This window comes from Cyprinodon tularosa, unplaced genomic scaffold, assembly GCF_016077235.1.
Source record: "Cyprinodon tularosa strain WSP-4 unplaced genomic scaffold, ASM1607723v1 ctg991, whole genome shotgun sequence".
Taxonomy (NCBI): domain Eukaryota; kingdom Metazoa; phylum Chordata; class Actinopteri; order Cyprinodontiformes; family Cyprinodontidae; genus Cyprinodon; species Cyprinodon tularosa.
Window position 1 is genome coordinate 55,001 of NW_024039775.1, and position 124,283 is coordinate 179,283.

At 47.5% G+C, this 124,283-nt stretch overlaps 3 protein-coding genes across 16 annotated transcripts in view; all 3 read right to left on the minus strand.

The window, feature by feature from the left end:
* Window positions 1-2,031, minus strand: part of LOC119777226 (target of Nesh-SH3-like) — a 23,757-nt gene extending 21,726 nt beyond the window's left edge. For 6 of the 10 annotated variants that reach the window (XM_038276044.1, XM_038276048.1, XM_038276045.1 and 3 more), the window contains exon 1: window positions 1,756-2,031. In XM_038276044.1, the coding sequence (XP_038131972.1) occupies window positions 1,756-1,849 (94 nt within the window). In that variant the 5' untranslated portion in view covers window positions 1,850-2,031. The remainder of the gene's footprint in view (window positions 1-1,755) is intronic. The other 4 variants (XM_038276052.1, XM_038276049.1, XM_038276051.1 and 1 more) reach the window with 1 other exon arrangement.
* A 28,675-nt stretch (window positions 2,032-30,706) lies between these two features.
* LOC119777228 lies at window positions 30,707-63,084 on the minus strand. 3 transcript variants are annotated; one of them, XM_038276053.1, is made up of 21 exons: window positions 62,839-63,084; window positions 62,411-62,587; window positions 58,866-59,032; window positions 58,758-58,786; window positions 58,497-58,532; window positions 56,480-56,529; window positions 51,072-55,069; window positions 50,824-50,985; window positions 45,289-45,347; window positions 45,082-45,102; window positions 42,005-42,246; window positions 41,864-41,925; window positions 41,550-41,799; window positions 39,057-41,410; window positions 38,766-38,985; window positions 35,592-35,802; window positions 35,002-35,190; window positions 34,707-34,920; window positions 33,179-33,258; window positions 32,418-32,463; window positions 30,707-31,960 (listed from the first exon to the last, which is right to left on the minus strand). In XM_038276053.1, exons 1-20 carry the CDS (start codon window positions 62,909-62,911, stop codon window positions 32,430-32,432), a joined length of 8,628 nt encoding a protein of 2,875 aa, XP_038131981.1. In that variant the 5' UTR covers window positions 62,912-63,084; the 3' UTR covers window positions 30,707-31,960; window positions 32,418-32,429. The 3 variants fall into 3 exon arrangements, with proteins under 3 accessions (XP_038131981.1, XP_038131982.1, XP_038131983.1); XM_038276054.1 differs by having other exon boundaries at window positions 41,565-41,799; window positions 62,839-63,081; XM_038276055.1 differs by lacking the exon at window positions 58,497-58,532 and having other exon boundaries at window positions 62,839-63,082.
* Window positions 63,085-66,801: 3,717 nt separating this feature from the next.
* LOC119777229 (sentrin-specific protease 7-like) lies at window positions 66,802-82,316 on the minus strand. 3 transcript variants are annotated; one of them, XM_038276056.1, is made up of 22 exons: window positions 82,311-82,316; window positions 81,798-81,906; window positions 81,265-81,347; window positions 81,023-81,172; window positions 80,383-80,477; window positions 80,187-80,311; window positions 78,485-78,719; window positions 78,278-78,408; window positions 78,098-78,178; window positions 77,988-78,021; window positions 77,743-77,919; window positions 77,446-77,654; window positions 75,241-75,299; window positions 75,053-75,169; window positions 74,858-74,980; window positions 74,696-74,788; window positions 72,956-73,023; window positions 72,671-72,723; window positions 70,361-70,401; window positions 70,046-70,114; window positions 69,821-69,971; window positions 66,802-67,025 (listed from the first exon to the last, which is right to left on the minus strand). In XM_038276056.1, the coding sequence occupies exons 2-22, from the start codon at window positions 81,903-81,905 to the stop codon at window positions 66,870-66,872; spliced, it is 2,358 nt and encodes a 785-aa protein (XP_038131984.1). In that variant the 5' UTR covers window position 81,906; window positions 82,311-82,316; the 3' UTR covers window positions 66,802-66,869. The 3 variants fall into 3 exon arrangements, with proteins under 3 accessions (XP_038131984.1, XP_038131985.1, XP_038131986.1); XM_038276058.1 differs by lacking the exons at window positions 69,821-69,971; window positions 70,046-70,114 and having other exon boundaries at window positions 66,810-67,025; XM_038276057.1 differs by lacking the exons at window positions 81,023-81,172; window positions 81,265-81,347; window positions 81,798-81,906; window positions 82,311-82,316 and adding an exon at window positions 80,842-80,979.
* Between the last annotated feature and the right edge of the window lie 41,967 nt (window positions 82,317-124,283).

The window sequence follows — 124,283 nt, forward strand, 5'->3', positions numbered from 1 at the left end:
AGACAAACCTACACCTAAAGGCAAACCTACACCTGAAGGCAAACCTACACCTGAAGGCAAACCTACACCCTAAGACAAACCTACACCTGAAGGCAAACCTACACCTGAAGACAAACCTACACCTGAAGACAAACCTACACCTGAAGGCAAACCTACACCTTAAGACAAACCTACACCTGAAGGCAAACCTACACCTTAAGACAAACCTACACCTGAAGACAAACCTACACCTGAAGGCAAACCTACACCTGAAGACAAACCTACACCTGAAGGCAAACCTACACCTTAAGACAAACCTACACCTGAAGGCAAACCTACACCTTAAGACAAACCTACACCTGAAGACAAACCTACACCTGAAGGCAAACCTACACCTGAAGACAAACCTACACCTGAAGGCAAACCTACACCTTAAGACAAACCTACACCTGAAGGCAAACCTACACCTTAAGGCAAACCTACACCTGAAGACAAACCTACACCTGAAGGCAAACCTACACCTGAAGGCAAACCTACACCTGAAGACAAACCTACACCTGAAGACAAACCTACACCTTAAGACAAACCTACACCTAAAGACAAACCTACACCTGAAGGCAAACCTACACCTGAAGGCAAACAATAGCAAGAACAGAGGGCCTAGGGTGGAAAAGACCTTCTTGGAAAATGAAGGAGGTACAGCATCATATGAAGAGCCAGCCAACTTAAAACCCCCAACAACCTAATTCAATTATCCAGAGTCACAGGCTGAAACTGTTGAAAAACAGACGAGCAAGAAACAGAGATTGATGCTTCAGAACCAGAATATGGAAATAGATCTATGAAAGCCACCTGAACCCAAAGAACCTGCTGAGCAACCGCAGATAGTTCCTGTGAAGAACAGCTGGTCCTCTGATTAGAAAATTAGATTTTTTTATCTGTGCCATTATAGGTATATCTGGACAGGTACAGGTACACCTGGATGGGTACAGGTATATCTGGATGGGTACAGGTATATCTGGACAGGTACAGGTATATCTGGATGGGTACAGGTACACCTGGACGGGTACAGGTATATCTGGACAGGTACAGGTACACCTGGTAGGGTACAGGTATATCTGGACGGGTACAGGTACACCTGGACGGGTACAGATATATCTGGACAGGTACAGGTGTATCTGGACCCCTACAGGGTAAAGCAAAGACAGATTGATTCCATCAAGAGTCTTGTCAACCTGATCGGCTTTCTGAATGCGGACGGTTCGAGTGCTGAATGTTCCACATTCCAACAATAAACATGTTCTAACAGATGATGACCATCCTAGAGCTAAGAACTGTATTTTAATGAGGTGATATTCTATAACTAGAATAGCAGTGTGTTTGGTTTCTCGTGAGATATAGTTCTATGTTTGTCTTGTCTTGGTTTTTCAGCTCTACGTTTCTGTGCTTTAGGATTTTGTGTCCCTTATTTCCGGCAGACTTTCTTCCTTTCAGGCTGTTTTTGTTTTCTGTTGAGCAGCTGTAACTTCTTGGATTCTGAAGCTTATTACCTTTAACCTTCATATTTATCTGTATTGGTTAAAATGCCTCAAACTCTGTTCAGTCTAGTTCTATTAAAGTTGATCAGAACCGATCTAGTTTATCCTTGATTTCCTCCCTGATTGGATCTTTGATTCAGAGCTAAGCAGCTTTTTAGTTGCAGACCCTTCATCCTACCTGCCCTGGCATCTAGCATGAGCTCCATCAAAGGTGCTGAAATGTCAGCTGCTGACTTGCCTCTGATCCGTTGGGCTGGGGTGCCGCTCAGAAGAACCGTCCCTCCGATCAGCAGAAGCATGAAGACTCTGAGGAGGAGCGTGATGCCCGCCATGACCTTTAAAAGCTTCTAGGACACACAGATGATGATGATGATGATGATGATGATGATGAAAAGGAGGATGGAGAAGTGGAAGAGCAACTAGGAGCTGGACAACTTCACTAAGGGTCTTTCTGAGCAGTAGACTTAGGACTTGTTCAGCTGTGGGACGTCCGCGCTGTGAGTCGAGGTCCAGTGCATCACCCCCATCTATAGGCTGGGCAGGTGGGCGTGGCCTGAACCACAGCCAGCTCTGCCTGGTCTCCCTCCTCCCTCCGCCTGCAGAGCGCTGGACCTGACTTTGCTCCGCTCCTCCTTCTGCTCTCTGGTTTCCCTCCTTTTGTGTTTCCTGCTTTTAGGTGGTTTTACAGAAGGTTTTGTTCTCTTCTGTTCTCAGACGTCCAAACAGAAACTATTGGTCATTATAAAACCTTTTAGTACAAATGATGTCTCTGATGGAGCAATAATCAACTACAGATGTTTTCTCGATTATATCAGAAGTATCTTGATCTTTGGGATGTAGATATAAAGTGTTTTTGTCGCTATATGGATGTTTGGTTGGTTTTGTTTTCTCTTTTTTACTGTTTTTTTAATCTTTTGTTCGTTTTGTCTCGTTCTGGATGATGATTGTTGATCAAGCAGGAACACCATCAAATGTTTTGGGGTTAAAATGCGTATTATTGCCTGCAGCCTTACTTCATTTTATTTTTGGGGGGTCTCCTGGCTGTGTGTTTTGCATCACTCTGTGGTTGTTCTGCATGTCTGGGAACATTTCGCAGTGTTGGAGTGATTTGGATTGACCCTATTAATTTTTTTATCCGTTTTTTTCTTCCTTAGATGATTCTCTGTTTTTCCCCCTGTGGTGTTTATTTATGTGAACTGTTTACCAGAAGAACCTCAGCAGGGGTCAGGTTAACCCAATCAGACCTTGGGGTCACTCATTAACTCCTCATGGTGCGCAGAGAGCCTAATGCAGCACAGTGTTATGGATGGTGCCTGTGGAGGGCGGGCCCTCAGTGTGAACACGGCAGGATTACTGAATTAACCGTCTAATTATGGCCACATGTTGGAGCTGAATCGCTCCATTGATGTCCCTGAATTTTGGCTCCACAAGCTGCAGCTGGATGTGTCCGGGTGGAGCTGCGAGGTTTAGAGCAGAAGGAATGAGAGGAATGTAATCTCCTCAGCCGAGGGTGTTAATGAGTTCACACAGAGAAGACCAGACATGAAGCAGAGCATGCTGGGAACATCACAACATGTCCGTTTGCTTAACACGTGCATCCAGAAAGGCTGACCTGCTTTATCCAAGCTGGAGAGACTGGAGCCCGAAAGAACGGATGATGGTGGTGATGATGATGATGATGATGATGATGATGATGATGATGATGATGATGATGATGATGATGATGATGATGATGATGATGATGATGATGATGATGATGATGATGATGATGGTGGTGGTGAGGCCTGGGGGGAACAGCCAGAGGTTGGCGGGGATTCTGGGTTCAGTGGACCCAACACGTGCCGTCACATGCGACAGGAAAAAGGCGAGGTGGAGCGAAGCAGCTTGATGCCAAACAGCAGCGAAAGTAAAAACGGTTCATGTAGAAAATGATGATAGATGAGATTAGTGGAAGAAAGATCCAGAGATGAGAACAAATCTTAGAAATATTCCAAATCAAACCAAAACACTACTGGGGTTTTATTTAATCTGATCGGCATAAAGGAGAAGAATCCTGCACCCAGTGGCCAAACGTGGAACTGCAGCGAAATACATTTTTATACTCTAAAATGAAAATGCTGCTCCAATCTACATGAATTGTTTCTATGGGTAACAAGTCAATCAAATTTTATCCAATTGATTAAATAAGTTTATAAGTTGAAAATTCCAACTCACTGCGTTTGGGAAACTTAATTCAAAAAAGCATTTCACTGACAAAAAGCTTAATTAGGGCTTTTGTGGTGTTTGTAGTTTCTTGCTGTCGTCCTCGAAACGCTGGAGGACTTTTAGAAAGTCCTGCAGGTTGGATCCATTTCTGCTGCTTCTGCAAACAGATCATAGATAATTAGACCTGCAACACTTATAAGTAATCGCTACAATATTTGAAAATATTATAATTATCATATATTATAATATTATTAAAATATAATTATAATATAGTATAATAATTTAAATGTATTTCAATATGTAAAATAATAGATATTATTTGCCCAACTTGCTGGGTTAATTAATTATCCAGCATTTTTTACAGTGTGGATTATTCCCACTTCTATAGAAGCAGTTTTAACAGTAATTGTGTAAAACTTAAGATGTTTCTAAAAAAATTAAAGCTAAAATATTATAACTTTCAAACCATCTGATGGTTAAAAAACCTCAATAATTGGACTAAAACCAATAAAGACGTGTTGTTGTGCTTATATATAATTATTTATTAATTAATTAAGGAAAAGGTTTTTTTTGCTGATTATTTGGTGTTTGATTAAAGTACGATAAATGTTGATTAATTACAGACTTTGTAATTAACTCGATTAAAAACTTGAATCACGTCCGACCACTAATTATTCTCCTTTATCGATAGATTGGTGTAACTTTATATTAACTTATTGGCTGAATGGTTTTAATGGCTTCTCTGACTGACCGTTCCTGTCTTCAGGTGTTGCTTATCTTTGGTGGCCAAGCGAAGGTCAGAGAGCTGCAGAAAGCACGAGACAAACTTCTTCCTAAGACATGATGAGGCTGATCACTCAGCATCCAGTGGTTGATGTTTTATAGCAGAACCAGCTGTTCCACAGACACACGTCTCCATTATGTGAGGTTGTTGTTTGCCTTAAAGCAGCAGAGCGCCTCAAACACTCCCACATAAACCAGCAGAGAGGCTCCATGGGCTCCACTAATGAAAACACTCTGTTAGTCCACACAGACCCACAGCCTGAAGCTCATCAGGATAACAATGTTAACTCTGATGCCAAGTGGGCCAAAGAGTTTTTGTTTTCCTAAAACCAATGACTATTCCGCTCTAACAGAAAAACCTCTTCATTGAGGTTTTTAGAACAAACTCATAAACACTGCAGTCTAATCAGAACCAGCCTTTCTGCTCCATGTTTAAACCCTGATGTTCAGTTCCAGCAGGCGGGAACAGAACATCTAATCCTAGAAATTACACGTTTTTATTTGGAACCTTTCAGAATAAACCTTGATCAAAGTAGGTCCAATGTAAACAGTAGGGATATGAGTTCAAACAGAAATATTCTGAATAAAGTGACAAACTGAAACCAAATAGTCATGGTTTATAAAAAGTCCCAATTATGAGGTCCAGAAGTGATGTTTGGTCACATGACCTCCGTAAGAAGAACCATCCTCCTGCTGTATAAGAGCAAGAGCAGCATACTTCCCAAAAAAAGCGTAATTAAAATAGTAAACCGACTTTAGATTCAATTCTTATTATTCTAAGTTTGCTCTGCTTGGTGTGGATGCGTCTCAAAGCTGAACTCAACCATAGAAGAAACATTTATATTTAGGTTGATAACTTGTTCAATTTTTCAGTTGGGTCCTCACAAAGCAAAATAGATCCCAGCCTTATTTTAATAATTATTATTGAACTTTATTGATCTCACATTGGAGAAATTTAGGGTTAGTCTTAAAAACATGCCATGTTTAACACTTAATGTGTCTAAAAAAAAACGACTTTCATCAACAGACCAACGAGCGAACTCTGATTAAAACAGGAAATCAAACATTGTGATTGGCTGTAAGGAGAACGGAGCCAGAGGACACTGCTAGTTTACTGAAGAAAACCAGTTGCTAACCAGGTTAGCTCTGGGTTAAGGCTGTTACCATGGCGACAGAAACAGAGGATGAGGAAACTCTCTGTCAAATGGAAAACTCTGAGTTTCAGGGTTAGAAAGAGCATTCCTACAGACGCACAGTAACTACTGACACATGGACTGAAAATTACCATAAACTATCTTTCATTTCTGCAACTCTGCACTAAATGATGCATTTGAACTTGTATCTCATGTCCTGTTTGCAGGGCTGTTCAAAGAGAATGTGCCAAAAACTGCTGGGAATATCAAGAAAGTGCTGATTGTAAAACTCAGGGTTTGGAGTTGATTCATCGCTGCTTTTTACTTGGTTGGTATTTTTCACTAATCGTGGTTCCTACATTGGGAAACGTGGATTCACCAAGATGAACTACGGTGTTCTAAAACTCATCCTCCCCAATAAAGGGTTAGAAAAACACAGGACCTGGCTGAGAAACTTGTGAAGTGCTTCAAACCCTCAGGTCTCCAGGGCCGGTTGGAAAGATTCGCTGGAAAGAAGATGGAACTCCAGATACAAAATGCTAGATTCTGCACTGTCCCAGCATGAGGCTAACCGTACTGCTAAACAGTTCCCAGTATGACAGGATCCCACAGATGAAGGTGGACAATTTAAAGACATTAGTTGCTTTCCTGAAAGTCTCTAAAGATGTAACAAAGGATGATGAGTCCTGCAGTGTCGCTGCATCACTTGTTCTCCTGGTTGATCCTAACAGCAAGCAGCTCAGCATCCATATAGAATCAACCACAGCGCGTCTCTAAACATGCCGACCCAAATGGAGGAGACCAACAAATCAACAGTATGTATTTAGACAAATAATGCATAAAAAAACATTAAAATATGTCCTCAATTTTATGAAAGTAGAAAACAAGAGCTATGCATTTAATTTGTTTTATAGAAAGTGTAATAAACAGCAGAGAGGGTTTCTGAATGTTTGGTTAGAAAGTGTTAGAAAGTGTCTCTGGTGGCATTCTGGAGGAGAGGCACACAAACCTGAACCCTGAGACATTCAGCAATGTCCTGCTTCTAATCATTAGCATAAAGAAATAATGTTTACGCGTTTAAATCGCCTCTTTCATTGGTCAGACAAGTTTCGCTTTAGCTCACTTTGTGGCTTTAGTTTCGGTCATTTTATAAATTCCTTTTAGCCTCCATATTTTATCTGGTTCACTCTCATTTCTTTTAATATTTCAGAGCCCTACCATTTTAAATAGGAAACTGTCTTTACAAGAGATAATAAATAATTTTTTTTATTTCTTCACTTCTTAATTCTGTAATAAATACAAGAAATAACTGGATGAATGAAGCTCTGCTTTTTCTCATAGTAGCTTTGCCTCGTCTGTTCCTGTTTGGCTGTGACTCCATCCTGGAGAGAAATATCAGCTGTGCTGCTGCCATCAACACCCTTGTTTCTAGATGTTGGAGCTTGGCCTGTTTTCCAGTGTGGTCCTGTTTCTCTGACCGTGACTGAGTGGATGTGCTCTCTTCATCCTCTGACATGGGAGCTGGCTCGGAGCTCGTCTGCCTGGCTGTGTGTTTCCTGGACGGGGCCGCCTGTGGAGCTGGTTGACAGTTGCCTTTTGTATCTATGCTTCTTTTTGTATCTCTGCTTCTGTCTCCTTGAACCCCAGTGGGCCTCAGCAGATGGCCGCTCACACTGAGCCTGGTTCTGCTGGAGGTTTCTTCCTGTTCAAAGGGAGTTTTTCCTCTCCACTGTCGCTACAAGCATGCTTAGTGTGAGGGATTGCTGAAGAGTCAATGAGTCAATGCAATCAGCTGGTTTTCCTTAGATAGAAAACTTTGTATCAATTTGACTGTATGATCTGGTTGAACTGGAAAGTGACCTGAGATGACATGTGTTGTGAATTTGGCGCTATATAAATAAACTGAATTGAATTGAATTGAATTAAGTGAAAATTCAATCTGGAAGACTTTTAGCCTGCTGAAGGTCGATTCACAGCATCCTGCCGGAGCCGAGCGCCGTCTACTTATTTCTTTCAGGTCAATAAAAGTTTTCTACACAGCGTTTCTGTGTTTGAGTCTTTGGAGGTTGAATTACATTGAAAGTAATAAATTACTTTCATTTATTAATGGGCCCTTTAGCAGGGGACATCACAGATGAACCTTCAATCGGGGATCTATTTTTTATTATCTAGATTCCTGCAGGATAATAATCGTCTCTATTGGACCAGCGGTTTTGGCTTTGGCTGCATCAGGTCTGATATCTGTAATATTTTGTTTTAGTCATTTTTGAGAGAGAATGGGGCTAAAAGGAGAACATGGTTCTGCCATTGTCCAGATAACCCAAAGAAAACTATACTGAAGCTATAACAGAACATAAGGAAATCAATGAGGAACCCCCAAAAAGTTGAAAAACAATCCACTGGACTTTGTTTCCAAGTTTGAAGATGTTTCACTTCCCATCTAGGAAGTTTTTTCAATTCAAAAGGACTGAAATAGCGTTGAGGTCCAAGCTTTATATAGTTCACTAAGAGCTTGGACCTCCCAGCCAATCAGCTGACTGGAATCCAATAGAAAATCTATAGAAAGAACTAAAGATCAGAGGAACAAACAACCTTCAAGATCTGAAGACTGTTTGTGTGGAAGAATGGGCCAAAATCCCAACTGAGCAACGCATGCAACTCATTTCTCCTACAGGAGGCGTCTGGAAGCTTAATTACAAACAAAGGCTTTTCTACAAAGTATTTAATACTTTTCAATAAGTGTGTTCAAAACATTTTCCCTTTGCCATTCCTCATTATTAGATATTACTTCATTTCTGGACATCTATGGTTTGATTTTTTTGTATGTGTGGATTGTTAGCGACATCTGGAGTCAAAACCAATATATTTACTGAGGAAAAATGGTCGGGTGTTCAATACTTACTTCACCTGCTGTTGGTAACATTAGGGTTAAATAAGCGATATAAGAATGAAAAAGGAAAACCTTAAGATCCTCCACAGACCTACAGAGCACATCTAAGGGAAACGTTTCTACAGGAACCAGCAGCTGAAAAAACTTAGAGGCTATTGCTGATTCCATGAATGGAGCATCTGATTCCACTGAGCCCAGCATGGAGACTGGAGCCAGTCTGCGGGTTCCTCACTTCCATCTACCACTCAGACAACAATCTGAGCTAGAGCATGAAACGGGCCTTGAAAGTCAGCCCGAAACCGACCCGAGTCCGAAAGAACCAGGCCCGTGCCCGGCCCGGCCCGTTATGATTGAAAGCCTCGTAGAGCCCGACCCGTTTGCAGCCCGACATTTTTCAATTGTGCGCATATCACAATCAGTCATCGCGTATAGATCGAACGTTATCACATGATCATTTATTTGCAGCGCATATAACGGTTTAAAGCCCGAGCCCGGCCCGGCCCGAATGAAATAATAAAAAGTACAGCCCGAACCCGGCAGGAACTCTCGGGTCCCGTCGGGTTCGGGCTAATATTCCCTGCTCTAATCTGAGCCGCCCTGTTCAGGTTCTGGTCCGAGATAATAATAATACAGAACCTGAACAGGGCGGTTCAGGTTCTGGTCTGATCTCGGACTGACACACAATCTGAACTGCTGCTTTGTTGTTACTAACGACAGAGGGGTTCTGGTTCTGCTGGAGGGGTTGGACCTGCATGTATGACCTGAATATGAAGAACATTTAGCATCGCTGACTGAAGGAGGCCACCTGCAGAGCTCTGCAGCTCATAACGGGCTGAAATACGACTAGAAAACCAACAGAAATCCCACATAGACATGAACAAGCTCATAACTTAAAGGCAGAGAGGGTGATTTTTCACATGACTTAGGATGAGTGGGGGGGGTCTCTGAACCATGAAGATGAAATAGTACCAGCCTGTGGAGCAAGTTCTCCTCCTCTGGTTCAGATGTCTGACAGCAGAAACCTGGGGACACCTCTGCAGCGGCACATTAATGATGCTTCAGAAGATGGATGATGAAGCAGCAGATCAACAGCTGCCCAGGAGAAAAGCTTGAGCCAAAACTCACATTAGAAAAGACCCCCTCCCCCAGACCACCCCCCAGTAGGCTCGGGAAAGTGTTAACAGATGTCGCCTGCGCAGGCCAACGCCACAATGTTAGCCCTCCCAGGTCTGGAGAGTCGAGCGGAGAGTTTTCATTCAGCCGAGAAGAAAAAAAAGGACCAGAAAGACTTTCTTTTTTTTCTGCAAACATAAATCATCCGGGATCCCAGGAAATCCCCCAGAAAACCTGAGCGTCTTTAGTCTAAGGCTGCATTCACAGAGCCGCTGCCTGGCTCAAAGCTATGGAAGACAGAAGGATCCAAACCTGGTCATCCTGCAGAAGAACTGGAATGCAGTTAGACGGGTTCTCTAAGACCCACAGAGCAGAATGGCGTCAATTCCGGAGCCTCCAGAACCATCAGCATGGATGCAGGGATCAGGCAGGAACCGGAGCATCCAACAGTCAGAACTGGGGTTCAATTATAGATCAGATGAACCTTCAATTATAGATCAGATGAACCTTCAATCATAGATCAGATGAACCTTCAATCGGGGGACAGATGAACCTTCAATCGGGGGACAGATGAACCTTCAATCATAGATCAGATGAACCTTCAATCGGGGGACAGATGAACCTTCAATCGGGGGACAGATGAACCTTCAATCGGGGGACAGATGAACCTTCAATCAGGGATCAGATGAACCTTCAATCATAGATCAGATGAACCTTCAATCGGGGGACAGATGAACCTTCAATCGGGGGACAGATGAACCTTCAATCGGGGGACAGATGAACCTTCAATCGGGGGACAGATGAACCTTCAATCAGGGATCAGATGAACCTTCAATCATAGATCAGATGAACCTTCAATCGGGGATCAGATGAACCTTCAAACATAGATCAGATGAACCTTCAATCGGGGGACAGATGAACCTTCAAACATAGATCAGATGAACCTTCAATCATAGATCAGATGAACCTTCAATCGGGGGACAGATGAACCTTCAATCAGGGATCAGATGAACCTTCAATCATAGATCAGATGAACCTTCAATCGGGGGACAGATGAACCTTCAATCGGGGGACAGATGAACCTTCAATCGGGGGACAGATGAACCTTCAATCGGGGGACAGATGAACCTTCAATCAGGGATCAGATGAACCTTCAATCATAGATCAGATGAACCTTCAATCGGGGATCAGATGAACCTTCAAACATAGATCAGATGAACCTTCAATCGGGGATCAGATGAACCTTCAACCGGGGATCAGATGAACCTTCAATCATAGATCAGATGAACCTTCAATCGGGGATCAGATGAACCTTCAATCGGGGGACAGATGAACCTTCAATCAGGGATCAGATGAACCTTCAATCGGGGATCAGATGAACCTTCAACCGGGGATCAGATAAACCTTCAATCATAGATCAGATGAACCTTCAACCGGGGATCAGATGAACCTTCAATCATAGATCAGATTAACCTTCAATCGGGGATCAGATGAACCTTCAATCAGGGATCAGATGAACCTTCAATCGAGGATCAGATGAACCTTCAATCATAGATCAGATGAACCTTCAATCGGGGATCAGATGAACCTTCAATCGGGGGACAGATGAACCTTCAATCAGGGGACAGATGAACCTTCAATCAGGGATCAGATGAACCTTCAATCGGGGGACAGATGAACCTTCAATCAGGGATCAGATGAACCTTCAATCATAGATCAGATGAACCTTCAATCGGGGATCAGATGAACCTTCAATCAGGGATCAGATGAACCTTCAATCGAGGATCAGATGAACCTTCAATCATAGATCAGATGAACCTTCAATCGGGGATCAGATGAACTTTCAATCGGGGGACAGATGAACCTTCAATCGGGGGACAGATGAACCTTCAATCAGGGATCAGATGAACCTTCAATCGGGGGACAGATGAACCTTCAATCGGGGATCAGATGAACCTTCAATCATAGATCAGATGAACCTTCAATCGGGGATCAGATGAACCTTCAACCGGGGATCAGATGAACCTTCAATCATAGATCAGATGAACCTTCAATCGGGGATCAGATTAACCTTCAATCGGGGGACAGATGAACCTTCAATCATAGATCAGATGAACCTTCAATCGGGGGACAGATGAACCTTCAATCATAGATCAGATGAACCTTCAATCGGGGGACAGATGAACCTTCAATCGGGGATCAGATGAACCTTCAATCATAGATCAGATGAACCTTCAATCGGGGATCAGATGAACCTTCAACCGGGGATCAGATGAACCTTCAATCATAGATCAGATGAACCTTCAATCGGGGATCAGATGAACCTTCAATCGGGGATCAGATGAACCTTCAATCGGGGGACAGATGAACCTTCAATCAGGGATCAGATGAACCTTCAATCGGGGGACAGATGAACCTTCAATCGGGGATCAGATGAACCTTCAACCGGGGATCAGATGAACCTTCAACCGGGGATCAGATGAACCTTCAATCGGGGATCAGATGAACCTTCAATCGGGGATCAGATGAACCTTCAATCGGGGGACAGATGAACCTTCAATCAGGGATCAGATGAACCTTCAATCGGGGGACAGATGAACCTTCAATCAGGGATCAGATGAACCTTCAATCGGGGGACAGATGAACCTTCAATCGGGGATCAGATGAACCTTCAATCAGGGATCAGATGAACCTTCAATCGGGGTTCAGATGAACCTTCAATCATAGATCAGATGAACCTTCAATCGGGGATCAGATGAACCTTCAATCGGGGATCAGATGAACCTTCAATCATAGATCAGATGAACCTTCAATCGGGGATCAGATGAACCTTCAACCGGGGATCAGATGAACCTTCAATCATAGATCAGATGAACCTTCAATCGGGGATCAGATGAACCTTCAATCGGGGGACAGATGAACCTTCAATCATAGATCAGATGAACCTTCAATCGGGGGACAGATGAACCTTCAATCATAGATCAGATGAACCTTCAATCGGGGGACAGATGAACCTTCAATCGGGGGACAGATGAACCTTCAATCGGGGGACAGATGAACCTTCAATCAGGGATCAGATGAACCTTCAATCATAGATCAGATGAACCTTCAATCGGGGGACAGATGAACCTTCAATCGGGGGACAGATGAACCTTCAATCGGGGGACAGATGAACCTTCAATCGGGGGACAGATGAACCTTCAATCAGGGATCAGATGAACCTTCAATCATAGATCAGATGAACCTTCAATCGGGGATCAGATGAACCTTCAAACATAGATCAGATGAACCTTCAATCGGGGGACAGATGAACCTTCAAACATAGATCAGATGAACCTTCAATCGGGGATCAGATGAACCTTCAACCGGGGATCAGATGAACCTTCAATCATAGATCAGATGAACCTTCAATCGGGGATCAGATGAACCTTCAATCGGGGGACAGATGAACCTTCAATCAGGGATCAGATGAACCTTCAATCGGGGATCAGATGAACCTTCAACCGGGGATCAGATGAACCTTCAATCATAGATCAGATGAACCTTCAACCGGGGATCAGATGAACCTTCAATCATAGATCAGATTAACCTTCAATCGGGGATCAGATGAACCTTCAATCAGGGATCAGATGAACCTTCAATCGAGGATCAGATGAACCTTCAATCATAGATCAGATGAACCTTCAATCGGGGATCAGATGAACCTTCAATCGGGGGACAGATGAACCTTCAATCAGGGGACAGATGAACCTTCAATCAGGGATCAGATGAACCTTCAATCGGGGGACAGATGAACCTTCAATCGGGGGACAGATGAACCTTCAATCGGGGATCAGATGAACCTTCAATCATAGATCAGATGAACCTTCAATCGGGGATCAGATGAACCTTCAACCGGGGATCAGATGAACCTTCAATCATAGATCAGATGAACCTTCAATCGGGGATCAGATGAACCTTCAATCGGGGGACAGATGAACCTTCAATCATAGATCAGATGAACCTTCAATCGGGGGACAGATGAACCTTCAATCATAGATCAGATGAACCTTCAATCGGGGGACAGATGAACCTTCAATCGGGGATCAGATGAACCTTCAATCATAGATCAGATGAACCTTCAATCGGGGATCAGATGAACCTTCAACCGGGGATCAGATGAACCTTCAATCATAGATCAGATGAACCTTCAATCGGGGATCAGATGAACCTTCAATCGGGGATCAGATGAACCTTCAATCGGGGGACAGATGAACCTTCAATCAGGGATCAGATGAACCTTCAATCGGGGGACAGATGAACCTTCAATCGGGGATCAGATGAACCTTCAACCGGGGATCAGATGAACCTTCAACCGGGGATCAGATGAACCTTCAATCGGGGATCAGATGAACCTTCAATCGGGGGACAGATGAACCTTCAATCAGGGATCAGATGAACCTTCAATCGGGGGACAGATGAACCTTCAATCAGGGATCAGATGAACCTTCAATCGGGGGACAGATGAACCTTCAATCGGGGATCAGATGAACCTTCAATCAGGGATCAGATGAACCTTCAATCGGGGATCAGATGAACCTTCAATCATAGATCAGATGAACCTTCAATCGGGGATCAGATGAACCTTCAATCGGGGATCAGATGAACCTTCAATCATAGATCAGATGAACCTTCAATCGGGGATCAGATGAACCTTCAACCGGGGATCAGATGAACCTTCAATCATAGATCAGATGAACCTTCAATCGGGGATCAGATGAACCTTCAATCGGGGGACAGATGAACCTTCAATCATAGATCAGATGAACCTTCAATCGGGGGACAGATGAACCTTCAATCATAGATCAGATGAACCTTCAATCGGGGGACAGATGAACCTTCAATCGGGGGACAGATGAACCTTCAATCGGGGGACAGATGAACCTTCAATCAGGGATCAGATGAACCTTCAATCATAGATCAGATGAACCTTCAATCGGGGGACAGATGAACCTTCAATCGGGGGACAGATGAACCTTCAATCGGGGGACAGATGAACTTTCAATCGGGGGACAGATGAACCTTCAATCAGGGATCAGATGAACCTTCAATCATAGATCAGATGAACCTTCAATCGGGGATCAGATGAACCTTCAAACATAGATCAGATGAACCTTCAATCGGGGGACAGATGAACCTTCAAACATAGATCAGATGAACCTTCAATCGGGGATCAGATGAACCTTCAACCGGGGATCAGATGAACCTTCAATCATAGATCAGATGAACCTTCAATCGGGGATCAGATGAACCTTCAATCGGGGGACAGATGAACCTTCAATCAGGGATCAGATGAACCTTCAATCGGGGATCAGATGAACCTTCAACCGGGGATCAGATGAACCTTCAATCATAGATCAGATGAACCTTCAACCGGGGATCAGATGAACCTTCAATCATAGATCAGATTAACCTTCAATCGGGGATCAGATGAACCTTCAATCAGGGATCAGATGAACCTTCAATCGAGGATCAGATGAACCTTCAATCATAGATCAGATGAACCTTCAATCGGGGATCAGATGAACCTTCAATCGGGGGACAGATGAACCTTCAATCAGGGGACAGATGAACCTTCAATCAGGGATCAGATGAACCTTCAATCGGGGGACAGATGAACCTTCAATCGGGGATCAGATGAACCTTCAATCATAGATCAGATGAACCTTCAATCGGGGATCAGATGAACCTTCAATCAGGGATCAGATGAACCTTCAATCGAGGATCAGATGAACCTTCAATCATAGATCAGATGAACCTTCAATCGGGGATCAGATGAACCTTCAATCGGGGGACAGATGAACCTTCAATCGGGGGACAGATGAACCTTCAATCAGGGATCAGATGAACCTTCAATCGGGGGACAGATGAACCTTCAATCGGGGATCAGATGAACCTTCAATCATAGATCAGATGAACCTTCAATCGGGGATCAGATGAACCTTCAACCGGGGATCAGATGAACCTTCAATCATAGATCAGATGAACCTTCAATCGGGGATCAGATTAACCTTCAATCGGGGGACAGATGAACCTTCAATCATAGATCAGATGAACCTTCAATCGGGGGACAGATGAACCTTCAATCATAGATCAGATGAACCTTCAATCGGGGGACAGATGAACCTTCAATCGGGGATCAGATGAACCTTCAATCATAGATCAGATGAACCTTCAATCGGGGATCAGATGAACCTTCAACCGGGGATCAGATGAACCTTCAATCATAGATCAGATGAACCTTCAATCGGGGATCAGATGAACCTTCAATCGGGGATCAGATGAACCTTCAATCGGGGGACAGATGAACCTTCAATCGGGGGATCAGATGAACCTTCAATCGGGGGACAGATGAACCTTCAATCGGGGATCAGATGAACCTTCAACCGGGGATCAGATGAACCTTCAACCGGGGATCAGATGAACCTTCAACCGGGGATCAGATGAACCTTCAATCGGGGATCAGATGAACCTTCAATCGGGGATCAGATGAACCTTCAATCGGGGGACAGATGAACCTTCAATCAGGGATCAGATGAACCTTCAATCGGGGGACAGATGAACCTTCAATCAGGGATCAGATGAACCTTCAATCGGGGGACAGATGAACCTTCAATCGGGGATCAGATGAACCTTCAATCAGGGATCAGATGAACCTTCAATCGGGGATCAGATGAACCTTCAATCATAGATCAGATGAACCTTCAATCGGGGATCAGATGAACCTTCAATCGGGGATCAGATGAACCTTCAATCATAGATCAGATGAACCTTCAATCGGGGATCAGATGAACCTTCAACCGGGGATCAGATGAACCTTCAATCATAGATCAGATGAACCTTCAATCGGGGATCAGATGAACCTTCAATCGGGGGACAGATGAACCTTCAATCATAGATCAGATGAACCTTCAATCGGGGGACAGATGAACCTTCAATCATAGATCAGATGAACCTTCAATCGGGGGACAGATGAACCTTCAATCATAGATCTGATGAACCTTCAATCGGGGATCAGATGAACCTTCAACCGGGGATCAGATGAACCTTCAATCATAGATCAGATGAACCTTCAATCGGGGATCAGATGAACCTTCAATCGGGGATCAGATGAACCTTCAATCGGGGGACAGATGAACCTTCAATCAGGGATCAGATGAACCTTCAACCGGGGGACAGATGAACCTTCAACCGGGGGACAGATGAACCTTCAATCGGGGGACAGATGAACCTTCAATCAGGGATCAGATGAACCTTCAACCGGGGGACAGATGAACCTTCAACCGGGGGACAGATGAACCTTCAATCGGGGGACAGATGAACCTTCAATCAGGGATCAGATGAACCTTCAACCGGGGGACAGATGAACCTTCAACCGGGGATCAGATGAACCTTCAATCGGGGGACAGATGAACCTTCAATCGGGGGACAGATGAACCTTCAATCAGGGATCAGATGAACCTTCAATCAGGGATCAGATGAACCTTCAATCGGGGATCAGATTAACCTTCAATCGGGGGACAGATGAACCTTCAATTATAGATCAGATGAACCTTCAATCATAGATCAGATGAACCTTCAATCGGGGGACAGATGAACCTTCAATCGGGGATCAGATGAACCTTCAATCAGGGATCAGATGAACCTTCAATCGGGGATCAAATGAACCTTCAATCGGGGGACAGATGAACCTTCAATTATAGATCAGATGAACCTTCAATCATAGATCAGATGAACCTTCAATCGGGGGACAGATGAACCTTCAATCGGGGGACAGATGAACCTTCAATCATAGATCAGATGAACCTTCAATCGGGGGACAGATGAACCTTAAATCGGGGGACAGATGAACCTTCAATCGGGGGACAGATGAACCTTCAATCAGGGATCAGATGAACCTTCAATCATAGATCAGATGAACCTTCAATCGGGGGACAGATGAACCTTCAATCGGGGGAGAGATGAACCTTCAATCGGGGGACAGATGAACCTTCAATCAGGGATCAGATGAACCTTCAATCGGGGGACAGATGAACCTTCAATCAGGGATCAGATGAACCTTCAATCATAGATCAGATGAACCTTCAATCGGGGGACAGATGAACCTTCAATCGGGGGACAGATGAACCTTCAATCGGGGGACAGATGAACCTTCAATCAGGGATCAGATGAACCTTCAATCATAGATCAGATGAACCTTCAATCGGGGGACAGATGAACCTTCAATCGGGGGACAGATGAACCTTCAATCGGGGGACAGATGAACCTTCAATCAGGGATCAGATGAACCTTCAACCAGGGATCAGATGAACCTTCAACCGGGGGACAGATGAACCTTCAACCGGGGGACAGATGAACCTTCAATCGGGGGACAGATGAACCTTCAATCAGGGATCAGATGAACCTTCAACCGGGGGACAGATGAACCTTCAACCGGGGGACAGATGAACCTTCAATCGGGGGACAGATGAACCTTCAATCGGGGGATCAGATGAACCTTCAACCGGGGGACAGATGAACCTTCAACCGGGGATCAGATGAACCTTCAATCGGGGGACAGATGAACCTTCAATCGGGGGACAGATGAACCTTCAATCAGGGATCAGATGAACCTTCAATCAGGGATCAGATGAACCTTCAATCGGGGATCAGATGAACCTTCAATCGGGGATCAGATGAACCTTCAACCGGGGATCAGATGAACCTTCAACCGGGGATCAGATGAACCTTCAATCATAGATCAGATGAACCTTCAACCGGGGATCAGATGAACCTTCAATCATAGATCAGATGAACCTTCAATCGGGGATCAGATGAACCTTCAATCGGGGATCAGATGAACCTTAAGTCAGGGACCAGATGAACCTTCAATCGGGGATCAGATGAACCTTCAATCGGGGATCAGATGAACCTTCAATCGAGGATCAGATGACCCCCCCCTCCAAACCTCTTGTTGGATCAAACTGACGTTTCCCCTCCAAGTTCACCTCCTTCCATTGACTGCAGCACAATCTGCCTCCCATTAGAGGAGTGGATTCCTCGAACCACTGAAGGAAAAGGGGAAAACCGTTCCTGGGCCTCTGTGTTTTTCTTCTCTCTGTGGATCAGTTACGTAACCAAAGATGGGGGAGTCTGACAGGATGGCTGCAGGCAACAATCAGAGAGCGCTTGTTCTCTCCAAGGACTGGCTTTCCCATTAAACTCCAAAAAATCCAGATCTTTTCCATGCAGAACCACCTGACTGGCCTGAAGTTAGCACCTCCACAGCCAGAGAGTCTTCACCCCCCTTCCTCCTGGAAACAAAAGCTAAACAAAACATCCAGAGGGCAGGTAGCTGCTGAAAAGGAGGAGAACCATCTGATGCCTCCTTTAGAGCTCAGTGTCAGTCAGATCTGTCTGGATCACATCTGATGGGTCAAGGTTAAGAACTGCCTCTTTTTAATGACTAATAAATGTTCCTCCTGATCCTTAGAGTCTGACTTTCTGGTTCAGGACCTGAGATTATATGAGCCCACCTTTAAAAGCTGCAATGTTCCGATCAGTGACCCGGTGAACAGCCAGTTCAATGACAGGAAGCCACATCCACAACTGAAGCAATGCATCATGGGTTGTCTGAATAAGGTTAATAAAGATGACAGAGGGAGGAAAGAGCTAACGAAAGAAAATAACAATACAAAATATAAAGTTTGTCTAAAATTAGATGAAGAAAGGTGAAGCTGATGAACAGAAAGGAGGAGGAGGAGGAGGAGCAGGAGCAGGGGGAGGAGGGCCGTGTCTTTGCTGTTTCAAAGAGAACAAACTTGTTGGTTCCTTCTGGCCCTGAAATATGTTGAAATGTTTCTACCTTCCTCACACAGCATCCTTTCCTAAAAGGACGAATTGATCACAGGTGAAGCTGCTGGTTTACATTAAACCGATCCTGGATCCGATCTAAGACCCGTTCAGAGGCAACATGTCTGCTATTTTCTCTTCTGTCTCCATCTGCAATATTTCTAAAGCAAGACCTTCAACCATTGTTTTTATGGCAGCAAGTTAAGCAGAAACATGACAGTAATGGATGTTTTTAGGACTTTAAAGCACTGCTTGATTTGTAATTTATGTCAACCTTAGAAGCTGTAGTCAGGCACATTCAGCCTAAATCTGCCTCGATCGGCCACATTCAGCCTCCATTGGCCACATTCAGCCTCCATCGGCCACATTCAGCCTCCATCGGCCACATTCAGCCTCCATCGGCCACATTCAGCCTCCATCGGCCACATTCAGCCTCCATTGGCCACATTCAGCCTCCATTGGCCACATTCAGCTTGAATCTGCCACATTCAGCTTGAATCGGTCACATTCAGCCTCCATCGGCCACATTCAGCTTGAATCGGTCACATTCAGCCTCCGTCGGCCACATTCAGCTTGAATCGGCCACATTCAGCTTGAATCGGTCACATTCAGCCTCCATCGGCCACATTCAGCTTGAATCTGCCACATTCAGCTTGAATCGGTCACATTCAGCCTCCATCAGCCACATTCAGCTTGAATCGGTCACATTCAGCCTCCGTCGGCCACATTCAGCTTGAATCGGCCACATTCAGCTTGAATCGGTCACATTCAGCCTCCATCGGCCACATTAAGCCTCCATCGGCCACATTCAGCCTAAATCTGCCTCGATCGGCCACATTCAGCCTCCATCGGCCACATTCAGCCTCCATCGGCCACATTCAGCCTCCATCAGCCACATTCAGCTTGAATCGGCCACATTCAGCTTGAATCGGCCACATTCAGCCTCCATCAGCCACATTCAGCTTGAATCGGCCACATTCAGCTTGAATCGGCCACATTCAGCCTCCATCAGCCACATTCAGCTTGAATCGGCCACATTCAGCTTGAATCGGTCACATTCAGCCTCCATCGGCCACATTCAGCTTGAATCGGCCACATTTAGCCTCCATCGGCTACATTCAGCTTGAATCGGTCACATTCAGCCTTCATCGGCCACATTCAGCCTCCATCAGCCACATTCAGCTTGAATCAGTCACATTCGGTCTCCATCGGCCACATTCAGCCTCCATCGGCCACATTCAGCCTCCATCGGCCACATTCAGCCTCCATCGGCCACATTCAGCCTCCATCGGCCACATTCAGCCTCCATTGGCCACATTCAGCCTCCATTGGCCACATTCAGCCTCCATTGGCCACATTCAGCTTGAATCTGCCACATTCAGCTTGAATCGGTCACATTCAGCCTCCATCGGCCACATTCAGCTTGAATCCGCCACATTCAGCTTGAATCGGCCACATTCAGCTTGAATCGGCCACATTTAGCCTCCATGGGCTACATTCAGCTTGAATCGGTCACATTCAGCCTCCATCGGCCACATTCAGCCTCCATCGGCCACATTCAGCTTGAATCGGTCACATTCAGCCTCCATCGGCCACATTCAGCCTCCATCAGCCACATTCAGCTTGAATCAGTCAAATTCGGTCTCCATCGGCCACATTCAGCTTGAATCGGTCACATTCAGCCTTCATCGGCCACATTTAGCCTCCATCGGCCACATTCAGCTTGAATCGGCCACATTCAGCCTCCATCGGCCACATTCAGCTTGAATCGGCCACATTCAGCCTCCATTGGCCACATTCAGCTTGAATCGGCCACATTCAGCCTCCATCGGCCACATTCAGCCTCCATCGGCCACATTCAGCCTCTTTCTGCCACATTCAGCCTCCATCGGCCACATTCAGCCTCCATCGGCCACATTCAGCCTCCATCGGCCACATTCAGCTTGAATCGGCCACATTTAGCCTCCATCGGCTACATTCAGCTTGAATCGGTCACATTCAGCCTTCATCGGCCACATTCAGCCTCCATCGGCCATATTCACCCTCCATCGGCCACATTCAGCCTCCATCGGCCACATTCAGCCTCCATCGGCCACATTCAGCTTGAATCGGTCACATTCAGCCTCCATCGGCCACATTCAGCCTCCATCGGCCACATTCAGCCTCCATTGGCCACATTCAGCCTCCATCGGCCACATTCAGCTTGAATCGGCCACATTTAGCCTCCATCGGCTACATTCAGCTTGAATCGGTCACATTCAGCCTTCATCGGCCACATTCAGCCTCCATCGGCCACATTCAGCTTGAATCGGTCACATTCAGCCTCCATCGGCCACATTCAGCCTCCATCGGCCACATTAAGCCTCCATCGGCCACATTCAGCCTTCATCGGCCACATTCAGCCTCCATTGGCCACATTCTGCTTGAATCGGTCACATTCAGCCTCCATCGGCCACATTCAGCTTGAATCGGTCACATTCAGCCTCCATCGGCCACATTCAGCCTCCATCGGCCACATTCAGCCTCCATCGGCCACATTCAGCCTCCATCGGCCACATTCAGCTTGAATCGGCCACATTCAGCTTGAATCGGCCACATTTAGCCTCCATCGGCTACATTCAGCTTGAATCGGTCACATTCAGCCTCCATCAGCCACATTCAGCCTCCATCAGCCACATTCAGCTTGAATCAGTCACATTCGGCCTCCATCAGCCACATTCAGCTTGAATCGGCCACATTCAGCTTGAATCGGCCACATTCAGCCTCCATCAGCCACATTCAGCTTGAATCGGCCACATTCAGCTTGAATCGGTCACATTCAGCCTCCATCGGCCACATTCAGCTTGAATCGGTCACATTCAACCTCCATCGGCCACATTCAGCCTCCATTGGCCACATTCAGCCTCCATCGGCCACATTCAGCCTCCATCGGCCACATTCAGCTTGAATCGGTCACATTCAACCTCTATCGGCCACATTCAGCCTCCATTGGCCACATTCAGCCTCCATCGGCCACATTCAGCCTCCATTGCCACATTCAGCCTCCATCAGCCACATTCAGGCTCCATCAGCCACATTCAGGCTCCATCAGCCACATTCAGCCTCCATTGGCCACACTCAGCTTGAATTAGCCACATTCAGCCTGAATCGGCCACAATCAGCCTGAATCGGCCAAATTCAGCCAATCGAGGGTGGGTTTGATTGTTATATTTTATACAGGCTTATTTCGTTTTCAGGCTAATTCTAATGTATTTGCATTTGTAAGCAGCTTTTTTAGATTTTGAAAATTATTTCAGCTGTTTCAATTTAATTGAATTTAATTTGAATTAAGAGATACCTGACTTTAAATGAATCAGAAATTCATTTGAATGTTGCTAGGCATGCTAACTATGTAGGGGCAGTGATAGCCATCTTAACTATGTAGGGGCAGTGATAGCCATGCTAACTATGTAGGGGCAGTGATAGCCATGCTAACTATCTAGGGGCAGAGATAGCCATGCTAACTATGTAGAGGTAGTACTAGCCATGCTAACTATGTAGGGGCAGTGCTAGCCATGCTAACTATGTGGGGGCAGTGATAGCCATGCTAACTATGTGGGGGCAGTGATAGCCATACTAACAATCTAGGGGCAGTGATAGCCATGCTTACTATGTAGGGGCAGTGATAGCCATGCTAACTATGTGGGGGCAGTGATAGCCATGCTAACTATCTAGGGGCAGTGATAACCATGTTAACTATGTAGGGGTAGTGCTAGCCATGCAAACTATGTAGGGACAGTGATAGAAATGCTAACTCTGTAGGGGCAGTGATAGCCATGCTAACAATCTAGGGGCAGTGATAGCCATGCTAACAATCTAGGGGCAGTGATAGCCATGCTAACTATGTAGGTGCAGTGCTAGCCATCTAACTATGTAGGGGCAGTGATAGCCATCCTAACTATGTGGGGGCAGTGATAGCCATGCTAACTATCTAGGGGCAGTGATAGCCATGCTAACTATGTAGGGGCAGTGCTAGCCATCTAACTATGTAGGGGCAGTGATAGCCATGCTTACTATGTGGGGGCAGTGATAGCCATGCTAACTATCTAGGGACAGTAATAGCCATGCTAACTATGTAGGGGCAGTGCTAGCCATGCAAACTATGTAGGGGAAGTGATAGCCATGCTAACTATGTAGGGGAAGTGATAGCCATGCAAACTATGTAGGGACTGTGCTAGCCATGCTAACTATGTAGGGGCAGTGCTAGCCATGCTAACTATGTAGGGGCAGTGCTCGCCATGATAACTAGGTAGGGGCAGTGATAGCCATGCTAACTATCTAGGGGCAGTGATAGCCATGCTAACTATGTAGGGGCAGTGATAGCCATGCTAACTGTGTAGCGGCAGTGTTAGCCATGCTAACTGTGTAGCGGCAGTGATAGCCATGCTAACTATGAAGTGGCGGTGGTATCCCTGCTAACTGTGTAGGGGCAGTGCTAGACATGATAACTATATAGGGGCAGTGATAGCCATGATAACTAGGTAGGGGCAGTGATAGCCATGCTAACTATCTAGGGGCAGTGATAGCCATGCTAACTGTGTAGGGGCAGTGATAGCCATGCTAACTATGTAGGGGCATTGATAGCCATGCTAACTATGAAGTGGCGGTGGTATCCATGCTAACTATGTAGGGGCAGTGATAGCCATGCTAACTATGTAGGGGCAGTGATAGCTATGCTAACTATGTAGGGACAGTGATAGCCACGCTAACTATGAAGTGGCGGTGGTATCCATGCTAAGTGGGGCTGCCTCTCAATTCGCAGGCTGCGTACTTCCGAGGACGCAGCCTACCTAGCCTCCGGAGGACCCAGCCTCGGTAGGCTGCTCCGGAGGATCCTCAGCCGTTGGTAAATGGGACGGTCTAGCCTTTGAAGCACTTCCTGGTTACGTCACGACGTCATCACGTCTACACAAAGCCCAGGAAAAACCGCGCCATTAATCAGACGATTGATTGATTCAGGCATAGCGAAATGGAAACTGCAATTTTTATTTTATTTTATTTTATTTACCTGATGTTGGAGGAGGAGAGTCGGATTCGGCGGCAGCAAAACCGGCGACAAATATATTTGAGGCTGGCAGAGCGCAGTGGAGAGGTAACATTTACCTTTATTATTTTCCCCCACTAGGGTCTGCTAATGATCAGAATATACCAGTTATTTATCAAACACTTGTCAGCAGATTAATGAATATCATTAAATATCAAATTTTAAATATATATTTATAAGACTTGGTATAAGCTTGTTTGTAACTTTAGTAATTTGAATTGAATAGTTAAATGTTTACAATCCCTGTAAATAACTGGCTTAAATAACCACTTTCACTATCACTAAGGTTGTGTGGAGAAGGCAAACTGTATTATTGAGAAATAAATCCTTATTTGTCTAAATTGTTATCCACTTACTGCCTGATTTCATTTGCAATTATATAACAGAAAAATAATACAGGTAAAATAAATATAAAAACGAAGGTTAAATAGTGGATCTAGATGAAGTAAAATAAGTAAAGGCCAGAATTATTTGGTCCCAAATTGGCAACACCAGGCGTTAAGGGGTTAACATTCACTAGAATTGTATCAGCTAAAATGAAATTGCTGTCATCTTATCCTGTTCTCAACCTTCATCTCTCTTTCCAGACCAGGCCGATGTACTGCCGGATCAATCTTAATGTTCCCGTTCTCCAGATATTTTTTAATAATGAAGACACCAGACCAGACTTCCGGCTGAGCAGAGAGTCTCTGGTGGTGCTGCTGGAACTTCTCTGCCAGGAAAGAAGACATGGATGGGGGGCCACAATAGAAACCTTGGTCTTCCTCTTCTGGCTAGCGAGTGGGGCATCCTACAGAGAGGTGGCTAGCGTGTTCGGGATGCCTCGCTCCACAGTTCACCGCATCGTCCACCGGGTTACTGAGGAGGTGGTGGCCATCAGAGTCATCTGCCTCCCGAAAACTGCAGAAGACCTGGCAGCAGTAACCCAGGGGTTTGAAGGGCTGGCCGGACACAGAGCTTTTCTGAAAGCTGCTGGAGCGATCGACGGCTGCCATGTGAGGATCAAGCCTCCAAGCGGTCCTGATGGTCACTGCTATTGGAATAGGAAACTGTTCTCCTCCATCATTCTGCAGGCAGTTTGTGACCATCAGGGCCGCTTCATCGACACGTACGTGGGCTGGCCGGGGTCGGTGCATGACTCCAGAGTGCTCCGGAACAGCCCACTGTACAGGCAGGCCATCTACCCTCCTCCGGGCCACTTCATCTTGGCAGATGGTGGGTACCCGTGTCTCCAACACCCACTCCCCCTCATCACTCCTTTCAAGCGGCCGGTACATGGTGTGGGAGCCCTGCGCTTTAACAGCCATCATTCCAGGGCACGCTCAATCATAGAGCGTGCCCTGGAATGATGAAGACGAGGTTCAGGGCCATCTTCCTCCAAGCGCTGGAGGAAGATGGCCGCCTTCTTTTTCTCTCTTCTTCTTCTTCTTCTGCTTCTTTTTCTTCAACTAAAAAAAAAAAAAAAAAGAAGCGCGCAAAGCACCTTGGGAAATCTAGTGGGAGGCGAGGCCACTAAGGACGGTAGCGATGCATCCTCAGAATTCGGGGCAAAGGAGGACACATTTTGAGGCTGCATTTTAAGCGTCCTCAGAATTTTTGCCAAATGGGACGGCCTCCGCGCAGCGTTGTGACGTCACCGGCCTCAAAATGCGTCCTACCAAGTATGCAGCCTGCGAATTGAGACGCAGCCTATGTAGGGGCAGTGATAGCCATGCTAACTATAAAGTGGCGGTGGTATCCATGCTAACTATGTAGGGGCAGTGATAGCCATGCCAGTCCAGGGACTGACTGCAGTTCTACTGTAAGGTTTCTTGGTCAAGATCAATGATAGGTGTACCTGGCATGGAACAACCAGACCATGAATATTGCTTCAGGTTAATACACTATATTCTTTAGGCTATGTATGCTTTCAAATAAAAATATCCACCATCACCATAATAATTTTTTTACAACTCAAGTACTGCATATACATATATTCATATACATATATATTAGTGATGTTATGAGATGAGCCGAGGCTTCGAGGCGTGTGTCAAATAATGGAGGGGGCGTTTCCCCGAAGCGCGAGTCGAGGCATGATTCATTTAGAGGAGGGGCCAAAATGGATGACGTCCGAGGCCTCGCTACCGTGAAACCGTGTGACCGCTTAAGGAAGTGGTTCGAGAAGCGCAAGAATCTTGACAGGAATCTGAACAGCCTCAGTGTTCAGTCAAGATGTGGGTGTTTGGAGGAGAGATGCTCTCAGCTGGATAAAGTTTGGATAGATTCTAAGAATAGATTGGTTGGAAAAACAACCAATCTAGTTGCTTAAAGCTAATTTGGTCAGAATAAACAATGTAATGATCAGAATTTGAGCAAACCACCGGACAAAGCCAGTGTTAACACTTAAGTGTTAACGAGTATTTTCTCGTAGCTACAGTTGCCTACATAGGTGGCGTCATCCGTAAGACAGGCTGTCACTCTAGAGGTTCATGGTTCAAGACCTGTCTTTGGCTTTTGAAAGCTGCAATTAAACTAAATTGTTTTGGCTGATGAGACTAATTTGCATTGTTTTGCCCGAGTAAAAATATAGATTGGGTAAATTAGGTCGGTTTAGCCAAAAGATTGACACATCTTCCAACCTGATTAAAACCAAAAAACGTGGAAAAACTAACACCTTTCATTTTGCTCATCATTGCCCAATTTGCACAAACACTGTCACTGTCTGCTTGAGTTTATTAATTATTAACCACCTTAAATGATTGTTCTAAGAAATTTTACACTTAAAACTTACAAAAAAATTATTATACACACCAACCATTAACAATTTCAAGGGAACTTAAAAGGGGGGAAAAAAGAAAAACATTTGCAAAAAAATCAGATTTTATTACCAACTGTAGTTCTGCTCTCCACCAGTAGGTGGCGACATGTTCACATGAAGCCTCATGAACTGTGGGGATCGTTGAAGCAATTTGGCCAAACGGTTCAATAAGGCTTCATCTCAGCATAACTAATAGATACACACACTGTTAAGAAGCAATAAGATTTTCTGTAATGTTCAGGTTCTAGGATGTGTGTGTCTATATGATCCTTTTGTTTTTTTGAATTGTTTGTTACCTTTGTGGGTGTTTCCTTTTTAGAAGCCATCTTGGAACCTTACTAAGAAGGAGGCCCGCCTCCAACCCAGCTCTCTTATAGAGGGAGCTATGATGGCTGAACTTTGATTGGCTGAGGGTAAATTGAGAAGGCGGGGATACCAGGAAATAGGTGGACTGCTGGCTGTAGATAAGAGGCCTGATGGGAAAGCTGCCATTTTGTTCTAGGTATAACCATGCTGTGATGATAGAGAGCTAATAAATCATCTTCTGTTTTTGCTCCAACCGACTCTGCTGAATGTTTCCTTCCTCGCCTCTCAGTTTAACACAGACATTTATATTAGAGCGGCTCAATTCATTGAGGGATTACATTGATTCATCTATGAGTGCTGATTCAGCGATTTAATGAAATATCTGTGAAATGTGTTAAAGCAGCTTCAGGATCACATTCCCTTTGTTTACTGTTTGACTGACCTATTAGTTTATTTATTTATCATTGATGACATTAATGAAGGAAGTGGCCTCAGCAGATCTGAATTCATTTCTAACTTTGTGTTTTATTGCATGTTGAGGCGAGGAAGGTTAGATTTCCATGTTCTGCTGACAGATGATGAGTAGAACTTCTTTAATTTCTGTATCTGGATAAAATGAAAGGAAATTATCTCATTTTTATCGAACTTGTTTTAAAATTCCTTTTTTATTATAACCTGTTCTGATGTTTTCATATTAAATGCAATGAAACACATGAAAACTGCAGCGAACGCCGACCACCTTCACTGCAGAGGAGGACAACCATCCATCATTCATCCATCCATCCATCCTTCATCCATCCATCCATCCTTCATTCATCCATCCATCCATCCTTCATCCATCCATCCTTCATCCATCCATCCATCCATCCATCCTTCATCCATCCATCCATCCTTCATCCATCCATCCATCCTTCATCCATCCATCCATCCATCCATCCATCCTTCATCCATCCATCCATCCATCCATCCATCCTTCATCCATCCATCCATCCATCCATCCTTCATCCATCCATCCATCCTTCATCCATCCATCCATCATTCATCCATCCATCCATCCTTCATCCATCCATCCATCCTTCATTCATCCATCCATCCATCCTTCATCCATCCATCCATCCTTCATCCATCCATCCTTCATCCATCCATCCATCCATCCATCCTTCATCCATCCATCCATCCTTCATCCATCCATCCATCCTTCATTCATCCATCCATCCATCCTTCATCCATCCATCCATCCTTCATCCATCCATCCTTCATCCATCCATCCATCCTTCATCCATCCATCCTTCATCCATCCATCCATCCACCATCCATCCATCCATCCTTCATCCATCCATCCATCCTTCATCCATCCATCCATCCTTCATTCATCCATCCATCCATCCTTCATCCATCCATCCACCATCCATCCATCCTTCATCCATCCATCCATCCTTCATCCATCCATCCATCCTTCATCCATCCATCCTTCATCCATCCATCCATCCTTCATCCATCCATCCTTCATCCATCCATCCATCCTTCATCCATCCATCATCCATCCATCCTTCATCCATCCATCCATCCTTCATCCATCCATCATCCATCCATCCACCATCCATCCATCCATCCTTCATCCATCCTTCATCCATCCATCTTTCATCCATCCATCCTTCATCCATCCATCCATCATCCATCCAACATCCATCCAGCATCCATCCATCCATCATCCATCCATCCATTCATCCAACATCCATCCTTCATCCATCCAACATCCATCCATCATCCATCCATCCTTCATCCATCCATCCACCATCCATCCATCCTTCATCCATCCATCCATCCTTCATCCATCCATCCATCCTTCATCCATCCATCCTTCATCCATCCATCCATCCTTCATCCATCCATCCTTCATCCATCCATCCATCCTTCATCCATCCATCATCCATCCATCCTTCATCCATCCATCCATCCTTCATCCATCCATCATCCATCCATCCACCATCCATCCATCCATCCTTCACCCATCCTTCATCCATCCATCTTTCATCCATCCATCCTTCATCCATCCATCCATCATCCATCCAACATCCATCCAGCATCCATCCATCCATCATCCATCCATCCATTCATCCAACATCCATCCTTCATCCATCCAACATCCATCCATCATTCATCCATCCTTCATCCATCCATCCATTCATCCATCCATCATCCATCCATCCATTCATCCAACATCCATCCAGCATCCATCCATCCATCAATTCATCCATCATTCATCCATCCTTCATCCATCCATCCATCATCCATCCATCCATTCATCCAACATCCATCCATCATTCATCCATCCTTTATCCATTCATCCACCATCCATCCATCATCCATCCATCCTTCATCCATCCACCGTCACTCCACCCATCCATCCTTCATCCATCCACCGTCCCATCACCCATCCATCCTTTATCCATTCATCCACCATCCATCCATCATCCATCCATCCTTCATCCATCCACCATCCCTCCATCCATCATTCATCCATCCTTCATCCATCCATCCACCATCCATCCATCATCCATCCATCCTTCATCCATCCACCATCCATCCATCCATCCTTCATCCATCCATCCATCATCCATCCATCCTTCATCCATCCACCGTCACTACACCCATCCTTCATCCATCCATCCATCCATCATCCATCCAGCCATCCATCCACCATCCATCCATCATTCATCTGTCCTTTATCCATCCATCATCCACCCATCCACCATCCATCCATCCGCAATCCACCATCCATCCACCATCCATCCATCCATCATCCATTCATCCATCCATGCATGTTTTGGTCATTTAAAGTTTTACTTGCGCCGTCATCAGGTTGTCATGGCGATGAGCTATAAACCTGCTACCTGTCAGTTTGGTCCCATTCTTCTAGATAACAGCAGCCTTTGATCTTTATAATCTATACATGTCCTGGTTTCAAGCATTTTAGCTGTTTAACAAACAAACACCACCTAATGCTGTAATAGAAAGTCAGCATTTTATTTTAGAAAAGTTTGACAAGTCCACCTCCCATGCCTACAGTAAGTCTGCACAGAGGTGAGCCATGAAAACAGGATTGAAATCACGGAAACATCAATATTTAAACATTAGAAAACACCCAACTAATTCAGGAAGGGATGCAGGTAACACCTGGAATCTCTAAACAGCACAAAAACATTGAACCATCAGGTGAGAATGGAAGGATCTAAACCTGCAGGTTCATTCAGAACAAAACACAACAAGTAGAGAAAGTAGAAAAACATCCTGGAATCATCATCTGCATTTAACTCAATCACATCAAGATACTTCCTCTTCAGAAAAACGTAATTTCCAGTCCGAATCGTGTGTCTGATGAAGGTCATAACGACCGAAACGTTACATTCAGAAATCCTTGAAGGAGAGCCATGCGGGGTGCGCCAACTTTTTTGGGAAATCTGTGACCAAGCCCTCTGAGGACACGCCCTCTGTGAACCAGGTGGTACTTTCCAGAAGCTAACCAATACCGTCAAACTGTCCGCAGAGGTCTGAGAAAAGCTTGTTATGGTGTTAGATACATTTTTACTCAGAGGCTTTTCTCTCACTGAAGCAGTTAAAGTCGTTTCTTGGATAAACCATCAGATCTGGAGGATCAAGATGATACAGATCCAGAATAAACCTAAACATTCATGAAGCTATAGAAAGACTTTAGGGCCAACTGGTTCTAAGGGACAATAGTCTCTGAAAAGACAAAAACAAACTACACTCATCCTTTTATGGAGTCAGAGTTCAGATCTTCCTCTGATAGAGAAATGTAAACATTGATGAACAGTTTGCAGAAGAAATAAAATAGCAGGTTTTTGGTTTTCATATAATATCCCAAAAGATCTAAGAGAGCAGTGAAGGCACCAGGGGGAGAAACACTGCTGGGTTTCATCAGCAAAGTGGAAACCAGAAAGCCGGGATAAACCCAGAAACACTGAAACTCAAGCTGAAGATGAAGCTAAGCTTATGAGAGGGAGGAACTCAGGAACGATCAAAGATTAGAAACACAAATATTCCTCGAAATCAACGTTTCATAATAAAAAAAACATGAAACTAAATTGAAAGTTAAAGTTCACTTCAAGCGCAAATAATCAAATAGTTCTTAAAAAACAAACTCCAACATCCGTCAGCATCTGGTCGCCTTCAGCTCCAGCTCAGCCAACGGCAGCAGCATCATCGTAAACTAGTTTCTTCTGCAGGTAATGTTGGTTTCTGTGGGGAAACAACAGAGTTAAAACCTTCATGTTTCTTTGAAAATACATTTTATCACATAACAAACCAGGCTGAGCTGGAAAAAAACAACCTCCTGAGGTCTGAACTCATTATCCTACTTTGCCTACAGTCAATAGAAGCTTAGCTCAGAGGGTGGCGGTGGAAAAGCATCCTGGACAAGCCCCCAAACATGGTACATTCCATGCTCTGTGCTGCTACATGGTTCAATGTCCTGTGGATTTCTACACCTCTGGTGAGTGAAAACGCTGCTGAGTTGGTCAGCTGGTTTTATATTGATAGACACAGCTGGTTCATTTCAGATTTACAAACTGCTTTTTCTCACAATTTGAAGCATTATGTGGAGAAAACATTAGATCTGTTTCTAGTTTCTGCTGTTGTAGTGAAATCTGGTGGTTTTAACAGTGATGTGGTTAAATAATAGCAGGTATGCAGGTACCTGGAGGCCAGGTTACGTCGTAGAGCTTCCTCTCCTTTCCAGGAATCTACGCCATCAACAGGAAAAACAGGATTAGTTTGCTGCTTTTTGCTGTTTTCATGCAGAAACACAAGTAGAGGATGGATGGAGCGAAGATGTCAGGTTGGGTTAGTTGATGAGTGGAAGACTGAGGATCTCCATACCCTCTGCTGCTTCAACAGTTTACAATAAAACCAAAAACCTGGTGGAGTTCAGTTGCTCTCTGAATCCAATGATTTGATTTCTCTCACGTTTTGTTGTCATTCATCAGGATGTTCAGCAGATATTCAACATTATTATCATTTTCTTTAGATGTTGCAGCTATTAGCTCTGCTAAGGAGCTCATGTTTTCATCAGCATCTGTTTGTCTAGTTCCAAAATAACAAAAAAAGTTAAGAACCGATGTTGATAATATTTTCATCAGATGTGAAACAAGCTTTTCCATTTTGGTGATGATCCAGATCATGTGTGAGTTTTAGCTAAAGTTCTGCTTGATGGAGGTCTTTCTGCTTCCAAGCTTCAGTCTTAAGACTCTGCTAATAGTTAGATTTTATTTTTTTTCTCTCTAACACTTGAACAGCTTAGACCTGCCTAATAAATAAAACTACTTCTGGTTTTATTATTTATTAAGACAGCTTTTAAGTTATTTAACAAACATTTTCTATAGTAAACATTCAAATATTATCCCTACCTGTTCAGCAAAGGTTAGAAAACTTTATTTTGAACATTTAAGGAGGACTCACACTTGTGTCTGCCTGACAAACTCTGCAAAGCGTTGATCTCTGGAGCACAGCTCGATTATTCTGAGACGCTCCTGGATCTCCTGCAGAGAGGTCAAAGGTCATGTTCTGAGATCAAGTTTACATAAGAGCAAAATACTGATCAGCATAGTACAAACATCCTGCTGAGCCTGAAAATGTCTGAGCCAAAGAAAGGTCACAGCATTGGGTCGGCTAAGCCTGGAGAGTCCAAATCCCTCCATTAAAGTAAGAAAGTAGAGCCAGAGCTCCAGGAGGAGGTGAAGACCGCCGGCTTATCAGCGCCCTCTGGAGGAAGGAGCCACAGAGGAAACCAAATACCCAACCTCAGGATGGAGGTTCAGGTGGAGGAAACTGAATTCTGACTCAGTCCTTCCTTTCTGTTCTGACTCTTAAAGGAGGCGGTCCCATTTCCCTGCTGCTCCTGGTCCTCCTGGTCCTCCTGCTGCTCCTGGTCCTCCTGCTGCTCCTGGTCCTCCCTGCTCTGTCCCTGCTTTGCTGTTTCTAGGCTTCATTTCACCTGAACTCAAAAAATGGAACCGGTCAGCTGGTCTCTAAATGCAATTGATCAAATGTTCTAAACTGGCAGACTGGGAAAAGGGGACCAGTCCCATCCTGCTGGGACATACTTGATGGGAAACACCATGGACTCCTGGAAGGCTTGGAGGATGGTTTGTTTCACAACGCCGTCACTGGAGGATATCAAAGATGTGTGGATATTTGGATTTATGATACTCAGATTTCTCCTGTTTGGATTTAGAGGATACCTGATGTATCTTTAATTACAGAGGATTGATCAGGCTGCCAGCAGCGGTTGATGACCTCACAGAGGCTGTGAACGAGCAGCTGAGCCGTATGCTGGGTGCGATCGAACGCAGGCTGGCTGCGGTGGTTGAACTAAAAGGTGAGATCAGATATTATCTTGGATGTGCACGCTCGCTTTAAGGCGGAAAATCTCAACACATTTGGAAAATTGGACTCGCCACGAAGAGCCAGCAAGAAAAGACTCAAAGCTGACTGAAATTGAGCAGCCTGCTCTCAAAACAATGAGGGTTATTCTGGATTCGACCTCAACCTGATCAAATCTCCCTGGGATGTTATGGCTGAAGGACGAGAACTGCCCCCCCCCCCCTCCCCTACCTATGCCCAGAACTGTTGATAAACGTCGGCAGCCATTAGAACGCGCCAAAGGCCATGTTTTGCGGCACGTATGGCCTCAGTAAGCCGTCCCTCTCAAACCCCCCCCACCCCAATGCATGTGATGCTTGTACTGAAACTGAAATCTTGATTGCAATGTAAATTGTAGTTGACAATAAAGAAATTGATTGATTAATTGATTGAGGAAAGGTGGAGGAAACCAACCCCCTCCTCTGAGTCAAACATCTCATCTCTAAACAAAGACATTTACAGCCTAGAGGTAATATTTTAACTGTCAGTTACTTTATTAAATACTTTCCAATCTTTATTAGAGGCACGTCTCTCCACCTACTGAGGGATTCCACAGGGAGGTTACCTCTTTAGACAGGGTTGGGTTTTGGCTGATGGTGACTATTTCTTCTCTGTTCAGGACTGAAGAGCTGTACTGGGGCTGGGTTGAGTCACGGCACTGGTGGTACTGGGGCAGGCCGTCGTCATAGCGACGGTAGTACTGAGAGGTAACTGGGTCGCTCTCAAACATTGGGTTGAACTTTGTGGCTCGCTCCAAAGTTGGAAGACTCTCATGCCGTCTAAACAGGGAGAAGATCAACGTTTGATTTCAGGGAAAATGTCAGATTAAATTAGCTGCTAAAATCCAGAGTTGGGTCCACCTTAGCGGGTCCTCTGTGTCTTCGCCATCATACTGTTCTCTGAGGGTTCTGGCCAGGAAGAAGATGATCCCACCAGCCACCAACAGGAAACCAGCTACCGAGGCGATAGCGATGCCCACCACCAACGGCTCTGAGACATACTCCTCACAGTGCTCCCCGCGGTACCACCAGTTCTCCCCAACTCGACACCTGCAGCCAAGAACAGGACTTGGACTCGTTCAAGTATTCCCTCATAGATCCACTTCTGCTTAGACGCCTTTTAATCCAAATACAATCGTTTGAAATCCTGAGTTTCAGTTAGACTAGATATCCATTCTATACTAGAACAGATCCACAGGAGTCATACTTTATAAAATACTATCTGTAAACTATTACTACTATCTGTACTACTATATCTACAATCACAGGTATTAACCAGATGAAATGAGAAAATATCCCTCATTTTATTTCTTCATTTTTTATGCTAAAAGATGTAAATTGCTAATAATGTAAATAAGATTCAAATAAACACTGAGTGGTAGAAAGCTCTAAAGAACAGCGTTAACATGACCACTGTAAGGTGTTTCCTTTTGACCGACCCCCCCTTCTACCTGCAGATGGCGCCCTTTCCAGAAATGATGTCACATTTGCCATCATTGAGGCAGAAGTCATGTTGGACGTCACAGATGCTCTGACACGGCAAGCCGTCGATGCTTATGTAGCCTGGGTCACACACGCACTCCGCCTCCCCCGACCACTGATTCACCTTACACCTGGAGAACTCGTTACAGGCCTGGAACTTACAGGGATCGGCCCGCTCACCTGGCAGAGAAAGACACCATCACAGGAATGCAGAGAAGCACATTCAGGCTTTGCCAAGTGATGAACGTTGCAAACTGCAGCAGTTAAACCAACAACAGCTCAGAGACGGCGCTGGAAACTCAACCTAAACTTGGACAACGACACCACCCCGTTAGCAGGCCTTTCAGAAAGTCTATGATGTGAACAGTAAACATTCAGTATCACTAATTTCTAAATAATCAGCAGTATTTGCTCCACCTTCATGGCTTTCAACCTCATCTTTTGTTTATCACCGCTGTCAGACAGACAATCTGCTCATTAATGGACGCAACCAAACCAGTTTGTGTGACTAACATTAGATCACTGTAGATCACGCCCACTTATTGCCCACTTCCTTTAGATCACGCCCACTTATTGCCCACTTCCTCTAGATCACGCCCACTTATTGCCCACTTCCTCTAGATCACGCCCACTTATTGCCCACTTCCTCTAGATCACGCCCACTTATGGCCCACTTCCTCTAGATCACGCCCACTTATGAACCACTTCCTCAAATCACGCCCACTTATTGCCCACTTCCTCTAGATCACGCCCACTTATTGCCCACTTCCTCTAGATCACGCCCACTTATGAACCACTTCCTCAAATCACGCCCACTTATTGCCCACTTCCTCTAGATCACGCCCACTTATTGCCCACTTCCTCTAGATCACGCCCACTTATTGCCCACTTCCTCTAGATCACGCCCACTTATTGCCCACTTCCTCTAGATCACGCCCACTTATTGCCCACTTCCTCTAGATCACGCCCACTTATTGCCCACTTCCTGTAGATCACGCCCACTTATTGCCCACTTCCTGTAGATCACGCCCACTTATTGCCCACTTCCTGTAGATCACGCCCACTTATTGCCCACTTCCTGTAGATCACGCCCACTTATTGCCCACTTCCTGTAGATCAGGCCCACTTATTGCCCACTTCCTGTAGATCACGCCCACTTATTGCCCACTTCCTGTAGATCAGGCCCACTTATTGCCCACTTCCTGTAGATCAGGCCCACTTATTGCCCACTTCCTGTAGATCAGGCCCACTTATTGCCCACTTCCTGTAGATCAGGCCCACTTATTGCCCACTTCCTGTAGATCACGCCCACTTATTGCCCACTTCCTGTAGATCACGCCCACTTATTGCCCACTTCCTGTAGATCACGCCCACTTATTGCCCACTTCCTGTAGATCAGGCCCACTTATTGCCCACTTCCTGTAGATCAGGCCCACTTATTGCCCACTTCCTGTAGATCACGCCCACTTATTGCCCACTTCCTGTAGATCACGCCCACTTATTGCCCACTTCCTCTAGATCACGCCCACTTATGGCCCACTTCCTCTAGATCACGCCCACTTATGAACCACTTCCTCAAATCACGCCCACTTATTGCCCACTTCCTCTAGATCACGCCCACTTATTGCCCACTTCCTCTAGATCACGCCCACTTATTGCCCACTTCCTCTAGATCACGCCCACTTATTGCCCACTTCCTCTAGATCACGCCCACTTATTGCCCACTTCCTCTAGATCACACCCACTTATTGCCCACTTCCTCTAGATCACGCCCACTTATTGCCCACTTCCTCTAGATCACGCCCACTTATTGCCCACTTCCTCTAGATCACGCCCACTTATTGCCCACTTCCTGTAGATCACGCCCACTTATTGCCCACTTCCTGTAGATCACGCCCACTTATTGCCCACTTCCTGTAGATCAGGCCCACTTATTGCCCACTTCCTGTAGATCAGGCCCACTTATTGCCCACTTCCTGTAGATCAGGCCCACTTATTGCCCACTTCCTGTAGATCACGCCCACTTATTGCCCACTTCCTGTAGATCAGGCCCACTTATTGCCCACTTCCTGTAGATCAGGCCCACTTATTGCCCACTTCCTGTAGATCACGCCCACTTATTGCCCACTTCCTGTAGATCACGCCCACTTATTGCCCACTTCCTCTAGATCACGCCCACTTATGGCCCACTTCCTCTAGATCACGCCCACTTATGAACCACTTCCTCAAATCACAGAGAGAGCAGCGCAGATGTAAAGTGATTATGAGGAGTTCAGACCCCAGTGAGTCACTGCTGTAGATTAGGTTGATAAGTCAGGAGCTCCTGAAAGTGGCTCAGACAGATTAAGACAGATTAAGGCGCGGTCGCTCTGCATAAATATGTCTTAGTCCAACAGGTAAAAACATTTTACTTTCATGCCCAGATCCTCCTGCTTCACCTGCAGGTGAGACTGTCAGCTGTACCAGTTTTCCGCCACCGGGAGCAGTACAGTAAACCCAGCCAGTGTGTGGTTATCCAGCTAGGAACCTGCCGGTGGTCTCAGGAACTAACTGCAGTTGCTCAGGCCTGCTGTAGTTCTCCTCTCAGTGTTTAACGGGGAACCTTTATGGTGTCCAGCTAAGCTTCTGACGGGATTAAAGCTCTATAGAGCTTTTTCTTTATGATTCAACACAACTTCTCCTAGTTTAAAATCACACTTCCTCCCAAACGGCTCAGTGTCCCTAAAACCAATGAACCAATAAACAAAAGGAAGCGTCATACGACTCTAGTGATCCTCTGAAGCCTCACAGAGGACAACAGCTTGGGTTCAGGCAGATGGAGACAAACAAACATGATGTGGACCTTTGCAGTGAGTCAGTTGCCCTGCAGCGGCTCACGTTCCTCCCAGACAGATTATCAAAGGTATTAGTTCAGATCCAAAGAGGTGAAAGGGCGCCTGAGGCGCTGCACAAACAGAATGGAAAACCTGAATGCCCGCCTGCTGCTGCTGCTCACATTAGACAGACTGAAGCCAAAGAACCAAATGATTAAAGTTCCTACAGAACAAACCGACCGATCAAAGACCGACAGTAAAGCCGCCGCTGGACGATCCGTAACCAAACACTGAACTCTAGTCCACAGAACTAGGGAAACCCGGTCCTACCGGATTCAACATCCAGGGAGTACTTGTCGATGGCCAGGTTCATGGTGTGGTAGGCTGTGTTAGCAAAGTCCTCCAGGATCAGGTAGATGATGTTGGTCACCTCTTGGGGAACTGGTTTACCAAAACGCATCCTGCTGTTTACCACAATGCTGCCGTTTCTGAAGTTGAGGATCTCCAGGTTTTGGAAGTTGTTCAGATTGGACTGGAGGTATGGAACAAGCTGTTTGGTGAAGAAAACAACAAGTTATTAAATGAAAATGTTCACTGGAAACTTCTTCTCTAACTTCTCACCAGTTGAAGGAACCGTTGCTCTAGAGTTTTATACTCAGATGAGCTTTTGTTGAAGAGGTCCATGGAGAAGGCCATGTTGGTCACCCTCAGGCTGAAGAAGACTGTCAGAGCTCTGCCGGGTCTGGCAGGTAGAAGGTCTGAGCCATGAGCTTCACTGGAGAAGCCACTGCTTTCCCCATCCGCCTCCCCAGTGCCGTACTGGAACACATCGATGCTGACATCAATGCTGGGCAGGTGTTGGAAAGGCTGGAGGTCCACCATAGAAGAAGTCTCATTGATTTTGGGCTGAGATGGAAGGACGGCGCCTACTTCTTCTCTGGAAGGTTCTACTGCCTCTCGAGAATATTCCTCTTCCTCCTGTAAAGATGTTGCTTCTCCAGAAGGTTCCGTCTCCCTAGAAAGTTCTGGTTTTCCCTCAGATGGTTCTTCCAGCCCTACTGGAGGATCAGTTCCTCTATGTGAAGATTCCTCCACTTTCTCCCCCTTCTGAGCTGCATCTCCTTGTTCCGCAGGCTCTACTTCTCCTCCAGAAGGTCCAACATCTCCTCTGGAAGGTTCTGTGTTTCTTCCTGAAGTTGTTTCTCCAAAATGTCCCAATTCTATTTCTGAAGGCAATATTTTTACTTCTGGAGGACCAAGTTCTCCTAAAGATTCTTCTTCTTCGCTCCCAAATCCTTCCATGGTTCCTGGTGAGGGTTTGACCTCAGCTCCCAGCGTCACCTCTTTAGGTCCAGAGGTGTCTCCTTCCGTTCCTGGAGTAGACTCTTCCACAGACGAAGGCGTCTCTTCAACGTCTCTTTGGTTAGATTCATCTTCATGGTTTTCTCTCCGTCTTAAAGAGTCTAGATCCTCCTGAGGTCGTTTTTCTCCATTAGAAGTTTCAGCTTTTTCTCTCAATGTTTCAGCTTTCATTTCTGAGGATTCTTTCTTGGTTTCAGCTCCATTCGGTTTGATGTGAACTTCTAGAGCGTGAGCCTCCTCCAGAGGTCCAGCTTTGTCTGTCAGAGGTTCTGTTTCAGCTTGTAACCCTCCAGAAGATTCTATTTCCTGATCCAAAGGTTTTACTAATTCTCCAATAGGTTCAGTTTTCTCTGCTTCCTCCCAGGTAGGTTCTGCTTTAGCAGCCAGAACGTCTTCTAGGGTTGTTCCCGGGTGTAGGTCTGGAGATGAAGGCCCCCCCCCAGAATCAGCTGCAGCTGTTGTTTTAATAAGCACACCCACTAATGTTGACTCTTCAGTGACCTCCTCCTGGTTTGGAAGCTGGTGGGGAAACAGATCTTCATCTTCTGGTACTGAATCAGACACTCGAGTGAAAGGAGACTCCCTCTCAGGTGAGATTACGCTGCTGGGCTTTGAGGCTGCAGCTGAACTTGGGATTAGGGTTGCTGAGGTTGCTGTGACGACAATGACTTCATCCACAACCAGGTCCTGGTCTAGGGTTTGGGTTGAAGGGACTTCAGGTTTTAGGTGAGCAGAGTCTAAACTCTGCTCACCTAAAATCTCCATCCCCTTTGGGTCCGATGCTTCAACCAGGACTTCCAGCTCTGCTGGTTTAGGAGTGACTTCCCTGACTGCTACTACTTGCTCTTCAACAGACGGTGCAGCTGCAGTTTGGCTCTCTGCTAAATCACCTTCAGTCTTCATGTCTGGAGTGACCTGGGTTGGTTCCAGGTCAACCATAAAATCCACCAAAGTCTCTGACTCTCTGTGGGTTTGCTCCACCTTTGCAGTGGACTGTGGATGCTGGATGGTAGAACCTGCAGGTTCAGGAGAAGCAGTGATGATTACTGAGAAGGTCTGTGGCTCCAGCAGAGAGGAATCCCCATGGAGACCAGATGCTTCCACTGTTTGCCCAGAAAGCTCTGCTGTCATGGTTTCCTGAGTTAAGGCTAAAGGAACCGGAGCTGTGGTCCAGCCCTGCGTCACCACAGCTTCCTTCAGAGAAGGTTTCTCTGTGGGTTTATTCAAAGCAGATTCTTCAGAGGTGGTCGCCGCTAAAACAGCAGTTTCCTGCGTTAGAAACAAATCAGCAGCTTCCGTGTTTGCTGGTTCCACAGCAGGTAAGTCATCGTCTGGATCCAGTTCCAAGTCTGGTGGCGGTAAAACTTCATGACTTCTTTCATAAGTGACATCGGACGCTAATGAAGCCTCCAAAGCCCAGAGGTAAGAATCCTGAGCGTCTCCTGAGAATCCAGACCCAGAGCCGTGGTCCAATGTGGGCGATTCAGCTAAAGGTGGCCTGCTGACTGCAGGGGGACCTTCTGGAGCAACCGTCTGGTCTTCCAGCTGCTGGTCATCTGCAGCGTGGGGGGGGGTGGTGAGGAGGAATCCTTCATCTTCAATGTTTCCAGTATCTGTAAAGCAGACAAACATGGAATCCATCAACTTCATATTCAGGCCTCTATGAGCTGTAAAGACCTGAATTTGATCTACGCAAAACATGGCGGCTCTGCCCCTTCTCTAGATCTATAGATCTAGACATGCTGTTCCCACCTTCTACAGACTCACTGAATTTAGTCACTGGCTCCAGGTGGACTGTCTTCTCCTGGACTCCGGCGGTCTGTGGAGGGGTGGTGCTTTCATCCAATAAGAAGACGTCATTTTCACTGAGCAGCGCAGGCTGTGGACCTTTCCACTGGTCCAAGGCGTCCAACAAGAAGTCTTCCTTCTTCAGGAAAACTTCACTGGACTCTGCCTCATGGGTGGGAGCATCGGGAGGCTTCTCTGCAGCCAGGATGTTATCCTGAAAAGATTCAGCTTCTGTAACCTGAGTTCATCGTCACCATAGTTCAATATGTTCTACTCACCATGTTCTCATAGGAATCCGCTGGTTTGCTGGTAGGTTTCTCAGCCGGCGCCACGTTCCCTGCTTCAGAGACACAATCATTTCGCATTGAGGAAAGAAGCAAAGACAAAGCTGTGAAATATTGACCAAAGAGCCACAGCACCATTTCCCAGGAAGTCCAAGCTGCTGTTGGTTAGGAAGTTGTCTTTGTGCAGCGCCTCTGTGATGAAGTTACGGAAATCTGTGATGGTGTAGATGACGGTGGGCTGCTCCGCAGCTCCCACATAGTTCCTCTCCACCAGGTTGTTCTGCAGCGTGATGAAGTCTCGCGTGTCGCTTGAGATCCCGTCACTGTCCAGTTCCACCTCCAAAATAACAGCATAGTGCACCTGGACCACCAGACCTCTGAGGGGAGGCGAGGACACAAAGCATCCAACCAATCAGAACTTAGGAAGACAAAATGCTTCATGTGGAATTAAAGTTAGGAGAAAGCTGGACGTGCATCAATCAGCATTTCTGGACGTGCAGACAGGAAAGCAACTAGTTAGCTGGTTAGTCAGTCCTACCTTACATTACAAACTTTGCCTCCTCACTCACCAGTGCATACATGGAACTGCCCCGGCTTACCTCAAGGAACTCCTCACACCTCACACCGCCTCCAGAACCCTCCGCTCCACCACCTCCACCCACCGACTGCACCAGCCAAGAGTCAAGCTTTGCACAATGGGAGATAGGGCCTTCCAGGCAGTTGCCCCACAACTCTGGAATGGCCTCCCAGAGTCCCTTAGGGTCCCACAGAGTGTGGAGGCGTTCAAGAAAGGCCTCAAGACATTTTTATTTAAAAAAGCCTTTGAACATTAGTTAGTACTTTATCTGTGTGGTTTTATGGTTATTTTACTGTTTTGTTTTTACTACGCATGTTATTTTATTGTAATGTCTCATTTTAACTATGTATACTGTTTTTATTGTACGGTTTTGTTTTAACTATGAATTTTGTAGCACTTTGAGATTTTTTTTTAAATGTAAAGTGCAATACAAATAAAATGTATTATTATTATTATTACCTGGTCAGAATGAAACACTGAAGGAATGATGGCTGCACGTCCTCTGTCCGACCCTCTGACATGTCCTCTGTCCGATCCTCTGACATGTCCTCTATCAGACTCTCTGACACGTCCTCTATCAGACTCTCTGACATGTCCTCTATCAGACTCTCTGACACGTCCTCTATCAGACTCTCTGACATGTCCTCTATCAGACTCTCTGACATGTCCTCTATCAGACTCTCTGACACGTCCTCTGTCCGACCCTCTGACATGTCCTCTATCAGACTCTCTGACATGTCCTCTATCAGACTCTCTGACATGTCCTCTATCAGACTCTCTGACATGTCCTCTATCAGACTCTCTGACACGTCCTCTATCAGACTCTCTGACACGTCCTCTATCAGACTCTCTGACACGTCCTCTATCAGACTCTCTGACACGTCCTCTGTCCGACCCTCTGACACGTCCTCTATCAGACTCTCTGACATGTCCTCTATCAGACTCTCTGACACGTCCTCTGTCCGACCCTCTGACATGTCCTCTATCAGACTCTCTGACATGTCCTCTATCAGACTCTCTGACACGTCCTCTATCAGACTCTCTGACACGTCCTCTGTCCGACCCTCTGACACGTCCTCTATCAGACTCTCTGACATGTCCTCTATCAGACTCTGACATGTCCTCTATCAGACTCTGACATGTCCTCTATCAGACACTCTGACATGTCCTCTGTCAGACTCTGACATGTCCTCTATCAGACTCTCTGACACGTCCTCTATCAGACACTCTGACATGTCCTCTATCAGACTCTGACATGTCCTCTATCAGACACTCTGACATGTCCTCTATCAGACTCTCTGACATGTCCTCTATCAGACTCTGACATGTCCTCTATCAGACTCTCTGACACATCCTCTATCAGACACTCTGACATGTCCTCTATCAGACTCTCTGACACGTCCTCTATCAGACTCTCTGACATGTCCTCTATCAGACACTCTGACATGTCCTCTATCAGACACTCTGACATGTCCTCTATCAGACTCTGACATGTCCTCTATCAGACACTCTGACATGTCCTCTATCAGACTCTCTGACATGTCCTCTATCAGACTCTGACATGTCCTCTATCAGACACTCTGACATGTCCTCTATCAGACTCTGACATGTCCTCTATCAGACTCTCTGACATGTCCTCTATCAGACTCTGACATGTCCTCTATCAGACTCTGACATGTCCTCTGTCAGACACTCTGACATGTCCTCTGTCAGACTCTCTGACATGTCCTCTATCAGACTCTGACATGTCCTCTGTCAGACACTCTGACATGTCCTCTGTCAGACACTCTGACATGTCCTCTATCAGACTCTCTGATCTCAGCCTATGTTCTTATCTTAAAACTGTTCCTTTTACATGTTTTGTTATTGAATATGAAGAGAAGTTAAAGAAAGCCTGGTGACCTCATGGAAGGTCTGTAAAGCGGTTTGAAGGAGCAGCGAGTTTGTTAAAAAGGCTTTAAGGTAATCCTGCAACAGCTGCAGGTGGCCGCCGGCCGACTTATCCCACTTAAGAGCTGATCGACCATCAATAAGGACATTAAGCAGAAGAAGAGCAGCAGAGAGGTTATTTAATACGACAGGTGGGAGACGGATGTCCAACATTCAGTAAACCAGAACTGTGATCCCTGGGGAACAATGGTGGCACAAGGGTTAGGCATGCAACCCATGTACACAGGTCTAAGTCCTGGTTGCAGATGTCTCCTGTTTAAGTCCTGAACTTCTCTTTAACCCCTTTTCTGTTTGCTTTTCAGATTAAAACACTAGTTCCTAGAAAGGAAACAACTCTAATCCCAGTAACATCGGATCAGTTTTCTGCAAACACCAAAGGATCAGAGCAGCTCCATGTTGATGAGGAGCTTCAAGGACATTTCAGAAGTCTTGTAGTTTCCTCTATCTGAGTCTAGTTCCAGGCTGAACCATCTCCTTGGTGGTTTATGCTTTCACAGCCAGCTGGAATCATTAATGCTCAGCCTGGAAGCCTAGTGAGACGTTGGGGTAGGCTGCATCTAATCCTTGTGCAGATGTGAAAACAGTCCCAGAAAGTAGGGAGCCTCAGCGGCTGCAGGGTTACAGCTCAGACTACCCCAGCTGAGCTGAACAGTGAAAAAGGAATTTAATAAAAGCAGAAACTTACCGCTCAAGGTCCTTCTGAGGCCTGGAAAAGCAAACAAAACAAATTATTGACCATCAGAAACCAGACAAACACTCACAATGTGGAGCATTTCAGGTTAGTTATTTCTAAGGTCAGTTTGCTTTAAGATCCATAGTTTGCCATTTAAGCAAAGATGGTCTCTGAAGACGTCTAACAGATCAGTTGGTATCCAAGTCAATGAAACAGTACCTGAAGTCAATAATGGCCACGTTCTTGAAGCCTGGCACCCCCCCAAAGGCATCTTCAACCTGTCATAATAAAGGAGAGAGCCGTTTGAATGCAGGTCTCTACAGTTGACTGTCCTTTCAGCAGAAGGGTGGTCAATTATGGGAGAAACTATCTTGGTCGACTCATTCGGGTCACGTCTGTCACTTTAGGGTCTAATGTGCGTTGAGGCATTTTTTTTTTTGGTGAACTGGTACAAAGTAATTTACAATGAATCGTTTGTGATTCACAGACTAAAGTAAAGATGCCTTTAATCTATCTGGTCATCCAGGAGGAGAGAATGAGACTGATAACCCTGAACCAGTCTAACCAGATCATCTGTGTCTCAGTAAAGTGACCTGAGACTTGCTTCAGAAATTAACTCTACTTAGTCAATTTCTTCTATTCAATGACTACCAGGATATTTGTCTCGACATACACTATATTGCCAAAAGTATTTGCTCACCTGCCTTGACTCACATATGAGCTTAAGTGACATCCCGTTCCTAATCCATAGGGTTCAATATGACGTCGGTTCACCCTTTGCAGCTAGAACAGCTTCAACTCTTCTGGGAAGGCTGTCCACAAGGTTTAGGAGTGTGTTTATGGGAATTTTTGACCATTCTTCCAGAAGCGCATTTGTGAGGTCGCACACTGATGTTGGACGAGAAGGCCTGGCTCTCAGTCTCCGCTCTAATTCATCCCAAAGGTGTTCTATCGGGTTGAGGTCAGGACTCTGTGCAGGCCAGTCAAGTTCATCCACACCAGACTCTGTCATCCATGTCTTTATGGACCTTGCTTTGTGCACTGGTGCACAGTCATGTTGGAAGAGGAAGGGGCCAGCTCCAAACTGTTCCCACAAAGTTGGGAGCATGGAATTGTCCAAAATGTCTTGGTATGCTGAAGCATTCAGAGTTCCTTTCACTGGAACTAAGGGGCCAAGCCCAGCTCCTGAAAAACAACCCCACACCATAATCCCCCCTCCACCAAACTTTACACTTGGCACAATGCAGTCAGACAAGTACCGTTCTCCTGGCAACCGCCAAACCCAGACCCGTCCATCAGATTGCCAGATGGAGAAGCGCGATTCGTCACTCCAGAGAACGCGTCTCCACTGCTCTAGAGTCCAGTGGCGGCGTGCTTTACACCACCGCATCCGACGCTTTGCATTGCACTTGGTGATGTATGGCTTGGATGCAGCTGCTCGCCCATGGAAACCCATTCCATGAAGCTCTCTGCGCACTGTTCTTGAGCTACATGAAGTTTGGAGGTCTGTAGTGATTGACTCTGCAGAAAGTTGGCGACCTCTTCGCACTATGCGCGTCAGCATCCGCTGACCCCGCTCCGTCAGTTTACGTGGCCTACCACTTCGTGGCTGAGTTGCTGTCGTTCCCAAACACTTCCATTTTCTTATAATACAGCTGACAGTTGACTGTGGAATATTTAGGAGCGAGGAAATTTCACGACTGGATTTGTTGCACAGGTGGCATCCTATCACAGTTCCCCGCTGGAATTCACTGAGCTCCTGAGAGCGACCCATTCTTTCACAAATGTTTGTAAAAACAGTCTGCATGCCTAGGTGCTTGAATTTATACACCTGTGGCCATGGAAGTGATTGGAACACCTGATTCCAATAATTTGGATGGGTGAGCAAATACTTTTGGCAATATAGTGTATCTGGACAAAAGCAGGAGATGAGAATCTGTGTGAAAGAAGGTAAAGTGAAGCAAAGACCTTCTGAGTAAACTGGGTCAAACCTGATGCACAAATCCTTCATTAAAAATTAGAAACAGGTTTTGGGGTCTGTGGCCCGTGGCTGCCCTCCACTTCTTCTGCTGATTCTATTAGCAAAGTTATCCACTTCTATTCCCTCATTAAAGAGCCTGACCCTGACTTCCAAACCATAAACTGGTTTCCCACGTCACTGAAATGGATCAGAGCCCAAAAACCTCCCAGTGGAGCGAGAACACACCGGTGCTCTGCTCTGCTTTCCTGGCAGCGCTGCTTTTTCCATCAGCTCGAGGTGAGTCATCACTCGTATACATCTGATCCCTGCTGCAGCCACTGCGGCTCGTACGGCTGCACTAGTGAAGTCCACAACAAACTGAGCTGTAAAGCATGAAGATGCTTGAAGCGTGAAACTCAGACGAGGCTTTTAAACCGGAGCCAAATCCTTGACTCTGCATTTTAAGGGAAAACCACAAGCGAGTCTGTTCTGAACTCACTGAGTGTTGTGGATGTCAGGGAGAGGAATAAAGATAAGAGGAAGCAGTGATTCAAACGATAACAAGTCAAGGCAAACTGGACCAATCATCTTCATCAGGCGTTGATATCAACAGTTTAAAGTCCTGAAACCAGCAGGAGGAAACAGGGCTGTGGCTACAGACATGAGTCTGTGGATGCTCCACGGATTTATAACTGGATGGTCCCACTTTGGATGGTGCAGCTCTTCTTTCTAGGAATCTGGCCACATTTATTAGTCCTCCAAAACCCTGACCACCCAGGGTGCAGACCAGGAAGCAGAGTCCTAGTTTAACAGACCTCTCTGCAGCTTCTCTACTGTTACCCACTCTTTACTCCATCCAGACAGTGTCTAATTAAAGTTAAAAGAACTCCAAATTTGGGAGAAAATTTAAACAATTAAATGTGTTCTTTTAACATAAGATCTCTTTCCTCTAAAAGTCTGCTAAATAATGACTTGATTTGTGATAATCTTTGATTGATTTATGTTTCATTGATTTATGTTGCCTTACAGAAACCTGGCTGCAGCAAGATGATTATGTGAGCATTAATGAGGCAACTCCTTCAAACTATTTAAATTTTATTATAAAGTATGTCTGATTCTGAGTTCACATCCCCAGAAGTTCTGGGTGAGGAGGAGGAGGAGCAACAATCTTCCAGTCTGACTTACTGATTACTCCCAAAACAGTTAATACCTACAACTCTTTTGAACATTTAACCCTTAATTTCCCTGATCCAAATTTCAAGGCAAGAAAACCTCTTCTTTTTGTAACTTTGTATCGTCCACCAGGTCCTTACTCTGAATTTTTAGATGAGTTTTCAGAGTTCCTTTCTGATTTGGTATTAAATACTGACAGGGTCATCATAGTGGGAGATTTTAACATCCATGCTGACATTGAAGGCGATAGCTTAAGAGCAGCCTTTAATGCTATCTTAGACACTATTGGCTTTGTTCAAAATGTGAATAGTCCCACACATTCTCATCTTCATACTTTGGATCTTGTGCTGACATACGGCATAGAATGTGAAGAAATAACAGTATTTCCTCACAACCCTGTCCTCTCTGACCACTTTCTAATAACCTTCAGGTTTACTTTAACAGAGTTCTCCTCCCCCAAAAGAAAGTTCAATTTTAGTAGATCATTATCAAATAGAGCAGTTATACATTTTAAAGAATCTGCTTCACTTTCTCTCTCCTCTGTGTCACTGAGCAGTGCTGCAGAGTGCAAAAGCTTAGCTTATTCCCCTTCACAGGTTGATGATTTTGTTGATGGGGTTGCTAGTTCTCTGCGTACTGCCTTAGACAACGCAGCTCCTTTGAAAATGAAAAACATTGAAAATATAAAGCTTGCTCCTTGGTTTAATGCAGAGCTGCGTACTTTGAAGCAAAATGCTAGGAAACCGGAGAGAAAATATCGCTCCACAGGCCTGCGGGAGTCCTTCCTAGTCTGGAAAAATAGTTTACTGCTGTATAAGAGGACCCTTTGTAAAGCAAGAGCAGCATACTTCTCCTCATTAATAGAGGAGAATAAGAATAATCCTAGATTTCTTTTTAATACAGTTGCCAAACTCACCCAGAGCCATAGCTCTGTTGAACCGTCCATTCCACCTGCTCTTAGCAGGAATTATTTTATGGGATTCTTTATAAATAAGATTGATCTTATTAAAAATAAGATCATTAGCACTCCTCTATCCGCGATTGTACCTGAGGTAGTCATGGAATCTGAACCGGGTTTAGACTGCTTTGATCCAGTTGAACTTTCTGAATTAGCAAAATTATTGTCTTCATCTAAGCCTTCAACTTGTATGTTAGATCCAGTTCCAACCAGGTTATTTAAGGAGGTATTCCCTTTGATCTCCTCCTCCATTCTAGATGTGATTAATCCATCTCTGTTACAGGGATATGTACCAAAGGCTTTTAAGGTTGCTGGAATTAAACCTCTGCTTAAGAAACCGTCTCTTGACCCAGATGACTTGGTCAATTATAGACCTATATCCAATCTTCCTTTCTGATCTAAAATTCTTGAGAAAGTAGTTGCCAAACAAGTTTGCGATCACTTCCACCATAATGAACTTTTTGAAGAGTTTCAGTCTGACTTTCACCAGCTGGCTCATCATAGCACTGAAACAGCTCTGGTGAAAGTCACTAATGATATTCTCATGGCCTCAGATAATGGACTTGTATCTGTGCTCGTCCTGTTGGATCTCAGTGCTGCATTTGATCCAGTTGATCATAATATTCTTTTAGAAAGACTTGAATATTTTGTTGAAATTAAAGGAACAGCTCTAGACTGGTTTAAATCTGATCTATCTGATCGATTTCAGTTTGTTCATGTTAATGATAGATCTTCAACACGCTCAAAGGTTACCTGTGGAGTACCACAGGGATCAGTGCTAGGACCAATTCTCTTTACTTTATACATGCTCCCAATCGGTAGAGTTATTAGACAGCATGGGATTAATTTCCACTGTTATGCTGATGATACCCAGCTATATCTGTCTATAATCCAGATGAAGCTAACCCATTACATAGATTACAGGCATGTCTGAAGACAGAAAAACCTGGATGACTCTTAACTTTCTGCTTCTGAATGCAGACAAAACAGAAGTTATAGTCTTTGGACCAGAGTCTCTGAAAAAGAAGCTGATTAGTCAGTCACTTCATTTGGATGGGATTAAACTGATTTCAGATAATAAAGTAAAAAATCTTGGTGTTGTTTTTGATTAGGACCTGTCATTTAAATCCCAGATCAAAGAGGTTTCTAGAATTTCCTTCTTTCATCTGAGGAATATTGCAAAAATGAGCAATCTCCTGTCCAGGGGTGATGCTGAGAAACTAGTCCATGCATTTGTTACTTCAAGGCTGGACTATTGTAATTCTTTACTATCAGGAAGTCCACAAACTGTAGTTAAAAGCCTTCAGCTGATCCAAAATGCTGCAGCAAGAGTTCTGATGAAAATGAAAAAGAGAGATCATATCTCTCCTATCCTGGCTTCTCTTCATTGGCTTCCTGTTAAATCCAGAATAGAATTTAAAATCCTCCTTCTCAGATATAAAGCCTTAAATGGCCAAGCTCCATCTCATATCAGAGATGAAAACATGAAAACTGGCTCAGAGCTCGTTTGATTAACTGTTTCTTTTCCAGACAGGAAAACCTGTGGAGAATCTTTCTCATAATGGGCCTGAAGTGTAAAGATGGAAGTATGTCCAACTGAAACCACCATATCCACAACAACCCCTAACTGAAGAGCTCCAGATGCTCTTTGGTTGACGCTCACCTTTCGCGTGAACTGTCTGGCCAGCTGTTGGTACTCGAAGCTGCTTGGGTCTCTCAGAGCATTGTTGTAGGTTTCTCCTTTTAGCTTGATGCGTAGCTCAACCATATGGTCCCTTAGAGTCTGCGAGGGTCGAAACAGTGTCTCAACTATCTCATTGCCCATCTAAGAATAAAAAAGATACAAAAATATTCACCTGATGATGACTTAAACACATGTTCTAATTAATCACTGGTTCTATATGTGCTCACCAAGTTCTCCTCATGTTCTCCTGTGAAACCATTATTATTCAGTAAGTTGTTTTCTTCTTCATAGGGTTGGCCTGCTAGATCCAGGAAGTTTCCATTGTTGGTTTCTACTGCATACTTCATGGTGAACCCCAGAGGGGCCTTCTCTGCAGGTCCTATTGTTGATGATCCGGGTGTAGCTACCTCTTCCACATCTGTTTCACCAGTAGAACCAGGATGGGCCTCTGAAAAAACCTCTCTGTCTCCAGTGATAGCTGGTAGGAGAACTATCAGGGTACGGTTCTCCGCTGGTAGAACCTTTTCCTCGAAGGGAAGTTCTTTTGGGAAGACAGTCTTTAGAGACCATGTGTCTGATGTTGTTCCTTGAAGAACTTGGGTCATAACTTCATGAGATGTTTCACTGGGATCTTCAACTTTAGGAACATGTTCTGTCACTTTGATGGCAGGTTCAACCACATGTGAAATTGTTGCTTTGTTGGTCTCAGTTTGAATGTCAACTTTAGGACCCTGTGGGGATCCAGATGGTACATCAGTTCTGTCCAACTCAGACACTTGCAGAACTTTTGTAGTCTCTTCAGAACCTTCAGCAGACGGCAGTACTAGCACCTCCTCTGGAATGTTTGATGTTGTTCCCTCTTTTTCCTCTGTTACTTTATACGATATCTCTGAGGTTATATCCTCCGTGTGCTTGAACTGTTCCTCTGCTGATGTTTCTTCTACTTTATCTGAAAATGTTGGACGAACTCCAGCTTTATCTTCATCGGGTCTCAAATACGGTTTGGTTTCTACCGGTCCTTCTACAGCTTCCTCTGGAGCCGGTTGTCCTGTGGGTTCTAGTTTCCTTTTAGGATGCTCCATAAGATCTGCTTCTCCTGTTGGATCGACTTTTGTTTCTTTGTCTTTGAATTCTTTTACTGGATCTCTAGAGGTTTGCATTCCAGGTGAAGGTTCTTCTTGAGGTTTTTGATCTTTACTTGACTCCGGTTTTGGTGGCGATTCTGTGATAGGTTCTTCATTATAGCCTAATCCTATGGGAGGCTCTAATACTGTAGTTGGTTCTTCTGTGGTTTTAGGTTCCTGCATAAATTCTCTTATGGGCTGTGGTTCTTTTAATGAATCTTCAGTATGATCTGTAGTATCAGTTGATACATTTTGGGCCTCTGGTACCAGTACAGACTGCAAGGTGGTTTCTGGAGTTTTTTTGACTACTTCTTCAAGTTTTACTTTGTGCAGAGATTCACCAGTGGTCTCGGTCAGGAGGCCTGGTTCTCTTGTAGCTTCTGCTGAAGTTGGTTCCGGGCGTTCCATTGGCTGATCTGGTTTAATGGGTAAACTGGTTTCATGTGTTGATTGTGGAATGTGCTCCTCTTCTGGACCATTGTTTTCTAACCTCAAAGTAGCTTGTGTTGGTTCCTCAAATGCTCCAGGTTGTTGTTTAACAGTCTCTGCCTCCTGACCAGACTCTTTGGCTGGTTGTTCTTCTTTAGTGGTCTCAGTGAAGGAATCGGCTGACAATGCTGGATCTCTTGAGGGTTGATGTATTTGGTCTTTGGTTGCTTGTTCTGTGGGTTTAACAGCTGGTTGTGTTTCTTGTGTTGATTCCTTATTTTGTTCAGGTTCTTTGCCCGGTTTCTCTGTGGAATGAGGTTCCCACACAGGCCCTGGTTCTGCTTCTAAACCTTCAATTTCTGACACAACCTCTTTCTCCTGATATATAACTTGATTTGTTTCTTGTGGTGGTTCTATGGAGGGTTCCAGAACTTCTGTTGGTTGGTCTGTCGGTTCTGATGATATGGCTTCATATGTTCTTGCAGTGGTTTTGCTTTTTTCAGCCATTTTGGTTTCTTGCGATGGTTTAATGTTTGGTTCCGTTTCTTGTGTTACTTCTTCGGTGGTATTTATTTCTTCATTCGGTTTCTTGGTTGGTTCTGGTTCTTTTTCTGGATCTCCTTCTCTTTGCTTTACTTCTGCTTCTTTAACTGGACTTAGGACCGTACTTATTTCTTGTGACGGTTTTGTTGTAAGCTCTGGAACATGTTCTGGTTGTGCCGTCAGTTCTGTTGATTTTGCTTCAGCTGTTTTCTGTGTGGTTTGTATTTTTAGAGTTGACTCTGTTTCTTTTGCTGGTCTTTTGCTTGGTTCTGCCTCTTGTGCCATGCCCATACCAGGGTTTAACTCTAGGACTGATTCGCTAGAGGCTTCAGGTTCTTGTGTTGGATCTCCAGAAGGTTTGGTTCTTTCTATGTTAATAACTTCAGCATCTCCTACAGTCTTTCTCATTGGTTCTGACGGCTTTTCAGTGAGTTCTGTTGAAGATTCTGCCGTTACTGGAGTTTCTAACTTTAGTTCAGTTTTGTGTGCCGGTTTCTCAACTTTAGAATCACCTTCTGGTTCCTTTTTAAGTTCAGTGTTTTCTGCAATGTCTGGATCATTTGCATCAGTTTCCAGACCTTCTCCTGCCAGTACAGCTTCTCCTACAGGTTCTGGTTTATGTACAGTTTTGTCTGTATGATCTGGTTCTTCTGTAATCTGATGTTGCTCCATGGGCTCTCTGTCTGTTTTAGTTGTAAAGCCATCTGGAGCAGAACCTCCTGTCGGTTTAATTATTGCATCATCTGTTTCTACAACAACTTTCTCTGATTTCTCTCCAACGAATGTCTCCAATGGCTCCAACAGCTCTTCTGTGAAGTCCTGTGTATCTTCTGCCTTGTCTGGTTTGATTGTGGCTTCTTCTGTCTGAACAATCTCATTTTCAGCCTTAGCTCCCTCTTCAACTTCCTCATCTTCTGTAATCATGGCTGTATCTTCTTTTTTGACCTCGACATCTATCATCTCCCCCAGCTTTGCTGCTGGAACAAGAGCAACACTTTCTGTTGTAGTTACCTCAGTTGTCATTGTCCATGTTGTTGGCACTTCTTGAAAAGCACCCTTAACGTTTCCTTCTTTTAAAGTAAGGAGAGGTTTGCTTGTCATCTCTATAATTTCTCGATTTTCAGTGATCCTCTTGCTGATAGTTACCAGGATGGGAGACTGAGAAGAAACATTTGTCTTTGATTCCTGCTCTGAACGTTCACTGATGTTAATTTCTGTTCCTTCTTCAGGTTCCAACATCAGAAACACAGTTGGTGTTGTCTCCATGATGACCTTTGTTTCACCTAAGCTAACATCTTCTGCTGCCTTTGAAGGATCTTCCTGGGCTGTGTCCTCCTCTACAAGAATATCCGTTTCTGGTCCAAGAGCTACAGCGTCAACACTGGGCTCTTGCATGACTTTAGTGGCTTTCTCTGCAGGCGTCAAAGTCCCTCCAGGAATAGTATCTAAATAGTTATCAAGAATTTTCTCCACTGTGGGTCTGAGAACTTGCATCGCAGTCATTTCAGTGATGCCTTCTGTACCAACATCTTCGACCACCACAGCAGTCACATTTGGATGATGCCCTGCTTCCATCAGAGTGAAGGTTTCTGCAGCAGATGGCATGGTGGGCTTTGGACTAATCAATGCTGTTGGCCCCTTTGTTGGTGGTTCATCATCCTGTAGACTGATTACCTGCTTGCTGCTTGGGTCTTTAGTAATACTTCCAATAACCTGGTGATATTCCCCAAGCTTCCCGTCTTCTATTACGGTGCCTGAACCAGCGGCAACCTCCTGATTGAATATGTCAAATAGTTGGTTTGTAGAAGAGGGAAAAACTTCTGTGGTCATCTCAACAATCTCCTCTGAAGTGACTCCAACATTTGAAGCATTGTCGTAGTTGATGACCAGACTTGGTGAAGTAATGCTGCCTACAGTTTCCTGGATATCAGAGTCTTCTGGCACAGTGTCAGCAGCAGGGTCAGAGGTTAAATCCACAGGATTCCCAGAGAGTGAATTCACTGCAGTGTCTTTATGTGAAGCTTCAATTACAGAGAGTGGTGGAGTCCAAGAGGTGACTTCAAAGCCAGGAGAAAGCTCCTCTTGAAGGACTGTAATAGGCTGTGATCCAATGATAACACTGTTGTCTCCTGCAAAAAGGTATTAGAGGAAAGGATTAAAGAAAATCAAGTCTGTCTCCAGCTCAGTCTGACGTGAGGGACAGGACCAATAAACAAAGACATGTCTGCTCTGAATGAAAGTCAGTACATGTGGTTCAGCTGAGTTAGATGGGAACGGCTAAAGCTTAATGTTAGCTTACATTCTGCTCTGTGAGCAGCTGGATGTACAGAAGGCCACCATGTTCTTCACTCAGTAAGACGGTTAAAAGATTCCAAAACTACATTTCTATTGTTGTTAAAAGAAGCCTAAAATAAACTCTGTATTTTCTAATTGTTCTAAAGGTTTAAAGTTCAGTGATTGTTCCTGACACTTCCCAATGATGTTAGCTAACAAGGTTATCTGCTATCTTAGCCCTCCTGGACATCTGCCATGTTTCCCACTAAACAAAGCAATGTCTACATTGTTTCTTCAGCTCCTCTAGACTACGATGTTAGGCTGTGCAACACTGAATTTGGAGATTTTATTTAGACCTGTTTCTCCAAGTGTTTCAGGTCTTACTGTCTACATTCTGTCTGATATGGTGGTCTTTGCTGGGGTGGAGGGGAGCAGGGGCTGCTGATCTTCTAAGTCAGGCTGGTCCACATGTCCCTGTCTGCATCCATGGAGCAGGCTGCTGCTTGTAAATAGGCTTATAGATCTATTCTGAGCGCGGCGTGTGATGGGAATCAGCCCTCCTTCACAAAGACTGCCTGGACTAAAAGGTGATGCCCCTGACAACACCACCAGAACCCCAACTGAACACCAGGTCACAAGCTTACCTTCAGGTGGGATGGGAGGTTAAGACAGGCTTACCAAGGGGTCAACAAAAGGTAACTAAGCTCTGCGTACGTCCAGCTTTTCCATGAAGATGAAGATTTCGCCTAAAACTCATTAACTCTGGTTTGAAGGTTACTGCAGCACCGAGTTAAAGGTGAGAGGTGTTCAGGACAGGCTTAGATGGATAGTTCCAGAATTCTGTTTCAAGCTCAGTGTCCATCATCATCATCATCATCATAAACCCGATATAAAAGTCCTCTTAAGCCTTTGGGCCGAACTTATCTTCAGAGGCTCATGTTGAGAAAATGGACCAAGACCAGATGCCTTCAGGTTCTGTCCAGGTGCTGAACCTTGGCTCTTCTTTAATGAAATACCGTTTTATTGTCTCGCAGGTATTGGTGTTCATTGCATTTTTTATGGAGGTTCAAAGAAAGTCTGCATATCTTGGCTCCTTGCTCTGCGTCTACGTAAAAGTTCAGGTTGATAAGCAGTTCAGTGGGATGCTGTTCGCTCTCTATGATGACTATACAGCTGCCGCCTTTGGTTTAACAATCTTTGTCTCCTAAGTATTTGTCCATTAATAGATTTCTCTGAAACTAGAGAAGTACCAAAGCATCTCCTACCTGGTAGAGAGTCCACTGCAGGTTCTTCGGTCTGGATAGATGGTTCAGATCTGCAGCCCAAACAGAAAACAAAACAATGTTTAAACAAACCAGACCTGAACTTCAGACAGACCACAGCTCAGAAAGAGTAGGTCATCATTCATCGATTCACATCACCTCAGAATTAAAATCATGAAATCACTTCATTAGTTCAGATCAAAGATAACAAATCTGGATTTCTAATGTGTAGGTCCGATGGTCCCTCTAGTTTCCAGGTGACATGGTACTACTAGTAAAGGTGGGATATATTTAAAGGACAAAGGTGTCCGAGGGACAAAGGAGTCTGAGGGACAAAAGAATCTGAGGGACAAAGGAGTCTGAGGGGCAAAGGGGTCTGAGGGACAAATGAGTCCGAGGGGCAAAGGGGTCTGAGGGGCAAAGGGGTCTGAGGGGCAAAGGAGTCTGAGGGAAAAAGGAGCCTGAGGGACAAAGGTGTCTGAGGGGCAAAGGGGTCTGAGAGACAAAGGAGTCTGATGGAAAAAGGAGCCTGAGGGACAAAGGGGTCTGAGGGGCAAAGGGGTCTGAGGGACAAAGGAGTCTGAGGGAAAAAGGAGCCTGAGGGACAAAGGGGTCTGAGGGGCAAAGGGGTCTGAGGGACAAAGGAGTCTGAGGGGCAAAGGAGCCTGAGGGACAAAGGAGTCTGAGGGGCAAAGGAGCCTGAGGGACAAAGGAGTCTGAGGGACAAAGGGGTCTGAGGGACAAATGAGTCCGAGGGGCAAAGGGGTCTGAGGGACAAATGAGTCCGAGGGGCAAAGGGGTCCGAGGGGCAAAGGGGTCCGAGGGGCAAAGGGGTGTGAGGGGCAAAGGAGTCTGAGGGAAAAAGGAGCCTGAGGGACAAAGGAGCCTGAGGGACAAAGGGGTCTGAGGGGCAAAGGAGCCTGAGGGACAAAGGAGTCTGAGGGGCAAAGGAGCCTGAGGGACAAAGGAGTCTGAGGGACAAAGGAGTTTGACAAAACGAGGAGTCTAAGGGACAAAGGACATTGAACCCTCAAACAATACTGGCTGATAAAGGAACGTTTTATTTATTTATTTTAAACTCCAACATTTTGTTTTAAGCTCAGCAAACATCAAACTACTAATAATCTACAGGCCCCGTCTCTGAAACAGGAGTCAAACACTCATCTTGTCGTCTCCGTCCCTCAGTTTTATGGGGGCCGGCCATGTTTGCAAAGCCAATGGTTGTGAAGCAAAGCTTTGGACCTAAAAGGCAGAAAGCATCTTTCTTCTGGTGGATTAGAGGGAGCAGCAGCAGGGAAGCGCTTCTCTGAGCGGGCTCAAGTTCAGAACATCCTCCTCTCCTGTTTCTACTGCGCGGTTAAAGGCCTTCAGGTCAGTCTGCTGGTTCAGGTTCTTCGTCAGAATTTGGCTCTAATCAAGCTCAGATAGGAGGCGGTTCTCATATCTCTCCCTGAGTCTAGACCTGCTTTAGAAGAATGATTTTGATTGGCTGTCTAATCTGCATAGGTCAGCTTGGGTTCATCACTCATTGGTCGATCAGCAATGATGAAGACTATTCTGAGGTTCCTCAGCAGATTGTGGCTTTAGGCAGGATGGGTTAGGGTTGCTTTGATCTCCTAAACCAAGAATCTAAAACCTCAGGTGATTCCAGAACCTCGTTGATCCACAGACAGGGTCAGAACCCTGGTTCTGTATCAACCCGGCTCAGTTTCACAAACACACATGGTCTCCTTTTCTATGCTGGAGGCTGACAGACTGTCTCTGGGTTACAGGTCATTATGTCCACAGTCCGACTGGTCAGAACCTAAGAGAACCCTGGACCAGGCTGTCAGACCAGCCTCTCTTTGAAGACAGAAACTCCTGATGATTTTACTCAGATTGAAACATCTGCCTGATTTCTTTGTTTTGTGTCTTTCTTTGGACTGAACTTCTAGCCAAACAGAACCAGGACAGGAGGACTTCCTGCTTAAAAAGACCCCGGCCTTCCCCTGATGAAGGGCTGCTGATGGTCCAACCCTACCTGCACGGTGGCGGAGAGCCTGGAGGGGCGGACTCACTGTGACAGACCATGAAACACAGCACAGGGTCAACACACAGACACCACACTGATCGTCATTAGGTCCAAACTAATCCCAACAATAATCCACCTCCAGTAGCCAGAGGACAATCCAGGGACATAAGAAATGATTCTGCTTTAAATGACCAAACTAAAAATAAACAAACAGCAGGAAACCTTTGAGCTTTCTGGGATCTGGGTTTGGTTCCAGCAATATTTACTGACCTGTTCATCGCAGCAGTCAGTGCAACTCTCTGAAATAAATCAGAACATCATCAGCAAAACAGCATTTCTGACATCATCATTGATCCAGACAGAGGGGAGGGAACCTACACTCCTGATGAGGCTTTTATGCTCCTCTGATTGGCTGAAGAAGCTGCCAATATCCCTGATACTGACGGACCCGTCGATGCAGCGGGTCACCCAGGCCTGGTACTGGTCCCGGTCAGGGAGCTGGTCCCAGAAGATCTTGAAGGCCTCCCACACCGTCTCCTGGCACACTGAAACACCAACACAGACATGTCCAACAGGGAGGACGGACCCAGTGGTCTTATTGGTACCATGAGCCCAGCGGCAGGCCGGATTATTATGCTGACATTTTCCTTATCATTCCTGCTTCTGGACACTTCAGCTTTCCCTTTCTGGACCCTAACCATCATCCACAGGAGGTCAATCCACAATGTGGACGTTTCCTCAGATCCCACAGCATGGACTTACTGTTAGGTTCTCATTAAAATCAAGAAAAAAAATCTGAAAATAAGTCAAATAAACATATTGGAGAAAAACATTCATACCGGGCAGAAACTAATCTTCTCTGAGACTGAGAAAATATTTGATCATAAAATAAATAAAGGGATTTTCTCTCGATGTGAACTGCATGGTGGGCGGGGCTGTGTTCCTATTGGCCAGTCTCAGCTTGACTGACAGCTGGGTGCTGACATTAGCTTTTAACCCCGCCCATCCGGCCATTAACGCTCGTCCACATTCCAGGATAGGCGCTGCTCATCTAGACTCTGTTCGTAAACCTAGGACGCATCCTTAGAAAACCAGATTCGAAGGCCGATTACGTCATAGCGCGGCGCCGAGGTCTGGTCGGATTCCAAGAATCCTCGTTATGCGGCCTTAAAATGCGTCCTTCTTTTTGCCTGATTTGAAGGACGGGTCCGATGTATCCTCGGTATTCTTGGAAATCCCAGGATTCATTGCGAGACCAAGCAAGCTGTGATCAGAGGAAAGGTTACTTGGCGCCAAACAGTGGTGAAAATTGGAAGTTCAGTTTAAAATAATCCAGTCAGTGAATAGTTCCGTCTGAAATGAATGAAAAATAGTTGTTTTAATGGTTATAGAGTCAGATATGTGGCGGTAATGTTTGGTTTATCTAAAGGTTTTTATCTGTTACTGTGTAAATGGGTTTGGCTGGAATTTAAGGACAGATTCTAATATATCTGCAGGGTGGGGACTATAAATCTGATAGGATTTTTATCTTTTTATTGCTGTTTTGCACAATATGCTTAACTACGTATTTTTTGTTGTTGAATATTAGAGATTTTGCAGATATATTTTTTATAAATACATTGTTTAGATTTACTTATATCTTTCTACCCCTTTTAAAGAATAGAATAGAAAATCCCTTTATTGTCCCACAATGGGCAAATTATCAGCAGCAGAAAGATTATTGAAAATGGTCACACAAAGGAGGACCTTAGAAAAATGTATAAGAATAACATAATAGGGAAGAGTTAAAATATAAACAATACAATTCTGTAAAGTGTTTTAACAATATAAAACTGGGGAATAAATCAATATGCAGCTATGGACATTTTTACAGTAATTTGAAAATAGCAGCAACATCAGAGATGTGCAGAATGACAGCAGCAGGTTATTTAACTGACTAAGGTTTCTATCATTACATTTGATTTGATTAGTTCCTGCTGCCGGTGGTTGGAACCTTTATTCCACTCTGGATTCTTGTGAGTGTAGTCTTTGTTCACTTCACAATAAAAAAGAAATGGACAGTTTTGAAAACTTCTGTATTCATTCTTTTCCTGCTTTGTGTGTCAACGTTCACGGTTGCTAAGCAACAGAGCATACGGCGGTAAAACCCGCCGAAGGGTAGACCTGGTCGAATTCACAGCCTAAACTCTTCCGGTCTCCTTATTTTCAAGGACTTCGAAGGATCCAGTCTAGGTAGACCGCGTCCTTGGAGGACCCGTCCTAGGTTTTCGAACAGAGCCCTAGACTCTATATATATATATATATAAATACATATATATATATATATACACATATATATATATATATATATATATATATATATATATATATATATGGGTCAAATGGTTTCAGTTGTTGTTTTTCCTCAATCTAACATGCAATATTTTTCAGCTCATGACTTTTTCAAATGAGAAATAAACCAGACTCCAAAAACGACATCATCATCCACTGAATAAAGAATTCCTACATTGACATTTCACAGTGAATTACTTTCTATTTCCTCTACTTTCTATTTTCTAACATTAGAAAATAGTCAGTCAATGTCTTCCAGTCAGTCTGAGATAGCCAGACTAATGTTAGTCTGCAGACTGAACTATAGGATCCATCGGCTATAGATGGATTTATTGCTTAGTTCATCCACTGACTGGGAAATGACCAGTGGAACGTCTTCCTGCAGACAGAAAACTGCTGGTTTTAGCAGCTAAATGCTGCACAGGGAGACATTATCACTGCATGTCTCTGTGGGAGTGGGGAGTACCAAGATGGTGGACGGTTGCTTCACTTCTGTCAATCAGCAATCCAGTGAATATATAAAGATCAGTGTCTGACCCCCTGGTTACCAGGGTTACCCGACCTCCGACCCCCTGGTAACCAGCGTTACCCGACCTCGGACTCCCTGGTTCCCAGGGTTACCTGACCTCCGACCCCCTGGTAACCAGCGTTACCCGACCTCCGACCCCCTGGTAACCAGCGTTACCCGACCTCCGACCCCCTGGTTCCCAGGGTTACCCGACCTCGGACTCCCTGGTTACCAGGGTTACCCGACCTCCGACTCCCTGGTAACCAGGGTTACCCGACCTCGGACTCCCTGGTAACCAGCGTTACCCGAACTCGGACTCCCTGGTTACCAGGGTTACCCGACCTCGGACTCCCTGGTAACCAGGGTTACCCGACCTCGGACTCCCTGGTAACCAGGGTTACCCGACCTCGGACTCCCTTGTTCCCAGGGTTACCCGACCTCGGACTCCCTGGTAACCAGCGTTACCCGACCTCCGACCCCCTGGTTCCCAGGGTTACCCGACCTCGGACTCCCTGGTTACCAGGGTTACCCGACCTCCGACTCCCTGGTAACCAGGGTTACCCGAACTCGGACTCCCTGGTTACCAGGGTTACCCGACCTCGGACTCCCTGGTAACCAGCGTTACCCGAACTCGGACTCCCTGGTTACCAGGGTTACCCGACCTCGGACTCCCTGGTAACCAGGGTTACCCGACCTCGGACTCCCTGGTAACCAGGGTTACCCGACCTCGGACTCCCTTGTTCCCAGGGTTACCCGAACTCGGACTCCCTGGTTACCAGGGTTACCCGACCTCGGACTCCCTGGTTACCAGGGTTACCCGACCTCCGACTCCCTGGTAACCAGGGTTACCCGACCTCGGACTCCCTGGTAACCAGGGTTACCCGACCTCCGACTCCCTGGTAACCAGGGTTACCCGACCTCCGACTCCCTGGTAACCAGGGTTACCCGACCTCCGACCCCCTGGTTACCTGGGTTACCCGACCTCCGACCCCCTGGTTACCAGGGTTACATGACCTCCTACCCCCTGGTTACCAGGGTTACCCGACCTCTGACCCTGGCAGTCCCCTGCTGAAGCGGACGTTACCTCTGAGGTGGAAGAAGTCCAGGTGGTTGCTGACGGCCTGGTTGAACGTCTCCTCGGAGCAGAGCTTCACTCCGCTGGGAAACAGAACGTTCCTCTTCCTGCGGATCAGAACCGAGTGTTTCCTGAAGGACAGCTGGTCTGAATCCACAGGTCCTGCTGCCAGGTCCTGACCAGGATCTGGAGGAAACAGAACCGTCTTACAGGGTAAAACCAGACGGAGCAGGAAGGTTTTCTGAAACATTCGGGTCCATTAATAGAACGGTTCTGCTACGTCGTCAGAACCGCCTGTTCTCTTTGGGTCTAACTGATTGACAGAGCTCAGTTCTGCAGGGTTCTGGTTCCCCTGAACTATTTTGGCCTTCAGTCTAAGAAAACAAGCCCAGGACTCTAGAAACCACGGTAACAGCCATGAAGGCGCCTCCACTCACCCGTCTCCGTGCACAGCAGTCCTGACAGCAGCACGGCCCACAGTGTCCACAGACCCACGCTCCTCCCAAACATTTTCTCTCCCAACAGGTCCCTTGGTTCCCTCACCTCCACCGACTCGTTCTTCCTCCGCCTCTCATGGCAGAACTAACAGAACCGGGCTGGGTGGAGAAGCGGCGGCGTCTCCCTCTCAGCTGAGCAGATGGCAGATTGGTTAATCCCATTTGCTAAGCTGCTGGAGTGGATGAGTGTCAGAGGTCCGACTGGAGGCACTGATCTGTGAGCCTAAATGGTTACCGGATCGCCTCGCCGGGTCCCGGATCCGTTAGGAACCGACTACTGAGCCTCAACGGGTCCCGGACCGGTTCAGTCAGTGATTCTGACCGGATAAGAACCAGAATTAAACTTTGAACAAAGAGGCTCTGAACTGCTGGACTCCAGTGGAACTGAAATGGGCCAAAATAACCAGAACCAGTAGGAATACTGGATCCATAGATAACCAGAACCAGTAGGAATACTGGATCCATAGATAACCAGAACCAGTAGGAATACTGGAGCCATAGATAAACAGAACCACTGGGAATACTGGAGCCATAGATAACCAGAACCAGTAGGAATACTGGAGCCATAGATAACCAGAACCACTGGTAATACTGGATCCAAAGCTAACCAGAACCAGTAGGAATACTGGATCCATAGATAACCAGAACCAGTAGGAATACTGGAGCCATAGATAACCAGAACCACTGGGAATACTACTGGTTCTGGTTATCTATGGCTCCAGTATTCCTACTGGTTCTGGTTATCTTTGGCTCCAGTATTCCCAGTGGTTCTGGTTATCTATGGATCCAGTATTCCTACTGGTTCTGGTTATCTTTGGCTCCAGTATTCCCAGTGGTTCTGGTTATCTATGGATCCAGTATTCCTACTGGTTCTGGTTATCTTTGGCACCAGTATTACCACTGGTTCTGGTTATCTATGGCTCCAGTATTCCTACTGGTTCTGGTTATCTTTGGCTCCAGTATTCCCAGTGGTTCTGGTTATCTATGGCTCCAGTATTCCGGCTGGTTCTGGTTATCTTTGGCTCCAGTATTCCTACTTGTTCTGGTTATCTTTGGCACCAGTATTACCACTGGTTCTGGTTATCTATGGCTCCAGTATTCCTACTGGTTCTGGTTATCTTTGGCTCCAGTATTCCTACTGGTTCTGGTTATCTTTGGCTCCAGTATTACCACTGGTTCTGGTTATCTATGGCTCCAGTATTCCTACTGGTTCTGGTTATCTATGGCTCCAGTATTACCACTGGTTCTGGTTATCTTTGGTTCCAGTATTCCTACTGGTTCTGGTTATCTTTGGCTCCAGTAGGAATACTGGAGCCATATAACCAGAGGTCAGATGAAGTCAAACACACACATCCGTTCTAAATGGACCAGTCCAGAACCACACCTCTTGAACAATTCCAATCTAAGTCCACCAGAACGGTTAACTGGGACCAGAACTATAGGGGCTTTCCAGACCTGAAGAGAAACCGATGATTCCAGAACCCAAACCAGGCCAGAACCAGGAGCTAAAGAGAGCTGGATCAGAACTGGACAATTTCAGGTGTGTCTATCAGGGGTTCTGGTGTGTCCATCGGGGGTTCTGGTGTGCCCATCGGGGGTTCTGGTGTGTCCATCGGGGGTTCTGGTGTGTCCATCAGTGGTTCTGGTGTGTTCTGGTGTGTCCATCGGGGGTTCTGGTGTGTCCATCAGTGGTTCTGGTGTGTTCTGGTGTGTCCATCAGTGGTTCTGGTGTGTTCTGGTGTGTCCATCGGGGGTTCTGGTGTGTCCATCAGTGGTTCTGGTGTGTTCTGGTGTGTCCATCAGGGGTTCTGGTGTGTCCATCAGGGGTTCTAGTGTGTCCATCAGGGGTTCTGGTGTGTCCATCAGTGGTTCTGGTGTGTCCATCAGTGGTTCTGGTGTGTCCATCAGTGGTTCTGGTGTGTTCTGGTGTGTCTATCAGGGGTTCTGGTGTGTCTATCAGGGGTTCTGGTGTGTCCATCAGGGGTTCTGGTGTGTTCTGGTGTGTCCATCGGGGGTTCTGGTGTGCCCATCGGGGTTCTGGTGTGTCCATCAGTGGTTCTGGTGTGTCCATCAGTGGTTCTGGTGTGTTCTGGTGTGTCCATCAGGGGTTCTGGTGTGTCCATCAGGGGTTCTGGTGTGTCCATCAGGGGTTCTGGTGTGTTCTGGTGTGTCTATCAGGGGTTCTGGTGTGTCCATCAGGGGTTCTGGTGTGTTCTGGTGTGTCCATCGGGGGTTCTGGTGTGCCCATCGGGGTTCTGGTGTGTCCATCAGTGGTTCTGGTGTGTCCATCAGTGGTTCTGGTGTGTTCTGGTGTGTTCTGGTGTGTCCATCAGGGGTTCTGGTGTGTCCATCAGGGGTTCTGGTGTGTTCTGGTGTGTCTATCAGGGGTTCTGGTGTGTCCATCAGGGGTTCTGGTGTGTTCTGGTGTGTCCATCAGGGGTTCTGGTGTGTCCATCAGGGGTTCTGGTGTGTCATTCCGTGGTTCTGGTGTGTTCTGGTGTGTCCATCAGGGGTTCTGGTGTGTTCTGGTGTGTCCATCAGGGGTTCTGGTGTGTTCTGGTGTGTCCATCAGGGGTTCTGGTGTGTCCATCAGGGGTTCTGGTGTGTCCATCAGGGGTTCTGGTGTGTTCTGGTGTGTCCATCAGGGGTTCTGGTGTGTCCATCAGTGGTTCTGGTGTGTTCTGGTGTGTCCATCAGGGGTTCTGGTGTGTCCATCAGGGGTTCTGGTGTGTTCTGGTGTGTCCATCAGGGGTTCTGGTGTGTTCTGGTGTGTCCATCAGGGGTTCTGGTGTGTTCTGGTGTGTCCATCAGGGGTTCTGGTGTGTTCTGGTGTGTCCATCAGGGGTTCTGGTGTGTCCATCAGGGGTTCTAGTGTGTCCATCAGGGGTTCTGGTGTGTCCATCAGCGGTTCTGGTGTGTCCATCAGCGGTTCTGGTGTGTCCATCAGGGGTTCTAGTGTGTCCATCAGGGGTTCTAGTGTGTCCATCAGCGGTTCTGGTGTGTCCATCAGGGGTTCTGGTGTGTCCATCAGCGGTTCTGGTGTGTCCATCAGCGGTTCTGGTGTGTCCATCAGGGGTTCTAGTGTGTCCATCAGGGGTTCTAGTGTGTCCATCAGCGGTTCTGGTGTGTCCATCAGGGGTTCTGGTGTGTCCATCAGGGGTTCTGGTGTGTCCATCAGGGGTTCTGGTGTGTCTATCAGTGGTTCTAGTGTGTCCATCAGGGGTTCTGGTGTGTCCATCAGGGGTTCTGGTGTGTCCATCAGGGGTTCTGGTGTGTCTATCAGGGGTTCTAGTGTGTCCATCAGGGGTTCTAGTGTGTCCATCAGGGGTTCTGGTGTGTCCATCAGTGGTTCTGGTGTGTTCTGGTGTGTCCATCAGCGGTTCTGGTGTGTCCATCAGGGGTTCTGGTGTGTCCATCAGGGGTTCTGGTGTGTCCATCAGCGGTTCTGGTGTGTCCATCAGGGGTTCTGGTGTGTCCATCAGGGGTTCTGGTGTGTCCATCAGCGGTTCTGGTGTGTCCATCAGGGGTTCTGGTGTGTCCATCAGTGGTTCTGGTGTGTTCTGGTGTGTCCATCAGCGGTTCTGGTGTGTCCATCAGGGGTTCTGGTGTGTCCATCAGTGGTTCTGGTGTGTCTCTCAGCCCCCCGCTGGTTCTGTGATCCGATGATCAGGTTGTTTTGTTACAGAAACCCGGTTCAGCCAGCAGAACCCCCCCATCACTGATCCACTTAATGAGCCGTAAGCTGATTGGTTCACAGCAGGGGGCGCCGTGCTAAACCCGGGATTACTCAACCAAACCGCACCGTATCACTACGGAACCCAGAGACTCCAGCAAGAGAACTGCAGGAACCGGGTCAGAACTTTGGACAGAAACGATTGGTCTTTCAAAATAAGAGCCCCAGCCTCCCGAGCTTAAATAAATACTTTTATTTTATTTAAAAAGAAAAGGGGGGGGGGGGAATGGATTTACATTCACACGTTAGAACTCGGGTTCTGGTTCTGCTCGCTCAGCTGGGTCCGGTGCAGCCTCATAATCAAGCTGCGGATCTCCTCGCGCTTCTGCCGCACCTGTTGCCGTGGAAACCAGTTCTGCAATAGCGGCGGGAGGTCAAAATGGACCACAGGGTTCTGAAAGAGCCAATCAGAAGAACAGGTTCAATTAGTGACCATTTAAACAAGGCTGATGGCTCCACCTTAACCAGTTAAACCGTTTGATCTTTATAGATTCAACTCGTTAAACTGTTTGATCTTTATAGATTCAACTCGTTAAACTGTTTGATCTTTATAGATTCAACTCGTTAAACTGTTTGATCTTTATAGATTCAACTCGTTAAACTGTTTGATCTTAATCGATTAAACTTGTTAAACTGTTTGATCTTAATCAATTAAACTTGTTAAACTGTTTGATCTTTATAGATTCAACTCGTTAAACTGTTTGATCTTAATCGATTAAACTTGTTAAACTGTTTGATCTTAATCAATTAAACTTGTTAAACTGTTTGATCTTTATAGATTCAACTCGTTAAACCGTTTGATCTTTATAGATTCAACTCGTTAAACCGTTTGATCTTAATCGATTAAACTCGTTAAACCGTTTGATCTTAATTAAACTCGTTAAACTGTTTGATCCTAATCGATTAAACTTGTTAAACTGATCTTAATTGTGTGTTCAGGCTTTAATGGCATCTAATGGCTCATTGAACGGCATGCTGGGTTCAGGGTCCGTCTCAGGGACCCGGGGTTCAGGGTCCGTCTCAGGGACCCGGAGCATCCTGGGTTAAGGGTCCGTCTCAGGGACCCGGGGTTCAGGGTCCGTCTCAGGGACCCGGAGCATCCTGGGTTCAGGGTCCGTCTCAGGGACCCGGAGCATCCTGGGTTCAGGGTCCGTCTCAGGGACCCGGAGCATGCTGGGTTCAGGGTCCGTCTCAGGGACCCGGAGCATGCTGGGTTCAGGGTCCGTCTCAGGGACCCGGAGCATGCTGGGTTCGGGTTTAGGGTCCGTCTCAGGGACCCGGAGCATGCTGGGTTCAGGGTCCGTCTCAGGGACCCGGAGCATGCTGGGTTCAGGGTCCGTCTCAGGGACCCGGAGCATGCTGGGTTCAGGGTCCGTCTCAGGGACCCGGAGCATGCTGGGTTCAGGGTCCGTCTCAGGGACCAGGAGCATGCTGGGTTCAGGGTCCGTCTCAGGGACCCGGAGCATGCTGGGTTCAGGGTCCGTCTCAGGGACCAGGAGCATGCTGGGTTCGGGTTTAGGGTCCGTCTCAGGGACCCGGAGCATGCTGGGTTCGGGTTTAGGGTCCGTCTCAGGGACCCGGAGCATGCTGGGTTCGGGTTTAGGGTCCGTCTCAGGGACCCGGAGCATGCTGGGTTCAGGGTCCGTCTCAGGGACCCGGAGCATGCTGGGTTCAGGGTCCGTCTCAGGGACCCGGAGCATGCTGGGTTCAGGGTCCGTCTCAGGGACCCGGAGCATGCTGGGTTCAGGGTCCGTCTCAGGGACCAGGAGCATGCTGGGTTCAGGGTCCGTCTCAGGGACCCGGAGCATGCTGGGTTCAGGGTCCGTCTCAGGGACCCGGAGCATGCTGGGTTCAGGGTCCGTCTCAGGGACCAGGAGCATGCTGGGTTCAGGGTCCGTCTCAGGGACCCGGAGCATGCTGGGTTCGGGTTTAGGGTCCGTCTCAGGGACCCGGAGCATGCTGGGTTCAGGGTCCGTCTCAGGGACCAGGAGCATGCTGGGTTCAGGGTCCGTCTCAGGGACCAGGAGCATGCTGGGTTCAGGGTCCGTCTCAGGGACCCGGAGCATGCTGGGTTCAGGGTCCGTCTCAGGGACCAGGAGCATGCTGGGTTCAGGGTCCGTCTCAGGGACCAGGAGCATGCTGGGTTCAGGGTCCGTCTCAGGGACCAGGAGCATGCTGGGTTCAGGGTCCGTCTCAGGGACCAGGAGCATGCTGGGTTCGGGTTTAGGGTCCGTCTCAGGGACCCGGAGCATGCTGGGTTCAGGGTCCGTCTCAGGGACCCGGAGCATGCTGGGTTCGGGTTTAGGGTCCGTCTCAGGGACCCGGAGCATGCTGGGTTCAGGGTCCGTCTCAGGGACCAGGAGCATGCTGGGTTCAGGGTCCGTCTCAGGGACCAGGAGCATGCTGGGTTCAGGGTCCGTCTCAGGGACCCGGAGCATGCTGGGTTCAGGGTCCGTCTCAGGGACCAGGAGCATGCTGGGTTCAGGGTCCGTCTCAGGGACCAGGAGCATGCTGGGTTCAGGGTCCGTCTCAGGGACCAGGAGCATGCTGGGTTCAGGGTCCGTCTCAGGGACCAGGAGCATGCTGGGTTCGGGTTTAGGGTCCGTCTCAGGGACCCGGAGCATGCTGGGTTCAGGGTCCGTCTCAGGGACCCGGAGCATGCTGGGTTCAGGGTCCGTCTCAGGGACCAGGAGCATGCTGGGTTCAGGGTCCGTCTCAGGGACCCAGAGCATGCTGGGTTCAGGGTCCGTCTCAGGGACCAGGAGCATGCTGGGTTCAGGGTCCGTCTCAGGGACCCGGAGCATGCTGGGTTCAGGGTCCGTCTCAGGGACCAGGAGCATGCTGGGTTCAGGGTCCGTCTCAGGGACCAGGAGCATGCTGGGTTCAGGGTCCGTCTCAGGGACCCGGAGCATGCTGGGTTCAGGGTCCGTCTCAGGGACCCGGAGCATGCTGGGTTCAGGGTCCGTCTCAGGGACCAGGAACATGCTGGGTTCAGGGTCCGTCTCAGGGACCAGGAGCATGCTGGGTTCAGGGTCTCTCTGTGTGGCAGAGAGGAGGAATCTGGATGATGAGGGACGGCGTTGATTATCTCCAACCCAGTCAGCGAAGGAGGAGCCAGATCTGAACTCTGGTGTTTCAGGTGCTGCGCAGACCACAATCATCATAGTGACATCACTTCCTGTTGCCCACCTGCAGGAAGCACTCGGCGTACTGCAGCAGGTAGAGGCCGCAGTCGCTGCTGTTGTCCTGCTGAGGAACCCTGCAGCTGCAGCTCTTCATGCTGTCTGGGCTGAAGAGTCGGGGAGTCTTCCTCCGGGCCTCCCACTCCACCTGCAGGTAGCTGCAGGGCATAGCAGGCATGAGACAGGACCACAGAGAGGAGGTGCTGAGGGTGGAGGAGGAGGAGCTACTCACTCTCTGATTAGTCTGCAGACGCCGTCGTGATACGAGAGCTTCAGAGAGTCCATGACCAGAATGCAGGGCCTGCAGGCAGGAGATAAACCCTGATCAGGTTCCAACGGTTCCCTTAAGGGAACCATCCAACGCAGAACCCACCACTATACAAATATACACTATCGACTGGCTTAGTTTGATTAAACTTCAACAGGAAAAATGTCCAAATTACCAAAATAAATCCACTAACATGAAAACTGAAAAATACAATATAGAGAAAAAGTTAAATTCTAACAATAAAAGCAGCCGAGTGTCAGAAAACAGGAAGGAACTCACCTCTGGGTCACAGTTCTCCTCTGACAGCCCAGCAGGGAGCACTGCAGAGAACACGCTACATGTTAGAGGGACATACGGCTACACGCCTCAGAACACGCTACATGTTAGAGGGACATACGGCTACACGCCTCAGAACACGCTACATGTTAGAGGGACCTATGGCTACGCGCCTCAGAACACGCTACATGTTAGAGGGACCTATGGCTACGCGCCTCAGAACACGCTACATGTTAGAGGGACCTACGGCTACACGCCTCAGAACACGCTACATGTTAGAGGGACCTATGGCTACGCGCCTCAGAACACGCTACATGTTAGAGGGACCTATGGCTACGCGCCTCAGAACACGCTACATGTTAGAGGGACCTACGGCTACACGCCTCAGAACACGCTACATGTTAGAGGGACCTACGGCTACACGCCTCAGAACACGCTACATGTTAGAGGGACCTACGGCTACACGCCTCAGAACACGCTACATGTTAGAGGGACATACGGCTACACGCCTCAGAACACGCTACATGTTAGAGGGACCTACGGCTACACGCCTCAGAACACGCTACATGTTAGAGGGACCTATGGCTACACGCCTCAGAACACGTTACATGTTAGAGGGACCTATGGCTACACGCCTCAGAACACGCTACATGTTAGAGGGACCTACGGCTACACGCCTCAGAACACGCTACATGTTAGAGGGACCTACGGCTACACGCCTCAGAACACGCTACATGTTAGAGGGACATACGGCTACACGCCTCAGAACACGCTACATGTTAGAGGGACCTATGGCTACACGCCTCAGAACACGCTACATGTTAGAGGGACCTATGGCTACACGCCTCAGAACACGCTACATGTTAGAGGGACCTATGGCTACGCGCCTCAGAACACGCTACATGTTAGAGGGACCTATGGCTACGCGCCTCAGAACACGCTACATGTTAGAGGGACCTATGGCTACGCGCCTCAGAACACGCTACATGTTAGAGGGACCTACGGCTACACGCCTCAGAACACGCTACATGTTAGAGGGACCTATGGCTACGCGCCTCAGAACACGCTACAGGTTAGAGGGACCTATGGCTACACGCCTCAGAACACGCTACATGTTAGAGGGACCTACGGCTACACGCCTCAGAACACGCTACATGTTAGAGGGACCTATGGCTACGCGCCTCAGAACACACTACATGTTAGAGGGACCTATGGCTACACGCCTCAGAACACGCTACATGTTAGAGGGACCTATGGCTACACGCCTCAGAACACGCTACATATTAGAACACGCTACATATTAGAGGGACATACAGCTACACGCCTCAGAACACGCTACATGTTAGAGGGACATACAGCTACACGCCTCAGAACACGCTACATGTTAGAGGGACAAACGGCTACACTCCTCAGAACACGCTACATGTTAGAGGGACATACGGCTACACTCCTCAGAACACGCTACATGTTAGAGGGACATACAGCTACACGCCTCAGAACACGCTACATGTTAGAGGGACATACAGCTACACGCCTCAGAACACGCTACATGTTAGAGGGACATACAGCTACACGCCTCAGAACACGCTACATGTTAGAGGGACAAACGGCTACACTCCTCAGAACACGCTACATGTTAGAGGGACATACGGCTACACTCCTCAGAACACGCTACATGTTAGAGGGACATAGGGCTACACGCCTCAGAACACGCTACATGTTAGAGGGACCTATGGCTACACGCCTCAGAACACGCTACATGTTAGAGGGACATACGGCTACACGCCTCAGAACACGCTACATGTTAGAGGGACCTATGGCTACACGCCTCAGAACACGCTACATGTTAGAGGGACATACAGCTACACGCCTCAGAACACGCTACATGTTAGAGGGACATACGGCTACACACCTCAGAACACGCTACATGTTAGAGGGACCTATGGCTACACGCCTCAGAACACGCTACATGTTAGAGGGACCTATGGCTACACGCCTCAGAACACGCTACATGTTAGAGGGACATACGGCTACACGCCTCAGAACATGCTACATGTTAGAGGGACCTATGGCTACGCGCCTCAGAACACGCTACATGTTAGAGGGACATACGGCTACACGCCTCAGAACACGCTACATGTTAGAGGGACCTATGGCTACGCGCCTCAGAACACGCTACATGTTAGAGGGACATACGGCTACACGCCTCAGAACACGCTACATGTTAGAGGGACCTATGGCTATGCGCCTCAGAACACGCTACATGCTGTTGCTGCTCCACACGCCTGACTGGCTAGAAGCAGACATGTTTACCGGCGGTCTCTGGCTCCTCAGGTCTGCTTTTCCTGCAGCTCTCTCTGCTCCACCTGCAGCAACATGAAACATGTGTTTTGGTGAACAGAACCATCTGGGTCCATTAGAGGAGCAGGCGTGTTTAAACGGGCCCAGCAGGTCCGTTTTATAGACAATCAGCAGAAGCAAATAATGAGCGAGGGTTCAGTCTGGAACAAGTGACGCCTTAATCAACAGTAACACGGACATGATGTTCTGCTCCACAGCTGTCTGGGTCAGCTGAGGAAAACTGGGTCAGCTGCTCACCTGAGAACTCCTCGATCCGAACGTCCTCCAGGCCGGGGAAGCAGACCACCACCAGGAACCAGTGAGCTCTGAGGAAACACAGAAACAGGAACCTGTTCCAGGTCTCATTCGCCAGGTGAAACCCCTCCGACACGTCAAGCCACTCTGTTGGACTCGGAGCCACTCTGCTGGACTCGGAGCCACTCTGCTGGACTCGGAGCCACTCTGCTGGACTCGGAGCCACTCTGTTGGACTCGGAGCCACTCTGTTGGACTCGGAGCCACTCTGCTGGACTCGGAGCCAATCTGCTGGACTCGGAGCCACTCTGTTGGACTCGGAGCCACTCTGCTGGACTCGGAGCCACTCTGCTGGACTCGGAGCCACTCTGCTGGACTCGGAGCCACTCTGTTGGACTCGGAGCCACTCTGCTGGACTCGGAGCCACTCTGCTGGACTCGGAGCCACTCTGTTGGACTCGGAGCCACTCCGTTAAAGCTCAGGTATTTTTGTTCATCATCTTATATTTTAATGTAAGTTCAGGTGATTTTCTTCCATTTAAATGGACGTGTTCATAGAACAATAGACAAAGTCTAATTTCCCACCCCTAAAGGGGCCATTGAATGCATCACCAGGTTTAAGGAAACCGGTTCTGTTCTTAGAACCTCTGGATCCAAACGGAGAGCAGAGAACCAGAAGAGCGGGTCGGACCCGCCTACCAGAACCAGAAGAGCGGGTCGGACCCACCTACCAGAACCAGAAGAGCAGGTCGGACCCGCCTACCAGAACCAGAAGAGCAGGTCGGACCCGCCTACCAGAACCAGAAGAGCAGGTCGGACCCGCCTACCAGAACCAGAAGAGCAGGTCGGACCCGCCTACCAGAACCAGAAGAGCGGGTCGGACCCACCTACCAGAACCAGAAGAGCAGGTCGGACCCACCTACCAGAACCAGAAGAGCAGGTCAGACCCGCCTACCAGAACCAGAAGAGCAGGTCGGACCCGCCTACCAGAACCAGAAGAGCGGGTCAGACCCGCCTACCAGAACCAGAAGAGCGGGTCAGACCCGCCTACCAGAACCAGAAGAGCAGGTCGGACCCGCCTACCAGAACCAGAAGAGCAGGTCGGACCCGCCTACCAGAACCAGAAGAGCGGGTCGGACCCACCTACCAGAACCAGAAGAGCGGGTCGGACCCACCTACCAGAACCAGAAGAGCAGGTCAGACCCGCCTACCAGAACCAGAAGAGCAGGTCGGACCCGCCTACCAGAACCAGAAGAGCGGGTCAGACCCGCCTACCAGAACCAGAAGAGCGGGTCAGACCCCCCTACCAGAACCAGAAGAGCGGGTCGGACCCGCCTACCAGAACCAGAAGAGCAGGTCAGACCCGCCTACCAGAACCAGAAGAGCAGGTCGGACCAGCCTACCAGAACCAGAAGAGCAGGTCGGACCCGCCTACCAGAACCAGAAGAGCAGGTCGGACCCGCCTACCAGAACCAGAAGAGCAGGTCGGACCCGCCTACCAGAACCAGAAGAGCAGGTCGGACCCGCCTACCAGAACCAGAAGAGCAGGTCGGACCCGCCTACCAGAACCAGAAGAGCAGGTCGGACCCGCCTACCAGAACCAGAAGAGCAGGTCGGACCCGCCTACCAGAACCAGAAGAGCAGGTCGGACCCGCCTACCAGAACCAGAAGAGCAGGTCGGACCCACCTACCAGAACCAGAAGAGCAGGTCAGACCCGCCTACCAGAACCAGAAGAGAAACTCACTCTTGATTGACAGGCACAAACAGGAAGTCTTTGGTGAAAATGTCCACGTGACGCGTCCATGTCTTCACTCTCTGATGTCTGGCGTGACGGTCGCTGCAAAGCAGAATAGTGACATCAGAGTGACATCATCACTTGATCAGAGGCGGTGACGGCGGCTCTTACACGACAGACGGCGCATCGCTCTCTCCGGCCGCCCGCCGCCTGCTCAGCTGTTTGTAGAAGAAGCTGCTGAAGACATGGGTCCTCTGGGCCACCGTACCGCTGACGCCCTCCAGGACCAGGTACCTGCAGCGACAGGAGACACCTGCTGGTCAGGGAGGGAACTGCAGGCGCTCAGAGGGACAGGCGGCGCCGTACCGCAGGTAGAAGTCGATGATGACATCGTTCAGGAATTCTCCGGGCTCCAGACAGTCCAGGTCCTCCTGGGTCACAGAGATCCGACCTTTACCCGGAACCACGGGGTACTGGATCAGCCTGCAGACACGGCCCAGGGTTAACGGACCCACCGGAACAGAACCAGAACCGGCTCATCCAACTGGACTTACCTGCTGGGAAGCAGCTGCATACCAGCCGAACTCCTGGTACCGCCTGACTGACCGGACGCCTGTCGGTAAACAGAACCGGGTCAGAACCAGAACCAGCAGGTGAGCAGAACCTCCGTCAGCTGAATCTTCCAAGATTTCCCTCAATGATCAACAGCTTTGCTAAAAATCAAAACCGGACCAGAACCAGAACCAGAACCAGATACAGCCCAACTGGACAAGAACCACAACCGGCCCAACCCAACCGGAACCAGATCAGAATCAGAACCATGGTTCTTCTCTGCCAGGTTCTGACCAGAACCATTGAGTAGGAGGGTTCCATCAACTGATCTAACCAGAACCGTTGAGTAGGAGGGTTCCATCAACGGATCGGACCAGAACCATTGAGTAGGAGGGTTCCATCAACTGATCGGACCAGAACCATTGAGTAGGAGGGTTCCATCAACTGATCGGACCAGAACCATTGAGTAGGAGAGTTCCATCAACGGATCTGACCAGAACCATTGAGTAGGAGGGTTCCATCAACTGATCTAACCAGAACCATTGAGTAGGAGGGTTCCATCAACTGATCTAACCAGAACCATTGAGTAGGAGGGTTCCATCAACTGATCTAACCAGAACCATTGAGTAGGAGAGTTCCATCAACGGATCTGACCAGAACCATTGAGTAGGAGGGTTCCATCAACTGATCTAACCAGAACCATTGAGTAGGAGAGTTCCATCAACTGATCTGACCAGAACCATGGAGTAGGAGGGTTCCATCAACTGATCTAACCAGAACCATTGAGTAGGAGGGTTCCATCAACGGATCTGACCAGAACCATTGAGTACGAGGGTTCCATCAACGGATCGGACCAGAACCATTTAATAGGAGGGTTCCATCAACGGATCTAACCAGAACCGTTGAGTACGAGGGTTCCATCAACGGATCGGACCAGAACCATTGAGTAGGAGGGTTCCATCAACGGATCTGACCAGAACCATTGAGTAGGAGAGTTCCATCAACTGATCTAACCAGAACCATTGAGTAGGAGGGTTCCATCAACTGATCTGACCAGAACCATTGAGTAGGAGGGTTCCATCAACGGATCTGACCAGAACCATTGAGTAGGAGGGTTCCATCAACGGATCTGACCAGAACCATTGAGTAGGAGAGTTCCATCAACGGATCTGACCAGAACCATTGAGTAGGAGGGTTCCATCAACGGATCCAACCAGAACCATTGAGTAGGAGGGTTCCATCAACTGATCTAACCAGAACCATTGAGTAGGAGAGTTCCATCAACGGATCTGACCAGAACCATTGAGTAGGAGGGTTCCATCAACTGATCTAACCAGAACCATTGAGTAGGAGAGTTCCATCAACTGATCTGACCAGAACCATGGAGTAGGAGGGTTCCATCAACTGATCTAACCAGAACCATTGAGTAGGAGGGTTCCATCAACGGATCTGACCAGAACCATTGAGTACGAGGGTTCCATCAACGGATCGGACCAGAACCATTGAGTAGGAGGGTTCCATCAACGGATCGGACCAGAACCGTTGAGTACGAGGGTTCCATCAACGGATCGGACCAGAACCATTGAGTAGGAGGGTTCCATCAACGGATCTGACCAGAACCATTGAGTAGGAGAGTTCCATCAACTGATCTAACCAGAACCATTGAGTAGGAGGGTTCCATCAACTGATCTGACCAGAACCATTGAGTAGGAGGGTTCCATCAACGGATCTGACCAGAACCATTGAGTAGGAGGGTTCCATCAACGGATCGGACCAGAACCATTGAGTAGGAGAGTTCCATCAACGGATCTGACCAGAACCATTGAGTAGGAGGGTTCCATCAACGGATCCAACCAGAACCATTGAGTAGGAGAGTTCCATCAACGGATCTAACCAGAACCATTGAGTAGGAGAGTTCCATCAACGGATCGGACCAGAACCATTGAGTAGGAGGGTTCCATCAAGAGCTAGCGCCTTGTCTGTCACCATGGAGACAAAAACCTTAACTGATCAGTCGACTAATTATGATTTAAACAGCAGAACCGAAATCCAGCAAACCCGACTGGAACCAGAACCTTTTTCTTTACGGTTCCGGACGGTCCGAAACCCGCCTGCTTGGTTCTGGTTCCACAGCGTTTTAGCAGCAGAACCTTCGGACCTGTTCCAGAACCTGGGTCCACCCTAAAGCGTTTCCATGGAAACCTTACAGCGGGGCACCCCAGCAGCAGCAGGAGGCGCCGGTCCAGAGGAGGAGGACAGCGGCGGATCATCAGCAGGCCCTGGGCCCGCGGGATGGGGCAGGGGGTGCAGCGGTTCTGCTGGTACTGGTCCAGGTCCAAGATGGAGGCCAGCAGGGCGACCTGCAGGTCCTGGAGCCGCTCCTTCAGAACCAGCAGGAGGAAGGAGCAGGACGGAGCTGCGGGGACAGAACAGGTCAGAGCCATGAGAGCAGGCGGCGGGTCGGACCAGAACCAGAACCGACCCGGCTCATCCTGAGCTCTCACCGTCGGCGCCGGACGCCTGGAGGGGCGCCAGCTCGCGGAGCAGCAGGTTGGCCTGAGCCTCCGACACCCAGAGGAAGAGCAGCGAGGGGGAGGGGCCTCCACTGGCCACGCCCCCATCCCACAGCCCGTAGCCCCGCAGCTGGGACGCCACCACCGTTACCTGGGCAACCTCCGACCCTGGAGACACAGGCTGGCGTTAGGGCGGAGCTAAGACCGGAGTTAGAGGGCCGGGAGGCGGCTGGTACCTGTCAGCGGGAGCAGGACGCCGTTCTCCGTGATCTGCAGAGACAGAGACATTCTGGGTCAGAACTTTGGATCAGAACTCCAGAACCCGGGACAGGAGCCACAGACGGACCGTCATGGAGCCACCGGCGCCGGCCTCCATCAGGCCGAAGTGGAGCCGGCTGAAGTCCAGCTGCAGGAAGGAGGGCGGAGCCTGGAGGAGAGGAACACATGCGGGTCAGCAGCTGCAGAACCGGGCCAGATTCTGAGAGTGGGTCCGGCTCAGACGGTCCGGCTCAGACGGTTCTCAGACCTGCTTCCCATGGCGTCCCGCTCTGTCTGTAGTTCTGCTGCTCTGGGACGGTTCTGGTCCTTCTTCTCCGCTGCCCTGGTTCTGGTTCTGGTCCAGGTCTAGGTCCGGCTCCTCCTCACTGGACAGAACGACTGAGAGGAGAAAGAGGAGCGGCTGATGGCCTCGGATCAGAACATCAACAGAACCAGAGGTCCAGATCAGACTCACTGGGTTCACTGGGAGGCTGACTGGGACTCTTCAGTCTCAGCCGTGGTCCAGCGGGTCGGGTTCTGGTTTCCCGGAACCGTCTCCATCGGTCCCTCTGTGTCTCCATCACGTCCCTCAGCTCCGCCCGCCGTGTCCTGCTGCGAGACGCCGCCGTCTTCATGGTGGGGGAGGAAGCTGGAGGCCTGCTGGTTCTGCAGGGAGACGCAGGCTGCTCCTCCGGTTCTGATCCGATGCTCTGGAACAGACAGAGTGGAGGGGGGTCAGGAGGAAGAGAGGGATAAGCAGGAGGTGCGGGGTCAGCGGGGGAGGGGGAGCAGGGTCAGCAGGAGGTGCGGGGTTAGTGGGGGAGGGGGAGCAGGGTCAGCAGGAGGTGCGGGGTTAGTGGGGGAGGGGGAGCAGGGTCAGTGGGGGAGGGGGAGCAGGGTCAGCAGGAGGCGCGGGGTCAGCGGGAGGAGCGGGGTCAGCGGGAGGAGCGGGGTTAGTGGGGGAGGGGGAGCAGGGTCAGTGGGGGAGGGGGAGCAGGGTCAGCAGGAGGCGCGGGGTCAGCAGGAGGCGCGGGGTCAGCGGGAGGAGCGGGGTTAGTGGGGGAGGGGGAGCAGGGTCAGTGGGGGAGGGGGAGCAGGGTCAGCAGGAGGTGCGGGGTCAGTGGGGGAGGGGGAGCAGGGTCAGTGGGGGAGGGGGAGCAGGGTCAGCGGGAGGAGCGGGATCAGCAGGAGGAGCGGGATCAGCAGGAGGTGCGGGGTCAGCAGGAGGTGCGGGGTCAGTGGGAGGAGCGGGGTTAGTGGGGGAGGGGGAGCAGGGTCAGTGGGGGAGGGGGAGCAGGGTCAGCAGGAGGTGCGGGGTCAGTGGGAGGAGCGGGGTTAGTGGGGGAGGGGGAGCAGGGTCAGTGGGGGAGGGGGAGCAGGGTCAGCAGGAGGTGCGGGGTCAGTGGGAGGCGCGGGGTCAGCAGGAGGTGCGGGGTTAGTGGGGGAGGGGGAGCAGGGTCAGTGGGGGAGGGGGAGCAGGGTCAGCGGGAGGAGCGGGATCAGCAGGAGGAGCGGGATCAGCAGGAGGTGCGGGGCCAGCGGGGGGAGCAGGGTCAGCGGGAGGAGCGGGATCAGCAGGAGGAGCGGGATCAGCAGGAGGTGTGGGATCAGCAGGAGGTGCGGGGCCAGCAGGAGGAGCGGGGTCAGTGGGGGAGGGGGAGCGGGGTCAGCAGGAGGCGCGGGGTCAGCGGGAGGAGCGGGGTCAGCGGGGGAGGGGGAGCAGGGTCAGCAGGAGGAGCGGGATCAGCAGGAGGAGCGGGATCAGCAGGAGGTGCGGGATCAGCAGGAGGTGCGGGATCAGCGGGAGGAGCAGGGTCAGTGGGGGAGGGGGAGCAGGGTCAGTGGGGGAGGGGGAGCGGGGTCAGCAGGAGGCGCGGGGTCAGCGGGAGGAGCGGGGTCAGTGGGGGAGGGGGAGCGGGGTCAGCAGGAGGCGCGGGGTCAGTGGGGGAGGGGGAGCGGGGTCAGTGGGGGAGGGGGAGCAGGGTCAGCAGGAGGTTCGGGATCAGTAGGAGGCGCGGGGTCAGTGGGGGAGGGGGAGCAGGGTCAGTGGGGGAGGGGTAGCGGGGTCAGTGGGGGAGGGGGAGCAGGGTCAGCAGGAGGTTCGGGATCAGCAGGAGGTTCGGGATCAGTAGGAGGCGCGGGGTCAGCAGGAGGCTGAGCAGCTGCAGTTCTCCTACCTTGCTGATGGGGGCAGCGTCCTCCCTCCTCTCAGGACTCCAGCTCCCAGCATGCTCCTCTGCTCTCAGCTCTGCCAGGCAGTCCTCTGACTCCACGCTGATGGCGTTACTGGACCAGGACCGACCTGCGTGAACCAGAACCTCACGTCAGCAGAGCCGACCCAATCCCTCATGGACGGATGGAACCGGGCCTCACCAGAACAGGCAGACTTCTTCTTCTGTGGTGGGGGATCAAGCTCTGAGACGTCCTCCGGCCGCAGCAGGCGGTCAGACGCTCTGCTAGGGCGCCACCTGCAGGACAAACAGGGAATCAACAGCGATTCGACAGAACCAGGATCGGCCATCAGAACCAGATCGTTTGAAGAGGCGGTGCAGCTAAGTAGGGTTGCTATGGAAACCGCTCAGGGTGGAGCAGGGGATCCCCGGCAGTCAGGGCGGTCGCCGCTCCGTGACCCGGACGGTGACCAGGCTTAACCAATCAGGGAGCGGCTGCCAACATGGATCATTTTCATCATTACCCCTTTGTCCTGATCCCTGGTTCTGATCCGATTATCCTCCTGCTTTAGAACCTCTGATCAATAGTAGCCTTTAGCATCATTAGCTTCTCCTCGTTTCTGTTGCTCCTGTTCCACAGACGTCTCCACATTAGACTCACTCTTTATCTGAACAGATGATCCTTAAATCCAGAGATGCCTTCTTCAGAGAAACCTGGGAAAGCTGGGAATCCTGGGAAAGCTGGAGCTGCTGACGGAGCGTTAGCATCCATCAGAGAAAACATCAACCAGCAGCTCCAGCAGCAGCTTCTGCTCGGCCACGATAAGCTCTTATCTCCTCACCCGTTAGAGGAGCCCTCTCCTCGCTGCTGCCATTGGCTGCTCCTGCCTTCTGCTGACACGTGATTGGCTGATGAAGCTCCACCTCGGTTGGGGCTGTCGAGTCCCTGCAGCGTTTGGACGTAGTTCCTGAATGGCTGCCTGGATGGCGCTCTGAGCAACAAGAAGAAGAAGAAACCGTCACGGTGCGAGCTTCACATCAGACGCAGTAACAAGCTGGACCTGAAGGGGGAGCCTCAGCCAACCTCCATCCAGCTGGCGAGGAACCTGCTGCTTTCCCAGCATGCATCCTGTCAGCTCCGCCTCTTCGGGGTGGACTCCCAAAACCCTGTTTGACCAGAACACAGCAGAATCAGCCATTAATACCACCTTAAGCCTGCTCCCACTGGGTCTGCAGAGAACCTGAGGTTCTGTTCTTCCTCCAGCTCCTCCAGAGGAACCACGGCTCCAACATCACCTTCTACAGCATCCATTAATACCACCTTAAGCCTGCTCCCACTGGGTCTGCAGAGAACCCAGAAAGGAACGCCATGGAAGAGAAGCTTCATCCATCTCTGGGAATGTCTGGGAATGACTGGGAACGTCTGGGAATGACTGGGAACGTCTGGGAATGACTGGGAATGTCTGGGAATGACTGGGAACGTCTGGGAACGACTGGGAACGTGTGCAACCAGTGAAGCGATGCTGCTAAGCGCTGCTCTGCCCGTCAGGCTATACCACCTTAAATCAACATTAAACTATTTACTCAGCCATACCACCTTAAACTGATCGGTCTTACCGCAGTGACCTGGGAGCCATGGAGACGGGCCAGAGGTGACAGCTGATGGTGGGCGGAGCCAAAGCCCTCAGCCTGTTTCTTCTTGGGGATCCTGAAGGGAACAGCCATCCTGCAGAAGCAGCTTAGTTAGAACCAAGCAGAACTCCATAGACAGAAAGCCTGATTTTACTCCGGCTGTTTCTACTGAACGAATAATCAGGATTAAACCGATAAAACAGTCAGTCCGGTTTGCTGCTTTATTGTTGGGCCTGTTTACATTCGGGTTAATCCGGATTACAGACTCCTAAAAACGGTTTAACTCCAGTTTCCTTATGAGAGAAACAACACAGAGCCTAAAATGGAGCCACCATCCAGGGATTAAAATTAGTTAATTTCAGTGGGAATAATGAGCAGAGGCGGATTATTTCAGAGCCGAATCATGATGGGGACATTTCTCTATGAATTAAACTCCTTCATCTCCGCTTTGCTTCTTATTTCTATGACTTTAAAGCCTTTAAATGCGGAAGCACCAACCTGAGCAGCTAGCCGGTTAGCTCAGCATAGCTCCTGCGGACCGGTTCGGTTCGGAAGGATCCAGTGGACCCATGGGAACCAGCAGAACCTCGGTCAGAATTCCTTTAGAAATCCCATCTTCTCCTCAGCAGGTCCACAAAGACCAACACCCAGTGGAGGCCACTTCTTCTTCTTCTTCTGTGTGACGGAGGGGTTCTTCTTCTCCTGTTCTGTTGACTGAAGGGTTCTTCTAGAGCGCAGCGCCACCTGCTGCCACCCATCAGCCACAGCAGCCATTAAATCCACATTAGCCCTTTTCCTTTAGATTTCCAGATATTTGCAGAGGGGCATTAGGGTCAGGATGAAGCCATTCGAGAGGATTTGAACCTCCAACCACACCATAAACACGTTTTCTTTAAACAACAGACATCCGCATCCACAGCTTTCTGCTGTCGGCGCTGACGTGATTTTTGGCGCCATCTTGGGGCGGTCAACAGCTCCACTCAGTGTAAAGTGTTTAATCAACTTTAACTCGCTGAATATTGAACCAATTTTTACAGTTTTATTTTTTCATGAAAACAAACAAATGGTTCATTTTATTTAAATATTCTCAGTGGGGTTAAGATAGATTATTCTGACAGGATGAATGTTGCAAAGCAGCAGCTCATTAAAAGTTTTAGATATTTTTTTAATGTCTAAAACTTGACAGACATGCAGGTCAAACCAGCTGGTTGGAGTAGCAGGTCGACCTCCCCAAGATGGCGCCCGTTTTCCTGCGCCGGGACAGCCAATGCAGGGACTACTCTTATATTATGACTATGGTCTAAACTTCTCAATCTGGAAGCCTGCAGTGAGGGAGCGATTAACCCACTGGAGGCCCAGTCGCCCCTTCAGGATGTGTTTAAGCCGAGTAGAGAATTCCTGTGAAATTTATCAATCTGCTGTTCCTGTTTCTCTAAAAGCTACAGCACATCCTGAGAGAAACTGCTCTGTATCTTCAGTCCAGCAGGTGGCAGTAAGAGCACACGAATGGTTTCCCTTTACTACCAGTACCTACAGATGATCCTTCATACATCCATCATCCTGAAATTCCTGGTCTCTGATCTCTGATATCAGATGGAGCTTGGCCATTTAAGGCTTTATATGTGAGAAGGAGGATTTTAAATTCTATTCTGGATTTAACAGGAAGCCAATGAAGAGAAGCCAGGATAGGAGAGATATGATCTCTCTTTTTCATTTCCATCAGAACTCTGGCTGCAGCATTTTGGATCAGCTGAAGGCTTTTAACTACAGTTTGTGGACTTCCTGATAGTAAAGAATTACAATAGTCCAGCCTTGAAGTAACAAATGCATGGACTAGTTTCTCAGCATCACCCCTGGACAGGAGATTGCTCATTTCTGCAATGTTCCTCAGATGAAAGAAGGAAATTCTAGAACCTCTTTGATCTGGGATTTAAATGACAGGTCCTGATCAAAAACAACACCAAGATTTTTACTTTATTATCTGAAATCAGTTTAATCCCATCCAAATGAAGTGACTGGCTAATCAGCTTCTTTTTCAGAGACTCTGGTCCAAAGACTATAACTTCTGTTTTGTCTGCATTCAGAAGCAGAAAGTTAAGAGTCATCCAGGTTTTTATGTCTTCAGACATGCCTGTAATCTATGTAATGGGTTAGCTTCATCTGGATTATAGACAGATATAGCTGGGTATCATCAGCATAACAGTGGAAATTAATCCCATGCTGTCTAATAATTCTACCGATTGGGAGCATGTATAAAGTAAAGAGAATTGGTCCTAGCACTGATCCCTGTGGTACTCCACAGGTAACCTTTGAGCGTGTTGAAGATCTATCATTAACATGAACAAACTGAAATAGATCAGATAGATCAGATTTCAACCAGTCTAGTGCTGTTCCTTTAATTCCAACAAAATATTCAAGACTTTCTAAAAGAATATTATGGTCAACTGTATCAAATGCAGCACTGAGATCCAACAGGACGAGCACAGATACAAGTCCATTATCTGAGGCCATGAGAATATCATTAGTGACTTTCACCAGAGCTGTTTCAGTGCTATGATGAGCTCTGAAGCCAGACTGAAACTCTTCAAAAAGTTCATTATGGTGGAAGTGATGGCACACTTGTTTGGCAACTACTTTCTCCAGAATGTAACCCAGAAAAATCTTGAGAAAATCTTGCTTCATTTATGCTCACATAATCCTCTTGCTGCAGCCAGGTTTCTGTAAGGCAACATAACTCAAGGTGATTATCACAAATCAAGTCATTAACTAGCAGACTTTTTCTAGGAAAGAGATCTTATGTTAAACAGACCACATTTAATGGTGTTATTTTTTTCCCCAATTGGAGTTATTTTAATTCAAATTAGATTATCATGATTTAATCCTTTAGGAATCTTTTCTAATCTATATGATTTTGGTCGTGGGCAAGACACTGTCTGGATGGAGTAAAGAGTGGGTAACAGTAGAGAAGCTGCAGAGAGGTCTGTTAATCTGTGACCTTAAGTAAACCTTTTTACCATTTCGTAGCACCCTCCTTGTTGTTGGGCTGCTCACTAGCTAAGCACAGCATATAGCAAACAGGCCAGGCTTGTCTGGATCATAAAAGTTTACTCTGCACATTCTAAAATCAAGAGTGCGTCTCAGTGGACGTCAACTTTATGGAGCCATCAGGCGGCAGGTTAACTCATTAACAAACATTTTAAAAACTAACCCTCAACCCACCCAGATATTTGTCCTCATGAGGACCAGGTTCCCATAACGATGCATACTCCTGGGAAATGTCTCCACCGGGTACCAAAGCCAGTCCACACACAGACTTACTCGTCTTGCAGAGGGTACAGGTTGCAGAGACGAATGGAACTCTGTTGATCTCTATGATATAACATTTCCTAGAAATGCCTCCAGGCAGTTTGCTTTCTGCCAACTTATTCCATGCCTGGTATTAAGGGTGTGGTACACAGAGAGAGAGTTTGTTTTCAACTGTAAGGGCTCCTGATGTTCCTCCTCCTCCTGCAGTTAGAAGGAAGAGACACAACAACAGAGATGGACTAGTTAAAGAACCCACCATGGAACTGAGCAGAGAACGATGCTTGGTTCAGTGGACAATAAATGGAAATCCCTTTATTGTCCCACAATGGGGGAATTTAACCCATCCCACTGCGGAGCAGCGGGCTGCCATTGTGCGGCGGTTTTCATTCTAAGGCTGGCAGTTAGCCATCAGTCCATCATGTGATCATGAAATATTCCTGTGAGAGAGAGGGCGTGTCAAACCTGCAATACTTCAGTTTGCAATCATCTGCTGGCTGAGTTTTGGTGACCGCCCTTAGCTGATTGAGTTAACCTGGAAAATACCTGACTGTGTTTCTCACTTTTCATCATCTTAAACATGAAGACGGTGTTTCACCAAAATCTGTGACCCGTCATCCATTTTGACTGAAGTAGCCGCTGTGATGGATTCTTCTCACCAGTCTGCTCTCTACTAAGTCTAACCTCACAGAGTTCACACCTAAACCTAAGCATGCAAATGCCTACTTTAGTCCCAATAGATGACCGGCCACAGATTTAGTCACCACTTTAGTCCCAATAGATGACCGGCCACAGATTTAGTCACCACTTTAGTCCCAATAGATGACCGGCCACAGATTTAGTCACCACTTTAGTCCCAATAGATGACTGGCCACAGATTTAGTCACCACTTTAGTCCCAATAGATGACCGGCCACAGATTTAGTCACCACTTTAGTCCCAATAGATGACCGGCCACAGATTTAGTCACCACTTTAGTCCCAATAGATGACCGGCCACAGATTTAGTCACCACTTTAGTCCCAATAGATGACCGGCCACAGATTTAGTCACCACTTTAGTCCCAATAGATGCCCGGCCACAGATTTAGTCACCACTTTAGTCCCAATAGATGCCCGGCCACAGATTTAGTCACCACTTTAGTCCCAATAGATGCCCGGCCACAGATTTAGTCACCACTTTAGTCCCAATAGATGCCCGGCCACAGATTTAGTCACCACTTTAGTCCCAATAGATGCCCGGCCACAGATTTAGTCACCACTTTAGTCCCAATAGATGCCCGGCCACAGATTTAGTCACCACTTTAGTCCCAATAGATGCCCGGCCACAGATTTAGTCACCACTTTAGTCCCAATAGATGCCCGGCCACAGATTTAGTCACCACTTTAGTCCCAATAGATGACCGGCCACAGATTTAGTCACCACTTTAGTCCCAATAGATGACCGGCCACAGATTTAGTCACCACTTTAGTCCCAATAGATGACCGGCCACAGATTTAGTCACCACTTTAGTCCCAATAGATGACCGGCCACAGATTTAGTCACCACTTTAGTCCCAATAGATGCCCGGCCACAGATTTAGTCACCACTTTAGTCCCAATAGATGCCCGGCCACAGATTTAGTCACCACTTTAGTCCCAATAGATGACCGGCCACAGATTTAGTCACCACTTTAGTCCCAGTAGATGACCGGCCACAGATTTAGTCACCACTTTAGTCCCAATAGATGCCCGGCCACAGATTTAATCACCACTTTAGTCCCAATAGATGCCCGGCCACAGATTTAGTCACCACTTTAGTCCCAATAGATGCCCGGCCACAGATTTAGTCACCACTTTAGTACCAATAGATGCCCGGCCACAGATTTAGTCACCACTTTAGTCCCAATAGATGACCGGCCACAGATTTAGTCACCACTTTAGTCCCAGTAGATGACCGGCCACAGATTTAGTCACCACTTTAGTCCCAATAGATGCCCGGCCACAGATTTAGTCACCACTTTAGTCCCAATAGATGCCCGGCCACAGATTTAGTCACCACTTTAGTCCCAATAGATGACTGGCCACAGATTTAGTCACCACTTTAGTCCCAATAGATGCCCGGCCACAGATTTAGTCACCACTTTAGTCCCAATAGATGACCGGCCACAGATTTAGTCACCACTTTAGTCCCAATAGATGACCGGCCACAGATTTAGTCACCACTTTAGTCCAAATAGATGCCCGGCCACAGATTTAGTCACCACTTTAGTCCCAATAGATGACCGGCCACAGATTTAGTCACCACTTTAGTCCCAATAGATGACTGGCCACAGATTTAGTCACCACTTTAGTCCCAATAGATGCCCGGCCACAGATTTAGTCACCACTTTAGTCCCAATAGATGCCCGGCCACAGATTTAGTCACCACTTTAGTCCCAATAGATGACCGGCCACAGATTTAGTCACCACTTTAGTCCCAATAGATGACCGGCCACAGATTTAGTCACCACTTTAGTCCCAATAGATGACCGGCCACAGATTTAGTCACCACTTTAGTCCCAATAGATGACCGGCCACAGATTTAGTCACCACTTTAGTCCCAATAGATGCCCGGCCACAGATTTAGTCACCACTTTAGTCCCAATAGATGCCCGGCCACAGATTTAGTCACCACTTTAGTCCCAATAGATGACCGGCCACAGATTTAGTCAGCACTTTAGTCCCAATAGATGCCCGGCCACAGCCTCCTCTTTCATCTCCAGCTGATCTCGTACCTACAGGCTGCATCAGATCGCGGCATCATCTGACACACGGTCTTGGGCAGAAACTGGGATGATGGAAGGCAAATGGAAAAGGCTGTAATACTCCCGCTGCATCTGGAGACAAGAGAAGAGACACCTTTAAACGAAGCGATGTCCCAGACAGAGGAAGCAATGTCCCAGACAGAGGAAGCGATGTCCCAGACAGACGAAGCGGTGTCCCAGACAGACGAAGCGGTGTCCCAGACAGAGGAAGCGATGTCCCAGACAGACGAAGCGGTGTCCCAGACAGAGGAAGCGATGTCCCAGACAGAGGAAGAGATGTCCCAGACAGAGGAAGAGATGTCCCAGACAGAGGAAGCGATGTCCCAGACAGACGAAGCGGTGTCCCAGACAGAGGAAGCGATGTCCCAGACAGACGAAGCGGTGTCCCAGACAGAGGAAGCGGTGTCCCAGACAGACGAAGCGGTGTCCCAGACAGACGAAGCGGTGTCCCAGACAGAGGAAGCGGGGCTGCAGAGGTGGGATAATGGCGAAACTAAAATGGAATCCCCACAGACCACTGCTACCATCGATCCTGCTCTCCAAAGTCAGCTGACTGGATAACAAAATGAAGCATCTCTGATTCAAACGCTCTTAAAAGTCTTGGCTTCATTCATCGATACTGGACAATACTGATAGCCTGGAGGGGCTAACGCTGTACGATAGAAACAAAGAGCTCAGCAGTAAGACTCCTGGTGGCGGGCTCTGTGTTTACATCAACCGCTGGTGTAAAAATGTTAGATCGGTCTCCAGCTTCTGCTCTCCAGACATCGAGGTTCTGACTCTTAACTGCAGACCGTTCTATCTGCCCAGAGAGTTCAGTGTGGTTACCACCCCCCACCCCACCCCCAGTTTGTTCACGTTAATGATAGATCTTCCTCATGCTCAAAGGTTACCTGTGGAGTACCACAGGGATCAGTGCTAGGACCAATTCTCTTTACTTTATACATGCTCCCAATCGGTAGAGTTATTAGACAGCATGGGATTAATTTCCACTGTTATGCTGATGATACCCAGCTATATCTGTCTATAATCCAGATGAAGCTAACCCATTACATAGATTACAGGCATGTCTGAAGACAGAAAAACCTGGATGACTCTTAACTTTCTGCTTCTGAATGCAGACAAAACAGAAGTTATAGTCTTTGGACCAGAGTCTCTGAAAAAGACAGACAAAGCGATGTCCCAGACAGATCTTTAAGTTATCAGGCTCCTCTCCTGTGGAACCAACTACCAGTTTTAGTCCGTGAGGCAGACACCCTGTCTACTTTTAAGGCTAGGCTTAAAACTTTCCTTTTTGATAAAGCTTCTAGTTAGAGTGGCTCAGGTTATCCTGAGCTATCTCTATAGTTCTGCTGCTATAGGCTTAGACTGCTGGAGGACATAGGGACCCCTTTTTCATCATTCTGCTTCATTCTATCTCTATTCTCCCACTCTGCAGAATCTGTTAGTTCAATCTCTAACATTCTGCTCTTCAGGAAGAAGCGGCCTAACCACGCTCCACTGCTCATCAACAGCTCAGCTGTAGAGGTGGTCAGCAGCACCACATTCATCACAGACACCCTCACCTGGACTGGAAACACCACCTCACTGGTCCAAAGGGCCCAGAAGCGCTTGGACTTCCTGCCCCCCCCATCCTCCCCACCTTCTCCAGAAGCTCCATAGAGAGCGTTCTGAGCAGCTGTCTCACTGTGTGGTGTGGAGACTGCAGCGCCTCAGACTGGAAGAAGGTGAGAACAGCAGAGAGGATCATGGGGGCTCCTCTTCCCTCCATTAAAGACATTTCATCCCAGCGCTGTGTGTCCGTGACATCATCAATGACCCCTCACCCCCCCACCATGGACTGTTCTCCCTGCTGCCCTCTGGGAAGAGGCTTCACAGCATTCAATGCAGGACCAGCAGGTTCTGCAGCAGCTTCTTCCCCACCGCCATCACACTGATGAACTGATGGATAAACTCTAAATCTCAGACTCTGCATCACCGTGACAATATCAATGTGTTTTTTTGTACCATGTTTTTTCCTCCCAATGTTTGGTTTGATCACTGCTGCATTTTAAGAAATTAAAATGTCACGAGTCACAATCCTCAGCATAGCAGTGTTTGTTTATTCAGCATAATCTTTTCTCTAGAATCCCTCCAGGAAGTTTGTTTTCTGGCTCCTGCTGAGGCTGATATTAAAGGTGTGGTTCACAGAAAGGGAGAGTTTACTTTACTAACTGTGAAAGCTTTTAATGTTCCTCCTTCTCTGTTTGTTAGAACAGCGTGAAAAATCAAAGAGAGATAATTTTACAGGCTGAAACAAAATATAGAGCTGATCAGTGAAAGATTCAGGGAACAATAAAAACATGTAAATCAATAAACAGAAACAAGGGAGACGGAACAGAGGAGAGAGGGAACTAACCCTAACCCAGAGCAGAGAACCATGAAAAGAACAGAAAGGTGCAGAGAACAATAAAGACAAAAATATAAAGATCAATGCAGGTAGCAAACAGAAAAAACAATGTAGAGAACAAAGAAGAGAAAAGTCCAGAGAAGAATAAAGAGAAGGACGTGGAGAGCAATGAAGAAAACAATAAAGTGAGGGTCTGCGCAGAAATAGAAAACACATTCCTGAGGATTCCCAAACGCTCCATTTTCTCACCACATAACAACAGATTCCCAGTAACCAAGCACACACACAGGATTCAGATCATATCAGTGTTTGCTCTGTAGTGTCTCTGATCTGTCTGCTGAACGTGGTTCAGTTCTGCTGCCGGCAGGATGAGTAGAAATCCTCCATCTAGAACCGCTCCGTTCATTCGGCAGATCCATTACCATCCGTTAATCGACCATCGACATCCACTGGGACTCGTCCAAACCTCAGCAGTTCTATAAGTGTTCCTTCGCCATCAGAATACGGAGCAAAGCTTTTCTCTACGGTCCGTTAGAATCCGGCCCGGATAAAGATCCGGTTTATCAAAGTTAAAAAGAATAACAAATTTATGAACTACAAATTTCAACATTTTAAAGGAGCCTCTTTATTGGGTGCAATAATGATTGCATCTGACTCGATGCAATCAGCTGCCAGTCTCTGACTCGATGCAATCAGCTGCCAGTCACTGACTCGATGCAATCAGCTGCCAGTCTCTGACTCGATGCAATCAGCTGCCAGTCTCTGACTCGATGCAATCAGCTGCCAGTCTCTGACTCGATGCAATCAGCTGCCAGTCTCTGACTCGATGCAATCAGCTGCCAGTCACTGACTCGATGCAATCAGCTGCCAGTCACTGACTCGATGCAATCAGCTGTCAGTCTCTGACTCGATGCAATCAGCTGTCAGTCTCTGACTCGATGCAATCAGCTGTCAGTCTCTGACTCGATGCAATCAGCTGTCAGTCTCTGACTCGATGCAATCAGCTGTCAGTCTCTGACTCGATGCAATCAGCTGTCAGTCTCTGACTCGATGCAATCAGCTGTCAGTCTCTGACTCGATGCAATCAGCTGTCAGTCTCTGACTCGATGCAATCAGCTGTCAGTCTCTGACTCGATGCAATCAGCTGTCAGTCTCTGACTCGATGCAATCAGCTGTCAGTCTCTGACTCGATGCAATCAGCTGTCAGTCTCTGACTCGATGCAATCAGCTGTCAGTCTCTGACTCGATGCAATCAGCTGTCAGTCTCTGACTCGATGCAATCAGCTGTCAGTCTCTGACTCGATGCAATCAGCTGTCAGTCTCTGACTCGATGCAATCAGCTGCCAGTCACTGACTCGATGCAATCAGCTGCCAGTCACTGACTCGATGCAATCAGCTGCCAGTCTCTGACTCGATGCAATCAGCTGTCAGTCTCTGACTCGATGCAATCAGCTGCCAGTCACTGACTCGATGCAATCAGCTGTCAGTCTCTGACTCGATGCAATCAGCTGTCAGTCTCTGACTCGATGCAATCAGCTGCCAGTCTCTGACTCGATGCAATCAGCTGTCAGTCTCTGACTCGATGCAATCAGCTGCAATCAGCTGCCAGTCACTGACTCGATGCAATCAGCTGCCAGTCTCTGACTTGATGCAATCAGCTGTCAGTCTCTGACTCGATGCAATCAGCTGCAATCAGCTGCCAGTCACTGACTCGATGCAATCAGCTGCCAGTCTCTGACTCGATGCAATCAGCTGCCAGTCTCTGACTCGATGCAATCAGCTGCCAGTCACTGACTCGATGCAATCAGCTGCCAGTCTCTGACTTGATGCAATCAGCTGTCAGTCTCTGACTCGATGCAATCAGCTGCCAGTCTCTGACTCGATGCAATCAGCTGCAATCAGCTGCCAGTCACTGACTCGATGCAATCAGCTGCCAGTCACTGACTCGATGCAATCAGCTGCCAGTCACTGACTCGATGCAATCAGCTGCCAGTCTCTGACTCGATGCAATCAGCTGTCAGTCTCTGACTCGATGCAATCAGCTGCCAGTCACTGACTCGATGCAATCAGCTGTCAGTCACTGACTCGATGCAATCAGCTGCCAGTCACTGACTCGATGCAATCAGCTGCCAGTCACTGACTCGATGCAATCAGCTGTCAGTCTCTGACTCGATGCAATCAGCTGCAATCAGCTGCCAGTCACTGACTCGATGCAATCAGCTGCCAGTCACTGACTCGATGCAATCAGCTGTCAGTCACTGACTCGATGCAATCAGCTGTCAGTCACTGACTCGATGCAATCAGCTGTCAGTCTCTGACTTGATGCAATCAGCTGTCAGTCTCAGACTCGATGCAATCAGCTGCAATCAGCTGCCAGTCACTGACTCGATGCAATCAGCTGCCAGTCACTGACTCGATGCAATCAGCTGCCAGTCACTGACTCCATGCAATCAGCTGCCAGTCTCTGACTCGATGCAATGAGCTGTCAGTCACTGACTCGATGCAATCAGCTGCAATCAGCTGCCAGTCACTGACTCGATGCAATCAGCTGCAATCAGCTGCCAGTCACTGACTCGATGCAATCAGCTGCCAGTCACTGACTCGATGCAATCAGCTGCCAGTCTCTGACTCGATGCAATCAGCTGCCAGTCTCTGACTCGATGCAATCAGCTGCCAGTCTCTGACTCGATGCAATCAGCTGCCAGTCACTGACTCGATGCAATCAGCTGCCAGTCTCTGACTCGATGCAATCAGCTGCAATCAGCTGCCAGTCACTGACTCGATGCAATCAGCTGTCAGTCTCTGACTCGATGCAATCAGCTGCAATCAGCTGCCAGTCACTGACTCGATGCAATCAGCTGTCAGTCACTGACTCGATGCAATCAGCTGTCAGTCACTGACTCGATGCAATCAGCTGCCAGTCTCTGACTCGATGCAATCAGCTGTCAGTCTCTGACTCGATGCAATCAGCTGCCAGTCTCTGACTCGATGCAATCAGCTGCCAGTCTCTGACTCGATGCAATCAGCTGCCAGTCACTGACTCGATGCAATCAGCTGCCAGTCACTGACTCGATGCAATCAGCTGCCAGTCTCTGACTCGATGCAATCAGCTGTCAGTCTCTGACTCGATGCAATCAGCTGCAATCAGCTGCCAGTCACTGACTCGATGCAATCAGCTGTCAGTCTCTGACTCGATGCAATCAGCTGCAATCAGCTGCCAGTCACTGACTCGATGCAATCAGCTGCCAGTCTCTGACTCGATGCAATCAGCTGTCAGTCTCTGACTCGATGCAATCAGCTGCCAGTCACTGACTCGATGCAATCAGCTGCCAGTCACTGACTCGATGCAATCAGCTGCCAGTCACTGACTCGATGCAATCAGCTGCCAGTCACTGACTCGATGCAATCAGCTGCCAGTCACTGACTCGATGCAATCAGCTGCAATCAGCTGCCAGTCACTGACTCGATGCAATCAGCTGCCAGTCACTGACTCGATGCAATCAGCTGCCAGTCACTGACTCGATGCAATCAGCTGCCAGTCACTGACTCGATGCAATCAGCTGCCAGTCACTGACTCGATGCAATCAGCTGCCAGTCACTGACTCGATGCAATCAGCTGTCAGTCTCTGACTCGATGCAATCAGCTGCCAGTCACTGACTCGATGCAATCAGCTGTCAGTCTCTGACTCGATGCAATCAGCTGTCAGTCTCTGACTCGATGCAATCAGCTGTCAGTCTCTGACTCGATGCAATCAGCTGCAATCAGCTGCCAGTCACTGACTCGATGCAATCAGCTGCCAGTCACTGACTCGATGCAATCAGCTGCCAGTCTCTGACTCGATGCAATCAGCTGCCAGTCTCTGACTCGATGCAATCAGCTGCCAGTCTCTGACTCGATGCAATCAGCTGCCAGTCACTGACTCGATGCAATCAGCTGCAATCAGCTGCCAGTCACTGACTCGATGCAATCAGCTGCCAGTCACTGACTCGATGCAATCAGCTGCCAGTCACTGACTCGATGCAATCAGCTGCAGTCTCTGACTCGATGCAAAACGCTTCGTCCTGGTCGTGCATCAGCTGCATCTTGACTCGAAATTTCAATTTCCCGCCAGTCACGACTGATCATCAGTGCCAGTTGACTCGATGCAATATTCTCTCTGATTTATGCAATCAGCGTCGTCTCGATCGATGCAAAAGCTGCAATCAGTGCCAGTCCTGATCGATGCAAACACTGCCGTCTCTGACCATCAAATCAAACCCGCCAGTCCTGACTCGAAAGCAATCCTGCCCGTTCTGACTGATGCAATAGCTGCAGTCCCGACTCGATGCAATCACTGCAATCAGCTGCCAGTCACTGACCGATGCAATCCTCCCCTGCAGTCAATGAATCGTGCAATCGTGCCCTTTTGACCTCTTTGGGAATCAGTGCCATCACTGACCCTTTGTGCAATCAGCTGCGTCACTACCGATGCAATAGCTGTCAGTCTCTGACTGATGCAATCAGCCCGTCCGACTCATGCAATGGGTGCAATCAGCTGCCCGTCCTGACTTGATGAATCGCGTCATGGTCTCCTGAATCGGCCCCTCTGCTGTCAAAATCCCTCCCGATCGATCAATCAGCTCAGTCCTGACTTGATGCAATCAGGTAAGCTCCCGACTGAAAGGCAATCCCTGCAAACAGCTGCCCGTCAATGACTGATGCAATCAGTGCCCGTCCTGTCGATGCAATCCTGCAAAACAGCTGCCAGTCATGACTCGATGAAAACGTGTCATCCTCCCGATGATCAATCAGTGCCCGTCCTGACTCGATGCAATCACTGCAATCCTGCCCAAAACCTGCTCGACAATCAGCTGCCAGTCAAAGAACCCCATGCAATCAGTCCGTACGACTCGAGCAATATACCGTCATGACTCGATGCAATCGCTGCCGTCCTGACCATGCAAACACTGCAACAGCTGCCCGTCACTGCTCATGCAATCCCCGCTGCAATCAGTGCCAAAAAACTGATCGATGCAATAGCTGCAGTCCTATCGATGCAATAGCTGCAATAGTGCCCGTCCCTTTATCGATGCAATCAGCTGCCCTCTGACTGATTAATCGTGTCAGTGACTTGGTCGGTCAATAGTGCCGTCCCCTGACCGATGCAATCAGCTGCCAGTCATGACCATGCAACAGTGCCGTCCCCTTTACTCATGCAATCAGCGCCTCTTTACTCAAAGCAATAGCTGCCGGGCACTGATCAGCAATCAGCTGCCAGTCTGATCATGCAATCAGTGCCAGCAATGACTGTGAATCACTCCAGTCCTGATGATGAATCACTGCAGTCCTGACTCGAAAAATCCTGCCGTCCTGACTTGTGAATATCAAAGTGCCATCCTGACTCGATGCAATCAGCTGCCAGTCACTGACTGATGCAAAAGCTGCCAGTCCCGACCCCCGATGCAATCGCTCCAGTCCTGACTCGATGCAATCACTGCCGGCCTGATCATGCAACACTGGTTGACTCAAAGCAATCGTGCATTTTGACTCGGTGCAAACGCTGAGTCTGAAACCCATGCAATCAGTGCAGTCTCTGACTCATGCAATCATGCCAGTTTCCTGATGATGAAAACACGCCCTCACGACTCGATGCAATCGCTGCCAGGGCACTGCTCGAGCAATCGTGCCCGTCACTATCGTGCAATCAGCTGCAGTCCTCCCGACTCATGCAACGTGTCAGTCTCCCCACTCGAGCAAAAGCGCCCGTCCGACTGATGAATCCGCTGTCCCTTGACCGATGCAAAGTGCCCGTCCTGCCGATCAATTAGCTCCATTTGTCGTGCAATCATCAGTCCTGACTGATAATCACTGCAGTATGACTCATGCAACAGCTGCAATCAGCTGCCAGTCACGACCGATGCAATCGTGCCCCGTCCGACTCGATGCAATCAGTGCAATCGTGCCCTCTTGCTCGATGAATCAGCGGTAAAAACTCTGAATCGCCAATAGGCCCGTCTCTGACTCGATGAATCAGGCATCCTGACCGATGCAATCAGCGGTCAAGTCTCTTGATCCCGATGCAATCAGTGCAATCGTGCCGTTCTGACCGATGAATCAGCGCCGTCACTGACTCGATCAACAGTGCCGTCATGACTCGATCATCAGCTCCATTTGATGATGAAAACAGTGCAGTTCTCTGACCGGATTGCTTTAAACAGCTGCAATCAGTGCCAGTCCGATCGATGAAAACAGCTGCAGTCTGATCGATGCAATCAGCTCCGCCACTAGCAATCAGCTGAGTCTAACTCATGAAAACAGCGAATCAGTGCAGTCATGACTCGATCAATCAGCTGTCAGTCAATGACTGGCAATCAGCTAAGTCACTGACTCATGCAAAACAGCTGCCAGTCAAAGACTATGCAAACAGCTGTTGTCCACTTCGTGCAAACATGCCCGTCCTGATCGATTTAATCACTGCCAGTCCTGATCGATGCAAAAGCTGCCCGTCATGACTTGAAGGGGAATCAGTGCCAGTCCTGACTCGATGCAATCAGTGCAGTCTCTGTTTAATCAGGGAAAAACTGCAGTCTCTGACTATGCAATCACTGCCAGTCAATGATCGATGCAATCCGCAATCACGCCCGTCCTGATCGATGCAATCAGTGCCCGGGTTTACGATGCAATCATGCCGTTCCTGACTCGATGCAATCAGCTGCCAGTCCGACTGTGAATCAGTGCCCGTTGACTGTCCCAATCAGCTGCCCGTCATGACTCGATGCAATCAGCTGAGTCCTGACTCGATGCAAAAGCTGTCAGTCTTGACTCGATGCAAACAGTGCCGTAAAAACTGTGCAATCAGCTCTCCGACTGAGCAATCAGGTATCACTGACTCGATGCAAACAGCTGTCAGTACTACTGATGCCAAAAGCTGCCAGTCACTGACTCGATGCAATCAGCTGCCAGTCACTGACTCGATGCAATCAGCTGCCAGTCACTGACTCGATGCAATCAGCTGCAATCAGCTGCCAGTCTCTGACTCGATGCAATCAGCTGCCAGTCAATGACTCGATGCAATCAGCTGCAATCAGCTGCCAGTCTCTGACTCGATGCAATCAGCTGCCAGTCAATGACTCGATGCAATCAGCTGCAATCAGCTGCCAGTCTCTGACTCGATGCAATCAGCTGCCAGTCACTGACTCGATGCAATCAGCTGCCAGTCAATGACTCGATGCAATCAGCTGCCAGTCACTGACTCGATGCAATCAGCTGCCAGTCACTGACTCGATGCAATCAGCTGCCAGTCACTGACTCGATGCAATCAGCTGCCAGTCACTGACTCGATGCAATCAGCTGTCAGTCTCTGACTCGATGCAATCAGCTGCCAGTCACTGACTCGATGCAATCAGCTGCCAGTCACTGACTCGATGCAATCAGCTGTCAGTCACTGACTCGATGCAATCAGCTGTCAGTCTCTGACTCGATGCAATCAGCTGCCAGTCACTGACTCGATGCAATCAGCTGCCAGTCACTGACTCGATGCAATCAGCTGCCAGTCACTGACTCGATGCAATCAGCTGCCAGTCTCTGACTCGATGCAATCAGCTGCCAGTCACTGACTCGATGCAATCAGCTGCCAGTCACTGACTCGATGCAATCAGCTGCCAGTCACTGACTCGATGCAATCAGCTGCCAGTCACTGACTCGATGCAATCAGCTGCCAGTCAATGACTCGATGCAATCAGCTGCAATCAGCTGCCAGTCACTGACTCGATGCAATCAGCTGCCAGTCACTGACTCGATGCTATCAGCTGCAATCAGCTGCCAGTCACTGACTCGATGCAATCAGCTGCCAGTCACTGACTCGATGCAATCAGCTGCCAGTCAATGACTCGATGCAATCAGCTAATGACGAAGGTCTTTTTGTTACCTGAGGTGAACTTTGACCCTGTGGTTGCTACATCAGGAATTGGTTCAGCGCCTCAGGTGTTCATCAGTAGGTGAAGGAGAAGCTGTCCGTGGTCCTGAGCCACTGAATAATGAATCTTTCTCTGATGGTGTTTGGGTTTATGGGTTTGCTCGTATCTTTAGTCAGAGTGCAGTTCTTCTATAAATCATAGTTTCATATTTCTAGTCTACAGGAGGTGCATGCCGGGGGTTCTTTTCGTGTCTTTCGTCACGGTTCTATCATATTGGAAGAGAAAATAAACACAGATAAAGTTATCTAATGAGTCATTCCCTGTTTCTTTGAGGCTCGACATATTTTCCCTTCATATTTTCTTCATTATCTCTGTTTTCATGCTCGCATGAACGCCCTCTCTTCGTGAGGTTCCCGTGGCGACGAACAAGAGAAAAATAACACTTCCATGCAGTTTGCTGGAACGCCTCTTTTGTTGGCTCTGTGTTGTTCAGGCTTGCTCTCCTTGGCAGACAACCAGAGCTTCCAGCATGCAGGCTTAATAACTAGTTCCTCAGAAGTGAACATTCAAGTTTCCTTGCACACTAGATGAGACGCGGCACGGTTCAGTCCTGCTCTCCTGCAGCTCCCTGCTTCTACTGGATCGAGGGTTTGAAAACTTCTTCCTACATTTCATCCCTAATAGGATCCTGCAGCAGTTTTTCTGCAGACCAGCTTCAGGCTGCAGGTTTGGTTTAAGGTGAGTAAATATTTACTTTCTGCTCCACTTACTGCAGCATCTTCAAATATATATGGACCTGTTTGCACCTCTGAGACGTCTGCACACACACAGCCCATGAGTAAAGCTGGAGTTATGCTGTCAGATGGAACTCCAGGTCAGAAAAGGTTCATGAAACAAAGTTTTTATTCTGGTTTATTTTAACACAATTTGGTGCCAAAGGATTTTCTATGATCTGAGTTTGATGATCTGAAACATTGAAGTAAAGAGAGCAAAAGCAGCAGAGATGTTTCCAGAGTTCAGAGGATGGAAACATAAATCTGTTTGATTTTCAGATATTTTATTGTCAGCAAAAAAACAAACTCCCCCCCCCCGGATACTATACTCAGTCTAACATTAAACTAGTGAGAAAAGAAGCAGCTCTGCGTTTCTTCTTCTCTGTTCTGTCAGAGCGTCTGCCTTCTGCTTCTTCTATCATCTGATCTTTATCAGAAATACTAAATGTTGTTTATTCTGGGCAGCAATATAAGCAACAGGATTCTGGTTAATTAGAGAGACGCTTCATTTACAGAAATCAGCCATTGATTGACTGAACAATGATTCCAGGTGCTTGTGACCCCAGCATTAAACCCTTGGTTACTGCTGCTCAGAGTTCAAACTAGATTTAAATTCACGGGGTATGATGTGAAAAATACAGAGAGAACCTCCATAACTGCCTTATGATGCCATGTCTGTCAGGTTGGGTGGAGGTTTGAGAGCAGGAAACAAATCCAGAGACTGAAGCTGAAGGTGGTTACTTGCAGATTTAATATAACCAAGAGGAGAAGAAAAGATGATGAACCAGAAAACAGTGACTGAGCAACAGGTGTATATATGGGAGACAGAAACGAAGACCAGACTAATCAGCAGATTGGGAGCAGGTGTGGGCAGAGGAGTCTAGAAGGGAGCGAGGAGAAGGACACTGAACCAAGAAGAAACACCTAAGAACTAAAATACAATCAAAAATAACTAGAATGACAAAATGGAAACAAAACCAACAAAAACTCAAAAATACAATTTAAACAGAACTGAAACCATGACAATGGCAACCCAGACCTATATAGAATAGATATGCCAACTAAAAACACAGAGGAAATGGTTTAAAGCCAATACAAGGAAACATTGACATCATATTTAAGTAGAAACAACAACAGAGAAATATTCTGGATCTTTATCCAGAAATAAACTTCAGCAATGAAATAATTGCTTTGGATATAATTTAGGGATTCCTGTAGATGGCCGTCTATTGGAATCTGCTGGAGTTTTTCCTCTCCACTGTCGCTACAAGCATGCTTAGTGTGAGGGATTGCTGAAGAGTCAATGAGTCGATGCAATCAGCTGGTTTTCCTTAGATAGAAAACTTTGAATCAATCTGACTGGATGATCTGGTTGATCCGGATCTATAAAGTGAGCTGAGATGACATGATGTGAATTGGAGCTATAGAAATAAACTGAATAGAATAACTACATCCTTTCATGTTCGATTTATTCAGTGTTTTTACAGAATGATGTTTGCTGCTTGGGTCCATTTTCGTTTTTATCATTTCCGTGCTTGGCCATCTTTTATTTTCTCTCTATCTGCTCCCACTTGGCTCCGTTCTCAGGAAACATGGCGTTTCCTTTCCCTGTTATGCTGATGACAGCCAGATGTATGTCCCCCTCAAAAAGGCTGATTCCTACTCTGTTCAACCACTGATAAAGTGTTTACATGACCTTAAAGCTTGGATGTCTTTTAATGAAGAAAAGACAGAAGTCATGGTCTTTGGTGGCACATCTGTGACCCCTCCCCCCCTAGTTGATCTCGGTTCTCTAGCGCAATACAGTAAACCAATTGTAAGAAACCTCGGGGTAAAAGTGGACTCAGACCTTAAATTTGACAGCCAGAATAAAGCTGTAGTGAAATCTAGCTTTTTCCAGCTAAGGCTGCTGCAAAGATCAAACCAGTCCTTCAGAGACGGCACTTTGAGACAGTAATCCATGCCTTTGTGACCACTCGGCTGGATTACTGTAATGCACTTTATGTGGGGATTGCTGGGTCCTCAATTGCTCGTCTTCAACTGGTTCAAAATGCTGCTGCACGTCTTTTAACTGGCACACGCAAGTACGAGCACATTTCACCTGTTTTAGCTTCACTCCACTGGCTGCCCATCCATTTTAGGATTCATTTTAAAATTATTTTATTTACTTTTAAAGCCTTGAATGGCCTTGCCCCAATTTACCTCTCTGAGCTGCTGCACCCCGACACTCCCAGCCGATCTGTAAGGTCAGCTGATCAGCTGCTCCTGACGGTGCCTAAAGCAAGGCTTCAGCTCAGAGGGGGTCGAGCGTTTTCTGTTGCAGCTCCAAAACTCTGGAATGGATTGCCGCTGCACATTAGACCGGCAACCTCTCTGTCTCATTTTAAAACTCTTCTTAAAACCCACCTCTTTTCTTTGGCTTTTAACACCATGTAGAGTGTTGATTTTATGTAAACTTGCATATTTTTATCCTGTGCGGGCAGTGCTTTTATTTTATTTTATTTACTTTTATTTATTTTATTTATTTTATCTTTTTGAGCAGCACTTTGGAAACCTTGTGTTTATTTAAACCGTGCTATATAAATAAAGTGGATTGGATTGGATTTCAATCTAAGATTGTCTTTTTCTCCATAACATAGATTGGCCCTCCTTATCTGTCTGAGCTGTTGCATTCTTACACACCCTCCCGTTCCCTCCCGTTGCCTCCCGTTCCCTCAGGTCAGCTGATCAGTTGCTTCTGAGCGTCTCAAAGACAACATTAAAGCTCAGGGGGACTGAGCTTTTTCTGTGGCAGCTGCTAAGCTGAGGAACGATCTGCCTCTGAGCAGAAGACACGCCTCTTCTCTGGATATTTTTATGTCCCTTCTTAAGACTCATCTTTTTTCCTTGGCTTTTGACACAATTTGAAAGGTTTGTTTTATTCTGTCCTTTATATTAATATGTATTTTATACTCGATAATTTCTATGTTAGAATTGCATTGTATTTTATGATTGTGAAGTTGGTGTGGTATAGATTCTCTCCCCGATCCTGATGTGTTTGATTAGTCTGGTCTGGCTTCCACCGTATATTTTTCACAGCCTTTTATTTTTGCATTGGTTAAATTCTGCAAACGCGTCAGCGTTAGTGAGTGGACTCACAAAGCCACGTCCACACAGCCCAACCACAGGGAATACATTCCTAAAAACAATCCTCTGGACTTTGTTCCCAAGTTTGAAGACGTTTCTCTTCCTTCCAGAAACCTTTTTCAATTCAAAATGTCAGAAATAGCGTTTAGTTCCAGGTTTTATCCAGCAGCCCAACAAAGCCTGGTTTTAGTTTAGAAAACATGCAAATAGAAACAGATGAACGGGTCCCCGCTTTGGAATGGGGACAGGGAATATATACTTTCCTTCTAATAATGAGAGAATGCTGTGCTCCCCGTGGTGGAGAGACCAGCAGAAGGGACAGACAGGAGTAAAGCAGTAGAAGATGAATGCTGAGCTCCATGGGGAGCCGGTGGAGCCGCACGGGGAGCCCCGCAAGGGGAGCCAGTGGAGCCGCACGGGGAGCCCCGCAAGGGGAGTCGCAAGGGGAGCCGGTGGAGCCGCACGGGGAGTCCCGCAAGGGGAGCCGGTGGAGCCGCACGGGGAGACCCGCAAGGGGAGCCGGTGGAGCCGCACGGGGAGCCCCGCAAGGGGAGTCGGTGGAGCCACACGGGGAGTCCCGCAAGGGGAGCCGGTGGAGCCGCACGGGGAGACCCGCAAGGGGAGACCCGCAAGGGGAGCCGGTGGAGCCGCACGGGGAGACCCGCAAGGGGAGCCGGTGGAGCCGCACGGGGAGCCCCGCAAGGGGAGCCGGTGGAGCCGCACGGGGAGACCCGCAAGGGGAGCCGGTGGAGCCGCACGGGGAGCCCCGCAAGGGGAGTCGGTGGAGCCACACGGGGAGTCCCGCAAGGGGAGCCGGTGGAGCCGCACGGGGAGACCCGCAAGGGGAGACCCGCAAGGGGAGCCGGTGGAGCCGCACGGGGAGCCCCGCAAGGGGAGCCAGTGGAGCCGCACGGGGAGACCCGCAAGGGGAGCCGGTGGAGCCGCACGGGGAGCCCCGCAAGGGGAGCCAGTGGAGCCGCACGGGGAGACCCGCAAGGGGAGCCGGTGGAGCCGCAACGGGACCCGCAAGGGGAGCCGGTGGAGCCGCACGGGGAGACCCGCAAGGGGAGCCGGTGGAGCCGCACGGGGAGTCCCGCAAGGGGAGCCAGTGGAGCCGCACGGGGAGACCCGCAAGGGGAGCCGGTGGAGCCGCACGGGGAGCCCCGCAAGGGGAGTCGGTGGAGCCACACGGGGAGACCCGCAAGGGGAACCGGTGGAGCCGCAAGGGGAGCCGGTGGAGCCGCAACGGGAGCCCTGCAAGGGAAGCCGGTGGAGCCGGAACCGGAGCCCTGCAAGGGAAGCCGGTGGAGCCGCACGGGGAGCCGGTGGACCTGCAAGGGGAGCCGGTGGAGCCGCAACGGGAGCCGTTGGAGCCGCAACGGGAGCCGCAACGGGAGCCGGTTGAGCTGTAGGAGGACCGGGGTGATGTGGTGGATAGAGGGAGTTCTTGTTACATTGGAAGGCTAAAAAGGAGAGTTACAATAGTCCATGTGACGAGGCTATGGACCAGGATGGACCAGGAGGCTATGGACCAGGATGGACCAGGAGGCTATGGACCAGGATGGACCAGGAGGCTATGGACCAGGATGGACCAGGAGGCTATGGACCAGGATGGACCAGGATGGACCAGGATGGGCCAGGAGGCTATGGGCCAGGATGGAGGCAGTGAGGGAGGGAGGGACGGAGGTGGTTGATGCTTCTGAAGTGGAAGTAGGCAGACCGGGTAATGCTGTTGATATGGATTGTTATCGGGGGGGGGGCACCCAGACTCAACCCTTCTGCATGGATTATTTCTCAGTCTGTTGGTGATAGACTGTCAGACCCTGATCCATCCTGAAGCTGGAAGAAACGCAGCTGCTGTTCCTTTAACTCCAGTAAATAAGCCTTTATTTTCACCACATATTAAAGGCATGAATAAAGTCACTCTTCCTAAACCATCAGAATAAAGCTTTGGACTCCAGATGGATGAACAATGGAGAGTTCTGGATATTCTGGTACCGACATTCCAGAAAACACAGGAAACTGAACACAATGGTGATCAGCTGCCAACATCCATTCCTGATTAAAGCTGCTCTTCCTTCCAGCTGTCATCCCTAATTAATGTTGATCTATTTGGGAAACCGTGGAATTAGATCAGAGACGATTAAACTGGATTCAACAAAGGGAGGGCATCACCATTGTTTCTGCACACTAACTCTAACAACATATCTCTAGATGAAAAACAAATTATTTTTGACGTTATCATTCATGCATTTGTAGTTTGTTCCTTTTTCACTTCATTTTCTCCTTCAGGTGTAGAAGTGAATTTTTACTCATCGTCTCTGTTCTGCTTTATTTCTTCTTTTCTCTTCTGCATTTCTGTCTCCCGGATATTTTTTAATCGAAGATGTTGAGCATTAAAAAAAGATCCTCGCTTGTGAAATCCCATCTGTTAACCTTCTGCTTGGCGCTCAGACCGCGACTCAGAGCTGCCAATCAGGACACCAGGGACAACAAATCAGAGGGAAAAATGATCCAGCATGGCTCCAAAAACGGATAACGAGGAACAGCCGCCTTCTTCTCCACATGTTCTCCAACTTTATGTTCTTCCATCTTTTTTCTAATTTAGTTTTGTTGTTTTAACAGACAAACAGTGTCTATCAGACAGAAAATGTGATAGAATCACCTTTATAGATGCTGTTCAGATTGACGGCAGACCTTAATAGGGCGGAGCCAGCAGCGGCTGGTGGATATAAGAACTATTTATTTTCTGAGAATGTGTTTAAGAGCCACTATACAAAGGAACAAAGATCTAAATAAAATAGACAATATTCTATCATATGGGGTCTATTCTAAGGTATGGGTCCCTTTATAGAATAAAGATCTACTATGATTAAAAACATTAAGATGTAAAGATTACATTTAGGTTCTGCCTCACCTCTCTGGCCATCGCCTGAAGCTCACCTGAGCCCAGAGAGCGGCGTCTCTTGGCCAGTTCAATTCTATTCAGTCTATTTCTATAGCTCCAATTCACATCATGTCATCTCAGGTCACTTTCCAGTTCACCAGATCATCCAGTCAGATTGATTCAAAGTTTTCTATCTAAGGAAAACCAGCTGATTGCATCGACTCATTGACTCTTCAGCAATCCCTCACACTAAGCATGCTTGTAGCGACAGTGGAGAGGAAAAACTCCCTTTGAACAGGAAGAAACCTCCAGCAGAACCAGGCTCAGTGTGAGCCGCCATCTGCTGAGGCCCACTGGGGTTCAAGGAGACAGAAGCAGACATAGAAAAAGAAGCATAGATACAAAAGGCAACTGTAAAAGGCTGCGAGGTCCAGGCAGATCAATAAGGAAAGTTTTAAGCCTAGCCTTAAAAGTAGACAGGGTGTCTGCCTCACGGACTAAAACTGGTAGTTGGTTCCACAGGAGAGGAGCCTGATAACTAAAAGATCTGCCTCCCATTCTACTTTTAGAAATTCTAGGAACCACTAGTAAAGCTGCAGATTGAGAGCGAAGTGCTCTGTTAGGAACATAAGGAACAATCAGATCTCTGATATCAGATGGAGCTTGGCCATTTAAGGCTTTATATGTGAGAAGGAGGATTTTAAATTCTATTCTGGATTTAACAGGAAGCCAATGAAGAGAAGCCAGGATAGGAGAGAAACTCTAACCCTGGCCTAATCGCTCCTTTCACTCACCTGGCTAACGTTGCCTGGTTACCGTTTATAATCCACCTGCTCCTGCTGCTTTATATACGACTCAGTCCAGCTATCAGGGCCAAATGATTGACTTTGACTTGGAGATGATTGTTGCTGCTCTAAGTCTGAGACTGCTGATGTGATGTTGAGTTCATAGTTCATGTTCTTGGAGATGTTTAGTATTGCTATAGTGTTCCTGTTCCTGGTTAAAATATTGTAGCATCTCTTGCCTTTTTCAGACGGGCAGTTGGAAGACCCAAAAACGAGGACGTAGAGTCCGTGTCTAGATTTGGTCATCTTGCCGGCAGGTTTCAGCATTTGAAGTTAATTTAGTCGTTAATAAACTGTTTCAGAGGAGTGATCATAGCGCTCTGCATCAGCAGCGCTGCGTCTGACTCCCTGCCAGCTCCCAGATCAGCTGCTCTCATTGGTTGATGCGCATCCAGCAGATAAAGTTACACTTTTTAAACTCCAGCAGCTGCTGCTTGTGCAGCAGCTCAGATGGTCAGAAGCTCATGTGGCGCTGCTGCTGCTGTTCCTGCTGCTCCTGCTGCTCCTGCTGCTCCTGCTGCTCCTGCTGCTCCTGCTGCTTCTGCGTTGTGCTCCTTGGGCCCCCCTTTTTGGCTCCCGCTGCTTTTGCTGTCTGGCTTCCTGCTGGTAGGGTTTGGGTGGCTCAACCATTTTTTTGAATTTAACCCCGCCTTTAATGGTGTTGGAGGAGGTTTTAAAACTGGGCCGGGGGTTTTTTTCGGTTTTTAAATGCCATTAGGGGGTTTTAGGGGGGGGGTTTAAAAATTGGGAGGAGAATTTTGGGGGTTGGGGGTGGGGGGGTGACAGGGTGGGGGTGGGTTTGGGGTTTTGGTTGTGAAATTTTTTTTTTTTTGTTAGGGGGTTAGAAAAAGGTTAGGGTTTTTAAGGTTAATGGGGTTGGGGGGAGGTTTATTTGTTGTTTTGTGGATTGTTTTTTTATGTTTTAGGTTTATTGTGTAGTGTGAAGTGGTTGTTTTAGTGATGGGGGGGAAAAGGGGTGTTTTGAAATGTTTTGGATGAAAAATGTGATTAATGAGAAATTAAAGATGAATGATGAATTAATGAGAATTAAGGGTGAATTAATGATGAATAAAGAATGATGAATGAAGGGTGAATTTAAAGGGGGAAAAAATGATGAAAGATGAATTAATGATGAAGATGAATGAAAGAAAAATGTGAATGAAATGAATGTGATGAATTAATGATGAATTTTAAAGGGGGTTAAGATGAAAGATGAATGAAAGAATGTGAATGAATGAAAAGATAATAAGATGAATGTGGAATTATGATGAATGAATGATGAAATTAAAGATGAATTTTGGGTGATTAAAGATGAATGATGAATTAAGAATGTGAGAATGAAAGATGAATGATGAATTTTGTGAATTTTAAGGGTGAAATTTTTTGTGAATGATGAATGATGAATTAATGTGAATTTGGGTGAATTAATGATGAATGATGAAGGGTTTAATGATGAATTTTAAAGGGGGAATTTTGATGAATGATGAATGAATGAATGATTTATGATGTTGAAAGAATGATGAATTTAAAGATGAATGAATGATGAATGTGAATTAATGATGAAATTTAAAGGGGGAATTAATGATGAATGATGAATGAAAGAATGAATGTGTGAAAGAGAAAGATGAATTAATGATGAATTAAGGGTGAATTAATGTGAATGATGAATTAATGTGAATTAAAGGGTGAATTAAAGATGAATGATGAATTAAAAGTGAATGATGAATTTAATGAATGAATGATGAAAGAATGAAAGATGATGAATTAATGTGAATTTAAAGGGGAATTTAATGATGAATGATGTAATGAATGATGAATGAATGAATGATGAATGAATTTGATGAATGATAATTAAGATGAATGAATGATGAAATTTAAAGGGTGTTAAGGGGGATTAAAAGTAATGGGTGAATGTGAATGAATGATGAATGAATGATGAATGAGATTAATGAGATTAAAGGGGGAATTAAAGGATGAAGATGAATGAGAAAATTAAAGATGAAATTTAAAGGGGGAAAATTATGATGAATGATGATGTGAATTAAGCTGTTGGGTGAAAAAAAAAGAAAAAATGATGAATTAAAGAAAGAATGATGAATGAAAAGGAATGAAAGATGAATTAATGATGAAAGAATGATGAAGATGAAATTAATGATGAATTAAGGGTGGATTAAAAATGAATGATGAATGAATGAATGAATGATGAAAAAATATAAGATGAATTTAAAGATGAATTAAAGGGTGAATTAATGATAAGTAATTAATGATGATTAAAGGGGGAATTAATGATGACTGATGAATGAATGAAAGAATGATGAATGAAAGATGAATGAGAATTAATGAGAATTAAGGGTGAAATTTAAAGATGAATGATGAATGAAAGAATTTTAAAGATGAATTAAGGGTGAAATTTAATGATGAATGTGAATGAATGAATTAAAATGAATGGAAATGTGAATGATGAATTAATGTGAATTTAAAGGGTGAATTTGTGAATGTATGTGAATTAATGTGAAAAGGGTGAATTAATGATGAATTTTGAATGAATGAATGAATGAATGTGAAATGAAAAGATGATGTGAAATTAAAGATGAAATTTGGGTGAAAATTTAAGATAAAAGATGATGAAAGAATGAATGTGAAAGAATGATGAATGTGATTAATGATGAATTTTGGGTGATTAATGATGAATGTGAATGAATGAATTAAAAGATGAATTAAGGGTGAAATTAGTGATTTATGAAATTTAAAATGATTAAGGGTGAATTAATGATGAATGATGAATGAAGTGAATGAAAGGGGTGTTGAATTAAAGATAATTTTAAGGGGGAAATTTAATGATGTGTTTATGAATGAAATTAAAGAGAATTAAGGGTGAATTAATGATGAATGATGAATGAATAATTAATGATGAAGAAGATGAATATGAATTAAGATGTTAGGGTGAATTTAAAGATGAATGATGAATGTGAATTAATTGAATTTTAAAGGGGGAATTAATGATGAATGATGAAAGAATGAATGAATGATGAATGAATGATGAAAAAATGATAATAAATGATAATGAAAAGAAAGTGAATTTGATGAATTTTTAAGGGTGAATTTAAGATGAAAGTGAAGATGAAAAGATGAATGAATGATGAATGATGAATTAAGATGAATTTAAAGGGGGAAATTAAAAGATGAATGATGAATTAATGATGAATTAAGGGTGAATTTTTAATGATGAAAGATGAATAATGAATTTAATGAAAGAAAGAATGATGAATTAATGATGAATTAAGGGGAATTAAGTGAATGATAAAGAATGAAAATTTAAAGATGAATTAAGGGTGAATTAATGATGAATGTGATGAATGAATTAATGATGAATAAAGATGAATGTGAATTAATGATGATTAGGGTGATTAATGTTAATGTGAATTTGATGATTAATGTTTATTAAGGGTGAATTAAATGATGAATTTATGAATGAATGATGAATTGATGAATGAGTGAATGATGAAATAATGATGAATTAAGGGTGAATTATGATAAATGATTATTTATGATGAATGATGTTTAATGATGCAAATTTAATTTATGGGAAATTTAAGGGTTTTAATTTAAAGATTGATGATGATTGATGAATTTAAAGATGAATTAGGGTGAAATAAAATAATATAATAAGATGAAAACCGTCATTAAATGAAAAATTGACAATAATATAAAGATGAAAAAACAGAAATAAGGGAATAATATGAACTGAAGAACTTAATGTAAGGGAAAATGTACTATGACCAAAATTCAACCCTAAAGAAATCAAACTTCATCGAATAATATTAATATAACATCATCATTCTCAATTATCAATTAAACCTGTAATAACCATCATCATCATAATATCATCTATTAAACACAATAATTATATAAATATCATCAATAATAAACCATATCCATAATATCATTCATAAAATCCCTTAATACTCAATATCTATCCCAACCTTCATCTACATCACATATCCAACATACATCCAACCCTTATCCAACCCTCATCCATCATCCTCCATATCCTTCAATTAACCATCATTAACATCACCATAAGACTAATCCATCAACCAATCCCTCCATAACATTTATAACATTAATAATCCATCATACATCCAATCTACCATCATCCAACATCATACTCCCATCATCTAATCACATCCCTCCTCATCTTCAAACCATCATCCCTCAACTCAATCCAACTTATTCAACCCTCACCATCATCAATCAACTCCAACCATAATACAACCTATCCAACCTTCTTCCAACCATCATCCCTATTCCCCATATCCAACTCCCCTAAACCAACCACATCCACCCATCCTCCAATCATCCATCATCAATCCATCAATCTATATATCCATCAACCATCCCTCACAACCTTAAACCAACCACATCCTAATCCAACCATATTCCATCCATCATCTATCATCCAACCCTCTCCAACCTTTATCCAACCATCATCCATATCCCTCCATCATCCATCCATCATCATCCATCCAACTAAACCAACCATCATCCAACCTTCATCCAACCATCATCCAACCATCATCCATCCATCATCCATCCATCCATCCATCATCCATCCATCATCCAACCATCATCCAACCTTCATCCAACCATCATCCAACCATCATCCATCAATCTATCCATCATCCATCCATCATCCAACCATCATCCATCATCCAACCTTTATCCAACCATCATCCAACCTTTATCCAACCATCATCCATCATCCATCCATCCATCATCCATCCATCATCCAACCATCATCCAACCTTCATCCAACCATCATCCAACCATCATCCATCCATCATCCAACCATTCCAACCATCATCCATCCATCATCCATCCATCATCCAACCATCATCCAACCATCCTCCATCCATCATCCAACCATCATCCAACCATCATCCAACCATCATCCAACCATCATCCATCATCCATCCATCATCCAACCTTCATCCAACCATCATCCATCCTTCATCCATCCATCATCCAACCTTCATCCATCCATCATCCAACCTTCATCCATCCATCATCAATCCATCATCCAACCATCATCCAACCATCATCCATCCATCATCCATCCATCATCCAACCATCATCCAACCATCCTCCATCCATCATCCAACCATCATCCAACCATCATCCAACCTTCATCCAACCATCATCCAACCTTCATCCATCCATCATCCAACCTTCATCCAACCATCATCCATCCTTCATCCATCCATCATCCAACCTTCATCCATCCATCATCCAACCTTCATCCATCCATCATCAATCCATCATCCAACCATCATCCAACCATCATCCATCCATCATCCAACCATCATCCAACCATCATCCAACCTTCATCCAACCTTCATCCAACCTTCATCCATCCATCATCCAACCTTCATCCAACCATCGTCCAACCTTCATCCAACCATCGTCCAACCTTCATCCATCCATCATCCAACCTCCATCCAACCATCATCCATCCTTCATCCATCCATCATCCAACCTTCATCCATCCATCATCCAACCTTCATCCATCCATCATCCATCCTTCATCCAACCATCATCCAACCTTCATCCATCCATCATCCAACCTTCATCCATCCATCATCCAACCTTCATCCATCCATCATCCATCCTTCATCCAACCATCATCCAACCTTCATCCATCCATCATCCAACCTTCATCCATCCATCATCCAACCTTCATCCAACCATCATCCAACCATCATCCAACCATCATCCAACCATCATCCAACCATCATCCAACCTTCATCCAACCATCATCCAACCATCATCCATCCATCATCCAACCATCATCCAACCTTCATCCAACCATCATCCAACCTTCATCCAACCATCATCCAACCATCATCCAACCATCATCCAACCTTCATCCATCCATCATCCAACCATCATCCATCCATCATCCAACCATCATCCAACCATCATCCAACCATCATCCAACCATCATCCAACCATCATCCAACCTTCATCCAACCATCATCCAACCATCATCCAACCATCATCCAACCTTCATCCATCCATCATCCAACCATCATCCATCCATCATCCAACCATCATCCAACCATCATCCATCATCCATCATCCAACCATCATCCATCCATCATCCAACCATCATCCATCATCCATCATCCATCCATCATCCATCATCCATCCATCATCCATCATCCATCATCCATCATCCATCATCCATCCATCATCCATCATCCATCTTCCATCATCCATCCATCCAGTTTAGGAAGGTAACTGAGTGGGAAAGAGAAAAGAACACATTCATCTTAACAATATTCTGACCAAGCAAAGTTCCTTTGATTTTCACATAGCCACCATTCGGGTCTTTAACACGGTCAGAAACTATAACAAGTAGATTCTTTCTAAACAAAGCTACTGCTTCTTCATGTAAATGATAAGAGGAATTCTTGGCCAAATGGCCCTATGTAACTCTACATGCGTCATCAAGATGCATCTCTTGTAACCTAGCAACATCTATATCGTCTTTCCTTATACATGTAATTATTCCTCTCTGCTTAAGCTGCATTGTCCATCTGCCAAACAAAGCATCATGTGATCCACCACACTGAGTAGGAGCTGAATAAGCAGAAACAAAACATTTAACAGCTATTAGCACATGTTAAAAACACGCTACGGCCCATCAAGCATGTGGCAAAGTAAAACATGGTTGGTTTACGTTGCAGGAAAGAAAAAACAAGCATAGCTGTAGACATCTGATTTGGACCGGTACTCCTAGCGCTCCATAAGGCTTAAAATATCTCCATGGATTACAGATATTTAGGGTAAGGTTTCCATGTAAGTCGCGTCTGCCACCTGTGTGTTCTCCGTTGACAGACAGCTTCATTATGGCGGGATAAAGAAGGGCAAAGTCTTCCTCTTTAGACAGTCTTTCACCTCATCAAAAGCCTTACGTTTCTGGGCCACCAATGCCAAATATTCCAAAAAGGAAACCCTAAAGCGGTCTGCTGGGTGCTTCAGCTCAGTAGCGAGCCGCCGCCATCACCCATTGGTTAGCAGCAAAGCTGGGAAGTTTCATGATGACGGGTGTAGCGCGTTGGTTACGGCCCGGCCTCAGTTCCCCCCCCATATACAGACCTGATCCAGTCAAAACACAAACAGCAAAATAAGGCATTTGGAGTCGGATCACAGACAAGCTGAAACACGAGAGATTATTGAAGCCGATTCCTTGATGGTCTGATTTCCAGAGATAGATCCACCTGCAGGCTGGTGGATCAGCAGCCGTTTGCTGCCTGGCCTGTATTTAACCCTTGGCTGCTCTGACTGTTCTGCTCTCTGGAGTTTAGATGCTGACTCTGCTTTTCTTTTGTCTAATGCAACGTGAGGAGAAGCTCTGCAGGCTGCAGGCATCATGTTGCATCCTGCAGAGACTCTGCCTCACCTGAAAATAACCAACCTGGAGCCTTGGGTTCAACTCCAGCAGCAGAGCAGGATTAGCCCAGATGCTGCACCTCCACCAGGGGGGGGGGGGGTAATCCAGGAAAAACAGGATTCAGCTCCAGAGACGCGTTTTACTGAGAAAAACCAAAAGGAAGAAATGTGTCAATCAGAGATCCATTATTCCAAAGAGCTGATCAATTACAGGAAAATAAGCTAGATATTCTAAGCTAGATAGATTCTCCCAGTCAGTCAATCCCCCCAATACGCAGAGGTACAAATAAATAATTCTGGAAATGTAGAAATACTGATAAAAGTATGGGAAGACGTAAAGAAATGCAGAAAATTAATGTAGAAATAAATAAATAAGTCAAACTAGATATCAATAAATGTATAAATAAAAGGAAAAATGAAAACAATACATAACGGAACCTAAAAAATAAAAGAAAGAGTTTTTTTTATTTTATTTATCTATATTTTTTTATGTATATTTCTCAGTTGTTGGTGAGGTTTGGGGACCAAATGCAGAGAGAGAGGTGAGGTCTTTAATTAATAAACACAGCTACCAGAGGCAGGAATCCAAAAAAATCCAAGTTAAAATATAAAACCAACCAGAACCAAGGAGACATCAGGAGAAAACAAGGACAAGGAGCCAGAAAAGACGAGGAGAGACGAGGAATCAGCACCGAGGAACTGTGGAGGGAGAGTATTTATGGTCAACTGAGCAAAGGGAGGACTAATGAGCTGATTGGGAGCAGGTGTGAACAGAGGAGTCTAGAAAGGAGCGAGGGAAAAGGAGACCAACACTAGAGGGCAACAGAGAGAAGCTTAAGAACTAAAATACATCCAAAAACACAACAAATATAAACCAATAAAACTAGAAAACAAGGACAAACATGAATCAACATGAAACTGAAAACTCAAAGAAAACTAAACAAAACAAAGACCAAAACATTTCTCATTTTTAGATTCATTTATTTACTGGTTCCCAATTATCTCAGAATACTGAGACCCGACAATAAAAAATAAAACACCAAAAAAACATGCTGACAGACTTTTAAAATCTAAAAAATGCCAAAAAAAGATGAAAAAATTTTAGCAATATTTGCTTGATTGATTTTTTTTTATTAGCATAATTTACTCTTCAAATATTTGCTTATATTGACTAATGTAGAGATTATTAATATATGTAAACAATTATAAGTTTGGTTCCATCTAGTCTGAACAGAAAGTCAGAATGACTGAACTGGATCCTTATTGGTTCGTCCTGCAGTGCTGCTGAATCCTGAGCCCTGATTGGTCCGCTGTGCTTCCTGTGATTTCCTGTGATTTTCCTCCACAGGTCAAGATCCTGACTGGGAATTCTGCAGCATGGAAAAGGAAAAAGGAGACAAGCTTCTTCTGTTTAAAGCCAAACAGAAGAAGAGCAAACCTCTGAGGTGAGCAGCAGCCCACAGGATCTCTGCAGGGTCTCTGCAGGGTCTCTGCAGGATCTCTGCAGGATCTATGCAGGATCTCTGCAGGGTCTATGCAGGATCTATGCAGGGTCTATGCAGGATCTATGCAGGGTCTATGCAGGATCTCTGCAGGGTCTATGCAGGATCTCTGCAGGGTCTATGCAGGATCTATGCAGGATCTCTGCAGGACCTATGCAGGATCTCTGCAGGATCTCTGCAGGATCTATGCAGGGTCTATGCAGGATCTATGCAGGGTCTATGCAGGATCTATGCAGGGTCTATGCAGGATCTCTGCAGGGTCTATGCAGGATCTCTGCAGGGTCTATGCAGGATCTATGCAGGATCTCTGCAGGACCTATGCAGGATCTATGCAGGATCTCAGCAGGATCTCTGCAGGGTCTATGCAGGATCTATGCAGGGTCTATGCAGGATCTATGCAGGGTCTATGCAGGATCTCTGCAGGGTCTATGCAGGATCTATGCAGGGTCTATGCAGGATCTATGCAGGGTCTATGCAGGATCTCTGCAGGGTCTATGCAGGATCTCTGCAGGGTCTATGCAGGATCTATGCAGGATCTCTGCAGGACCTATGCAGGATCTATGCAGGATCTCAGCAGGATCTCTGCAGGGTCTATGCAGGACCTATGCAGGATCTCTGCAGGATCTCTGCAGGGTCTATGCAGGATCTATGCAGGATCTCAGCAGGATCTCTGCAGGGTCTATGCAGGATCTATGCAGGGTCTATGCAGGATCTATGCAGGATCTCTGCAGGATCTATGCAGGATCTCTGCAGGACCTATGCAGGATCTCTGCAGGATCTCTGCAGGATCTATGCAGGATCTCAGCAGGATCTCTGCAGGGTCTATGCAGGACCTATGCAGGATCTCTGCAGGATCTCTGCAGGGTCTATGCAGGGTCTATGCAGGATCTCTGCAGGGTCTATGCAGGATCTATGCAGGACCTATGCAGGATCTCTGCAGGATCTCTGCAGGGTCTATGCAGGATCTCTGCAGGGTCTATGCAGGATCTATGCAGGATCTCTGCAGGACCTATGCAGGATCTCTGCAGGATCTCTGCAGGATCTATGCAGGATCTCAGCAGGATCTCTGCAGGGTCTATGCAGGACCTATGCAGGATCTCTGCAGGGTCTATGCAGGATCTATGCAGGATCTCTGCAGGATCTATGCAGGATCTCTGCAGGATCTCTGCAGGGTCTATGCAGGATCTATGCAGGATCTCAGCAGGATCTCTACGGGACCTCTATAGGGTCTCTGCAGGGTCTCTGCAGGATCTCTGCAGGATCTCTGCAGGATCTCAGCAGGATCTATGCAGGATCTCTGCAGGAATTCTGCAGGACCTCTATAGGGTCTCTGCAGGGTCTCTGCAGGACCTCTGCAGGAATTCTGCAGGACCTCTATAGGACCTCTATAGGGTCTCTGCAGGGTCTCTGCAGGACCTCTGCAGGACCTCTATAGGGTCTCTGCAGGGTCTCTGCAGGGTCTCTGCAGGATCTCAGCAGGATCTCTGCAGGATCTCTGCAGGATCTCTGCAGGACCTCTACAGGACCTCTATAGGGTCTCTGCAGGGTCTCTGCAGGGTCTCTGCAGGATCTCTGCAGGATCTCTGCAGGACCTCTACAGGACCTCTATAGGGTCTCTGCAGGATCTCTGCAGGACCTCTGCAGGATCTCTGCAGGGTCTCTGCAGGATCTCTGCAGGACCTCTACAGGACCTCTACAGGATCTCTACAGGGTCTCTACAGGGTCTCTACAGGGTCTCTGCAGGATCTCTGCAGGACCTCTGCAGGATCTCTGCAGGGTCTCTGCGGGATCTCTGCAGGACCTCTGCAGGATCTCTGCAGGGTCTCTGCAGGATCTCTGCAGGACCTCTACAGGACCTCTACAGGACCTCTACAGGATCTCTACAGGGTCTCTACAGGGTCTCTGCAGGATCTCTGCAGGACCTCTGCAGGATCTCTGCAGGGTCTCTGCAGGATCTCTGCAGGACCTCTACAGGACCTCTACAGGACCTCTACAGGATCTCTACAGGGTCTCTACAGGGTCTCTGCAGGATCTCTGCAGGACCTCTACAGGACCTCTACAGGGTCTCTGCAGGATCTCTGCAGGACCTCTACAGGACCTCTACAGGGTCTCTGCAGGATCTCTGCAGGACCTCTACAGGACCTCTACAGGGTCTCTGCAGGATCTCTGCAGGACCTCTACAGGACCTCTACAGGGTCTCTGCAGGATCTCTGCAGGACCTCTACAGGATCTCTGCAGGACCTCTACAGGGTCTCTGCAGGGTCTCTGCAGGATATCTGCAGGGTCTCTGCAGGATCTCAGCAGGATCTCAGCAGGATCTCTGCAGGATCTCAGCAGGATCTCTACAGGACCTCTATAGGGTCTCTGCAGGGTCTCTGCAGGATCTCAGCAGGATCTATGCAGGATCTCTGCAGGATCTCTGCAGGATCTCAGCAGGATCTATGCAGGATCTCTGCAGGAATTCTGCAGGACCTCTATAGGGTCTCTGCAGGGTCTCTGCAGGACCTCTGCAGGAATTCTGCAGGACCTCTATAGGACCTCTATAGGGTCTCTGCAGGGTCTCTGCAGGACCTCTGCAGGACCTCTATAGGGTCTCTGCAGGATCTCTGCAGGATCTCAGCAGGACCTCTGCAGGGTTTCTGCAGGATCTCTGCAGGGTCTCTGCAGGATCTCTGCAGGATCTCTGCAGGATCTCAGCAGGACCTCTGCAGGGTTTCTGCAGGACCTCTACAGGGTCTCTGCAGGGTCTCTGCAGGATCTCAGCAGGATCTCTGCAGGATCTCTGCAGGATCTCTGCAGGATCTCTGCAGGACCTCTACAGGACCTCTATAGGGTCTCTGCAGGGTCTCTGCAGGGTCTCTGCAGGATCTCTGCAGGGTCTCTGCGGGGTCTCTGCAGGATCTCTGCAGGACCTCTGCAGGACCTCTACAGGACCTCTGCAGGGTTTCTGCAGGACCTCTACAGGGTCTCTGCAGGGTCTCTGCAGGGTCTCTGCAGGATCTCAGCAGGATCTCTGCAGGATCTCTGCAGGATCTCTGCAGGACCTCTACAGGACCTCTATAGGGTCTCTGCAGGGTCTCTGCAGGGTCTCTGCAGGGTCTCTGCGGGGTCTCTGCAGGATCTCTGCAGGACCTCTACAGGACCTCTACAGGGTCTCTGCAGGATCTCTGCAGGGTCTCTGCAGGGTCTCTGCAGGATCTCTGCAGGACCTCTGCAGGACCTCTACAGGACCTCTGCAGGGTCTCTGCAGGACCTCTACAGGGTCTCTGCAGGGTCTCTGCAGGGTCTCTGCAGGACCTCTACAGGACCTCTACAGGGTCTCTGCAGGATCTCTGCAGGACCTCTGCAGGATCTCTGCAGGACCTCTACAGGACCTCTGCAGGACCTCTACAGGGTCTCTGCAGGACCTCTACAGGGTCTCTGCAGGGTCTCTGCAGGACCTCTACAGGATCTCTGCAGGATCTCTACAGGGTCTCTGCAGGGTCTCTGCAGGACCTCTACAGGGTCTCTGCAGGATCTCTGCAGGACCTCTGCAGGATCTCTGCAGGATTTCTACAGGGTCTCTGCCAGACCTCTGCAGGATCTCTGCAGGACCTCTGCAGGGTCTCTACAGGGTCTCTGCAGGATCTCTGTAGGATCTCTAAAGGGTCTCTGCAGGACCTCTACACGATCTCTGCAGGGTCTCTGCAGGACCTCTACAGGGTCTCTGCAGGACCTCTGCAGGACCTCTACAGGGTCTCTGCAGGATCTCTGCAGGACCTCTACAGGACCTCTGCAGGACCTCTGCAGGATCTCTACAGGGTCTCTGTGTAATGAGACAGAGACTGGACCCAAATAAACCCAGACAGGTTGTGACGTTTTACTTTGAAGATTTATTGAGAGGGTTAATCAGAAAGCAGGGCTGGATCTGTGTGGGCAACCGGTTGCAGGAAGACAGGCGGGTAGATTGAGGGAGGATTACCAGTTTTATCCAGGACGGAGAGGCAGGCAGTCAGGCGGAGCTTTTCAGAGTCAGAGATCCAGAGAGGGGGAAGCAGGCAGGCAGAATCAAACGGTTCGGGCAGGCTCGGAGTCAGGGGGCAGATCGGGTCGGAAACGGATAGGCGGTCAGGTTCTTCCTTTGATGCTGGATTATTCGTAGCTGGTTGGCTTGAGATAATCTGGCACAGAGGACAGATCTGATGGGGCTTTTAAAGTGCTGGAAGCAGGTGACTCCAGTCAGAGCTGATTGCAGATGAGTGGAGCAGAGTAGGTGCGTGGACTCAGTGATCAGGCCAGAATCAGTGCAGAAACCATTACAGAACCCCCCCCTCAAGGGCGGATTCCAGACGCCCTTTTGGGCTGGTCAGGATGGGCCCTGTGGAAATCCCGGATCAAGGTTTTGTGCAGGACGAAGCGGGAAGGGATCCAGGATCGCTCCTCGGGTCCATAACCCTCTCAATCCACCAGATATTGGATGCCCCTGCCCCTCCTCCTGGATCTGAGAATGCGCCTAACTGAATAGGCAGGGCCCCCATCGATCAGACGGGGGGGAGGTGGGGGTCCGGCAGCGGGCACAAACCTTGAGTCTCTGACCGGCCTGACACGGGAGACGTGGAATGTGGGATGAATTCTCATCGTCTGAGGGAGGCGAAGCCGGACAGCCATTGGATTGACCACCTTGGAGATGGGGAAGGGCCCAATGAATCGGGGTGCCAGTTTCTTGCAATCCACTTTTAAAGGTAGATCCTTGGTGGAGAGCCAGACCCGGTCTCCAGGTTGGTAACATGGAGCTGGAGACCGCCGGCGATTGGCATTTCGAGCCTGGACCTGGGATGACTTGATGATGGCTCTCCTTGCCCTCCTCCAAGCACGCAGACATCTAAGGGCAGACAGACGGGCTGACGGTACTCTGGACTCCTTCTCCTCGACAGAAAAAACTGGTGGTTGAAAACCATACACCACATAGAAGGGTGAGAGGCCGGTGGAGCTGGAGGGAGTGGAGTTGATGGCGTGTTCCACCCAGGGTAGGTTCTGCGCCCACCTAGTGGGGTCGGACTCACAGAGGAGTCGAAGTTTTGTCTCAACCTCTTGGTTCATCCTCTCTGTTTGACCATCAGTCTGTGGATGGAAACCAGACGACAGATTAACAGTTACCCCCAACAAAGAGCAGAACTCCTGCCAGTAACAGGCCACAAACTGAGGACCTCTGTCGGACACTATGTCAGCCGGCAGTCCATGCAGATGGAAGACCTCCTTAGCCAGGATTGTGCCCATCTCCTTGGCAGTGGGGAGCTTAGGTAGAGGGACCAGGTGGACCATTTTAGAAAATCTGTCAACAATGGTTAAAATGACAGAGTGACCCTCAGAAACTGGTAACCCTGTGACAAAGTCCATGGAAATGCTAGACCATGGCCGAGAAGGAACGGGGAGAGAGCGGAGCAGACCGGACGGAGGTCGCCTGGAGACCTTGGCCTGGTTGCATTGAGGGCAGGCTGCAACAAACTCCTTAACGTCCCGAGTCAAAGTGGGCCACCAAAACTGGGACCTGATGATTCTGACTGACTTAGTGTAACCAGGATGACAATACAGACGAGAGCAATGACAGAAGTTAAGGACTTTATTAATCAGAGAGTCTTTGACATAAAGCCTGTCCCTGGGGCAGGCCTCCGGAATCTGTACTCCCTCGAGAGTTTTTTTGACCTCCCCCTCCAGGTCGAGCCTCGTGATGGCACACCTAACGGTGTCAGGGAGGATGTACTCCTGAGCCTCCTTGGAAATCTCCTCCCCGGTCTCGAACATCCTGGACAGGGCGTCTGGTTTCCTGTTCTTGGACCCCGGCCTGTAAGATAGGGAGAAGTCAAAACGACCAAAAAACAGGGCCCACCTGGCTTGCCTGGGGTTAAGTCTCTTTGCAGTCCTGAGATACTCCAGATTCTTGTGGTCAGTCCAGACCAGGAAGGGGAGCTTAGATCCCTCTAGCCAGTGTCTCCACTCCTCCAAGGCCAACTTAACTGCCAAGAGTTCCCGGTTTCCCACATCATAATTGCGCTCAGAGCTAGACAGTTTCCTGGAGAAAAATGCACAGGGGTGAATGCGGCCGTCACCGGCTCTCTGACTGAGGATGGCCCCGACTCCAGAGCTGGAAGCATCCACCTCCACAATAAACTGCTTGTCTGGGTCAGGGGAGACCACAACCGGAGCTGACGTGAACAGGGATTTGAGCTGCTTAAATGCCCTGACAGCCTGGTAGTTCCAGAGGAACTTAACTTTGCTAGAGGTTAGGGCATGAAGGGGAGCACATACCTGACTAAACCCACGGATGAAACGGCGGTAGAAATTAGCAAACCCCAAAAACCTCTGGAGTTGCTTTCTGTCTGAAGGAACAGGCCACTCAGTGACTGCCCGGACCTTGGCTGGGTCCATATAAATCCGGCCTGGGGATACCATGAAGCCAAGGAAGGACATGGATGTGACATGAAATTCACACTTCTCTGCTTTAACGAACAGCTGGTTTTGGAGAAGGCGGAGTAAGACAGCACGGACATGTTTCCTATGGGCTGAGAGGTTTTCAGAATAGATTAGTACATCATCAATGTAAACGAAAACAAACTGCCCAATCATGTCACGGAGAACCTCATTAACAAGGTTCTGAAAAACTGCTGGGGCGTTTGTTAGGCCAAAAGGCATGACCAGATATTCATAGTGGCCAGAGGGAGTGTTAAAGGCAGTCTTCCACTCGTCACCCTCCCTAATGCGGACCAGATGGTAGGCGTTCCGCAGGTCCAATTTAGTGAAGATCTTGGCCCTCTGGATCTGGTCGAAGGCCGAGTTCATAAGGGGAAGTGGATAACGGTTCTTAACAGGCACCTCGTTGAGCCCCCTATAGTCAATGCAAGGTCTGAGGGACCCATCCTTCTTACCCACAAAGAAAAACCCAGCATCAGCAGGGGATGAAGAAGGACGAATTATCCCTGCCCTGAGTGACTCATTTATGTATTTCTGCATTGCCTGGGACTCAGGTATGGACAGAGAGTAGAGTCGACCCCTAGGGGGGGTTGTTCCCGGTAGCAGTTCAATGCTGCAGTCAAATGGACGGTGAGGCGGTAGGGCTGTGGCTCTGGACTTATTAAAAACCTCTTTAAGATCACGGTAGTCTGCGGGGACACTAGAAAGGTCAGGGTAAACCTCCTCCACCTCATTCTCTGCAATTAAAAGAGGTTGGGCAGACAACAAACAGGACTGAGAACAGGAGGGAGCCCAACCCATGACCTCCACTCTTCTCCAGTCAATCAGGGGATTGTGTCTCCGGAGCCAGGTGACACCCAGGACAACAGGAACCTGTGGGGAGTCAATGATTATGAAGGTCAAAGTCTCTCTATGGTTACCTCCGACTAGCAGTTCCACCGGCTCCGTGACGAGGTGAGAGTGGTTCAACCGGTGGCCATCCAGGGCGAGGACACTGTGAGGTGACGAGCCCGGAAGGAGTCCAATGTTCAATCCTCTAGCGAACCCCTCGTCCATGAATTCAGTGTCTGCCCCAGAATCAATAAGGACAGACAGGTTATGTGTTATGGCTGAAACAGTCAAGGTAGCAGGTAGTAAGAGGTCTGGGGAGACAGAGAGTGTAGTGCTGCTCAGGAGGGATCTCCCCCCCCTACTGAGCCTTGGCTTTTACTGGACAGGTGCCAATGTAGTGACCCACTGCTCCACAGTAGAGGCAGAGGTTTAATTGACGCCTGCGTTGGCGCTCCTCACTAGACAGCTTGCTCCTCCCCAATTGCATGGGTTCAGGATCAGCTGCGCCTTGGAGGGGTGAAGCCTCTGCTGGTGCAGAGAACGACCTGGGGAGAAACTGGTTAGCTGCTCGGCGTTCCCTTCGACGTTCCATAAGTCGAAGGTCAATCCGGGTTGCCAGATCCTCCAAGTCCTTTAGTGACCGTGGGAAATCCCGGGTGGCGAGTTCATCCTTTATTTTTTCATTTAGTCCAGTGATAAAAACATCCATCAGGGCATGCTCATTCCAGCAGCTCTCAGCTGCTAAGAGATGAAAGTCAATAATATACTCAGAAACAGACTTATCACCCTGCCTGAGGGTTAGGAGCCCCCTGGTGGATTCACGGCATGGTAGCACGGGGCTGAAAACCCTGATCATCTCCTGGGAGAAATCGTCATATGAGTGGCAGATATCAGAGTCATTTTGCCATTCAGAAGTTCCCCACAATCTTGCCTTACCGGTCAGCAGGGAAATTACATATGCAACCCTGGAGCGGTCAGAGGGGTATGCGGATGGCTGTAACTCGAACTGGATCTCAAACTGCGTGAGGAAGGCTCGGCATTGGTCCGGATCGCCCCTAAACAGTTCGGGCGGGGTCAGGCGTGGTTCTGACAGCTGCGGTGAGCGTGATGCGGTGACAGGTGCTGACGCCTGCGGAAGCGAGGCGGCTGGAGGAGCCTGGTCACGGAGATGTGAGAGGATCTCACTGACACCCGCCTCTAACTGAGAAATAGATCTCTCCACGCCAGCACGCCACTGATCGTCCGGTGATGGATCCATGTTGGCCAGATTATTCTGTAATGAGACAGAGACTAGACCCAAATAAACCCAGACAGGTTGTGACGTTTTACTTTGAAGATTTATTGAGAGGGTTAATCAGAAAGCAGGGCTGGATCTGTGTGGGCAACTGGTTGCAGGAAGACAGGCGGGTAGATTGAGGGAGGATTACCAGTTTATCCAGGACGGAGAGGCAGGCAGTCAGGCGGAGCTTTTCAGAGTCAGAGATCCAGAGAGGGGGAAGCAGGCAGGCAGAATCAAACGGTTCGGGCAGGCTCGGAGTCAGGGGGCAGATCGGGTCGGAAACGGATAGGCGGTCAGCTTCTTCCTTTGATGCTGGATTATTCGTAGCTGGTTGGCTTGAGATAATCTGGCACAGAGGACAGATCTGATGGGGCTTTTAAAGTGCTGGAAGCAGGTGACTCCAGTCAGAGCTGATTGCAGATGAGTGGAGCAGAGTAGGTGCGTGGACTAAGTGATCAGGCCAGAATCAGTGCAGAAACCATTACACTCTGCAGGACCTCTACAGCGTCTCTACCGGGGTCTCTGCAGGACCTCTACAGGACCTCTGCAGGATTTCTACAGGGTCTCTGCAGGACCTCTGCAGGATCTCTGCAGGACCTCTACAGGGTCTCTACAGGGTCTCTGCAGGATCTCTGCAGGACCTCTACAGGGTCTCTACAGGGTCTCTGCAGGACCTCTACAGGGTCTCTGCAGGACCTCTACAGGGTCTCTGCAGGGTCTCTGCAGGACCTCTACAGGGTCTCTGCAGGACCTCTGCAGGATCTCTACAGGGTCTCTGCAGGACCTCTACAGGGTCTCTACAGGACCTCTACAGGGTCTCTGCAAGATCTCAGCAGGATCTCTGCAGGATCCCTGCAGGACCTCTACAGGGTCTCTACAGGACCTCTACAGGGTCTCTGCTGGACCTCTGCAGGATCTCTACAGGGCTCTGCGGGCCTCTCAGGGGCTCTAAAAT

What these genes read in the sequence shown, in the direction of transcription:
- LOC119777228 (XM_038276053.1), bottom strand. Translation starts at nt 62,911, where the DNA reads ATGTTTGGGAGGAGCGTGGGTCTGTGGACACTGTGGGCCGTGCTGCTG. An exon ending in GTGGCCATTATTGACTTCAG is followed by an intron (nt 45,103 to 45,288) that starts GTACTGTTTCAT and finishes TTGCTTTTCCAG; the next exon opens with GCCTCAGAAGGACCTTGAGC. An exon ending in CCTCAGAAGGACCTTGAGCG is followed by an intron (nt 42,247 to 45,081) that starts GTAAGTTTCTGC and finishes GCCTCCCCTCAG; the next exon opens with AGGTCTGGTGGTCCAGGTGC.
- LOC119777229 (XM_038276056.1), bottom strand. Translation starts at nt 81,905, where the DNA reads ATGGCTGTTCCCTTCAGGATCCCCAAGAAGAAACAGGCTGAGGGCTTT. An exon ending in TCAGCCTCCCAGTGAACCCA is followed by an intron (nt 78,409 to 78,484) that starts GTGAGTCTGATC and finishes TTCTCCTCTCAG; the next exon opens with TCGTTCTGTCCAGTGAGGAG. An exon ending in CGTCCTGCTCCCGCTGACAG is followed by an intron (nt 77,920 to 77,987) that starts GTACCAGCCGCC and finishes CTGTGTCTCCAG; the next exon opens with GGTCGGAGGTTGCCCAGGTA.